The following is a 124,226-nucleotide window of genomic DNA, read 5'->3' on the forward strand; positions in this document are numbered from 1 at the left end:
TAGGATTGTGTCTAAAATACTGTGCAACTCTCCCCCCCCATTTTTTTTATTCATTTTATAACACAAATAAACAACATAAACAGAAAAACAAACAATACAAACAAATTCTTGTCTTATCCTTATTTCTTCTAAACATTGTTAGGTGGGCTTCCCCAAGTCCCCCGTATATGATTTTCATTTTACCTCATCTTTAGCAGTTTACATATAACATAATTTTTAACCATTTTTTTATCACACTTACTTCTACCATAAAAATATTCACAATTTATCCCTTACAAATAATACAGTTTTAAAATACACTATCTTCTACTTCTAACCCTACAGCCTATATCCACTTCCAAAGCTATTCTAAGATTTAAATATTAACATATTTTTTTCAAGTATTCTTTAAACTTCTTCCAATCTTCTTCCATCTCTTCTCGCTGGTCTCAGAGTCTCCCAGTCAGTTCGGCAAGTTCCATATAGTCCATCATCTTCATCTGCTATTCTTAAAAATACTGAGCAACTCTTATTTGGACTAGTCTCAAAATGGTATGTATGTAGTGATGTATGGAAGTGAGAGCTGGACCATAAAGAAGGCTGATGGCCGAAGAATTGATGCTTTTGAATTATGGTGCTGGAGGAGACTCTTGAGAGTCCCATGGACTGCAAGAAGATCAAACCGATCCATTCTGAAGGAAATCAGCCCTGAGTGCTCACTGGAAGGACAGATCCTGAAGCTGAGGCTCCAAGACTTTGGCCACCTCATGAGAAGAGAAGACTCCCTGGAGAAGACCCTGATGTTGGGAAAGATGGAGGGCACAAGGAGAAGGGGATGACAGAGGACGAGATGGGTGGATAGTGTTCTTGAAGCTACCAGCATGAGTTTGACTAAACTGCGGGAGGCAGTGGAAGACAGGAGTGCCTGGCGTGCTCTGGTCCATGGGGTCACAAAGAGTCGGACACGACTAAACGACTAAACAACAACAACAAAATGGTAGGTGGCCTGTGTTTCTGGGATCTACTGCTAGTGTTCTCTACCATACATACTTGGGTGCAGATGATGCCAGCATATGGTATATAGATAAATGAAAAGAACAAATGGATGAATACTTTCCATCATTTTCTCTTTGAGTAACACCAAGCAGGAAGTCGTTGGAGCTGAAACAGAGGCTTTTAATTCCTTTTTGCTGCGACTAAATTGTGCTTCAGTCCTGATGGCTTAGTAGTATGCCATTTCTTAATTCCCCAGGTGCCCTGACTGAGAAACTGAGGAAACACTGGCCAGCAATGACTCACATGCCGTCTAGTAGTTAAAAGCTCAAACCTATGAATGATACATGATGAGCGCTATTTTCCACCACAGTACTGGTACCTAATTAAAGGATGGTTGCAGAGATCTAGTATGATGGCTGCTAGAAATTTAGGGACAGGACAGGAAATATTGTGAGTTTTCCCTTTTTAAAATTGGTTTAGACACACAAAATATAAAGAACAGGAACAATAAACACAGAATCATAGCTGTCAACTTTTCTCTTTTCTTGCGAGGAATTCTATTCGGAATAAGGGAATTCCCCTTTAAAAAAGGGAAAAGTTGACAGCTATGAACAGAATCACAAAGGGCGAGGTAAAAACCAGAAGCCCATTCTGTGATTCTTCATGCATTATGTAGTTGTTACTATATTCCATCTTTTAAAAATGTTCATTACAGGTAGCACAAAGGCAGCAAATACCAAATAATACTGAGGAGGAGATCTTTAACCTAGGACATCTGTTTTTCCTTGGACTTCGGTTGATCCAGATATGTGTTTGCACTCTCGTAAAGAAAGCTCACAAGCCACTATCTGACATTTTGAGCCATTTCTCCTCCTTCTGTAAACACAGAGATAGGCAAGGTGGCTCACTGTTACTCCGGCTTGGTGTGGCAATGTTCCTGCGGTGGCGAGAGTAGCAGCGCATAAGGAAAAGCGTTTGTCTGTAGTTTAAAGGTGCTGGGAATTGTAGTTCCGGGAGGGGTAAACTATAGCTCCCATGATTCAGGGTGGGGGCGTACACAGTCTCTGGCTGTCCATTTCCATTCACTCTCTGGTGCATGGTCAATGGGCAGCCTTCCCCTCAAAGGCCAAATACGTTAATTTGGCACCTGAGGCAGACAATCCTACAAGCACTTCTCCCCTTCCCCAGGTACAACAATAATGAATTAAATAACAACCCTTTTATGAGACCCAAATTCAGCTCTCCAAGGCAGCCGCCTCACCATGCCTTGGGTTTGTGAGGCTAGACCTCTCTCTCACTCTTTGACCTTAAACCATATAATAATAATAATAATGATAATAATAATAATTTTATTTATATCAGCATTATATAGTCAGCATTATATATTCAGACCCGTGGTTCTCAAAGGTTGTGGTGCGCCACACTGATGTGGCAGGAGAGGATAGTGATATGGCAGGAAGATTCAAGGATAATATATTTTGGGAAGGATTCGTGTTCTTATGTAGCTGCATTGTTTTATACTTTCTGGGTGTCCCATGATCATATTATAAAGTAGTTGTGTTCTATGCTACCTATAAATAAATAAATAGATAGATGAGAGAGAGAGAGAGAGAGAGAGAGAGAGAGAGAGAGAGAGAGAGAATAGATATACAGGTGAAACTTGGAAAATTAGAATATCGTGGAAAAGTTCATTTATTTCAGTAATTCAACTTTTTTATTTAATAAATATTTATTAAAGTTTTCACAATATTACAAAATGAAAAAGAAAAAGGAAAAAAATACAAAATAAAAAGCAGTTAAAAACAATTCCAACTTTTTGTCGCTTATCTTTCATTTACTTGTTTCCCATACCTCCTCATACCTCCCTTTTTTGTATTCCAGTTCAGTTTATTAGTTCAGCAATTCCTTTCCCTCATTATTTTATCCTGATCTTTAATCTAGATATATTGTAGCATTAAATTTTTACCTGTTAAAAATCCATTTTCCCCCCATATTCTTTTATACCATTACAGCTAGAAACCACTTAACCTCAATCCGACATCATTCTAACATTCATTAATTTTGCAATATTTCTGTAAATAGTCTTTAAATTTCTTCCAATCTTCTTTCACTATTTCAGTAATTCAACTTAAAAGGTGAAACTAATATATGAGATAGACTCATGAGATGTAAAGCAAGATATATCAAGCCTTTATTTGTAATAATTGTGATGGTCATGGTGTACAGCTGATGAAAACCCCAAATTAACAATCTCAGAAAATTAGAATATTAAACGAAATCAGCAAAACCAGGACTGCAAATAGAGCAATATTGGACCTCTGAGAAGCATGCATATGTACTCAGTACTTGGTTTGGGCCCCTTTTGCATCAATTACTGCCTCAATGCGGCGTGGCATGGATGCTATCAGCCTGTGGCACTGCTGAGGTGTTATGGAAGACCAGGATGCTTCAATAGCAGCCTTCAGCTCTTCTGCATTGCTCGGTCTCATGTCTCTCATCTTTCTCTTGGCAGTGCCCCATAGATTCTCTATGGGGTTCAGGTCAGGCGAGTTTGCTGGCCAATCAAGCACAGTAATCCCATGGGCACTGAACCAGGTTTTGGTACTTTTGGCAGTGTGGGCAGGTACCAAAGTCCTGCTGGAAAAATGAAGTCAGCATCCCCATAAAGCTCATCTGTGGAAGGAAGCATGAAGTGCTCCAAAATCTCCTGGTAGACGGCTGTGTTGACACTGGACTTAATGAAGCACAGTGGACCAACACCAGCTGATGACATGGCTCCCCAAATCTCTGTTCTGATGAGAGCAGCTTTTGTAACTCATTTGGAAACCAAGAACCTGAGTCTGGAGGAAGAATGGGGAGGCACACAATGCCAGTGTGAAGTTCCCACAGTCTGTGTTGATTTGGGGAGCCATGTCATCAGCTGGTGTTGGTCCACTGTAGGGTTTTCATCAGCTGTAAGCCATGATCATCACAATTATAACAAATAAAGGCTTGACATATCTCGCTTTGCATGTCATGAGTCTATCTCATATATTAGTTTCACCTTTTAAGTTGAATTATTGAAATAAATGACCTTTCCCACGATATTCTAATTTTCCGAGTTTCACCTGTAAATAAAGCAAGTAAGCCCACAAGCAATTTCTTTCTTTCAAAGAGTCACTTGTGAACACAAAGCTCCCTTTCCTGCCTCTGGCACACGATTTGCTACACCTGTAGTACCTCTCTGTTATCAGCTGGGGTTGCTCAAGCCATGGCACAAGGACTGTATGGTGTCCGGCTGTCCGTCTGACAAAATGCCTGCCTTCTCAGTGGAGTCGTCCCTAAGAATTAAGAAGGAGCCCAGTTCTGCTTAGTTACGTGTTTCATTGATACGTCAGCGAGTGGTGACTATTTCTGGAAAGCTCATAACCCTGTTCACATAAGCCTCAATCTTTACTGCCAGACAGCATGAGTGTACAGTGAGCATTGCAGCTTTAAGACTTTGTGCAAATCTCTGAAACTCCTGTGGTCTCCCATATGGTGTGTCAAAGCCCACCCCACCCCCCAAATAAGGCAGGGAAAATAAAGGGGGATAATTATAAACCACCTGAGATGGAAGATTTGGAGATTAGTTTTGTCTCAGCCGACAGCTTAGGCTGTTCAGTCCAGTCACACCTAGGCTAGTCCTACAGCTAAGCATTCAGAGGTAGCTTTGCGGTTTTATTAACTAGTGTATTGTTGCTGTTGTTTTTCACTTAATCACTGTATTTCCCCTTAAGAGTTCCCAATATGGTGTATAAACATAAAGCACAAATAAGAAGATAGGACCAGGTGCGCAGCCTGGGAGTCATTTTGGACTCACAGCTGTCCATGGAGGCACAGGTTAAATCCGTGTCCAGGGCAGCTGTGTACCAGCTCCATCTGGTACGTAGGCTGAGACCCTATCTGCCCGTGGACTGTCTCGCCAGAGTGGTGCATGCTCTGGTTATCTCCCGCTTGGACTACTGCAATGCGCTCTACGTGGGGCTACCTTTGAAGGTGACTTGGAAACTACAACTAATCCAGAATGCAGCAGCCAGACTGGTGACTGGGAGCGGCCGCCAAGACCATATAACACCGGTCTTGAAAGACCTACATTGGCTCCCAGTACGTTTCCGAGCACAATTCAAAGTGTTGGTGCTGACCTTTAAAGCCCTAAACGGCCTCGGTCCAGTATACCTGAAGGAGCGTCTCCACCTCCATCGTTCTGCCCGGAAACTGAGGTCCAGCGCAGAGGGCCTTCTGGCGGTTCCCTCACTGCGAGAAGCCAAGTTACAGGGAACAAGGCAGAGGGCCTTCTCGGTAGTGGCGCCCTCCCTGTGGAACGCCCTCCCACCAGATGTCAAAGAGAACAACAACTACCAGACTTTTAGAAGACATCTGAAGGCAGCCCTGTTTAGGGAAGCTTTTAATGTTTGATGTATCACAGTATTTTAATATTCTTTTGGAAGCCGCCCAGAGTGGCTGGGGAAACCCAGCCAGATGGGCGGGGTATAAATAATAAATTATTATTATTATTATTATTAAAAGAACACCAACTATGATAAAATCTCTGAAACACAAAATATCAACAAGCTGAAAACTTATTCTGATAAGATATTCACATGTACCACCATTCAGCCAGTGTACACCAGGACATAAGGAGACTTTCTAGCAATTGAATCACTTGATTTACCCGGGAAGGATGGTAAGGGGTGCCACAATAGAGAAGGCCCTGTTCCTCATTCTCACAGATTATATCTGTTAGACAGAGCATGGAGCACATCTTCTCTGGCAAATCTAAAGTCTAGGGAGGGACATAGGCTGTGTGCACTCTGACTAGCTCTGCACCCAGTGTGCTCCCACTTCTGGTTTGGGAAGTAGTGTGCGCATGACGTTAGCCCCGATCCATAGCTATCCTGCATCCTGTCGTAAAATACTATGCATCTCCCCCGAAACCAGTTTCAATCTGAATTGAGAAAAAGAATGGCCTACCTAGTGATCTCTATCAATGAACATCTATACTTACCCAGGTCCTTTGAAGGAAGCCATGCCAGTTCGTGGTTTAAAACCAGTATCTGTTCTTCACATAAATAGGATCATGGTGTCCTGGTAGGACAAATTGCCCCTAGAGGATTTTTCCCTTTAAAGGTAAAGGGACCCCTGACCATTAGGTCCAGTCGTGGACGACTCTGGGGTTGCGGCGCTCATCTCACTTTATTGGCCGAGGGAGCCGGCGTATAGTTCCGGGTCATGTGGCCAGCATGACTAAGCCACTTCTGGCGAACCAGAGCACGGAAATGCCATTTAACTTCCCACCGGAGCAGTACCTATTTATCTACTTGCACTTTGATGTGCTTTTGAACTGCTGGGTTGGCAGGAGCAGGGACCGAGCAACGGGAGCTCACCCCGTCGCGGGGATTCGAACCGCCGACCTTCTGATCGGCAAGTCCTAGGCTCTGTGGTTTAACCCACAGCGCCACCCGCGTCTGTTAAAACCTACTCAATGAGCTGAGTAAATGCTGCAGTTTTGCAGTTGTCCTGGGCTTCCAAGGGCTCCACCTTCCGCAGAGACATTCTTTGTACCAGAAATGCAACTGCCTCTGGGGCAGTAAGAATCTCTTTCAGGGGGCCTCCCAGTATTTTAATAGTTTGCTCTCCGGAGTTCAACGGGAGGGCTGTAACCTGACATGGAAACAGCTGAAAAGCCATGTGTGCTATGTGCTATTTTCTAATGGCAGTTGTTGAGTTGTTCTGGCCCGTCCATGTAATCCTATTCCAATGATGCTCTGGCAGATCATATTAGATCCAGTTCACCTGTTGCCATTAGGAGCGTGTGTGTATATTATGAAGAATTTCAAGTTGCTTCCATGTGGAATCACAGTGTTGAAATTGCCTGCAGCTGAGCAGTACCACGCCTTGAGAGTGGTTTCTTCCATAGATAAACTTCACAGAACATTTGTTATTAGAATCATAGAATTGGAAGAGACCCTGAAGATCATCTCGCCTACCTCCCTGTAATGCAAGAATATGCAGCTGACCGATTCAGGAGTTGAATCTGCAACCTTGGCGTTCTCCGCATCATGCTCTAACCAGCTGAGCTATCCAAGGTATTACTGATTAACAGAATGAGTTCCGTATAGTTTATGTAAGGATGTAGACTAGCAGTGGGACGCGGGTGGCGCTGTGGTCTAAACCACTGATCCTAGGGCTTGCCAATCAGAAGGTCGGTGGTTCGAATCCCCGCGACGGGGTGTGCTCCCGTTGCTCAGTCCCTGCTCCTGCCAACCTAGCAGTTCGAAAGCACGTCAAAGTGCAAGTAGATGAATAGGTACTGCTCCGGTGGGAAGGTAAACGGTGTTTCCGTGCGCTGCTCTGGTTCGCCAGAAGCGGCTTAGTCATGCTGGCCACATGACCCAGAAGCTGTACGCCGGCTCCCTCGGCCAATAAAGCGAGATGAGCGCCGCAACCCCAGAGTCGTCTGTGACTGGACCTAATGGTCAGGGGTCCCTTTACCTTTAGATTAGCAGTAAGAAATAGTCTCTGGTCCATGGGGTCACAATGAGTTGGACACGACTAAACGACTAAACAAAGAAATAGTCCACATTCAGTGGGTAATTCAGTACTCACTGAAGAGAACATTAATACTGCCTTTTCTCAACAGCTTTATGCAAGTAAGGTGTATATAGGAGAGGGGCAGTACCTCTGGTGGGGAACTCCTCCTCCTCCTTCTGGGCTAGTTTGTCCACTTTTGGTCTCCATCCTGCACTCTCACCTGTGGCTCCTAGAAGCTGTTAGCATGTGATGGCGGCCACACCCTGGGAACGTCTTCAACTGGCCGGCTAAACCAGGTGAGGGCAGCTGATGGGTCTCAAACCTTGGTGAGTTCAGGCAATGACTGGCTCTGGCGAACTGAGCAGATGAGACCAATAGTGGGTCCAATGGTCAAGAAGGTGGTTTCTGCACATGCTGTAGAGGGAAGTGAGGGGCAGGTGGGGCTTGTCAACCTAGGAGCAGGAAGATTCTATTGCCTTGTGGGATATACAGTGGTACCTTGGTTCTCAAACTTAATCCGTTCTGGAAGTCTGTTCCAAAACCAAAGCGTTCCAAAACCAAGGCGCACTTTCCCATAGAAAGCAATGCAAAATGGATTAATCCATTCCAGACTTTTAAAAACAACCCCTAAAACAGCAATTTAACATGACTTTTGCTATCTAACGAGACCACTGATCCATAAAATTAAAGCAATAAACAATGTACTGCAGTCACACAATCAATCAGTTAGTAGCTGAACTGGGTTCCACACAGTCACAAAAACAAAACAAAAAAGAGCCACAAAAACGCAAAATAAATAGGAAAAAACAGACAGACCACAGTGTAACACTTAAAATGGAAGTGTGAGTGCCTGGAGGCGGTTGGAGGTTGGATGGCGGCTAACAGATTGAGGTTGAATCCTGACAAGACAGAAGTATTGTTTTGGGGGGACAGGAGGCGAGCAGGTGTGGAGGATTCCCTGGTCCTGAATGGGGTAACTGTGCCCCTGAAGGACCAGGTGCGCAGCCTGGGAGTCATTTTGGATTCACAGCTGTCCATGGAGGCACAGGTCAAATCTGTATCCAGGGCAGCTGTTTACCAGCTCCATCTGGTACGCAGGCTGAGACCCTATCTGCCTGCGGACTGCCTCGCCAGAGTGGTGCATGCTCTGGTTATCTCCCGCTTGGATTACTGCAATGCGCTCTACGTGGGGCTACCTTTGAAGGTGACCCGGAAACTACAACTAATCCAGAATGCAGCAGCTAGACTGGTGACTGGGAGCGGCCGCAGAGACCACATAACACTGGTCTTCAAAGACCTACATTGGCTCCCAGTACGTTTCCGAGCACAATTCAGAGTGTTGGTGCTGACCTTTAAAGCCCAAAACGGCCTTGGTCCAGTATATCTGAAGGAGCGTCTCCACCCCCATCGTTCTACCCAGACACTGAGGTCCAGTTCTGAGAGTCTTCTGGCAGTTCCCTCACTGCGAGAAGCCAAGTTACAGGGAACCAGGCAGAGGGCCTTCTCGGTAGTGGCACCCACCCTATGGAACGCCCTCCCACCAGATGTCAAAGAGAACAACAACTACCAGGCTTTTAGAAGACATCTGAAGGCAGCCCTGTTTAGGGAAGCTTTTAATGTTTGATGTATCACAGTATTTTAATATTCTTTTGGAAGCCGCCCAGAGTGGCTGGGGTATAAATAATAAATTATTATTATTATTAGTAGTAGTAGTAACACTCAAAACGGTGCATGCCCGGATTCCGAAAAAAGTTTGCAAACCGGAACACTTACTTCCGGGTTTGCAGTAGTTGGGTTCCAAGTTGTTTAAGTACCAAGGCGTCTGAGAACCAAGGTTCCACTGTATACACCATGGGTAGGCAAACTAAGGCCCGGGGGGCCAGATCTGGTCCAGTCGCCTTCTAAATCCGGCCTGCGGACGGTCCGGGAATCAATGTACTGTACTATAAAATAAATAAAAGAGCATTGTAGATGATAAAAATTAAAATGAACATTTTATCTTACCTGCACTGATGATAGTCATTGTTTGGATGGGGAGCTTTTTTCCATTTCCTCAGTCACACAATCAATCAATCAATCAATCAATCAATCTGTAGCTGAACTGGGATCCACACAGTCACAAAAACAAATTAGGTGAAAAAGCCTCAAAACCAAAACCGCAAAATAAATAGCAAAAACAAAGCACCAAATATAAGCTCCAAATATCACCTTAGAACACTGCAACCAGAAACAGAAGGCTTGAATTAAAATGGGGGGGGGGGGAACGACACACAAATTAGCAGCGCAACAGGAAACACAGGGGGATTCAAAATGGAGCATGTTCGGCTTCTGAAAAATACAGTGATGCCTCGCAAGACGAAAAGAATCCGTTCTGTGATTCTCTTCGTCTAGCGGTTTTTTCGTCTTGCGAAGCAAGCCCATTGACGGATAAGCGGATTAGCGCTATTAGCGGCTTTTAGCGGCTTTTAGCGGCTTTTAGCTGCTTTTAGCGGCTTATCTGCTGATCGGATCAGCTGATAAGCAGCTTAGCGGCTTTAGAAAAAGGGGGGGGGAACCAGCAGGAACTCGCAAGACATTGTCGTCTTGCGAAGCAAGCCCATAGGAAATTCGTTTTGCGAAGCACCTCCAAAACGGAAAACTCTTTCGTCTAGCGAGTTTTCGTCTTGCGAGGCATTCGTCTTGCGGGGCACCACTGTACAGTGGTACCTTGGGTTACATACGCTTCAGGTTACATACGCTTCAAGTTACAGACTCCGCTAACCCAGAAATAGTACCTCGGGTTAAGAACTTTGCTTCAGGATGAGAACAGAAATTGCATGGCGGCGACAGCAGGTGGCCCCATTAGCTAAAGTGGTGCTTCAGGTTAAGAGCAGTTTCAGGTTAAGAACGGACTTCTGGAACGAATTAAGTACTTAACCCGAGGTACCACTGTAGTTTGAAAACCGGAACACCTACTTCTGGTTTTGCAGCGTTCAGGTTCCAAGTTGTTCGTGAACTAAGCTGTTCGAAAACTGAGGAACCACTGTATTTGGAAGAAGAATAGGCTCAGGAGTAAAGCTTACACAAATCTGGAGGGGAGTCCCTAGGACAGCTGGATGGTACCTTGTTCGCCTCCTCCTGGCAACTCTTGCAGCCAAGCTGATGCCGAACATATTGCTCTGCTTTCCTTTGGACCCCATCAGTAAGGCTGAGAGGGGGATCTTGTTGTTTGGGGAGCCCAAGACCTACACACCCACTGCCCAAGCTTGCACCCTGGGGAAGTCACTTTGGTGCTGCTAACACAGCAGACTTCACCCCTGAAGGCGCACTCCATTGTCTCTTGAGACAGACGGATGCCAACAACAAATATTCTAGCAATTAAATATGCCTTTCTGCCTCTGTGTAGTCAGCCTTAGCCAATTTATTTACATACCGCATATTCCACAAATAAATCTGTGCTCAAAGAGGGTGGCTTTGATTTTGCTCTGAGGGAGAGGTGCTCTTCAATTCCTCGCCCCACCTTTGGGTGAAGCTGCTTCTGCCTGATACTTAAAGGTAAAGGTAAAGGGACCCCCTGACCTTTAGGTCCAGTCGTGGCTGACTTTGGGGTTGCAGCGCTCATCTCGCTCTATGGGCCGAGGGAGCCAGCGTTTGTCTGCAGACAGCTTCCGGGTCATGTGGCCAGCATGACTAAGCCACTTCTGGCGAACCAGAGCAGCGCACGGAAACGCCGTTTACCTTCCCGCCGGAGCGGTACCTATTTATCTACTTGCACTTTGACGTGCTTTTGAACTGCTAGGTGGGCAGGAGCAGGGACTGAGCAACGGGAGCTCACCCCATCATGGGGATTCGAACCACCGACCTTCTGATCGGCAAGTCCTAGGCTCTGTGGTTTAACCCACAGCGCCACCCGCGTCCCTGATACTTATCAACATATTAAAATGTAAACCACACACAGCTGTCACTTCAAAATCATTTAATTCTTGCCCAGCCCTTTTACAGCAAAGTTGGAGAAACCTTGAATGTTGTTGGACTCCCAGTGCCCCTTAGCCCTCACTGGTTTGGCGGTGTGTCTACTGCTCTATAACAAGTCCACTCATTCCAATGGGATGGGCTGTTTTATTTTTCAGGCTATTCCAAAGCACTGTGGTAGTCTTTACATTGCAAATACGTCTGTCAAAAGATAAACCACTACCAGAATGTTGGTCATATATATCTGGCTCCCAGTACATTTCCAAGCACAATTCAAAGTGTTGGTGCTGACCTTTAAAGCCCTAAGCGGTCTTGGTCCAGTATATTTGAAGGAACGTATCCACCCCCATCGTTCTACCCAGACACTGAGGTCCAGCTCCAAGGGCCTTTTGGCGGTTCCCTCACTGCGAGAAGCCAAGTTACAAGGAACCAGGCAGAGGGCCTTCTCGGTAGTGGTGCCTTCCCTGTGGAACTCCCACCAGATGTCAAAGAGAACAACAACTACCAGACTTTTAGAAGACATCTGAAGGCAGCCCTGTTTAGGAAAACTTTTAATGTTCGATGTATTTCAGTATTTTAATATTTTTTTGGAAGCTGCCCAGAGTGGCTGGGGAAGCCCAGCCAGATGGGCAGGGTATAAATAAATTATTATTATTATTATTGGCAAATATATCACCTAAAGTATGTTAAAGGCAGGCAAAAGCTGCTTTTCGCTGAACAGCAATAATTAAACAAGCTTTTATAAAGTAGGAAAAGCCTGTTTCACCGTTGCTGTTTTCAGAGCTTGTTGTTGGAGTCGCTATCTTGACCCATTATTGTTTTTAGATTGATGGCAGTTGAACTGTAAATTCCTGAAATGCTCTGCACAGTTTGGCAGCTGTACAAACTGAAAATATCCTTACAGTGCAACCTTATGCACGTCTACTCGGAAGTAAATCTTGTCAAGTTCAATGGGCCTTACTCACTGGAAGTGAGTGTAGAATTGCAGCCTAGAATGTGTCTGGATAACTTTAACACCACCCATGCACAAAAGCAAAGTATCCGCTGGCTTAGGGCAGTTCAAAAGATACAATAAAATACATTTTTAGAAGGGGGGGAAAACCCTAAGTGGGCAAAACCCTAAAACAGCCCAATGAGACATAAGTACGCTGCATGACCAGTATATGTGTGTGTGTGTGTGTGTGTGTGTGTGTGTGTGTCTTGGATTGAAGACTGGAGGTGGAGCTGGAATTCTGAACAGAAGGACTCCATATTGCAAGTCTCACTCATAAGGCCAATAACAGCCCGTATGGATTTGATGAAAAAAGCAGGACATAAATTTTAAAAATAAATTTCACTAAAGTATTTTTGTCAGAAGAATGAAAATCATGCTGCTCTGCAAATATGGAGCACCAAGGGAAACTTGCAGCACCTGCCCCATGTTGAATCCAGACCCCTTTTTGCATTGCTGACGTAAGCAACAAATAGACATAGGTCAATTCATAGGATTCCTCTAAGTAACACAGTATAGTCCAGATGCTTCATAAGGTGAAACAGTTTTGCTGGTCCCAGGTGCTTTGTCCTCCTCATCCGGATCTGGGCCTGAAAGACTAAGTAAAAATATGGGTGTATAGAGGGTAGGTTATACGCAGATTGCTTTGGGCAGGTGGAGGTGGTCAACACATCCCTTTTTCTAATAGCAACAGTAATTAAGTGATTAAGCTTCCTTAGCAATGGTACTGCCTGTCCAGTGCTGAAGCCTTAGATTTGTTTCCACAGTTTGTTTTATAACTTGTAAATATTTCATTGAGTTACTTTAAAATAAAATAGAATAAAAGCTTAGAGTTTGGAGATATTCTGGTTTGGGGCCTCGTATATTGGGGCCTCCATTGGTGACCCTGCAAAAAAAACCATTTATCTAGTCCTTTTTGAAGAGCGTCTTGCCCATTTGACTAGCAACTGGCACCTTCTCGACAAATATATTGTGGGTCATGTTTATCAGATGGTCTGTAAACACCTTTTTTGGAGTGGAATGGGAGGGCTGACACTTTTTGCAATCTGGGGAAGTGGCTAGGTAAAGGGACCCCTGACTGTTAGGTCCAGTTGTGGACGACTCTGGGGTTGCGGCGCTCATCTCGCTTTACCAGCCGAGGGAACCGGCGTACAGCTTCCGGGTCATGTGGCCAGCATGACTAAGCCGCTTCTGGCGAACCAGAGCAGCGCACGGAAACGCCGTTTACCTTCCCGCCAGAGTGGTACCTATTTATCTACTTGCACTTTGACATGCTTTCGAACTGCTAGGTTGGCAGGAGCAGGGACCGAGCAATGGGAGCTCACCCCGTCACGGGGATCCGCACCGCCGACCTTCTGATCGGCAAGTCCTAGGCTCTGTGGTTTAGATCCCCAGGATTGCTTGTTTGCTGCGAGACAGAACCTATCCTGTGCATTTGGGAACTTGGTGAGAAGGACTTGCCTGCGTGGCTCAGAAGAAATTGAGGACAAGAGATTAGGTTTTTCCCCCACTACAACTTGTACCCTTGCAGCATGACCCTTGTCTGAGATTGTTCCTGCTTCAAGTCAAATTCCTTTCTCCCTTCACATAGAGTCAATTAGCACATTCCACATCTGGGAATGGGAAGGTAAGGCTCTTCTGGAAGTGGGGGGGGGGGGGAAACCTGGTAGAGAATCATCTTCACAATAAGGAAAGGTACCTGGCCATTTTACCAGACCATCAAGGTAATCCCCATGAGTTCCAGTGGTTTTCTTAACTTTTTGCTGTCCAAAACTACTACTATTACTACTACTACTACTACTACTACTACTACTACTACTACTAATATATTTATACCCTGCTCATCTGGCTGGGTTTCCCCAGCCACCCTGGGGGGCTCCCAACAGAATATTAAAAACACAATAAAACATCAAACATTAAAATTTTCCCTAAACAGGGCTGCCTTCAGATGTCTTCTAAAAGTCAGATAGTTGTTTATTTCCTTGACATCTGATGGGAGGGTGTTCCACAGGGCGGGCGCCACCACCAAGAAGACCCTCTGCCTGGTTCCCTGTAGCTTCACTTCTCGCAGTGAGGGAACTGCCAGGAGACTCTCAGAACTGGACCTCAGTGTCTGGGCAGAACGATGGGGGTAGAGACGCTCCTTCAGGTCTAGTGGGCTGAGGCCGTTTAGGGCTTTAAAGGTCAGCACCAACACTTTGAATTGTGCTGGGAAACATGCCTGTAACAATCAGTCAATGGGTTGAAGGTGATGGAAAGAGAGTCTTCCAGCTCAAGCCCTACTAACCACTGTCAGACAGAAACAGTGGTGTAGCGTGGGTTGTCAGCACCCGGGGTAAGGCAAGTAATTTGCGCCCCTTAACCCGTGGATTTGCGCACCCTAACCCTAACCCCCAGATGTTGCGCCCGGTGCGGCCGGCCCCCCCTGCACCCCTCACGCTACGCCACTGGACAGAAAGGAGAACTGAATATACCACCCCTCTCCTCCGAAACTAGTCATTTAATTCATGAAAGTGTGTTGTGCTGCGATTGTGCAAATCCTGAGTGCGGCAGCTAAAAACTGAACACCAGTCTGCTCCCAAGTGTCACAGGGCTCATTTCTCCTTTGGTTCAGGCTGATTCTAGAGGCACCAAATCTCTTGGCTGTGCTACACACAAGTCACAATACTCTCTCCACTCTCATTTTTAAGAGCAGGGGACCAGCTGGACTTGCCCTTAAAAGGTACTATGCTGGTGTGATATTTTTAGATGCTGAATTAGCTTTCAGATAGGAGCTGCAGAGAGGGAGTGACGTGACCCAGCTAAGATTCTAAATCTATTGCCTCTGTCCCCCTGGTTACAGTTTCTTCCTCTTGACTGGGATCAAGCATAACAAGACACCACAAACATAATCTTGGCGAGAATGTGGACTGCCTTGCTTAGCACAGAAGGAAGATGAGCAACAGAGAGGATAAAGTGGGAAATGATGTAATGTGAGATAAATAATTGCTAGGAAGTGCGCGCGCATGCACGTGTATGTGCATTTTAAGATGGAAGCAAACTATTTGCTATGCAAAAAATAACAATCCAATCCCCAATGGGGTAGTTCACAGCCTATCATAATTAACTGTACAGTGGTACCTCAGGTTACATACGCTTCAGGTTACAGACGCTTCAGGTTACAGACTCCGCTAACCCAGAAATAGTACCTCGGGTTCAGAACTTTGCTTCAGGATGAGAACAGAAATCGTGCTCTGGCGGTGTGGCAGCAGCAGGAGGCCCCATCAGCTAAAGTGGTACCTCAGGTTAAGAACGGTTTCAGGTTAAGAACAGACCTCCGGAACGAATTAAGTACTTAACTCGAGGTACCACTGTAGTGTAATACATATTGGTGTATATAGGAACTTACACCAATAGTGGTTGCAACCACAAAGTCCTGGTCCTCATCAATTTTGGAAGTATCACCTCTTAGAAGGAATATCTTCCCCCAGTTTTCTTGCCCATTTACCCAATTTTGAAAGAATCGTTTTGCTGCTTTTCACAGTCCACTTGGGCTTTCACCATCGTAAATCATTTGATGCCAACATTCAAACTTGGTGTACTTTGCTGCTGATTTCTGATCATTTATGAAAAAGTTGAATGACTAGGAGAGCCTTTTACCAGCTCTGTCCAGTTTGCCAGCTATGGCCGTTCCTGGAGGGGAATAGCCTGACCACCGTAGTGCCTGCATTGGCAATATTGAGGCTGGATTGCTGCACGCTTGATTCGGGGCTGCGCTTGGTTCCGGTTTGGAAGCTCCAGCTGGTGCAGAATGCGGCGGCCGGACTGCTGATGGGGGCATATGGATGAGAACATGTGACACCATTCTAAAGACATATGCACTGGGCGCCCATCTATTACGGAGCAAGGTTTAAGGTCCTTGTATTCATTTCGCTGTGGGTTAAACCACAGAGCCTAGGACTTGCCGATCAGAAGGTCGGCGGTTTGAATCTCCGCTACGGGGTGAGCTCCCGTTGCTCGGTCCCAGCTCCTGCCAACCTAGCAGTTCGAAAGCACGTCAAAGTGCAAGTAGATAAATAGGTATCTGGCGGGAAAGTGTTTCCGTGCGCTGCTCTGGTTCGCCAGAAGCGGCTTAGTCATGCTGGACACATGACCCGGAAGCTGTACGCCGGCTCCCTTGGCCAATAAAGTGAGATGAGCGCCACAACCCCAGAGTCGGTCACAACAGGACCTAATGGTCAGGGGTCCCTTTACCTTTATTCATTTCCTCATAAGAAACTGTCTGGGTTCTGAGATCTTTGCAGGAAATCCTTCTCACGGTTCTACCACCCTTAGAGGCACATTTGGTGGGGACGCAGGAGAGGGCCTTTTTGTGGGATGTAACATCACTGAAGCAGTCAAGTCCAACATTTCCTGTTTGCTCAGAGTGGAGGCACCGGGGAATGTTTGCTCCAGCTAGGAGGACTTCCTGTCACACCTGGTCTGGAGCATCCTTCCCCTGTGTGTGACCAAGTAGATGGGCATGACCCTAGCAGACCCTACAAAAGGGCTGGTCACACAGCCATCTGTCCTTTTTGCCCTTTTTGCGTTTCCCCTTATGCTATCTGCTGGGTCTCGGCCAGCAGCACATGGTCTCATTCCTCACAGAGGATGAACCCACACTTTTCTCTGTACGTTTCCAAGCACAATTCAAAGTGTTGGGGTTGACCTTTAAAGCCCTAAACGGCCTCGGCTCAGTATATCTGAAGGAGCGTCTCCACCTCCATCGTTCTGCCCAGACACTGAGATCCAGCGCCGAGGGCCTTCTGGTGGTTACCTCACTGCGAGAAGCAAGGCTATAGGGAACCAGGCAGAGGGCCTTCTCGGTAGTGGCGCCCTGTAGAACGCCCTTCCATCAGATGTCAAAGAGATAAACAACTACTTGACATTCAAACATCTGAAAGCAGCCCTGTTCAGGGAAGTTTTTAATGTGTGACATTTTAGTGTATTTTTGGTCTTTGCTGGAAGCCGCCCAGAGTGGCTGGAGAAACCCAGCCAGATGGGCGGGATACAAATAAATTATTATTATTATTATTATTATTATTATTATTATTATTATTATTATTATCTGTAACTCTAACTACAAGATAAAACCTGCCTTCAGGACCATACTGTGAACTGAATGTAAGTAAACCTTATCGTTCCTTTTAAAAGAAGACTGTTGTGTCATTATTGTTTTTAAGAGGGAACTAAAAGGGATTTATAAGGAACAATCCAATCTGGACAAATCCATCAACTAGCTTCCTGTAATGTGCAAGGGAATGTGCTCTGCTACTAGCTCACTAGCATGAGTGAGGAAGGTTAATATTTAATCAGCATATCCTCTCCTACTATCCTCAACATTCCCACACTTCTCAGAGAGCCAGTGTGGTATAGTGGGTAAGAGCGGTGGACCCGTAATCTGGTGAACCAGGTTCGATTCCCCGCTCTTCCACATGCAGCTGCTGGGTGACCTTGGGCTAGTCACACTTCTCTGAAGTCTCTCAGCCTCACTCACCTCACAGAGTGTTTGTTGCTGGGGAGGAAGGGAAAGGAGATTGTTAGCCGCTTTGAGACTCCTTAGGGTAGTGATAAAGCGGGATATCAAATCCAAACTTCTTCTTCCTCCTCTCAGTGGTGGCTTCTCCTGGTCTTTGGAACTCCCTCCCTAGAGAAGGTAACCTGTCTCCCTCCTTGTTGTCCTTCTTGTATCAACAGGTGTCAGGGAACTGCCATCGGAGCCAGAGGGAGAGGGAGGGCTCCAGAGGGGTTCCGGAGAGCGTCCCGGGAGGGAGAGAAGCAGCGCATCTTCTGGGGAAGGAAATCAGCGTAGCACCAGTGGAGAAGGGGGGCAGATGGGGGAATCGGCGAGGTGGCTCCATGACTCCTCGCCGGGGACCAGCGGGGAGAGCACGGGTCCTCCGCTGCCCACTCCCTCTCTGCGCAGAAGGCTTCCGTGCAGGGAGACTAGGTGGAGACTAGGCGTCAAAGAGCTTCTTTGCTGGAAGAAGTTCAAGAAATGCCCACTGACGGATTCTGCCAGCGACTGAGACAGCCACGGGCGAGTGGCTGTCCAGACAGAAAGGGTTCACTCTGGCAACCCAGCCAGGTGTGGCGCCGATTTACGCACGAGCAATCCCTAGAACCATCACAACAGGCTTTTGGGAACTGACTGCTTCTAATGAAAGGGCTGGTGCTGTGCTGCTTTTATCATAATTGTTGTATGTTTTAATAGATCTCTCTCCTGGCAATAGCTTTGTCCTTCCAGTTGACACACTTGTTGTTGATGGTATAGTCCAGGGGTAGTCAACCTTTTTATACCTACCACCCACTAATGCATCTTGCTTGATGGTAAAATTTCTTTACCGCCCACCAGTGCTCGATGGAAGGAGGATTCAGCTTGTGCCGGAGAACCCCCTACCGTCCACCTAGAATCCTGAAACACCCACTAGTGGGTGGTAAGGACCAGGTTGACAACCCCTGGTATAGTCAATCAAATATACAGTATGCATATACAGTGGTAAGGACCCCTGACCATTAGGTCCAGTCGTGACTGACTCTGGGGTTGCGGCGCTCATCTCGCTTTATTGGCTGAGGGAGCCGGCATACAGCTTCCAGGTCATGTGGCCAGCAGGACTAAGCCACTTCTGGCGAAACCAGAGCAGCGCGCGGAAATGCTGTTTACCTTCCCGCCGGAGTGGTACCTATTTATCTACTTGCACTTTGGTGTTCTTTTGAACTGCTAGGTTGGCAGGAGCAGGGACCGAGCAACAGGAGCACACCCCGTCGCAGGGATTCGAACCGCCGACCTTCTGATCGGCAAGTCCTAGGCTCTGTGGTTTAACCCACAGAGCCACCCGCATCCCTAATATACAGTGGTACCTCGGGTTAAGTACTCAATTCATTCCGGAGGTCTGTACTTAACCTGAAACTGTTCTTAACCTGAAGAACCACTTTAGCTAATGGGGCCTCCTGCTGCTGCTGTGCCACCAGAGCACGATTTCTGTTCTCATCCTGAAGCAAAGTTCTTAACCTGAAGCACTATTTCTGGGTTAGCGGAGTCTGTAACCTGAAGCGTATGTAACCCGAGGTACCACTGTACAGTGGTGCCTCGCAAGACGAAAAGAATCCGTTCTGTGATTCTCTTCGTCTAGCGGTTTTTTCGTCTTGCGAAGCAAGCCCATTGACGGATTAGCGGATTAGCACTATTAGCGTCTTATCGGATCAGCTGATAAGCGGCTTAGAAAAAAGGGGGGGAACCCGCAGGAACTCGCAAGACATTGTCGTCTTGCGAAGCAAGCCCATAGGAAATTTGTTTTGCGAAGCACCTCCAAAACGGAAAACTCTTTCGTCTAGCGAGTTTTCCGTCTTGCGAGGCATTCATCTTGCGGGGCACCACTGTATAACATATACCCGGTAGTTTGCATATTTTTTGAGATGTGGTTGTGAATGTAGGAAAAGCTGTTTGTGGCTGCCGCAGCAGGAAAGAGGCTGATTGCATCTGGTTTTAAGGTGTATGTTGCCTGGCCTAGTTGCCTTTGGAGATAAGATCATTGGACCTAGATTGTTCTCCACGACTTGGCTCTTGACAGTTTCTGACATGGAGATGCCTACGCAGTTAAGTGCCTGGCTGCCCTACTTCCTGTCAGCCTTCATGAAACAGAGCTGCCACTCAGCATCCATTAACAGACAAGTAACCAATTACTTATGTTACATCTAGACACTAACACTTCACGGCTATAATAAGAGCCTGAGGTGAGTCAATCAGATGTTGTCATCAGTGATGACACCTCAGCATACCTGTTCCCTTAAAAAGGTAAAGGTAAAGAACCCCTGACAGTTAGGTCCAGTTGCAAATGACTCTGGGGTTGCGGCGCTCATCTCGCTTTACTGGCCGAAGGAGCCAACGTTTGTCTGCAGTCAGTTTTTCCGGGTCATGTGGCCAGCATGACTAAGCCACTTCTGGCGAAACCAGAGCAGCACACGGAAAAGCCGTTTACCTTCCCACTGGAGTGGTACCTATTTATCTACTTGCACTTTGACGTGCTTTCCAACTGCTAAGTTGGCAGGAGCTGGGACCAAACAATGAGAGCTCACCCAGTCACGGGGATTCAAACTGCAGATCTTCCGATTGGCAAGCCCTAGGCTCAGTGGTTTACACCACAGTGCCACCTGCGTCCCTTACCTGTCCCCTTATCTGAGGAATGTACGCAGGGCTGCAAAGTGGCAAACTTGGAGGCGGTCTTCCATATAACGTCCTCTGATTTGACATCCTGCCCACAACAGATCCCCATTGGAACAGATGCAAGACTCGCCAGAATTCAGCGGCTTCTGTTACGACTCCAAAAAGTTTAATGGATACAGTAGGCCTGCTTATGTTCTTCAGAATAGGCTTGCCAACTTTGCAATTAAAATGCTGGCACGGGGTCAGGGACTGGGATTCCCGCAGCAACAGGGCTATTAGCAAGGCGTGTACTTCTTCCCCCTACATTTTTGTGGCCCTGAATCTTGAACAGTCGGGGGGGCCCCTTCGCAACGAGGTCTGTGCAACCACACTGTTATCTTCTTGAATGGGATTGTTCCATGACAGATCACCACACCTTTACAACAGCTGAGGCTCAAAAACTTTGGGATAAAAATATATAAATAAAATAATAATAATTTATTATTTATACCCCGCCCATCTGGCTGGGTTTCCCCAGCCAAATCAATCTGAGTTGTGCAACTCAAATTGGGTCTACTGGAATCCCAGTCCCTGACCCCGTGCCAGCATTTTAATGCATGCTATCGATTGTGAATGGCAGAAGCACACTTAATGGCTGGGTTCTCCTCCAGCAAGCATGGAAGAAAAAGACAGTAGAGAATGCTTAGTAAATGCCCAGTGCTAGTTCCCGGGTTTCCCTCTTACCGCTTTTAGCCATGTGCTCTCTAGCTCCCTCCCCCAAACCATTCCCATAGTTCCTGTTGGCAGTATCTCTTTTTTAGGTTTCCCATCCCCTCCTAATTATTTTATTCAGGCCTGCTTTCTTGGATGTGCTCTGCGGATGATGACAGCAGCGTCTGAAATTCCCCAGGTGCATTTTGCACCAGGCTATTGGCCACTTGCGACCAAGTGAAGATGTCTTCATCATCTGGGAAATCACTGGATCCTGGCTGTTTTCACACACTAACAACACATCATTTAGAATTCCATCAGTGATATTTTATCTGCACTATCAGAATGAATTTCAGGAACCAAAAAGTTGTATTGAAAATTAGGACTTTAGAACCATCTGGTCCTCAAATGGCAAACTAGATGTTTTGGCGACTGTAACCCTGGTTTAAGGAGTTATATATCTGAGTTTCTAACGCTGGCATGGCATTACTCTGAAGGTTCTATAAAAAAATTCCTTCCAGTAGCACCTTAAAGACCAACTAAGTTAGTTCTTGGTATGAGCTTTTGTGTGCATGCACACTTCTTCAGATACAGAAGTTGCCAGATCCTTCTATATAGTGAGAAGGTGGGGAGGGGTATTACTCAGAAGGGTGGTGGGAATGGGAGATTGGCAGATAGCTGAGATGAGCCTGTTGACGACTCTTAACGACTGTAATAGGTCTTACAGGAAAAGGCAAGGGGTGAGAAGGTGAAAAATGGCTTAGTCATGTATAATGAGATAAGAATCCAATGTCTTTGTTCAGACCAGGTCTCTCCATGGTTTTAAGTTTGGTAATGAGTTGCAATTCAGCAGCTTCTCTTTCCAGTCTATTTCTGAAATTCCTTTGTAGTAAAACAGCTACTTTGAGATCTTGTATAGAATGTCCTGGGAGATTGAAGTGTTCTCCTACTGGTTTCTCTGTTTTGTGATTCTTGATGTCAGATTTATGTCCGTTTATTCTTTGGCGTAAGGTTTGGCCTGTTTGTCCAATATAGAGAGCTGAAGGACACTGTTGGCATTTGATGGCATACACAATGTGAGTAATACCCCTCCCCACCTTCTCACTATATAGAAGGATCTGGCAACTTCTGTTTCAGTGTATCGGAAGAAGTGTGCATGCACACGAAAGCTCATACCAAGAACTAACTTAGTTGGTCTTTAAGGTGCTACTGGAAAGAATTTTTTTATTTTGACTATGGCAGACCAACACGGCTACCTATCTGTATCTGAAGGTTCTGTTACGGAAGAGAGCTAAAATGGGGGGAAGACCTACTCCTAGCCCCAAAAGGCCTTGCACCTAGACGTGACCAACAGCTTTCCAAAGCAAAAATCGGGAAGCGCTTTTTTAAAGGTTGGCGCTGTGGGTTAAACCTCAGAGCCTAGGACATGCCAATCAGAAGGTTGGTGGTTCGAATCCCCGCAACGGGGTGAGCTCCCGTTGCTCGGTCCCTGCTCCTGCCCACCTAGCAGTTCGAAAGGCATGCCAGTGGAAGTAGATAAATAGGTACCGCTCTGGTTTCCCATGCGCTGCTCTGGTTTGCCAGAAGCGGCTTAGCCATGCTGGCCACATGACCCGGAAGCTGTACGCCGGCTCCCTTGGCCAATAAAGCGAGATGAGCGCCGCAACCCCAAAGTCGGCCATGACTGAACCTAATGGTCAGAGGTCCCTTTTCCTTTAAGAAAGCAAGCTGTGCACACAGTCCAGTTTATTCTGCATTCAATGTGCTCCTAAACTGGTTTGGGAAGCGGCACACGGCATTGGCCACAATCCATCCTTATCCCGTCCTTTCTTTTGAAAGACTGTGTTTTGATGCATTTCCCCCAAAATCCAGCTTTGAGCCAGCCTGAGAAAAGCAATGGCCTAGCTGTGCTTCAAGCTGGCAATGTGTTCGCACCCCCATACTTTGTGCTAACTTCTGTTTAACAGGTTTACTTCTATAGAAAAAAAGCGTGAAAGAGAGATCTTTATTATTGTCAAAGTTTATTTGTAGTGCAAACAAGTAGCTGTTTACCCTCTGGGAGGGAGGAATCAATTTTCCACCCCCTTAAACTGTGCACTAAGGAGTTTAGCACAAGAATCTTCCTCCATCCAGCTTTTAATGCAAAAAAAGTTGCAGAGACAAGAGTGCTACGAAACAGAAAAACGAAAAAACAGAGAAACACAGGTGTTTTGCTGGAGGTTCATACGGTGTCTCTGCCATCCAGCGCAGCAGCAACTTTTTAAATGTGCGAGGATCTTTCCTTCCTTCCTCACTTGCCCTAGCATCTAGCCACACACATGCTGCCCTATCTTTTTGGGGGTTGATATAAAAATAAAAGGAGGGTACCCCCCCCCAACTCTGGATAATATGTTGTTCAAACCTCACTGTGACAGCAGACTTGCTTGCAAAATCAATTCAATGTACCAATGTGACTTTGTGCCCTTAAAAATGGAAGGGAAGGAGATAAAAAAAACAACAGCAACTGCTAGACTTTGCATACTGAGAAGGCAGAAAGCAACCCTGTAGTACTGAAAATGTCTTTTCTGAAACGGAATCCTTCTTTCTATAATGGAAAATACATCAAAGGCTTGCGTCTAGGGTTCAGCTTAACGTTAGTCGCCATCGGCTGGAACTCAATAATGAGGAATGAGGTGTTTTACTTCAATTTGGCTTGAGAAGTTTTGATTTGTAATGCAAATTATCTGCTGGCCTTCACTACCTTTGCATCACGAAGCTGCCTTTTCTGCTGTTTCCTAATCTGTATGTGCACAGAGGGCTCAAAAGGCGAGGACCCCCTTATCTAACACACTTCTGAAAACACGTCTGAACTGACAAACTCGGGGTGTGGAAAAATAGCCCTTGAGAGTTTGCTTTTCCAAATGGTCCCCACAAAACAAACTTTACTGAAGGCAATTCCATGGAGAGCCTCTGTATTTGGGAGGTAACAATAACTTTACCATGAGCTGGTGGGCTCATGACTTAACACTGGGCTTCAATAAATTTCCAAAAACACTTGCCCAAACTGTAATAGATTTTTGTGAAAGGAGGCCCCAATGAACTGGACCCTACAGAAGGCTGGGGAGGGGAGCAGGACACCAGGCTGCCATTTCTGGCTAAAGCCCCTATTACTGTGACATTCTGCCTTTCTTTAGCAAAACATTTAATAAGAACTTCAGTGATATATCAGGTTGCTCCAACCTTCAGCTGAACTCTAATCAGAACATTTTCTTAAGGAGACAAGCCAGAAAAGGCAATTAAAGCAAGAATCAAGATCTGCCGTTTAATTCTGGGAGACCCCTGAGCAACTTCTACCACGATTTTCTGCTATCTGACAACTCTCAAAGGTCACATTCTTCGTTGCAGGTCTCCTGTTACAACCGAGTTGCTGGGAGCCCAAACGGCCACAGCAGAACTGGTGGCGAAACTTTCCACGGACTTCGTTCCTTTTTGCAGGAATCCTAATCACTTTGCAGAACGTTAGGGTTTGGCGGCAACGGCACCCGCAAGCAAGTATTCTCGTAGCTACGGATTCCAACTCTTGCCCGATTTGTTGCTGAACACTCCACTTTGGTTGGCTCGTTTTTCGTTTGGGGCCTGCGCTGCAAAAAGGTATGTTGACAACGCATCAGCAGAAACAGCAGGAGGAGCGACAACGCGGACACTGTATGCAGAAGGATTATCGGACCATGGCGCTTTTAGTGAAATAAGTGCTTCATAAATACATGAGCAGTTTTGGGCTTTGATGGATTCTCCTCCATTTAAGAGTCGTCATAGAGAGGGTTGTTGTAGTTTCCCCAGGATCCATAGTCGTGGTCATCCAAGAGTCTTCCATACGAAGAATGCCTGAGGGCGAAACAGAAACAGCATCATATGCTGGTCAACCTATGCTTATTACAGAAATGTAAGATTCTGGAGTAAAAATTATAACAATAAGAATCCCTCTTTCACCTGCCTCCTCCCTCTGTCCTTTTGGGGATTGTACTTCCATTACTTAAAACATCCAGGCTGATCAGACATTTAAAAGTGCTTGTGAAAGGACTGCTATCTTAGAAGATCAAATTGTGATTACAGTGGTACCTCGGGTTACAGGCGCTTCAGGTTACAGACTCTGCTAACCCAGAAATAGTACCTTGGGTTAAGAACTTTGTTTCAGGATGAGAACAAAAATCGTGCAGCTGTGGTGCAGCAGCAGCAGGAGGCCCCATTAGCTAAAGTGGTGTTTCAGGTTATGAATAGTTTCAGGTTAAGAACGGACCTCCAGAACAAATTAAGTTCTTAATCCGAGGTACCACTGTACAATGGTACCTCGGTTTACGAACTTAATCTGTTTTGGAAGTCTGTTCTTTAAACAAAACCATTATTAAAGAGAGGTGCGCTTTCCCTAATGAGGCCTCCCACCGCCAGTGCCCTTCCACCGTTCAGATTCTGTTCTTAGACTGAGGTAAAGTTCTCAAACCGGGACACTACTTCCGGTTTTGCAGAGTCCGTAAACCAAATAGTTCGTAAACAGGACTGTTCTTAAACTGAGGTACCACTATAATTTAAAAAGTAGATCTAAGGATCTTAGTAGACCTTAACATGAGTCAACGGTGTGATGCAACAGCTGTTCAAGGGTGTATCAACAGGAGTCTAGTGTCCACATCAAGGGAAGTAATAGTCCCACTCTATTCCGCTTTGGTCAGACCCCATTTGGAGCACCGTGTCCAGTTCTGGGCAGCACTACTTAAGAAGAATACAGTGGTACCTCGGGTTACATATGCTTCAGGTTACACACTCCGCTAACCCAGAAACAGTGCTTCAGCTTAAGAACTTTGCTTCAGGATAAGAACAGAAATCAGGCTCCGGCGGCGCGGCAGCAGCAGGAGGCCCCATTAGCTAAAGTGGTGCTTCAGGTTAAGAACAGTTTCAGGTTAAGAACGGACCTCCGGAACAAATTACTGGTAAGTACTTAACCCGAGGTACCACTGTATTGACAAACTGGAGCGTGTGGAGAGGAAGGTGACCAAAATGATCCAGGGTCTGGAAACCAAGCCAAGGAATGGTTGAGGGAGTTAATATGTTCAGCCTGAGGTAGTTAATATGTTCAGCCTGGATAAGAGGAGACCAAGTGAAGGTATGATAAAAAGGTAAAGGACCTCTGACAGTTAAGTCCAGTCACGAACAACTCTGGGGTTGCGCCGCTCTTCTCGCTTTACTGGCCGAGGGAGCCGACATTTGTCCGCAGACAGTTTTCCTGGGTCGTGTGGCCAGCATGACTAAGCCGCTTCTGGCGAAACCAGAGCAGCGCATGGAAACGCCATTTACCTTCCCACCGGAGCGGTACCTATTTATCTACTTGCACTTTGACGTGCTTTCGAACTGCTAGGTTGGCAGGAGCAGGGACCAAGCAACGGGAGCTCACCCTGTCGCGGGGATTCGAACCGCTGACCTCATCGGCAAGCCCAAGGCTCTGTGGTTTAACTCACAGCGCCACCTGCATCCCTTCTTAAGGTATGATAGCCATCTTCAAATATCTAAAGGACTGTAACCCTTTAGCAAGCCTATGGAGCAAGCTTGTTTTCTTCTGCTCCAGAGGGTGGGTCAAGTTATAAGAAAGGAAATATCGACTAAAGATCAGGGAAGGACTTTCTGACAGTAAGAGCTGTTCAACAATGGAGCTGATGGACTCTCCTTGCTTGGAGTTTTTAAAGCAGAGGTTGAGTGGCCATCACTCATGGATGCTGTAGTTGAGATTCATGCGTTGTAGACTGTTGGACTAGATGACCCTGAAGGTCCCTTCTAAGTCTATGATTCCAAGTTTCTCATCTGTGGTAGCCTGTTGTCAGTTTGCGTTTGGTGTATCAGTTGACACTCCAATTATTGTTGGGTTTTGGCACAGCTTCTATATGCCTCCCTGGGAATAATTTGGGATTGGGTACTCCTCACCAGGTGTCTATATGCTATCTGGACCAGAAGTGAATTTTATAGGGGCTCTTCCCACTTTCAGCTGTGGAGGAGTGACTGTAAGAACCATAGTTAAGAAGCCAGCCTTTCCCCAAGGAATAATAATCATAGAATCATAGAGTTGGAAGAGACCACAAGGGCCATCGAGTCCAACCCCCTGCCAAGCAGGAAACACCATCAGAGCACTCCTGACATATGGTTGTCAAGCCTCTGCTTAAAGACCTCCAAATGAGGAGACTCCACCACACTCCTTGGCAGCAAATTCCACTGGCGAACAGCTCTTACTGTCAGGAAGTTCTTCCTAATGTTTAGGTGGAATCTTCTTTCTTGTAGTTTGGATCCATTGCTCCATGTCCGCTTCTCTGGAGCAGCAGAAAACAACCTTTCTCCCTCCTCTATGTGACATCCTTTTATATATTTGAACATGGCTATCATATCACCCCTTAACCTCCTCTTCTCCAGGCTAAACATGCCCAGCTCCCTTAGCCGTTCCTCATAAGGCATCGTTTCCAGGCCTTTGACCATTTTGGTTGCCCTCCTCTGGACACGTTCCAGTTTGTCAGTGTCCTTCTTGAACTGTGGTGCCCAGAACTGGACACAGTACTCCAGGTGAGGTCTGACCAGAGCAGAATACAGTGGCACTATTACGTCCCTTGATCTAGATGCTATACTCCTATTGATGCAGCCCAGAATTGCATTGGCTTTTTTAGCTGCCGCGTCACACTGTTGGCTCATGTCAAGTTTGTGGTCAACCAAGACTCCTAGATCCTTTTCACATGTACTGCTCTCAAGCCAGGTGTCACCCATCTTGTATTTGTGCCTCTCATTTTTTTTGCCCAAGTGCAATACTTTACATTTCTCCCTGTTAAAATTCATCTTGTTTGTTTTTGCCCAATAATAATAATAATAATAATAATAATAATAATAATAATCTATTATTTATACCCCGCCCATCTGGCGGAGTTTCCCCAGCCACTCTGGGTGGCTCCCAATCAAGTGTTAAAAACAATACAGCATTAAATGTTAAAAACTTCCCTAAACTATTGCCTCTCCTCTAAGTAAGGGCACCAATTCTTACCTGATCTTCAGGAATGCGGCTATGCCGAACACCAACACAACCACTGCAATCACTGTGATGGTAATAGCTGCAATGCTACCTGCACAGCAAAGGAGATGAATCAGAGATCAGTTTCACCTTCAACCATCCAGATTATTTTTCATCCTACGATTCAGTCCGCAGGCACACTGCCCTCTAATGTAGAAAACATGGCAAACCAAGTAAGCTTTCAGCATGGAGTGCTCAAAGCATATTAAGCGTCGACTCCAAATCCTGCGATTTGAAAATCTGCACGCACGCAGGCAGACAGTGTGGCGTAATTATAATAGCCACTAGGACGGAAATAGCGCCTTTCTTCTCTGAGGTCAGTCCTATCATCCTCCGATTTAAGCAGCAGAGGTGAGGGGGAGAGAAAATGGTTGCTTGCTTAAGGCCATCAAGTGACGTTATGGCTATGAGATTTAATCTCTGGGGCTTTGAACTTCTGCATTCAAAGCCTGTGCGTTCTTATTAAGTGGCTAACTGCTATTCCAGCTTTTTTAATACTAGCTTGTAAAAGCAAGGAGAGGGACTGGGGGGATGACATTAATCTTTGTAGTGGGGAAAAAAGAACCAATGACTGCCTGAGTACTAGAGGCCCTCTATCTGCTCTTTCTCTCCTTGTCTCATTCACAAAAGACAGCCTAGCAGGTCCCATGTCTTCAAGGTACTGTGGCTCTCCAGTCGCTGGAGCTCCAATTCCCACCAGCCCCAGTCAATGGTCAGAGAGGATGGGAGCTGCAGTCCAACAATATCTGAACTGAGGGTCCTGTCGGGTGGCCAGGTTCTGCGCCCAGATTTGTAGGCACAGATAACCCTCTGGAATAAAATACCGTATTTTTTGCACCATAACACTCACTTTTTTCCTCCTAGAAAGTAAGGGGAAATGTCTGTGCGTGTTATGGAGCGAATGCCTGCGGGTGGCGGGGGGGGGGGGGATCTGCTGCATTCGTGAGCAGAGGATCCATGGTTCCCCTTCCTTCCCTCCTCTGTGGTTACAAAGCATGGATCCACATGGATCCTCAGGATTTTTGCATTGGGCTACTCCAAACTCACTGTCAGATCACATGTCTGCGGCCACAGCATGAACCACAAAAATCATATATCCACTATTTCGTTTAGAATATTTTTTTTCTTGTTTTCCTCCTCTAAAAACTACGTGCGTGTTATGGTCTGGTGTGTGATATAGAACGAAAAATACGGTAGCTTACTAGGGAAATGCTGAAGTTGCCCTTTGGGGTGCCTCAGGGTCAGTTTTTATGGTAGCCCAAATCTCAGTTGTACAGGTGTATGTATATATATCTCAATTAAACTCATGAGCTATTGCTGCAATCTGCTCTGATTGTATATTTTATCTTTATGAACTCTGTTTTTATTGTGTTTTGCGAGCTGGTCTTTGACCGTAATAAATTATCTATTTATCTATGAACTGAGGGTCACAGGTCCCATTCCGGTCCAATAAACAAGGAAGCCCACCATCTTAGCTGTGTGTCCTGGAAGACCTGCTAGATTTTTTCCACCTAGCGTGAGAGGGCAGGGCCCTGACTGAGTGACAAAAACTGAAGCTGCTGAACAGATGCTTGGGCTGGGGTACTGTTCGGGTTTCTTTTTGTTGTTCTTATTGATATTAATTTGGTGGATCTTTATTTTTTGATCTTATGCTTTATGTGGAAACTCTTCAGTTTGGTTGTGTGCTTTTCTATGTGTTTTATTTATTGCTCATGACTATTTCGTTATACTTGTAATTATGTAAATCTTTTCACGTAGTAAGTTGCCTCGAGTGTGCTTTTAATTATGGAAAGGCGGCATACAAATGAAATTATAATGATATTAAGGATTTATTTACAGCTTTCAAGAATGATCTCTGCAACTTCCACTATTATGATTCAAACTCTACAGATGAATTCAGACATCTAAACCATGGTTAAGTTTAATTTTGCTCTGGCCTGTTGTGTGAATTGACATGACATGGTTTGCAATTGGCTGGCAAACCAGAATTGGGAACTACAGGGAGAAGCCGCCTCTCTCTTTAGAATCTGTTAATAATTTATATTTTATTCTTGGCTTCTTCCCCTGCCAGATAAATTCAGAAATATATTTTTGCAGTGACTGAGGGCCAGACAGAAGCATTATAACCCTGGTTTATTCTCATTATGATCTGGCGTGAGGCATGCATGGAGTAATGGGAGAAACACAATAGTTGTGGCCATCGCTCTTCAAGTTGCTGCATCACAGACAGAAAGTAAGGGACAGGAATGCACCTTCAAAGTTGAGGGCTGAGAGGACGGAGAAAGAAAGCAGACAAACAGCTCTAAACCACGGCTTGCCTATTATATATTGTAGTCTGGGTTCTATGCTATGGTGAATAACAAACCGTGGGTTAGTACAAGGCCTGCACTGAGTCCATTTTTCAGAAGATAAGCGAGAACGTTAAAATGTATCAGAGTGGACAGAAATTTTTTAGTAGGTGTGTTCTGTTATGTATTATTATTAATTAAATTTACTGATTGCTTTTGCTTACCAAAGGCAACTCAAAGTGACTTACAAACAAAACAAACAAACAAACAAACAAACAAACAAACAAACAAACAAACATCCACATAGATATATTAACAAACCCAATTAAAACAATACATTAAAAATTCCCCATCTACAGGCCTGGTTAAAGACGAAAATGGATGCATCCTTTTCTATTTTGACATTTATTTATTTTTTAGGGGGGAAATAATCTGTCTTGAGTCCTTCCAATTATTTAATAATAATAATAATAATAATAATAATAATAATAATAATAATAATTTAAAACAATAATTTAGGGAGCCTTATGAACTCCCTAAAACAGACAACAATAAGCTGCAAGGTTGACAAAACCATTGCCGTGCAAAGCGTGGAAACAGACTAACTCACCCGAACTCAAAGCCCGTTGAACTTCTTGTATGGTTACCCCCACCGAGAACGTGGTACTGCCAGCAGGGGAGGTCGCTGGAGTAGCCTTACTTGACACAGCCGCTTGCGAAGAAATAGTAGCCCCTTGCGTGGAGCCCGGGGAGGATGCTGCCACAGATGTCTTTCCAGATGTTGCCTCTCCAGTAGGGAGTTTGCTTGAAGACACAGCTGCTGGAGATGTTCCTGCGCTTGGCACTTGGGTGGTGCTTAGATAGGTGGCGTTAGTAGGAAAAGGGTCGGTGGACGATCCATTTAGAGTAGGCGAAGAGCTGACTGGTGTGGTTTCCGAGTGAGGAGTGGCGCCTGTGACCAGGCCGGCAACTGATGTCGCAGGGGCTGATGTGTCTTCCGTGGTTTGTAATCCAGTGTTTGGCTGCGGTGATGAATGGGTTGCTGCTGAGCTATCCGGGGCTGTTGCTCTTGACAGGGGCGTTACAGCTGAAACGGGGTTTGCAGTCAAAGCTTCCACAGTGGTGTTAGGAGCAGTGGTGCTATCCTGAGTTGAAAATCTCAGTGAAACTGTCATGGAGGCTCCCTTCTGGGTGCTCAAAGGAGTGCCAACACTGGTTGTAGCAGCGGAATCATTAAATTCTGTTGTTTCTGAGGGAACCGTGCTTGAGGGAGTAGGTGGACCAGGTGAAGAGGCACAGGAGACATTTAAGCCTGCACAGGTGAAGCATACGCACAAATATTATTACCTTCTAGATTTATAACCAGTTGGCCATATTATTAGCGTGAGCGGGAAACAGAATCTGGAGGGGATGGGTGGGCGATGCAGGTGGATCGGAAGGGCTGGGAAGGAAGGAGGAGGCTGGATTCTCAATGACCAAAGCAGGGATATTGCAGGTTGAGTTCCCCAACCCAACAGTGCCTCTGAATCACCCCTATACTTTCTCCCATCTAAATGAATGGTTTACCTGAGGCCCTTCACCAGGTGTTGCCAGGTATCAGAAGGCTACATATCTGACTACTAGAGAGAAGATCTTTTCTGTGGTGGCACCTCAGTTGTGAAGTTGCTTCTCCAGGCAAATTCACTTGGCACTATCAATGCATTTTGAATGTCAGGCAAAATTTGCCCAGTTAATAAAAACAGGGTTCTTTTATTGCTGTTTGAAAAGTCTGTATAGTAAAAGCTATGGTTTTCCCAGTAGTGATGTATGGAAGTGAGAGCTGGACCATAAAGAAGGCTGATCACCAAAGAATTGATGCTTTTGAATTACGGTGCTGGAGGAGATTCTTGAGAGTCCCATGGACTGCAAGAAGATCCAACCTCTCCATTCTGAAGGAAATCAGCCCTGAATGCTCACTGGAAGGACAGATCCTGAAGCTGAGGCTCCAATACTTTGGCCACCTCATGAGAAGAGAAGACTCCCTGGAAAAGACCCTGATGTTGGAAAAGATGGAGGGCACAAGGAGAGGGGGACGACAGAGGACGAGATGGTGGGACAGTGTTCTTGAAGCTACGAACATGAGTTTGACCAAGCTGCGGGAGGCAGTGGAAGACAGGAGTGCCTGGCGTGCTCTGGTCCAGGGGGTCACGAAGAGTCGGACACGACTAAACAACAACAACAAAGAGGATCCCACCGCCGTATACCAACTGTGGCAGATCCCACCTACATACACACTCTGTAGTAACTACCACAGGTTATCTTTTGGATTTTGTGTGAGGAAATACTTCCTCAGGCAAAAGTTGAATGAATAAGAAATATTTATTATATAGAACAAAGTGAATAAAACAAAGGATGTTATCAGGAGATAATGTCCTTTCAGGAAACAGTTAACCAAGTACTAAATTATACTAATTATACTAAATCTAACAGACGTTACAGGCTTCTAATCTAGCACAGCTTCTTTTAAACTTCAGTTGCTTAAGTTCCGTTACAGTGGTACCTCGGGTTACGGATGCTTCAGGTTACAGACGCTTCAGGTTACAGACTCCACTAACCCAGAAATAGTACCTCGGGTTAAGAGCTTTGCTTCAGGATGAGAACAGAAATCACGCAGCGGCAGTGGGAGGCCCCATTAGCTAAAGTGGTACCTTAGGTTAAGAACAGTTTCAGGTTAAGAACGGACCTCTGGAACAAATTATGTTCTTAACCCGAGGTACCACTGTATTGCGCTTCAGGTAGACCTTACAGGTTTCTAGACCAGAAGGTAAATGCTGAGCTTATTTCCAGTTATTCCACTTCAGTTCCATAACTCAGTTGTTCCAACACATCTCACTACTTTGGTTCTTAAACAAGGTGGCCCTTTCTGTCAGTGACCCAACCTTTTATCAACCACACTCCTGGGGTGCTTCCAGCAGTGTAACGGACACAGAGGGTCACCACACCCCTCTTAACTGGTTTGGGGCTCTTCTCCATCTCCCCTTGTGACTGGGATGAGACTCAAGTAGGCTGTATCCTCACAACCTCTAGTTCTCCTGGCTCAAACTCAGCCCTCTGTGGATCAAGGATTCAGTTGTCAGGGGCTAGACCAGGGGTCTGCAACCCGCGGCTCCGGAGTCGCATGTGGCTCTTTTACACCTTTGCTGCGGCTCCGGGGCGGATACTAGCGAGGGGAGGAGGCGCATTGTGTGCCCCGACACTCCCCACTGTGGCAGGTGCTGTACTGGCTGTGACGTCGCATGGGGGCCGTGCGTGCGTTACTCACGCACCGTCCTGACGTCACCTTCCCGCCCGCTGTCAGATCGCGGCTCTGGAGATATATTTGTTTTAAATGTCACAATGGTTTTGCGGCTCCCTTTTTTTTTTCTTCGGAAACAGGTCCAAGTGGCTCTTTTTGTCTTAAAGGTTGCAGGCCCCTGGGCTAGACGGAGCCTCCATATTTCCTAGCTTCTCCCCGCGCTCCACCCTGACTCGCATTAGCAGAGTCAACTGTGAAAAAATAAGGGACACAGGCAAATCTAATCAGCCCATCCATGCTGCAAAATCCAACTGGTGGAAAATTTAAGACTCCCGGCTTCCTTTTTGTTTGGCAAAGCACTCACTGAACCCTGCTTGCCCAAACGTCGCATTTGTCCCATCGAGCTGAACCTTAGCTCATTCATTCTGGAGCGAGCGGAGTCTGCGTCGCTAAATCAAGCCCAATTAACTTCCTGTTTTCAAAGGGTGAAGACAGGCGTAACATTGCAACGGGGACCGCAGCGTGTTTTCCGTCCACAGGGCAAGAACAGAGCTCAGTATGACTTTGCAATTTGTCCCCCCCCCCCCCGCAGTTGCATGCCAGCAAGGTGAATGCCGGCTCCTCCCTCGATCTTGGCTTCTCCCCTCAGGCCTCAAGGCAGGCTATCTTTAAATAAAACTAAAGCGAAAGCAGCCCACCCATCCTGGCTTTATTTGCTCGCCCTTCGTTAGAAGAAAAAGTGAAAACTTTCCGAACCGGCCAAACTACTCCAGCGAATGACAGGGAATTTGTGCCAGCCAACTGGTGTCAGCCACAGCTGTGGTTTCCCTCAGTTGAGTGGAGCAGATTCTAAAAAGCCGCAGGACGCTTTTATCGTTCATCTTGAAAAATTTATAACGAATGCAATTCCAGCTCCCCTTTGCCTATTGCTCTGCGAATGGGAAATCTGCTTTCATCCAAGATTTTTATTTTCCCAGCAAGCAGGGGCGGCCCAAGACATTTTGGCACCTGAGGCAAACCGCAAAATGGTACATCTCTCTCCCACCCCCCAGTGTACCCCTAGCCAGGAAAGAAAAAGTGAAGATCTACATCAGGACGCGGGTGGCACTATGGGTTAAACCAGAGAGCCTGGGACTTGCCGATCAGAAGGTCAGCGGTTCGAATCCCTGCGACGGGGTGAGCTCCCATTGCTCGGTCCCTGCTCCTGCCAACCTAGCAGTTCAAAAGCACGTCAAAGTGCAAGTAGATAAATAGGTACCACTCCAGCAGGAAGGTAAATGGAGTTTCCATGCACTGCTCTGGTTCGCCAGAAGTGGCTTAGTCATGCTGGCGGGGATCCAGACCACCGACCTTCTGATCGGTAAGGCCTAGGCTCTGTGGTTTAACGCACAGCGCCATCTGTGTCCCAACAGTATGGTTAGGCAATAATAATAATGATAATTTATTATTTATACCCCACCCATCTGGCTGGGCTTCCCGAGCCACTCTGGGCAGCCTCCAACAAAATATTAAAATACCATAATACATCAAACATTAAAAGCTTCCCTAAACAGGGCTGCCTTCAGATGTCTTCTAAAAATCTGGTAGTTGTTGTTCTCTTTGACATCTGGTGGGAGGGTGTTCCACAAGGCGGGTGCCACTACCAAGAAGGCCCTCTGCCTGATCCCCTGTAACTTGGCTTCTCACAGCGAGGGAACCGCCAGAAGGCCCTCGGTGCTGGACCTCAGTGTCCGGGCAGAACGATGGGGGTGGAGACGCTCCTTCAGATATACTGGACTGAGGCTGTTTAGGGCTTTAAAGGTCAGCACCAACACTTTGAATTGTGCTCAGAAACGTACTGGGAGCCAGTGTAGGTCTTTCAAGACCAGAGTTAGGTTGTCTCGGCGGCCACTCCCAGTCACCAGTCTGGCTGCCGCGTTCTGGATTAGTTGTAGTTTCCGGGTCACCTTCAAAGGGAGCCCCACGTAGAGCGCATTGCAGTAATCCAAGCAGGAGATAACCAGAGCAACCCACTCATAAAATCAAACAACATACGTAATTATTATTTATTTGGACCTGGGTAGTATTCAGTCATGTCACATGTGCCTGTCTTTGGACAGAACTAGATCCTGAAATTATGCCAATTGTTTCTCTGTCCACTTGCTTGACAGGAATTGTACTGTCAAGAACTGTCGCTGAAAAATGCAGAGCTGCCCTGTGGGGTTAATAATATACGCACTCAAGAACAATTTCATTTGTCTCTGTGGAAGCAAATCTATTAAAAGTCATTATCGCTTTTGTGCTAGGAGGACTACGTGTTCATGAATGAAATTCCTGAACCTTCTGTTCTTCTCTCTGGTGGCAATGAAAAATAGCTAGCATCAAAACTTTCCAGTCCTTCTGAGACTGTTAATACGTGTTTGCTCCCTCACACTTACCGGTAACCATTCGGGACCAGAAGATACTGATCTGAGCATTTCAGATAATCCACAAATTTCTCCCACCCTCAAGATTTCTAAGAGTTGTGTTATTTTTAAGCTTCAAGTCAACTGGTCATGGCAGGTGTTTTCCATTTAAGAGTGAATATAGATGCAATATTTAACAAGGGAGCACAGCAGGTTCATCATCCATGGTGTTAATTCTGGCTTTGCAACTTGTAGAAAGTCAAACACAGACTCAGCTGCCAATCATGGCTTCCCCCACCAGTCATGTATTAGATAGCCAGTCCTGCTTCTATTCCAAAGTGCCGTACAGTGGTGATTCTCTTCGTCTAGTGGTATTTTCGTCTTGCAAAGCAAGCCCATTGAAGGATTAGCGGATTAGCGCTATTAGCGGCTTTTAGCGGCTTATCTGCTGATCGGATCAGCTGATAAGCGGCTTAGCAGGTTAGAAAAAGGGGGGGGGGGAGAGGGAAAAAAACCCAGCAGGAACTCGCAAGACATTGTCGTCTTGCGCCCATAGGAAATTCGTTTTGCGAAGCACCTCCAAAACGGTAAACTCTTTCGTCTAGCGAGTTTTCCATCTTGCGAGGCATTCGTCTTGCAGGGCACCACTGTATTTACCAATAACTGTATAAATACATCCACACCCAATCTTACTTTAAAAGGTCCACAGATACGGTTGCAAAATTCCTGTGAGAATTGAGGTGGCTTCCTCTTGAGTCAGCCATAATGCAAGCGTGCAAAAACCACCCCTCAAAAACATGACCCCAAGGCAGAGGAACATACAACTGCACACACAGTGATGAGGGTATTTCGACAAGGGACCCACTGGTCTTAAAATGTCATGTCGGTCTTTTTCCTTAATAGATTATTTTCTAAAAGGAGATGCAATATACGGTGGAGAGCTCAGGACAGGGAATCTCTTTCTGGAACAGATCAGGGATACACACCAAGGATACAGTCAGTCACGAATGATTTATCATTTGGATTTAGTAAGTAAGATTCCCCTTGCTTTTGTTTGAGCGAGGTGTCATTACAGTGGTACCTTGGGTTAAGAACTTAATTTGTTCTGGATGTCCGTTCTTAACCTGAAACCGTTCTTAACCTGAAGCACCACTTTAGCTAATGGGGCCTCCCGCTGCCGCCGCGCCGCCACAGCACGATTTCTGTTCTCATCCTGAAGCAAAGTTCTTAACCCGAGGTACTATTTCTGGGTTAGCGAAGTCTGTAACCTGAAGCGTATGTAACCTGAGGTATCACTGTATTTTGATACCAGTAAAAAGGTAAAGGGACCCCTGACAGTTAAGTCTAGTCACGAATGACTCTGGGGTTGTGGTGCTCATCTCGCTTTACAGGCCGAGGGAGCCGGCGTTTGTCCGCTTCGCAGACAGTTTTTCCGGGTCATGTGGCCAGCATGACTAAGCCGCTTCTGGCGAACCAGAGCAGCGCACGGAAACACCGTTTACCTTCCCGCCGGTGCGGTACCTATTTATCTACTTGTACTTGGACGTGCTTTCGAACTGCTAGGTTGGCAGGAGCAGGGACCGCGCAACGGGAGCTCACCCCGTCGTGGGGATTCGAACCGCCGACCTTTTGATTGGCAAGCCCTGGGCTAAGTGGTTTAGACCACGGCGCCCCCGCGTCCCTTTGATACCAGTACAGTATATTAAAAATGTTTGGGGACGTGGCTGGAGTACAGTGGTAAGACATCTCTGGGTAGCGCTGAGACCAATTGCAGGGCTTGCTTGCCAGTCCAAGTAGGGAAAACTGGGCTAGCAGAGTCCAGCGTCCAACTCTGTAGAAAGTAGCTTCCTATGTTCCTACCCTGGGTGGCGCTGTGGGTTAAACCACAGAGCCTAGGACTTGCCGATCAGAAGGTTGGCGGTTCGAATCCCCACGACGGGGTGAGCTCCTGTTGCTCAGTCTCAGCTCCTGCCAACCTAGCAGTTTGAAAGCATGTCAGTGCAAGTAGATAAATAGATACCACTCCGGCGGGAAGGTAAACGGCGTTTCCGTGCGCTGCTCTGGTTTGCCAGAAGCGGCTTAGTCATGCTGGCCACATGACCCGGAAGCTGTACGCCGGCTCCCTCAGCCAGTAAAGCGAGATGAGCGCCACAACCCCAGAGTCGGTCACGACTGGACCTAATGGTCAGGGGTCCCTTTACAGTTCCTACAGTCTGATTAATCCATTGCCTTGGTTTAATTATTTTCAAATGCAAACATAATAATTAAAAAAAAAGGCCCTGGCTAACTCCAGCCAGTGACCAGCATCCAACAACGAAATAAGTAGCTGATGGAAAATAACCCAGCCTGACTTTTTAAAAAGCATGTGTAATGGTCTATATATAAACAGACAGCATATGCAATTAACCTGCCTTCTAGGTTGCCTCCAGCAGATAAACAGGTTGGCTTAAAAAAATTCTACAACAGGATACATTTGCCCTGAGAACTGGGAAGTCTAAGGTTTTAGCCTTTTGGTTTTAGCATTTACTATAATCTTCAGGTCAAGTTACTGAAACTGCGTTTGGGAGTTGGGCGTGGGATAGCTTTTGACACACTATAGTGGCTTCTCAGCTTCCTTACTCCCAATCCTCAGAAGGCTGAATTGTTGTTTTAATTGAAACACCAGCTGCTTTTTAATGTTTGTTACTGCCGATCAAAATATAACTAGGTTTTAGAATCATAGAATCATAGAATCATAGAGTTGGAAGAGACCACAAGGGCCATCGAGTCCAACCCCCTGCCAAGCAGGAAACACCATCAGAGCACTCCTGACATATGGTTGTCAAGCATCTGCTTAAAGACCTCCAAAGTAGGAGACTCCACCACACTCCTTGGCAGCAAATTCCACTGTCGAATAGCTCTTACTGTCAGGAAGTTCTTCCTAATGTTTAGGTGGAATCTTCTTTCTTGTAGTTTGGATCCATTGCTCCGTGTCCGCTTCTCTGGAGCAGCAGAAAACAACCTTTCTCCCTCCTCTATGTGACATCCTTTTATATATTTGAACATGGCTATCATATCACCCCTTAACCTCCTCTTCTCCAGGCTAAACATGCCCAGCTCCCTTAGCCGTTCCTCATAGGTTTTGGGGCTACTTACTACATTTCTTATCAGTGGTTTAGGTTTTTGGGCTGCCTAGTGGACAGGAATATGGGCAAGAAGTAGAACGGAGTAATTTTCTTTTATTTTCAAAGTGCCCTTCAAGAAATAATAAGCTTCGGATCTCACTGGCTGGTGAAAGGCCTGTTTGCCCCATCTGTCTTTCTGCATTAGCCGGTTGGCGTTTGATAAGGGTTTTGGGTTGCCAAAGATTCTCTGGAAAAGCAGCAACAGCAACAGAGGAGGAGTTATGAGGGCCACTCCAAACTGTGACGGTGAACAGATAAAAGACGTTGACTTCTCGACCCTACCGGTCCTTATCCAGTCCCCTTCAGAGAAATACAGCAGCAGCCCTAGTAGCTTTAGCAATGCAAGAGTCTGGTAGCAAATTGCTTTGTAGAATCATATTCATTATCTGGTCGCCAGATTCTGTGTACAAATCTGTAGACGCAGACCATCGCCCAACTCAAAATAGTCTGGCATGAAAATCCCCAAACTCGGTTCCATGGGTGACTCTGAGTCAACTCCCTGGGATAGTTTATTGTTGTACATTGTTTCTACATTTATTGTTGCACATTGTTTTAATTGTCTGTTTTAATTGTCTGTTTCTAATGTTGTGAGTGTCGTCTATTTCAGAGGCTTCTACTCTGCAGCCTCTTATACTTGTTTTAACTGCGAGTCTTTTAGTTCTTATGCTCTTACAGTTGTTTTAACTGCGCGCTTTTATTTATTTTTAGTTCTTATCTGTTTTAATTATCAGTTTTTAATCCATCCGTTATCCGTGTTTAATCTTGTATTTTTCCCCGATGTTTTATCCTATGCTTGTTTCTTTGTCCTTATTTGCTCTAACAATTATTGGTTAAAAAAATAAATCCTAACTGCTATTTTATTTATATTTTTTGTTTGTTTGTTTGTTTCGTTTGTTTTTTATCCTGGTCTGTGACCGTAATAAACTTCATTCATATTCATTTTATATTGGTCATTCCGTTTGCTATAATTCCACCAGGGTGGAAGCCAGTGTGGTGTAGTGGTTAAGAGCGGTGGACTCGAAATCTGGTGAACTGGGTTCGATTCCCCGCTGATGGTGAGATTATACTATTCCTCATGTCTGCAATGGAATTTTTTCTCCAGTGAAAAATCTCCCCTATCCTCGCCTTTCCCCCCCTTTGCAGAGCTAGTTTAGGGCAGGCCTAGGCAAACTCGGCCCTCCAGATGTTTTGGGACTATAACTCCCATCATCCCTAGCTAACAGGGCCAGTGGTCAGGGATGATGGGAATTGTAGTCTCAACACATCTGGAGGGCCGAGTTTGCCTATGCCTGGTTTAGGTGGGATGAATCACAGAAGGAAGAGTCAAAACCATATCCCAGAGCATCACCTCTCTGATCCGCAGGGCAGAGCGTCCCTACAGGGTTGTGAATGAGCAAAAAAACCCAAACAGCCCAATATCCTTATCAAGCCTATAATGTTTCTGTCTGGCCCTCAGCCCTGAGTGGGATTGAATCCAGAAACAGAACGCTGGTAGAGCCATTATATTCTGAATGATTTCCTGCAGCAATTAAGGTTTGATGTAGGGACAAAATGGGGGGGGGAGAGAGAGAGGGAAGCATATTGTTATGTTTCAAGCCACGGAAATACAGTAGCCGCTGTAATTTTCTGTGAAGCCTGTAACTTGAGATGTTGCCTTGCTGCAGCGACGAGCTGCGATAGCAGACCCACAGGGATGTCTGAACTGGTTTTCAAACCTAGGCATTGCCAAAATACAATCAAGATTTGCTTGATGACAAGCCTGTAACATTCCGTAATTGACAGAACACATGCAAAGGGCAGGAAAACAGAGACAAGGCAGATATGTCTGCTTCGAGGGTGGACAGACCTTGCAAGAAGCTGTCACGAACTGGCCGTTACTAAACTGCTCTGTAGCTTATTGTTATCGGGACACTTAATTTCACATCTTCATTTCTGTACAGTAAAATGTCAAGATGACTTTCCTCTTACTTACTTTCCGTAGCCAACCCCCCCCCCCCCCAATCACTTTCTTTTAACTCTCTGCTTAATAAGGTCTTTGCTGGGAAATTTAACCTGTGCTGACGTCGCAAGGTTGAGTGTTGTGTTTGCTGAAGGCAGGGTGAAACTATATGTGACACAGCTATTTCCCTGATCTAAAATCTGCCCTCCCAAACCTGCTATTTGAGCCTGACGTTGCACCTTTCTATTTACACCCTGTGAAGATAATAAGGGGTTTTCTGTTATGTTTTGCAAGGGGTGGGGGATTAAATCAGGGAAATACCATGGGAGAAAAGGATCAGACCCCCCCTCCCCCCAGTGCCAATTCCTTAATCAAAGCTTACAGTCTCCTATAGCTGCTTTGAAGTTAACACAAATAAACAAGCTGGATGCATGTGGAAAATTCGGATCACGCCTTGTTTGGCCCTTCCATTCCAGAGATATGGCATTTAGTCGCACAATGGCGGAAGTAGATGCTATTATTTAAAAATTCTTCTGTTTTCCCTTTTATTTTATCTGCTCTGTGGATCCCATCCCCTAGCTTCGGGGTATCTCAAATTGAGGGTTTTACGTAAATGTGACCTCTGGTTCAAGCACCAGAGCACATTGAGAAATGACGGAAAATGTTTCAAATGGAATGACACCTTGCTCAAATGGAAGAGGCCACTGGAACAAATTTTAGCATACATGTGTGCTTATATCCAGTTATATAGAATCTTGGTCCTCCGGCTGAAACTTGTAGTACAGTTCTTGGTTCTTGAACAGAATGGGTTCCAGAAGTCCATTTGACTCCCAGTACTGTTAAAAAACCAAGATGCGGTTTCCAATTGGCTGCAGGAGGTAACCCCATTCCCACCCCACACCCTGATGACCTGTGAGCCCCAATGCGTTCTCCTATTTTTAAATCAAACTTAAGCTTTTGCTTTAACCGCTGAGCAAATTCTCTCACGCCAAGTCTTTAAAAATGGACAAAGGTGGTGTGAATTGCTCTTGTGATAATCTCTATCCATATGATGGGCATATACCGTATTTTTTGCTCTATAAGACTCACTTTTCCCCTCCTAAAAAGTAAGGGGAAATATGTGTGCGTCTTATGGATCGAATGCAGGCTGCGCAGCTATCCCAGAAGCCAGAACAGCAAGAGGGATTGCTGCTTTCGCTGCACAGCGATCCCTCTTGCTGTTCTGGCTTCTGAGATTCAGAATATTTTTTTTCTTGTTTTCCTCCTCCAAGTCTTGTGGTCTGGTGCGTCTTATAGAGCGAAAAATACGGTACTAAAATCAGACAGCAGCAGGTTCCAGGTGTTTTTATTATTTTGATGAGAGAACACACTATCACCTTTCTGTAGCTAATAATCGCTTTTGCAATGCATTGTTAAAACCTGGGTTGCTTATTAGTTTTCACTTGTCGTTTCCTTTGCTGGAACTGTCCATCTGCTGATAAGCACTTGTTTCTAGGCCTACTCTCCAGCTCAGAGATGGTCAAACTTGGCCCTCCAGCTGTTTTTTGACTACAACTCCAATCAACTCTAGCTAACAGGACCAGTGGTCAGGGATGATGGGAACTGTAGTCCCAAAACAGCTGGAGGGCCAATTCTATGATTTTAAGCACTTACTACATTCAGGTTTTCCCTTGCTGTGTTTGAGGCAGACATAAATGTCATAAAGCACATTTCATGACATCATTTATATCCAGCCAAAGTTAAGTACTGAGTGGTAGTTGAGGGGAACGACAAAGTGAGTTTGTTTTCTGCTGATTTTATATCGATTGAGATTAATGCGCCTGAACTCTCTGCTGCGTTATGTTGCAGAATTGGCACCAGCATAGATATATTAAGACTTTCCTTTGGAGAAAGGCATTATGGGAGATGGAAGACTTGAGAGGCTATATGCTAAACTGCATATGTGGGGGAACAACAACCAGTCTCTAAATTCACACGTCATGGGTAGGGCCAGGGGTCAGCAAACTTACCACGCCTCAGGCCGGTGTCTCCAGCGCCGATTGCGCAGTGGGCCAGAGGGCGGGGGAGCGCGTGCCCATATGCTATTTCCGGCGCACTTCTGGGTCAGAGGAGCACCGGAAATAGCTTGTGTGCATGTGCACGGGCCTCCTCCGACCCGGATGTGCACCAGAAATAACGCTTGTGCATGTGCAAATAACCCTTGTGCATGCGCAAATAACACATGCGCACAAGCTACTTCCGGTGCTCCTCCGACCTGGAAGTGGGCAGTGGCACAGTGCAGGTAAGAGAGGGGCAGGGGTCGCCACAGGCCAGATAAACGAGTCCCCCGGGCCTTATCCGGTCCGCGGGCCTTAGTTTGCGGACCCCTGGGTTAGGCAGCAAGGCACTCAAAACCACTTGCCACTGTAACAACAGCAACCAGTTCTGATCTTGAATGGATGACAACCACCGGAACATGCTGCCCGAGAGGACAAAATTCTCGCTGAGATGCTAAACCTATGCCTATGTCTGAGGATGTACCACAACAGACCAGAATTTGCATGGCAAAATGCCCTGCCACGCATTTCTGCCCTCTAAATCCCTGGACCTGGAAAACCAGCTGCCAGGGAGAAGAATTCCAGCAGAATATTCTCCTTGATATACCAGTTTTCTATCTGCAGGTGACTTTTAAACATGCCCCCACCAGTAGGAAACAGGTCAGTGTCTCAAACCCCTCTGTGCCTTTTTGGCTGCCACGCAAAGTTTTCTGAAAAATCCCAGGATTTGGCATGAGGATATTTTTTGCAGGGACAGCAATACTGAGCTATAATATTTCCCCCCAGCATACTCTGTTATACTGGGAGTTGAAGAAGGGAAGGTTTCTTCTAAGTTTCCCGTAAGAAAGACTTATCTGTTTACGATTGAGAGCAGCCAGCATTCTGTCCCTGTAATTAGATTGCATATTCTTGGAGTCACGCATCCCTCTCGGTCTTGCGTAAATCACTCTCTATAGCTCTATAGTTCTGGGCAGCTGCTGCATAGGAGATGACATCCCATCACCACATTAATAAGCTTCACTGCCAGGCCTATTTTATTGAGTTTACTGGTCTCTGCTTTCTGTCACCAAAGCACTGTGCAAGCCAGCCGATAACTCCTCTGGCAGGCTTGGCCTCGACTGCGACAGCACATAGCCTGTTTTCGTACGGTGTTTCCACTATGAATATGCATTTAAAAGCGGACCGTGTAGCAAAAGCTATGGGGAAAGGGATGGGAAAATCCACTAGATAAGTCTGGGATAACAACTCCTTGGCGCAAGATTGGGCAAGAGATGTTGGACACAATATAATGTTTGAAGACTGGAAAAGGTTGTGGAGGAAAGGGGTTAAGTTCACTGCATGCACGGTGTTAAAGGAAAATGTTATGAAAATGATGTATAGATGGTACTTAACCCCTGTAAAATTAGCAACGATTTACCATAAGACTGATAACCTATGTTGGAAATGTAAAGAAAAAGAAGGTACTTTTTATCATATGTGGTGGACCTGCCCCAAGGTGAAAGACTTCTGGGAAAAGATATATAATGAATTGAAAAAAATGTTGAAATATACATTTATTAAGAAACCAGAAGCCTTTCTACTTGGAATAATAGATTTGGAATTGCCCCCAAAAGATGTTAGATTGTTTTTGTAAGCCACAACTGCAGCTAGAATTTTGCTGGCCAAAAATTGGAAATTACAAGAAGTACCAACAGTGGAGGAATGGAGGATGAAGATGATGGAATTATCGGAGCTAGCCGACCTGACCGGAAAAGTCCGTGACCAGAGGGAGGAGGAGCGAAATTCAAAGACTATTTAGCTAAATATCTTAAGATAATATAAACAGGATTACTTGCGAGTACCAAATAGGCCTAGGATTTGAAAATGTGATGTGTAAAATATTATGTTAAAGTTAAAAATGAAAAGGAAGTAAGATGTTAATTGACCAAGTATGTGAAAATAGTTTTGGAAAACTGTTACAATGATTTATATGGAAACTCAGCCAGGGGGATTCGAGAAAGTCGCTTAACAATGTTAACAAAAGTGGAATTACTATAATCACGATAAATGTTTGTTGGTTTGTTTTTTTATTTTCTTTTTCCTATCTGTTTGTTATAAATTTGGAAAATTAATTTGAAAATTTGAAAAACACACACACACACAAACAACTCCTTGGCGCAGAATCGTCTAACCTCCCCACAAGCAAATCAGAATGAATGATCAAAATATAGTTGATGCCATCTATCCTCCTTGCAAACTTTGCGCCAACAAATCAGGGTGTATGTTCAATCGAACAGATTGCCTGAAGCACCTGTTGTCCTTGGTGGCTGCCATTTGTATTTTTTGGGACAGTGGTTGGACTGACTGGAAATGAAGTGTAGGCCAACCAACAGCCCACCTTCTTTCTTGTCATTCTCTGCTGGAATCCCTGTTGTGTTGGGGCAGGTCGGTGTGTGGGTGTTTTTTTGGGGAATGGTGTATATTGCTTTCCTTATTATTTATTATTATTTTGGTGCTGAGCACCCCCCCCAATATGGTGGTGGGGTATTGCCTGTTTGTTTTCCCGTGTTTTGGTAGTTCGGGGCATTGTGTGTGTTTTGCCAGTTTGAGCACTGCCTATCCTTCTTCTTGGGAGAAAAGCACTGACAAACCTAGACAGCATCTTAAAAAGCAGAGACATCACCTGGCCAACAAAGGTCCGTATAGTTCAAGCTATGGTTTTCCCAGTGGTGATGTATGGAAGTGAGAGCTGGACCATAAAGAAGGCTGATCGCCAAAGAATGGATGCTTTTGAATTATGGTGCTGGAGGAGACTCTTGAGAGTCCCATGGACTGCAAGAAGATCAAACCGATCCATTCTGGAGGAAATCAGCCCTGAGTGCTCACTGGAAGGACAGATCCTGAAGCTGAGACTCCAATACTTTGGCCACCTCATGAGAAGAGAAGACTCCCTGGAAAAGACCCTGATGTTGGGAAAGATGGAGGGCACAAGGAGAAGGGGACGACAGAGGACGAGATGGTTGGACAGTGTTCTCGAAGCTACGAACATGAGTTTGACCAAACTGCGGGAGGCAGTGGAAGACAGGAGTGCCTGGCGTGCTCTGGTCCATGGGGTCACGAAGAGTCGGACATGACTAAACGACTAAACAACAACAACATTCTTCTTCTGTGAAATGGGTACATTTTTTGGTGACTGTGACGGTTCCTTATATTTCCGGAATGTTCCGCCCTTGAGCCTGAAAAGATCGTGGAGCCCTGTCTCAGTCTGAGGGAAGTACTGGCCTGAGAGACAGTATCGTCCTTCCACACAGTTCCCATTTTGTCCAAAGCGGTTTTAAAAGGATGGCTTCTCAACGGTTGCCAAACAAAGGAGATGGAATTGCGTCTCTACTGACCCCAAGAACTCAAGATATCAGCTCTATAGCGGGGGAACTCCAAAAAGAACTGTAAAAGCAAACATTTTGGGTTCTCAAGTGGGCTCAAAAGCCATGCTGCTAAATGTTGAACTTATTGAATGATTATTCTTTTCAGTTCACCACAGTGCCCTCAGGTTCCAGCAGCCAGGCTTCCGATTTCTGAAACTGTTTAGTTTGCTGTCACCCGCCTGTACATTAAAGCAGCAACAGGGCACTAGTTCAGAATTTAAACCCATAATGAGGCAACTGGCTCGTTTTGTTGCTTTTCATCTCAGCATGAGCTTTGATCTCATTAAGACAACAGTTCATAGCATCAAATCCTTCTAAATTATTCTTCGCCACCCTGCTTTTCAAAATGGAGTGTTTGTTTCTTAAGGCACGCCGGTCCTGCGTTTAACAAGCTTTTTTTGAGTGCATAAGAAAATGCCTTAACAGTTAAATCTCAGTTGCAGCCCACAGGGATTTGAAGAACCATTATTCAGAAAAGGGGCAGGACCCACAACTAGTCATCTAAGGTTTTTAAAAGAATAGCAATGGATTTCTTACAGGGTCAAAGCGAAGTGCCACATTTTTTTCTGGTGGGAACCAGAATAGATCCAGAATTATTAAGTACAGTGGTACCTCGGTTTACGAACTTAATCCGTTCCGGAAGTCCGTTCTTAAACCGGGGTGCACTTTCCCTAATGAGGCCTCTCACCGCCGGTGCCCTTCCGCCATTCGCCTTCCGTTCTTAGACCAAGGTAAAGTTTGCAAACCAGGACGCTACTTCCGGTTTTGCAGAGTTTGTAAACCAAATCGTTCGTAAACAGGACTGTTCTTAAACTGAAGTACCACTGTATTGCTGAGTGCTGAGAGTTCGTTTCTAGACACACGGCGCTGGTATCTCATTTATGTACAGGGCATGTGAACACATGCGCGGTTTCTGCAGGAAACAGCTGTCCCTATGTAAAACTGGGGGGACAGACGGACAGACTGCTTGTCACTATGGTGGCTGAGTGGCTAAGAGTGCGCATATATAACAGGGAATCTATTTTCTCTTCGTATGGAGAAATGCGTCTCTGTGTGCAGCAGGGACAGGTGAGAAGGCCAACACCACAAATATAGTGTTTTGCTTTGGCCCATAGGAGTTAGGTTACCTGTTTAATATTTTTATGCCTTTCCCCTAGCATCAAGACATACTCGCGGAAGTCTACAGAAGCCGTGCCAAAGCCCAGCGACAACAGGAGTGTGTCAACAGATAACCAAACACAATGGTATGTTTCCGAACACAATTCAAAGTGTTGGTGCTGACCTTTAAAGCCGTAAATGGCCTCGGTCCAGTATACCTGAAGGAGCGTCTCCACATCCATCGTTCTGCCCAGACGCTGAGGTCCAGCTCCGAGGACTTTCTGGCGGTTCCCTCATTGTGAGAAGTGAGGTTACAGGGAACCAGGCAGAGGGCTTTCTTGGTGGTGGCCCCCGCCCTGTGGAACGCCCTCCCTTCAGATGTGAAGGAAATAAGCAGCTCTCTTATCTTTAAAAGACATCTGAAGGCAGCCCCGTTTAGGGAAGTTTTTAATATTTAACGCTGTATTGTTTTTCACACCCGATTGGAAGCCGCCCAGAGTTTATACCCAGCCAGATGGGCAGGGTATAAATAATAAATTATTATAATATTATTATTATTATAACAGTAAAACTGACAACAGGCTGCAAGCACCCATTGCAAATTCTACCACAGATGAGAAACTTAGCATCATGGGATCATAGAATTATAGAATTGGGTCGCCTAGTCCCATGGTTCCTAATGTGGGGCACATACCCCACAGTGGGGCAATCTGATTTTTAAGGGGGGCAATTAAAGAATGAGTTATTAACAGTGAATGGCCTTTTGGGCTTCCTCCACGTGAACAGGAGTTCGCTTTTTGAATAATCAGAACTATATGTCACCGGGGGGCAGGGCGGGGGCGGCATCAAGGTTTTAGAGATGCTTAGGTGGGGCATGGGACGCAGGTGGCGCTGTGGGTTAAACCACAGAGCCTAGGATTTGCCAATCAGAAGGTCGGCGGTTCGAATCCCCGCAATGGGGTGAGCTCCTGTTGCTCGGTCCCTGCTGCTGCCAAGCTAGCAGTTCGAAAGCACGTCAAAGTGCAAGTAGATAAATAGGTACCACTCCAGTGGGAAGGTAAACGGCGTTTCCATGCGCTCCTCTGGTTTGCCAGAAGCGGCTTTGTCATGCTGGCCACATGGCCCGGAAGCTGTACGCCGGCTCCCTCGGCCAATAAAGCGAGATGAGCGCCGCAACCCCAGAGTTGGCCACGACGGGACCTAATGGTCAGGGGACCCTTTACCTTTATGTGGGGCATAGCCAAAAAAATCGTTAGGAACCGCTGGCCTAGTGCCATCCCCTGCAATGCAGGAAACTTGTAACGCTGAAACACCTGTAAAATTAAAACATATTCTGCCAAGGGCTGAAAAGATGTCAAGAGGTGATGGCAGGTGTCTCCCCCCCCCAAAAAAAAATTGCTACCCACCTCACCTCTATATAGAGGGATATAATCTTGGGTAGACTTGGGATACCAATCACCACACACACACACACACACATGTATATATAATGTTTATATGTTTGTTTATATGTATGCTTAATGTATATATAATATACATTACAACATAGTGGGGGTGGGGGGTGGAACAGGCTATCATTGATGAAATGTGGGTTGTTGTTTTTTTAAAGTGAACCTGGAGGTCATCGATCAGAAATGGATCAGGAGTCAGAAGGATCACACCTGCGAAGATGGAAAGAAGATTCTGTACCAACCAAGGAGAAGTGGCAGATTAAACTACAGTGGTACCACGGGATAAGGACTTAATTCGTTCCAGGGGTCCGTTCTTAACCTGAAACTGTTCTTAACCTGAAGCACCACTTTAGCTAATGGGGCCTCCTGCTGCCGCCGCGCCATTTCTGTTCTCATCCTGAAGCAAAGTTCTTAACCCGAGGTACTATTTCTGGGTTAGCGGAGTCTGAAACCTGAAGTGGCTGTAACCTGAAGCGTATGTAACCCGAGGTACCACTGTAACGGGAGCAATAAGGAACTAAGAGGAGAGAAACTTCATCAGAGACTGGGGGGAAATTGTAGATTATCTGAAATGCTATTGTACGCACCAAAGTTCATTAGTAGGATTAACTTAAACCAAACAGTTAAAATGAAACTTAAAAGGAAACCAAGGTGTAATTAATAATTGGAGTAACGAAGAAAATGCAGTGTTATAAATTAAAATAAAATAAGAAACCGCAAAAGGGGAGGGGGGAGGGAGTCAAAACATTTTTGTTTATTGTAATATTGGATTTGTATTGTTGTCAAAATGTTTTTTAAGAAAAATAGAGAAATGAAATAAATATAATTTAAAACAACACATGCACACACTCATTCCTTAGGAGCAGTCATGTGCAATGCCAGCTGAGTTATTCTGCACACCACTCCTATCTTCTAAACTCTCTCCCCCCTCGCCCCCCCGGGAGGCTCAGTCGCAGCCAGACACCCTTTCATTCTCTTGGGCTTTTATAAAGGCTTGTGTTGTTTTCTAATTGTGCTTTTATTTATTATGTTTATCCAAAGGTTTGTAAATCTGCCCTGAAAGATGGTACCTTGGGATACATACGCTTCAGGTTACAGACTCCGCTAACCCAGAAATAGTACCTCGGGTTAAGAACTTTGCTTCAGGATGAGAACAGAAATTGCGCGGTGGCGCAGCCGCAGCAGGAGGCCCCATTAGCTAAAGTGGTGCTTCAGTTTAAGAACAGTTTCAGGTTAAGAACGGACCTCTGGAATGAATTAAGTACAGTGGTACCTCGGGTTAAGTACTTAATTCGTTCCGGAGGTCCGTTCTTAACCTGAAACTGTTCTTAACCTGAAGCACCACTTTAGCTAATGGGGCCTCCCGCTGCTGCCACACAATTTCTGTTCTCATCCTGAGGTACTATTTCTGGGTTAGCGGAGTCTGTAACCTGAAGCGTATGTAACCTGAAGTGTATGTAACCCAAGGTACCACTGTACTTAACCTGAGGTACCACTGTATAAGAAGCAGTTTTTGTTTTGTTTTTAAAAAGAAAAAAACGAAATGAAGAGGTACCATTGTTATGTTTCATTTTTCCCAATTCAGGCAAGTCACAACTGACTACATGCGGTCAGAGCCGGGCTTCCTAATTCAAGAAGGAAAGAGGTATCTATTTGCCCTCCACAAAATTAAGGCAAAATAAAAATCTTAAGATCCAAGTGTCACGGTGAAAAGAGAAAATAACGCAAAGCCTTGGGACAGCAGGTTTCCCTGCTGATCTCATAAAAGCTCACTAAAAGGTAGGACTTACAGCCAATAAACTGTTTTCACTGTCCAGGTAAGTAGGGGCAAGGAGGAAAGTTTGCACTCCTTTTCATAGAATCATAGAGTTGGAAGAGACCACAAGGGCCATCGAGTCCAACCCCCTGCCAAGCAGGAAACACCATCAGAGCACTCCTGACATATGGTTGTCAAGCCTCTGCTTAAAGACCTCCAAAGTAGGAGACTCCACCACACTCCTTGGCAGCAAATTCCACTGTCAAACAGCTCTTACTGTCAGGAAGTTCTTCCTAATGTTTAGGTGGAATCTTCTTTCTTGTAGTTTGGATCCATTGCTCCGTGTCCGCTTCTCTGGAGCAGCAGAAACAACCTTTCTCCCTCCTCTATGTGACATCCTTTTATATATTTGAACATGGCTATCATATCACCCCTTAACCTCCTCTTCTCCAGGCTAAACATGCCCAGCTCCCTTAGCCGTTCCTCATAAGGCATCGTTTCCAGGCCTTTGACCATTTTGGTTGCCCTCCTCTGGACACGTTCCAGTTTGTCAGTGTCCTTCTTGAATTGTTTCACGCAAGCAAGGTTCACAAAAGGCTAAGGTGTCCTTAAAGCGGCCTGCAATTTCCTTGGTGAATTTTGGACCTAGAAAGTTACAGGATAACTAAGCAAGAATTGCATGGTGCCAAAAGTCATTCCGCATGCAGAGGATGCCAGAGGTGGTAAGTAATAAACGGCTGCTGCTTCTTACAAGTAACTGAGTTGAAGCTAAACCCCAGAATGGGGTCCAGGCTACCACTGTTAAACTATTCAAAATTCCAGAACACCTGACTGATGAGGATATAATGAAATAAGGACTGACATCACCCGGAACCAGGAAAAAGGACGTTGGATAAACTTAGAATGAGAAATGTTTTTTGTAAATAATCTATATCTATGGAATTAGTGTAATACTAAGGAAATACTAAGAGATGTTGGAAAGGAAGTAATTGGCTTTTGCAGAAAGGTTAAATATGGTTAAAACCTCAGAATCTTTAGAGATTTAAGGATAAGATAAAGTTAATGAAACTAATGGGGGGGGGGAAATGAAGTGGCTGAGTAATAAGGAGAAATTAGAATCTGGAAGAATGGTTTGATCATAAGTGAAAATATGAAGTAATATTATATGAGGACATATAATTAAGGGTAAGATATGAGGGTACGAATTTGCTGAATAAATTTTTGAATAGAATACAAAGAGGGAGGTGAGAGGAAGTCAGGAAAATAAGTAAAAGAATGATAGAAATTGAAGGGAGGGATTTTTTTGTTTGTTTGTTTGTTTCTGCTTTTATGCAGAATTCTTGGTTTTGGGGTTTTTCTGGTGTTTATTTTTTATTGTTTGTTGTTATGTCTTTTGTAATCTTTTCTCTTGTTAAAACTCAATGAAATATTATTATTAAACTATTCAAAATTCAGGGGAGAAAGATTAAAATGCTATTTTGGATTGCAAGGAGATGGCTCTTTGCAAAATAACTTGATTATTTAGGAAACCGAAAACAATCATAGAATTGAAGTAGGGAGGGACTCGGAAGAACATCTAGTCCGGCCCCTACGGGATCGCCTCTCCTGGTATGCCCCGCGGAGGACCTTGAGATTCACAAAATAACAACACTTTGGAGGTCCCGAGCCTCAAGGAGGTTAGATTGGTTTCAACTAGGGCCAGGGCCTTTTCAGCACTGGCCCCGACTTGGGGGAACGCTCTGTCACAAGAGACCAGGGCCCTGCGGGACTTGACATCTTTCCACAGGGCCTGCAAGACAGAGCTGTTCCACCTGGCCTTTGGTTTGGACTCGGTCTGACCCTTATGTTTCCCTCCCCTTATGGTCTTGATTTATCAGCTACTTTAAAATGAGGTTGCATTTTAAATTGCATTTTAACCTGTATTTTAAATTGGTTCCCCCCCTCTCTTTCCCCCCTATTATGTTTTTACTGTGATTTTATTGGTGTTAGCCGCCCTGGCCGGGGAGGGCGTGGTATAAATAAAAAATTATTATTATTATTATTAATCCAGGAATATGCAGGGATCGAACCTGCAACCTTGGCATTATCAGCACCACGCTCTAACCAACTGAGCTATCCAGGCTGACATAGCTGAATTCATCCAGGCCGAATCACACTGAAGGTGCAACCGTTTTACTGCACACTTTGTCAGGTGCATGAAAAGTTATCAAATGGATGGGGGGCTGTGTCGAGATTCTTGCATTGCAGGGGGGTTGGACTAGATGACCGATAATAAATGTTGGAAAATTAAAGAGACTGAAGGTACATTCTTTCACCTTTGGTGGACATGCCCAAGGATTAAGGCTTTCTGGGAGATGATCTATAATGAATTGAAAAAGGTATTTAAATATACCTTTCTGAAGAAACCAGAGGCCTTTCTCCTGGGCATAGTCGGCCAATTGGTGCCAAAGAAGGACAGAACCTTTTTTATGTATGCAACAACAGCAGCAAGAATACTCATCGCAAAGTATTGGAAGACACAAGACCTACCCACTCTGGAAGAATGGCAGATGAAGGTGATGGACTACATGGAAATGGCCGAGATGACTGGCAGAATCCGGGACCAGGGAGAGGAGTTGGTGGAAGAAGATTGGAAAAAGTTTAAAGAATATCTACAGAAATACTGTAAAATTTATGAATGTTAAATGGACGTTGGATGGAAAATAAGCGGTATTGGTAAAAAGATTAATAAGAATATGTAAATATAGATTGATAATGCGGGAAAATGTATTTTTAATATAGGTTAAGATCTTGAGTAAAGTTAAGGATAGAGGGTAAGGATTTGCTGAACTAAATATCTGAACTGGAATACAAAAAGGGAGGTGTGAGGAGGTCAAGAAACTAGTGATGAAGTATAGGATATGAAAACTCTAATCTTTTTTCTCTTCTGTTTGTTGGTGTTTTTTGTTTTTTGTTTTACTCTTATTCTGTTAAATGTCTTTTTTTATTCTGTACCTTTATTAATTGTTCAATAAATATTATTTCAAAAATAAATAAATAAATAATAGATGACCCTCGGGGGGGGGGGGTCCCTTCCAACCCTACAATTCTGTCCTTCACCAGCAGGTGTATATATATATATATACATCATGGTAACAAGAAAAAAATGGAACTGGATCTCTGACAAAGCCTGAATGCAATACAGTGGACGCTCGGGTTGTGAATGTTCACAACCCGCAGCGCTGCGTCTGTGCACGCGCTGGTTGCGACTCAGCGCTCCTGCGCATGCGTAAAGCATGAGTTAGTGCTTCTGTGCATGTGCCGAAACCCGGAAGTAACCTGTTCCGATACTTCCTGGTTCGGTGTGTGGCGCAACTCGAAAACGTGCAACCTGAAGCATCTGTAATCCGAAGTATGACTTTATAAGGACAGAGTGATCCACTCACAGCAGCTGATTATCTGAGAGGAAGATTTGACAAAGTGCCATATGGGCTTGTGCTGTCAGGAACTGTGCTCTGAAGCAAAGCACGAGGTTCAAGCGAGCTTGCAAAATACTTTGTGACGGTGGAAGCTGCTGGATACCTTTCATCAAGCTGGGCTTGTCCCAAGACTCGCTTAAAAGTCCGGGGTCCCCAGGTTGCTTTGTACAACAATAAATACTGCAGGAACAAAGGAAGGGGCAAATTATGGCAAATTATGTCAACAAGCAGAAAAGCCTTTCTGTTTCCAGGCAACCACAAAACCATGCAACAACAAGCATCAGAATGGGGAGACGCCGCCTGCCACCGCTGTCGAAAAGATCCAGAAAGCGGGCACTGGGAAAACGAAAAGCACAGCTTTGATGGTGCTGCCTTGGAGACAGCTTGCAGCCCCAAACAAGTTCAGCGACTTGTTTTGAGCGAGCTGCTTGCGACTAACTGTGTTTAGCTAAATTGTAGAGTGTGATGAAGACTGTACAGTGCAAGTACGGCCCTCTTAGCAGCAGGAACATGGTTAACCTGGGGGAACATAGCAGGAAAACCAATGAAGTGGAATATTGTGGGGATAAAAGGTAAAGGTAAAGGTCCAGTCATGGCCGACTCTGGGGTTGCGGTGATCATCTCACTTTATTGGCCGAGGGAGCCGGCGTACAGCTTCCGGGTCATGTGGCCAGCATGACTAAGCCGCTTCTGGCGAACCAGAGCTGCACACGGAAATGCCGTTTACCTTCCCGCTGGAGCGGTACCTATTTATCTACTTGCACTGGCGTGCTTTCGAACTGCTAGGTTGGCAGGAGCAGGGACCGAGCAACAGGAGCTCACCCAATCGAGGGGATTCGAACCGCCAACCTTCTGATCGGCAAGTCCTAGGCTCTGTGGTTTAACCCACAGCGCCACCCGCGTCCTATTGTGGGGATGGTCCAGTATAAATCCACTTGCTGGCATCTCAGGAGACAGTGGACTGTGCCTCCAAGGGTGAAGCCAAACTGCTGCATTAGCAGCACTGAAATGACCTCCCCAGGGCGCTGGTCTGGTGGGTCCTGGGATGTCCAGATGACAAGACCCACCCCCTCTCGTCCTTTCTGATGTGCTTCAAAGGAAAGCAGAGCAAGACATTTGGCACCAGCTTGGCTGCAGAAGTTGCCAAAATTCCTTCTTTTACACATCTGTTAAAGATCCCAGCCTTGCTTCTCTCTGACGCTGTGGCAGTTCTGCCAACCAGCGACCAAGGCGTCATTCTCTCCCAAGCTCCCTTCAAGAACAAAATCTTGTACTGGGTTACTCTGTAAAGGTAATTCTCCGAATCGTATGTTGAACATTTTGACCTTCTGCTGTAACACTGGCTGCTTTCAATTATTTACTGGATGTTGTAGGTAGGCCAATACATCTATCCCCTGTTTCTTAAGGGGGAAAAACATCTCATGCTTGCGTACTTTGCACTGTGACAGTCACCTTTGGTGAGCAATGGAATTTTACTATTTTTGGACCCTGAAAGCAAATTGCTTTGGTGACGGCAACTGACCTGATAAGCTGCGCGAAACTTCCAATACAAAGTGAACCATTCTTTTAGTACTGCTTGGGAGAAACTCCAATTCTGGGGCTGGCTGGCCCGAACCACTCCAATACAGTGGTACCTTGGTTGTCAAACGGCTTGGCTCCAGAACAAATCAGCTCCTGAAAGCCGCAAACCCGGAAGTGAGTGTTCCAGTTTGCGAACGTTTTTCGGAAACCAACATCCAACAGAGTGCAGGAAGCTTCTGCAGCCAATCAGAAGTCACACCTTGGTTTTCGAATGGTTCCGGGAGTCGAACGGACTCCTGGAACAGATTAGGTTTGATAACAAAGGTACCACTGTAAAGGTAAAGGTACCCCTGCCCGTACGGGCCAGTCTTGACAGACTCTAGGGTTGTGCGCTCATCTCACTCTATAGGCCGGGAGCTAGCGCTGTCCGCAGACACTTCCGGGTCACGTAGCCAGCGTGACGAAGCTGCTCTGGCGAGCCAGCGCAGCACATGGAAACGCCGTTTACCTTCCCGCTAGTAAGCGGTCCCTATTTATCTACTTGCACCCGGGGGTGCTTTCGAACTGCTAGGTTGGCAGGCGCTGGGACCGAGCAACGGGAGCGCACCCCGCCGTGGGGATTTGAACCGCCGACCATGCGATCGGCAAGTCCTAGGCGCTGAGGTTTTACCCACAGCGCCACCCACGTCCTGACTGTACCACTGTACTTCAGACCAAATAAATTTTGCTCTCTCTTGAGTTTTCCTGTGACTTGAAGAACCTAGCCTGTGGCAGCCAGGCTGCTTCCCTCTAAAGCTGAATGCTTCAAAGAAGCACAGAAAAGCCCAATAATATGGTACTGAGAGCTTGAAGTCAGCTTTGTTGACTCAAAAGCTAGCTCCACTGAGTTCAGTGCAATGTATCCTCAGGTAAGTGTGTATAGGACTGCAGTTTTCACCCCACCTTTTAAAGCAAATCTCTAACCCTTATGGAGCAGTCTGCTTGAAAGTATGCAGGCAACACCTGCTGAAATCTCAGAAGTCCAAGGAGTTGCTGAAAAGGTTTTCCTGGTATTCGGGGGAGGCACTCCAGCGTTTGGGGGTTTAGTTTTTCATCCGTCATCAAGCTTTGCATGAGCCAAAAAAATTATGAAAAAGAAGAAGAAATGGCGAGGGGAAGCAGGAACAGATTTAGGCCAATTTATCCAATAGGCATAATCTATAGGTTATGGGGTGCAGGTGGCAGTAGGATGCGGGTGGTGCTGTGGTCTAAACCACTGAGCCTAGGGCTTGCCAATTGGAAGGTCCGAATCCCCGCAACGGGGTGAGCTCCTGTTGCTCAGTCCCAGCTCCTGCCAACCTAGCAGTTCGAAAGCACGTCAAAGTGCAAGTAGATAAATAGGTAAGGTATAGGCGGGAAGGTAAACGGCGTTTCTGTGCGCTGTTCTGGTTTCGCCAGAAGTGGCTTAGACATGCTGGGCGCATGACCCAGAAAAACTGTCTGCGGACAAACACCTGCTCCCTCGGCCTGTAAAGCGAGATGAGTGCCGCAACCCCAGAGTCATCCGCGACTGGACTTAACTGTCAGGGGTCCTTTACCTTTACCTATAGGTTACAATTCAGCTTTCCCAGCATGGAATCTCTACGAAACAAAAAAAGTGGTGGCGGAGACAGGATGCCAAAGGGAATGGTGAACCCATGTGTACACAAAAGGATTACCAAAGAAACTTGAAGAGAAATGGGACAACGTGGGTACAAACTTATTTTTTTAGCTCATGGAATACAGTCTTCACAGCTCTGTTTGTGCTGCTGTACTATGCCTGCCCTATGTGATGGAAGAGTTGAATGTTGTTTGCCTACTATTTCTGGGTGATGTTGTGACTACTACTGTTAACCAATTACGGAAATCATGCAGTGCAATGCTAATATTTTATGTTAGGATTTACTCATGTTTTCTCAGAAGTACACTAAATAGGGAGTTACAGATTCATAGAATGGTAGTCGTCTAGTCCAACCATCTGCAATGATCTCCAAACTCTAAAAAGTCATGATTCTAAAAGGGATTTATTTACTGTTATATAGTTTTGCATAGCTATCTGGTATGTTGCTATGTTTAAGTGTAGCATTTAAAATAGCCTAATGAATATTTTGAAAACTGATCTGGGTTTAAGAAGGATAGGATATTTGTAGCAACACAAGGAAAGAAGCTAACTGTGGCACTGATCCACGTATAAATGGAATCAACAGCAGCTAAGTGAGAGTTTGCCACCCAATTAATACTTGACGTACAGCCAAGCCTGGCTTTTCAACTAACACGCCAAAACAATAGGTGCATTTGCAAATATATGTTGGACGCAGTCACTTTAGATGTAGGCTTTTAGAAAAGTTATGAAATAGCCCTCTGCTATTAATGACTGCGCCCCCCAGCTCAACCTTTCACAGGTATACAACTCTTGACACTTCATAGAAGGGAAAATTAGGGACTTTTTTTAACCCTTTGCTTCTTAGTTGCTATCCCATGACAAGGGGGCAGCCAACTTAGCCATACCTACCTAACAGAGACGAAATAAACCCCGTGTCCATTGCAATTTGCTGAGTAAATCTCTGGGCACGGTACAGTACCCTTTGCTTCATATTCCTGCTCTCACCAGCAAGAGAGCCACCTTTGCAACGCTTAAGTTTCGATTTTCCACACCACCTCTCCTCTTTCTCCGCCAAATATTTGACGATAAGTGCCCCACCCCCGTCCACGAGGACACGCGAGCACCCTCCTTCGAGGAACCTGGAGAGATGATGGGCCTGGCCACATTCACTCCAAACCATCCCTTCAAATGCAAACCATCGGCTTCTAAATATTGCCCTGTTCACTGGCATCCCCTGGCCCTCCTTGCTCGCAAGTAAGCGCCCCTGGTTTCAGCGTCCCATACTTCCAAGCGCAAGTGCTTAGGGACTGCAGCCCGATCGAGCCCAAAACGTTGCGCTTGGAAATCTGGTCCTCGCGCTCTTTGGGGGAAGGAAAGGCGCGCGTAAAGAAATCTACATTTCCCCCAGGGACCTCCAGACGGCTCCTTCCACCCAGTTTATTTCTGGTCTCTGCCGCCCCCCTCGTGCGCTTCCAAGCCGGTACCAACGCCTCCCCAGAGCGCAGCGCTCCCCTTTGCCTACCCAAGCAAGCAAGTCGCGTCGCCTTCTGCGCGCCTCTCTCCCTCCTAAGGAAAAGCGGGGTTAAGGACGGCAAGCCTGGTTTTTTGAAAAAGAGAGGGAAGGCTCGGAGCGCGCTGCTGACTTTCCAGCCCCCGCCGCGCTTACCTGCCGCCGTGACAGCGAGGAGAAAGGCGGCGAGCGCCCGGCCACCCCGGTGCGCCATGACGCGCGCCCTGTTGCGCACGGGGGGACCGCGGCGCCGGGAGGGTGGGGAGCTTTGGCGCCCCGCTTGGAGGCGGCCTTGGCGGGCAGAGGAGCTGCTGCGATCCGGAGCCGGCGGCACTTCCTCCGGCTGCTTCGAGGCGAAGAGCGCGCGTCTTTCTCTCTCGCTCCTTTCCTTCCTCTCTGGTCCGGAGCTGCGGGTGCTGCAGTGCAACGCCTCCTTCTTCTCCTCCTGCTCCTCCTCCTTTCCCCGGGACTCGTCCGCTGACTTCTCGCCTCCCCTTTCGCCGCCGCCGCCACTGCTGCTGCAGCCGGCCCTCGCTCGGCCTCAGGGCGGCCCCTGCTGGGCGTTGCGCGCAGGCTTAAGCCCCATGGGAACCTGGAGAGGGGAAAGGAGACGCCGGGCCGAGAGGATCAGAAGAACCAACTTCCCAAGGGCAAGCGGGCTTCTCTTTACCCCACACTGCTCCGGGACCTGACCACTGGATTGATTGATTGATTGATTGATTGATTGATTCAGTTTCTATGCCGCTTTTCATTCAAATAAATGCCAAAGCGGCTTACAAACAATAGAATCCTAGAAATGTAGAGTTGGAAAGGACCCTGGGGATCATGTAGTCCAACCCCCCAGCAATGCAGGAACTTGCAGCTGTTATTTCTGCTGATAACAAGTTAGTAATTATGTAGAATAATGGTTGAGGGGGATTTCTCTTTAATTATTATTTGCTGGTACAGTGGTGCCCCGCAAGACGAATGCCTCGCAAGACGGAAAACTCGCTAGACGAAAGAGTTTTCCGTTTTGGAGGTGCTTTGCAAAACGAGTCTCCTATGGGCTTGCTTCGCAAGACGAAAATGTCTTGCGAGTTCCTGCAGGTTTTTTCCCCTTTCCCTCCCTTTTTCTAAGCCGCTAAGCCGCTTATCAGCTGATCCGATAAGCCGATAATCCGCTAATCCGTCAATGGGCTTGCTTCGCAAGACGAAAAAACCGCTAGACGAAGAGAATCACAGAACGGATTCTTTTTGTCTTGCGAGGCACCACTGTATTTTGAGAATTTATTTTATTGTGTATTATTATATTCTAATGAACTGTTGAATATTGTTGTTTATTTTAAGTCATATTTTTTATTATTGACTTGTTTGTATTGGGACAGACTGTTGTAAGATGTGTTCTATTTATTTTGTTGGTTCTTCATCTTGTAAACCGCCTTGTGCATAAAGGTAAAGGACACTTAAGTCCAGTTGTGAACGACTCTGGGGTTGCGGCGCTCATCTCGCTTTACAGGCCAAGGGAGCCGGCGTTTGTCCGCTCTGCAGACAGTTTTTCCGGGTCATGACTAAGCCACTTCTGGTGAACCAGAGCAGCGCACGGAAACGCCGTCTACCTTCCTGTTGCAGCAATACCTATTTATCTACTTGCACTTTGACGTGCTTTCAAACTGCTAGGTGGGCAGGAGCTGGGACTCAGCAACGGGAGCTCCCCCCGTTGCAGGGATTCGAACCGCCGACCTTCTGATCGGCAAGTCCTAGGCTCTGTGGTTTAACCCACAGCGCCACCCGCGTCCCTCATACATTAAATACATCTAGTCAAAATAGCAGAAATGCCAACGTTTTAAACAAAGTTGTCCGTTTGCAAGATTCAGAACACACCAGACACTCGCTCACCATAAAGAAATAATGATCAGAACTGTAGTTTGATAAAAGTGCTAGAATTGTAGGTCCATGAATGGTAAATTACAGTTCACAGCAGGGGTCAGCAACCTTTTTCAGCCGTGGGCCGGTCCACCTTCCCTCAGACCATGTGGTGGGCCGGACTACATTTTGGGGGGAAAAATAGGAACGAATTCCTATGCCCCACAAATAACCCAGAGATGCATTTTAAATAAAAGGACACATTCTACTCATGTAAAAACACCAGGCAGGCCCCACAAATAACTCATAGGTGCATTTTAAATAAAAGGACACATTACAGTGGTACCTCGGGTTAAGTACTTAATTCGTTCCAGAGGTCCGTACTTAACCTGAAACTGTTCTCAACCTGAAGCACCACTTTAGCTAATGGGGCCTCCTGCTGCCGTCGCGCCACCGGAGCACGATTTCTGTTCTCATCCTGAAGCAAAGTTCTTAACCTGAAGCACTATTTCTGGGTTACTGGAGACTGTAACCTGAAGTGTATGTAACCTGAAGCGTATATAACCCGAGGTACCACTGTATACTCATGTAAAAATACGCTGATTCCCAGACTGTCTACAGGCTGGATTTAGAAGGTGATTGGGCTGCATCCGGCCCCTGGGCCTTAGGTTGCCTACCCCTGGTTCACAGGATTATTGGGAGGGTTAGTATGTTTTAAATGTATGGTGTGTGTGTGCAGATTCATCTCGTTCACCAAAATACTATGATCTGCTCCTGGTGTTGCTATGAATCGCAGCCTTGCCTGCTCCCAAAACACTGGGCACTTTTAAAATACGCAATTAGCCGAACAAAAGCAACAGTGATCACAAGCGAATGTGGAATGTGGTTTCGTTTTGCAGTTTACAAAATCGTGACCGCAGTCCTGATTTGTGGAAACAAACGCCTCGGGATTCCAGAGGGGTGGCCCTATATTTATCTGTTGAAGGAAAAACAACAAAACCCTCCCGTTCACCTTTAAGACACGCCACTTTATTATGGCATAAACTTTTATGGACCAAAGTTGGGTCGACTGGGAAGCGGGGAGGTTTGTCAGCAAAGAGACCTAAAGGTCATGGAATGAAAGGCGCATATCGCTAAGCAGAGTTGAAATGAAGACAACAAGATCAGAACAGGATATAGAAACCTTACCTTGAGCTTATCGGTTGACCTGCTTGTCTGTTTGTTTGTTTGTTTGTTTGTTTGGTGTATAGACCCACCACACAAACAAGATTATATATTTAGTTTTGCTTTTGAAAGCTGCTGCATCATCTGTTTCGGAAAGCAACGAACCCAAAATATCAGCTGCTCCTGTATCTAAAGTTAAGGCAGATAGGTTAAACAACCTTCTGTCTAAGTCTATCAGTGCAATTCTCAGCCTGCTTTCTCAGAAACAGGTTTTTGCTCACTTCCATGGGGAAGGTTAGCTTAAATAAATGCAGACCCGCCAAGTTTCCCCATTTTCCAGGGTCGGTTCTGGATTTGCAGAAGCCGTCCCGGTTTCTGATTTGATTCCAGAATGACCCGCTTTTCCTCAGGACGCCCCTATTTTCATCGGACAAATGTTTGAAGCTATGGAGTTATCTGACCCCTGAGCCATCTGAAGGGAGCCCTGCAAATACGAAAGTTTTTTAATGTTTAATTATGGTTTTATATATGGTGGAAGCTGCCCCACTGTTTTGTCAGTGTTTGTAGAAAAGCAAAAAAGAAAAAAAGAAAAAAAAAGAAAGGGTTCTGACCTCCCTTTATCTTCTCAGCCTCCTTGTCGGCACAAAAAGAGTCCATGGGAATATCCTTGCAGAGTTTTATTAAAAGTCTTTGTGCAAAACACGACTGAATACACACCAGCACCAACCAACCCAAACACCAGCCAACACGACACCAGCCACACCAACCCAACAGTTCTCACCTATATATATAGCCTGCTGCAAGCCGCTGAGTCATGCTGACCCAGCTTTATTCACATTAAAGAAACAGCGGCCATTTTAGCCGTGACACCCCTTCTGTTTCTTAAATGCGAAAAACCCCAACAGAAACAATACATTACAACAATACAACAATACATTATATACATAAACCCAGTTTTGTCATCAATTCATTATGGCATGTTGCTGGCAAAGGCTTGGTAAACAAATCAGCAATATTATCTTGTGACTGACAATACTCCAGTTTGATTATCCCATTCTGTACACAATCTCTCACATTCGCATGACGGATAGCAATATGTTTTGATGCAGATTTCATTATTTCCGAGCCTGCTAATGCAATGCACGATTGGCTATCTTCATACACTTGGATAGGCAAATCTACTTTACAATCTAGGTCTTTTAGTATCTGTATAAACCATATGATTTCATTGCATGCTAGCGACAGGCTCCCATATTCTGCCTCACAGGATGAGGTTGCAACAAATCCTTGTTTCTTTGACCTCCATCCAATTATGGAATTGGCAAACATCATAACCATTCCACTTGTAGATTTTCTAGTAGATACACAGCTTCCCCAGTCCGCATCAACAAATACTTCTAGTTTTTCATCTTGTGTACTAGATATCTTTAAACATACATTTAATGTCCCCTTTAGATATCTGATAAGCCTTTTCAAAGCACACCAATCGGCAGTACTGGGTTTAGATACACGTTGGCTCAGAACATTTGTAGCACATGCAATGTCTGGCCTTGACCACTGGCTTAAATACAACAGGGATCCTATTTTTGAGTGATACAACTCAGGCTGATCAAATTCATCATCACACACTGTCTTTGGGAAATCTGGTGTCATGGGAGTCTGAACTGGCTTGCAGTTTTCCATGCCAAACTGCTCTATTAAATGAAGAATTTTCTCTTTCTGACTCAATAGGAAGCTTCCATCAGCTTCCTGCCTTACTTCTACTCCCAAGTAATTGCTTACAGGCCCTAAGGCTTTAAGCTTAAACCTCTTTTCTAGTTGACTTGTGAGCTTCTGGATCTCATCTGTGGAACTCCCTGCCACAAGCAAATCATCAACAAAGACTAAGAGCATTAGATATTTGTTGCCTGTCCCCTTGGTGTACAGGCATGGATCAGCCACACTCCTTTTAAAACCAAGTTTTACAAGGGCTTCATTTAAACACTGGTTCCAACACCTTCCACTTTGTTTGAGACCATAAACAGCCTTTCTCAAACGCCAGACTGCACCATTCTCCTCTTCAAACCCAGGGGGTTGTCTCATTAACACTTCATGGTCTAAATTTGCATGCAGATATGCAGCATCAACATCAAAATGGTGCACTGCTAGTTGTCTTACAGCAGCAATGGAAAGCATTAAACGGAAAGTTTCACTCTTTACCGTGGGGGAAAACACTTCATCATAACTCTCCCCTTTAATCTGAGTGAACCCTCTGGCTACTAATCTGGCTCGAAAACGTGGTTCCCCAGATGCAAGGGTTTTCCTTTTGTAAACCCACTTGCATGACACCACTCTGCCACCAGGTGGCGGCATTATGACCTCAAACACTTTGTTACGTTTAAAAGAGTCCATTTCTTCTTTCATAGCTTGTTCCCACAAAGCACGTTCCCCAGGGGGTAAGTCTAAGACTTCATTATAACTTTGTGGTTCCACACAACTCACATTGCATACTCTCACTCCTCCTAGGGTCAAACGCTGAGGAGGTACACCCTTGTTTGAACGCTGGGAGCGCCTAGGCACAACTACTTCTTCTTCCCCCCTTATCTCTGGCTCTTCTTCCTCTTCCTCTAGAGAAGTATTATCTATTGCCACATCTTTTGGGGAAATCTGTGCCTCCTCCTCATTCTGCTCCTGTGTTGCCAATGGCTGAGAAGAAGCCTCTTCTCTTACTTGCAGGGGCAGTAGGCAATCAGGGTTGGCATGGATCGCAGTCCATCTGTCCTGGTCAGCGAAGTCTGCACTTCGTGACAGAACCACGCGTCCTGGGCGTAAATTGAAACGCCACCCTTTGCCATAGGACTGATATCCCACAAACCGCAGTTTCTGCGCTCTAGCGCCCCCTTTCTGACGCTGAGCTTTGGGAATGTTTACATGTGCCCAAGAACCCCAATTATGGAGCATTTTCCACTCTGGTTCTTTACCAAACAACACACGATATGGAATATCTTTTATAGAGCTTGACCAGGTTCTATTAATCAAAAAGTTTGCGGTCAGAAAAGCCTCGCCCCACAGCCTATGGTTGTGGCCCAATCCTGCATCCACTAGCAAGCAGTCCTTTACTGACTGTATCACAGCCCCACGTCTTTCACACAGACCATTTTCAGCAGGGCTATAAGGGTTAGTCAAACGGTGAGTGATCCCCTTACGTCGCAACCATGCCCCAAATTGTTTGTTCAGAAATTCTCCGCCCCTATCTGTTTGCAGCTGCACAACAGGCCGAGCGAAGAGCTTTTCAGCTTGGGCAACCCATTCTCTGAATGTGGGGAAACACTCAGATTTCTGCTTTAACAAAAACAGCCAACTAAAACGTGATTTGTCATCTATTACCAGAAAAGCATATCTGGCGCCCCCTTCAGTCTTCTGTGGAAAAGGGCCTATCACGTCACAATGGACAAGTTCTAAAACCTCTTTAGATACTCTGTCGCTTTTAGAAGCCACAGGCTTCCTCTTAGATTTGGCCATTTTACAAACATTGCAATCTAGGAAACAGTTACAGCTATTTACTTTTAGGTTCTTGCACACCTTTTGCATCTCTGAAAGCACACGGAAATTGGCGTGACCCAGTTTTCTGTGCAGTTGATGTACACACCCCTTATGAACTGGCAAATTATCCTGAACCACCTGGGCTGCTTTAACAGGCTTGTCCTGCATTACATATAACCCATTTTCCAACTTTGCATGGCCACATACCTGAGTTCCATTCTTTATCAGACAGCCATCCTGCGTGAACTTAACACTATACCCTGCATTAATCAAACAGCTTACAGACAGCAAACAATAGTCCAAACTGCTGACAAACAGAGTCTCTGGTAGAGTAGTGTTCAAGCACTGCAGGAAACATGTTCCCTGGCCATCAATCTTGCTTCTACGACCATCAGCAAGATAAATTGAGTCTTTTCCATCAGCCGGCTTCTCCAGGGTCTTAAAGTCCTCCCGACTATTGCAGATAATCCTGCTGCTGCCAGAGTCCAGCAACCATGTTCCTCGAGGTATCTTTCTCTCCTCCCGAGAAAATGCAGACACAAACTGGGTAGAACGCGTGTTCTTCTTCTCTGAAGAGAACCCCTTCTGCTTACGTTTCTGTGTCGATTGCTGTCTCTGCTCCACGTCGTCTCCTGGAAGTCTTGCCCTGCATTGACGTTGGAGATGCCCGGGTTGGTTGCATCTATAGCACCTCCTCACCGCCATGGCCAAGTCCAAACCCTGGCGTTGCTCCATTGGCAGATTCTGCTGCTGGCCCCCTCGACTGTAACTCCTCCGCTCTTGGAGTTCAGCCTGTCTATCTGACCTTCTTTCTGCTTCTTCGGTCAATCTGCCAACCACATACTCAAGGGTCAGATCTCGGGGACGCATACTCTCCATGCTGTTAATCACAGGCAACCAGCTTTCAGGCAAACTTGAAAGGATAATGTAGGTTTGGTCAGTCTCATCATAACGCTTACCTCTCTGCTGTAGTTGAAGAAACAGAGATTTCAGCGTTTGAAGATGAGTTGCCAAACTCTCACCTTCTTTCATAACAGTCCTGAACAGCCTTCTGGTCAGAGAAATTATAGTTCCAGCAGTTTCTCTGACATGCATTGCCCTTAATAAATTCCAGCACTCAAACGCTGTGCTGGCATTTGCTACATGCAATAACTGAGAGTTGCTCAAACACAGCATAAGTTGGGCACGGGCCCTTTCATCCAGCCGTTTTTTCTCAGCAGAGTCCCGTCTCAAAACCTCAGTTTCAACACAGTCCCATAGTCCATCTCTCCTTAACAACTGCTGCATTTTAATTGACCAACTCAGCCAGTTGTTTTCTGAGAGAAGTTCAAAAGGGATGCCTCCCCCAATATTTACAACTTGGGAAGGCTGGAAATCTGCCATATCTGCTGGTGCTTGCCGAGCCCCCCTCTGTAGGGTCTCCAGCAATCTCCCCTGACTCTCTCTTTAGAGTCCAACTAGATGGTCCTGGCTGGCACTCACCGGCTTCTAGCTGCTGCCTCTGTTGACCCTCAGGTCCCGCCTGGTTCTGCAACTGGTGTAGCCGCTCTGTGAGTTGCCTACTGTGGTCCTCTAGCAGTTCAAACTGTTCCAGTAGCCGACGCTGAGTGCTTTCCTGATCCTCAGATCCTAGCCGCTCCAGCGTCGCTGCAGACAGTTACAGCTTGCCACCAATTGCTCCAATGCACAGCCACTGGCTCCAGGCACCACCAGGACTCACCAGCTCCTTGCTGAAATGCTGTTAGTCGTTTTGCACTCTGCACATGCTCAGAAACACTGGGCCCATAACCTGTCAGTGTTTGTAGAAAGCAAAAAAAAGAAGGAAGAAAGGGTTCTGACCTCCCTTTATCTTCTCAGCCTCCTTGTCGGCACAAAAAGAGTCCATGGGAATATCCTTGCAGAGTTTTATTAAAAGTCTTTGTGCAAAACACGACTGAATACACACCAGCACCAACCAACCCAAACACCAGCCAACACGACACCAGCCACACCAACCCAACAGTTCTCACCTATATATATAGCCTGCTGCAAGCCGCTGAGTCATGCTGACCCAGCTTTATTCACATTAAAGAAACAGCGGCCATTTTAGCCGTGACATGTTTCAATAGGAAAAGCAAAGCCTGCAGGCCTTATTTGTCTCTCCCTCAACGGAAGCCTACAAAAAAGATGGCTGCCCCCAGAGTCAGGTCTGCAGTGTCTGTAGCTAATAATAATAATAAATAAGAATAAGAATACTGACAGTGGCAACGGGGTGAGGCAAAAGGGAGGACGAACTGAGCAAAAACTGGAGAATACTTTAAAATGTGAGGAGGGAAGTTAAATTCTGCTCCCCTCCCTGAGATATTTCATCTACATGAGCTTCCTTTCCAAAAAAACCCCCAAGGAAATTGCAAAATAAAGTACCAAGTTCTACACCATGCCGTGAGCATCCTGAGGTGCTTCACATAGATTCAGCACCCAGCCATGTCATTGCTGATAAAAGCTGCAAGCGGAATAGCAATGCTGCCTCCAGATTTCTGGAACCCAAATACAGTGGTGCCTCGCAAGACGAAAAGAATCCGTTCTGTGATTCTCTTCGTCTAGCGGTTTTTTCGTCTTGCGAAGCAAGCCCATTGACGGATTAGCGCTATTAGCGGCTTTTAGCGGCTTATCTGCTGATTGGATCAGCTGATAAGCAGCTTAGCGGCTTAGAAAAAGGGGGGGGGAGGAAAAAAACACCGCAGGAACTCGCAAGGCATTGTTGTCTTGCGAAGCAAGCCCATAGGAAATTTGTTTTGCGAAGCACCTCCAAAACGGAAAACCCTTTCGTCTAGTGGGTTTTCCGTCTTGCGAGGCATTCGTCTTGCGGGGCACCACTGTAACATTCTGTAGCCAGGAGGGAAGTCCTGAGTGTGTGTGTGTGTGTGTGTGTGTTTAGAATGATGGTTTTCATTTGAACCACAGTGTGTGTGAAAGGGTTAAGCACACCTACCTTTTGCTAAGCTCCTGATCATATTTCCCTTCACCACAAACTGTGTTTTAGGCAAGGAAGAAAAGAAATGTATATAGAGGCAATAGTGTTTTGAAAGTGAAGTGTTAAAGTGCTGGGACTGATTCCTAGAGAGGTGAGATGGACCATAAAGAAGGGAAGGTCTGGAGCAGGGGTAGGCAACCTAAGGCCCGGGGGCCGGATGCGGCCCAATTGCCTTCTCAATCCGACCCATGTGTTTTTACATGAGCAGAATGGTGTCCTTTTATTTAAAATGCATCTCTCGGTTATTTGTGGGGCATAGAAATTTCCCTCCCCCTGAAATATAGTTCAGCCCCCCACAAGGTCTGAGGGACAGTGGACTGGCCCCCTGCTGAAAACGTCTGCTGACCCCTGGTCTGGAGCAATTTCTGCAGACAATAACCAGCCCAACAGTGTGCTGAACAAGCTGCATGATGTGTTCTTACACGACTGTTCTGTTGTGTTTTTAAAAAGGATCTTTTTTTCCTGAGCAAAAGCAGAGGTTGAACAAGAAAAGGAAGCATGATGTTTTGCTCCTGATGTCATGCAGATTGCTATTAAATTAAAAGTGAAAAAGCTCGCCTGTTCCACAATAAATGCTCCACTGCAGAAGCAGCCCATAGAGCAGGGGTCAGCAACCTTTTTCAGCCATGGGCCCGTCCACTGTCCCTCAAGGGGACTCTACATCTGGTTGGTAAGAAGATGATTGAAGTTTGGAGCCCAGCCAGGATCCTGGAATTGCCGGGGGTTGGACTAGATGACCCTTGGCATCCCTGACTATATGGAGATGGCGGAAATGACTGGCAGAATCCGAGACCAGGGAGAAGAGTCAGTGGAAGAAGATTGGAGGAAATTTAAAATTTATTTGCAGAAACATTGTAAAATTTTTGAATGTTGAGGACATTGAAATGAATTGCAGGGGTTTTAGCAACAAGGTAAAAAGTATGAGGGGATTAATGATAGATAAACTAATAGATTATGAATTTGCTGAACCAAATTTAAAAGGGATACAAAAATGGGAGACGTGAGGAAGTCAGGAAAATAAGTTACCGGTAAGTAAAGTGGAGAGATTAAGAAAGAGAGAAATTTTGTTTTTCTTTTATATGTGTTTTTTCTTTTTTCTCTTTTTTGTGTTTAATGCTTGTATTTTTGTATTTTGTATTTTTGTGCTCTTGTATTTTGTATCTGTTTTGCATTTGTTTTTTGTTTTTTCTAAACTTTTCTATTGATAAAACCTAATAAAATATTATAAAAAAATAATAATAGATGACCCTTGGCATCCCTTCCAACTCCACCATCAAGCAGCCAAAGGAAGGGGCGGGGGAGGAAGATGCAGAACAAAGGGAGGCACAACCACACACCCCAACAGCACCCTCTGGCCTGACCGACGGTGGCCTCATCCCAGCACACTTTGACCCCCCTGGTTTTATTTCTCTTAATTCATCTGCCTGACAACCCAGCAGCCTGGCCCCTGTCTGCCAGCTGATGTCACAATGTGCTGCTTTGCAAGCAAGCCTTATAGTGCCCTGCAAGAGGGATGCCTGTCAGATGACGGTGAGAGACTTGAGAGAAATGGATTCTGAAGGTAGGAGGCTCAGAGAAGATGAGTGGCATTATTATTATTATTATTATTATTATTATTATTAGCCACTATTGCCTGCATTGCTGACACACATCTAAAGAAGCAGGAAAGTTCCGGCACTTTTAAGTCAGTGGTTTTTATTCACACAGTGTTCCCAGTTGCGCCTCAGCTGTGTCATAGCTACGGGAAACTGCCAAGAATAGACCCACATCCCATGTCATTCTGGCCTCCCTCGGGAGAAAGGGTGCAATATAAATTCAACAAATAAAATAATTATGAGTGAGTGTCCGGCTTGGGAACGTTCTTTGGAAGCTGAACGTCCGACATGGCTTCCTTCTAAGTGCAGGAAGCTCCTGCAGCCAATCAGAAGCCGTCCCTTGGCCCCCCCCTTCTAGAACCCACCACTCTCAACCAACTCTCAACTGCCTCCCCCCCAACATTCAGACTTACCGTATTTTTTGCTCTATAAGACTCACTTTTTCCCTCCTAAAAAGTAAGGGGAAATGTGTGTGCGTCTTATGGAGCGAATGCCGGCTGCGCAGCTATCACAGAAGCCAGAACAGCAAGAGGGATTGCTGCTTTCACTGTGCAGTGATCCCTCTTGCTGTTCTGGCTTCTGAGATTCAGAATATTTTTTTCTTGTTTTCCTCCTCCAAAAACTAGGTGCGTCTTGTGGTCTGGTGCATCTTATAGAGCGAAAAATACGGTGCTTTAATAGCCTGAAAGGACCCTGAATCTTTCTACAGCTAGTATCCACTATGGCTGAGTTTTGCAAAGGTGAGAGCCTGGAAGCTACAATGCCCAGGATCATTTGGGGGACCTCATGTGCTTTAAATGCTCATTAGATGCACTTTAAATCATAGGATTATACAATTGTAGAGAAAAATGAATGCTGGTGGTAGATGGCCCAGAGGAGGTGAGTGGCATATTGTTGTTGTTATTGGCATCACCCATCACTGGTGCATGTGGCTTGGCTCCCTGGCTTGCCTTGTCCACAGATGTTGAAAGCTTGGCAAGTCCTCAGCTGTGGACCCCAGAAGATATTTTCTGTTGTGAATAACTGGTTGGTAACTTCCTCTGTTTTTATTTTCCTTTCTGTCTCACAGGTTCTCAGAAAGGAAGGGCACCCAACAGTTGCTCTGGCGCCGTGGGGAACTAGAAGTCGTGGTATGTTAATTCCATGGGGAATCCATTTCCCACGCATTTATTTATTTATTTATATTTCTATACAGCTTTATATTTGTAATAAAAATCTCAAAGCGGTTTACAGCATAATAAATCAATAAAACAATAGCTGGGCAATGTTCCTCCGGCCTCAGGAGGAGCCTCTTCAGTGGGGCTGGCTGGTGGGGCTGGGCCTCGCCCCCCAGGCCAGGTGGAAAGGGCCTTGCAGGGAGCGGCCTTCACCCTCCCACCTGCCCCCTAGGTCCCTCCGCTGGCTGGCCGCGCCCTGATGTGGCTGGGGGGAGAGAAAAGATGGAGGGCGAACTGCCCCAGAAGAAAATGTGCCCCAGAAGAAAATAATTGGGAAAGCTTGCAAATACCAGATAGCCTTAGTATTTAAATACATAATGTGATGAATTAATATGTTTAATGCTGAATTGTAAAGAAAGAAAGATGTTAAGTGATTAAGTTAATTTTTTAAGAATATAGGTTTTGGAAAACTGTTAAAATGATATACACGGAAATTCAACCAGGGGGATACGAGGAAGTCACTTAACAATGTTACTAAGTTTGGTTTAAATACGGTTGAGATTTATGTTTGTTTAATTTTTTGGGGGGAAATTAATAAAACATTTTTTTGGGGGGGGAGAAAATCTTTGGGGAGGGCCCACGGGACCCCTGTCCCCTAGAGTGGATGCCTTTGGCAGGAGAGTAAAATGTCCTTCTTCCTTTGCAGGGCCGTGGTTTGGAAGCGCCGGTCAGGGCTCCGGCCAAGCAGCAGCCCAGCGGTGCCACGTCCCAAATTTGCAGATGACACCAAACTGGGAGGGGTGGCTAACACCCCAGAGGACAGGATCACACTTCAAAACGACCTTGACAGATTAGAGAACTGGGCCAAAACAAACAAGATGAATTTTAACAGGGAGAAATGTAAAGTATTGCACTTGGGCAAAAAAAATGAGAGGCACAAATACAAGATGGGTGACACCTGGCTTGAGAGCAGTACATGTGAAAAGGATCTAGGAGTCTTGGTTGACCACAAACTTGACATGAGCCAACAGTGTGACGCGGCAGCTAAAAAAGCCAATGCAATTCTGGGCTGCATCAATAGGAGTATAGCATCTAGATCAAGGGACGTAATAGTGCCACTGTATTCTGCTCTGGTCAGACCTCATCTGGAGTACTGTGTCCAGTTCTGGGCACCACAATTCAAGAAGGACACTGACAAACTGGAACGTGTCCAGAGGAGGGCAACCAAAATGGTCAAAGGCCTGGAAACGATGCCTTATGAGGAACGGCTAAGGGAGCTGGGCATGTTTAGCCTGGAGAAGAGGAGGTTAAGGGGTGATATGATAGCCATGTTCAAATATATAAAAGGATGTCACATAGAGGAGGGAGAAAGGTTGTTTTCTGCTGCTCCAGAGAAGCGGACACGGAGCAATGGATTCAAACTACAAGAAAGAAGATTCCACCTAAACATTCGGAAGAACTTCCTGACAGTAAGAGCTGTTTGACAGTGGAATTTGCTGCCAAGGAGTGTGGTGGAGTCTCCTACTTTGGAGGTCTTTAAGCAGAGGCTTGACAACCATATGTCAGGAGTGCTCTGATGGTGTTTCCTGCTTGGCAGGGGGTTGGACTCGATGGCCCTTGTGGTCTCTTCCAACTCTATGATTCTATGATTCTATGATTCTATGAAACCAACATCTGCAGGTATGCTGTGCCCTTCTGTGGCAGGGGTGGGGCAGTCTGAGGATGGCACGGCCAGTGTGCTCACACTGGGCTATTGCCTCATAAGAAAAGGTTTTTAATAGAGGGTGAATTGAATGGGTGGAAGGTTTGGGTGGAGGGTTGGAGGAGAGGCATAAAGAAGAGCTCATTTGACTGTGGCTAGGGGGCATGATAGGGACGCGGGTGGTGCTGTGGGTTAAACCACAGAGCCTAGGACTTGCCGATCAGAAGGTTGGCGGTTCGAATCCCCGCGACAGGGTGAACTCCCTTTCTTCGGTCCCAGCTCCTGCCAACCTAGCAGTCTGAAATTGCACAAGATAAATGCACATAAAACTGTATGTGTATCGTACTGTATTGTTTTTATGCTTTTCAGACGATAAAATTGGGCATTCTTTTTTTATAATGCTACCTACAAAAGAAATCAACAAATTTGCAAATAACATCAGTGTTCTTGCAGATCTCAGAATCATTTTGCACTGTGAAGCTTATTATTATTTAATTAAAATGCATGATGTTTTGCTTAACTGGGGTTGTAGAATAAATGTCCTAATAGGCTTCTATGTGCCCCATTATAAACTGCTGCCGCCATCTATTGGCCACAAATGAAAACAACCACCCAGTTTAGGCAGCTGTGCTTATTCACCAGAAAAAAATTCCAAAAGCCTCAAAGGAGTAATATATATATATATATATATATATATATATATATATATATATGCAGGTTTTGGTGTCTTCGGGTGTCTTCCCGTGTAAGAGTTGGGGTGTCTAGGCGACGTTTCGACGAGGTCTCACTCGTCATCTTCAAAGATGACGAGTGAGACCTCGTCGAAACGTCGCCTAGACACCCCAACTCTTACACGGGAAGACACCCGAAGACACCAAAACCTGCATTCCTGTACCCGTGAAAATCTACGAAAGCATATATATATATATATATATATATAAAATCCAAATATCGCCCCCCACTCTATGACTTCCCCTTCCGGTTCTTCAAATATTTGCTACTTCTGCTTAATTTATTTTTCCTTATTTTTGTTAAATTTTTAGTTAAATGCTCCTATGTTCTTATATATTTTTATACCATATTATCTTTCCAATTATGTCTTACATTTAATTAATTTCCAAATTCTTTTTTCTTAATCTTTACATTTGTTTTCTTACCTGTAAGTGTTTACTCAAACCCTGCTAATGAGTCTTTACAATGTTTCTGTAAATACAGCATAAACGGTTCCCAATCTTTTTTTAAAGTCTCTATTGCCATTGTCTCTAAGTTTCCCCATAAGTTTCGCCATTTCTGCGTACTCCATAGGTTTAGCTTGCCATTCTTCTTTCGTGAGTAATATATTTCTAAAGACCAACAGAAATGTCATGCAAAGCCATAATCATCACAATTATAACAAATAAAGGTTTGACCTATCTCGCTTTGCATGTCATGAGTCTATCTCATATATTAGTTTCACCTTTTAAGTTGAATTACTGAAATAAATGAACTTTTCCACAATATTCTAATTTTCCAAGTTTCACCTGTAGTAATTGCCGTAATAATAAAATACTGTGGTTTATGCACTGGGGAAAACATGATAGCGCCACAAAAGAAAGATGTCTGCATATGTGTTTAACAACGCAATTATTATGTTTAAAGAACATATTGTCTGCTGCAGCCATTTCCATGTGTAAATTCTCAGATTTAGTGGGAAAAGATAGTGGGAGAAACCTTCCATTAGGGTCAGTGTATCTGATCAATTTCAGGGCTCTTCAGCACTGATCTCACAAATCCACATTTCTCTTTTGAATGATTGGTCCATCGTCCCTTAGACCATTGGGGGGGGGGTGAACGAATTCCTATGCCCCAGAAATAACCCGAAGATCTCAGATCAGTTCACAGTGTATTTGATTGAGGAGGAATAATGGGAGATAGAATCAAGGGGAAGATAACAGCGGAATAATGAACTAGATGGGAGGAAAGAGAAAAGGATTCAGGGAAGTGTGGACTTCAAGGAAAGAGAGTTAGATAGGGGGTTATTTTATTTTTATCAGGCAAACCCTTCAATGTGGAGGGAGGGCTTCAAAGGATGGAAGAGGTGCTGAAGATTCCTAGAGTTGGTGTGGATCATAGCAGTACAGTGGTACCTCAGGTTACATACGCTTCAGGTTACACACTCCGCTAACCCAGAAATAGTGCTTCAGGTTAAGAACTTTGCTTCAGGATAAGAACAGAAATCGTGCTCCGGCGGCCCCATTAGCTAAAGTGGTGCTTCAGGTTAAGAACAGTTTCAGGTTAAGAACAGACCTCCGGAACGAATTAAGTACTTAACCTGAGGTACCACTGTATTCTTGATGAGTCATATGGCAAGCAGAAAGGAGAGGATGACTTTTACAATGGACAAAACTGCTCAGCTGTTTGATTCTCTCCCAGAGGCATTCAGCTGCATGAGGGCAGGAGCACTGGACCTAAAGAGAGGCAAGAGGGCTGAGGATTAGAGGCGTGAATACTTCGTTAGTGGAGAAGTACAAATGAGCCAAGAGAGGGGAAACAGGCACAAGTTGGGTGAGTGAGTGAAAATTTTGGGTGGGAAAATGAACGAATTCCTATGCCCCAGAAATAACCCAGAGATGCATTTTAAATAAAAGGACACATTCTACTCATGTAAAAACATGCTGATTCCCAGACTGTCTGCGGGCTGGATTTAGAAGGCGATTGGGCCGCATCCGGCCCACGGGCCTTAGGTTGCCTACCCCTGTTCCAGGCTATGCCTGCTGTTAAGTTGTGGGTGAACGTATCAGATGACACAGTGATTCTTCGAACAGCTCTTGTTTATTCACAGGCCAGAACAGAACTGAACTGAAGGGTTCAGCCAGCTTGCTTATACAGAGCTTCACTAGAACGCAACAGTAACCACTTTCTGTAACTATCCAATCACTGAACGTCACTTTCAACCCCTTATTTGCATATGTGGACCTGAGTGAAAACTATCTGCAGTATCCCCCTGCTGGCCCAGGGTGAGAACTTCAGTACATAACACCCGCAACATATTTAGATGGGAGATATGCCAGAATATCTGTAAATTGTTATTCATGTACAGCATCTGTAGCCAGAGAGAAGTGGGAAACACAGTGTGACATGATTGTGGGCACAGATGAGGTAGGCGCGGAGTTTTGGGAAACCTGATGTAACCCTAAAACTGTGGCATGCCAAACTCATATCGCATGGCACGAGGCAATGTGATCCTTTTAGGAAAACTTTCTGTACTACGGTCAGGTGAAAAACAGGTTTGGGCTCCAGGAGAACCAAGGTGTCAACAGGACAGTGGAAATGCCATGTGGTTCATACCACAAAAACGCAGGAAAACGCAAGTTGCAAGGTGGTTTTGGAGATGGTGCGGATAAGCAGTCATTCACCGCTCTTCACTCATCCTTCCCCGCTGGTGTCAATGCCCCGAATTAACAAGGTTTGTCCATAGAGGGTGCTTTCAGATTGTGACTATTTTCAAGTGGCATTCAATCACATACCAGCAAAATGAGGGTGTGCAATTATAGATGACTATAGTATTGTGTGACAAACCCACTTCCTCCAGAGTCTGGATTTCGTACAGCATGGGAAGCGCAGAGGAAAGTGTGGAGATAACACTTGCTTTGATGCAACAACATCTAACCTCCCTGCAAACAAATGCTCAGTTGATGGCCAACGTAGTCTAATCTCCTTGCCAACAGGAAGACACAAGAACTACCTACTTTGGAAGAATGGCAGATGAAGCTGATTGACTGTATGGGACTTGCAGAAATGACTGGCAGAATCCGGGACCAGGGAGAAGAGTCGGCAGAAGAAGATTGGAAAAAATTTAAGGACTATTTACAAAAATATTGTAAAATTAAGGAATGTTGAATGATGCTGGATTGAAATTAAGTGGTTTCAAGCTGTAACTATGATAAAACGACTTTCTTTTTGTAAGCAAGAATTTAAAGCTACAATAATTTAAGATGTTGAGATAAGGATTTGCTGTATAAACAACTCAAACTGGGTATACAAGAAGGGGAGGTATGAGGAGGTCGGGGAAATAAGTCACAAGAAAATAAGTTGTGAAATTTATGTGTTTTTAATATTTTTATGTTTGTTTTTTCTTTTGTTTGTAAAAAAAATGGAAACTTTAATAAATATCTTAAAAAAAAAAAAAATCTCCTTGCCAACAAAGCAGGATGGAAATGCAATACACAGGTCATCTGGAAGCTCCCAGAAATGCTTGCTAGGAGCTGGAAAAAAACAGGACAGTGCAAAACATCTTACTTCTGAATAAACAAACATAGGATGTGACTTGATAAACTGCACTAACCACTGATGGTTCATTGAGATAATGGTTCATTACGATAATTTTCAGTTCTTTTAAATGTCTGGAATGTAAGTTACACCTACCCGAGTGTGTGAGGGCCACGAGGAGGCAAAAAGAGGCAATTAGAGAAACAGATTGAGTTTTCAAGCTGACAAGAAGCTGGCAGGAAATAGCTTGAGGTTGTTGCAAGGGTTTGTTGTTTTTTGGGGGGAGAACGAGGCTGTCTACTCACTGTTAGAATTCCTGCTCCATGATTGCAGTCATGGGATTGTTGTCTTTCACATGACGGTGTATGTTTTGACTCCACAGAGTGGGAAGAGACGGAGACAGGATGTTTGTGTTACTGTGTTCCGTGAAGTGGGACTATTGTCCTGTGTTCTTTTTCTCTTTGCTTTCTGTTTTTTTTTATATAAATATTTATTCAAATTTAACAAATACAAGAAAAAGAAATACAAACAATAAAAAGATTACAATACAAAAGAAAAAATAAAAAAGAAAAACATTTTTCAAACAAAAATATTTTAAAAAGAAAAAGAAAAAACCCCTATTATCATATCCTTATCTTTCATTTGCTTATTTCCTTGACTTCCTCACACCTCCCTTCTTGTGTTCTAGTTCAATTAGTTGTTTCAGCAAGTCCTTTCCCTCTTTCTCGAAATTAATTCCATAATTCATCTTAACGCAATTTAACTTTTAAATTTTACACCTTTACCTATAGTCAATCTATTCTTACTTAATTCTTAATAACATTTCAACTAAAACCAATTAAGTTCAATCCAACATCATTCTAACATTCATTAACTTTGCAATATTTCTGTAAATAGTCTTTAAATTTCTTCCAATCTTCTTCCACCGATTCTTCTCCTTGCTCTCGGATTCTTTTTCTCTTTGCTTTCTGATGCTAGAGAGAGAGGAAGCCATGTTGCAGTGCTCCGTGTGTGTTTATGTGTAAATAAAGTAGATTAGCCAAAATGCTGAGTTGCCGAGGTCTGTCACGCAAAATGCACAGACTCTGCGGATCCCTCAGTGTGCCAGTGTCGGCTGGCATCAGTCACTGTGATGTTCGGGCTGAAGAAAGCTTTTGAAGCCCCCAAACGATTGACCAGGAGGGAGAGAACATGCCATTCGGGCATGTGTCTCTACCAGGGTCCTACTCGAGTGTAGGCTGAACTCCTGACACTCACCCTATACCTTTAAAAGCACTTTGAAGCATGTTCTTTCCCTCAAAGAACTCTGGGAACTGTAGTTTATTTAGTGTTGCTGGGAAATTGTAACTCTGTGAAGGGTAAACTACAGGGCCCAGAATTCTCTGGGAAATAATAATGCGTTTCAAATGTGCTTTACAGCACATCGCCGAGGCTGCTTTCAAACTAGCACAACCTGTTTGCCACCTGCTTTACCTATATACTTACAAATAAATAGCTGTTGCTGAAAAGAGAACCCGAATGAATCACCACCGGTATATTTCTCCTCACCAAGAAACTGACGCTCTAAACCTGCCCCGGAAATTCAGGGAAATGGGAAACCTAAAACAGGGCAATGGCCTTGGTCTGCTCCCAAGGGGTTATTTGGGAACGTATTTCCAGTTTCCAACTCATCGCCCTTTTGCATAGTGCAGTTAATTATGAAAAAAAACTGGTTCGAAGGATGAATAATACAGTAGGCTGATAAGCACTCAATTCTAAATCCTCAAGGGCATTCTGGGTGCTGTTTTTAAAAATGCCAGTTTGCAGCGCCTAGTTCGTGCCAGCGGTGTGGCCCTGCCTCTCGTAATTATTAGTACAGATTTTGCCTCACATCCACGGGATGTAATAATTCTGACAGCTGTGGCACATTTTTTCGGGTAGCGTGTTTTCACACAGTCAGCTGCATTCACTTTTCGGTGCCACACCTCATGACGTGATTGCAACTGTAGTGGAAAAACGGCAGTAGGCGTGTGGGGTGGGGCTTTCTCACACTTCAGGTTCTTAATGGTGCTGCTTCAAGCACCCAAACGTTACACACACCCCATTCACAACAAAGCTGAAGCTCAGAAAAGCAGGCATCTTCTGGCTATCTGAATTAATGAAAAGTGGTGAGGCGGGGGAACTCCTTTCAATGAAATAGCTGTCATTCTCACACCTGAACCACCCCCCTTGCACTTTTTGGGGAAGAAAATTATTACCGTATTTTTCGCTCTATAAGACGCACCAGACCACAAGACGCACCTAGTTTTTGGAGGAGGAAAACAAGAAAAAAAATATTCTGAATCTCAGAAGCCAGAACAGCAAGAGGGATCACTAAGCGGTGAAAACAGCAATCCCTCTTGCTGTTCTGGCTTCTGGGATAGCTGCGCAGCCTGCATTCGCTCCATAAGACGCGCACACATTTCCCCTTACTTTTTAGGAGGGAAAAAGTGAGTCTTATAGAGCAAAAAATACGGTAATTGGGCAAGGCTTTCCTGTGAAATAGCATTTTTGCTTTTTTAAAAAAGTCTCCCTCTTTCCTTCCGTATCGCTTTTTTGGGACGTGAGTGGTGCTGTGGTCTAAACCATTGAGCCTAAGGCTTGCCAATCGGAAAGTCAGCGGTTCGAATCCCTGCAACAGGGTGAGCTCCCGTTGCTCGGTCCCAGCTCCTGCCAACCTAGCAGTTCGAAAGCACGTCAAAGTGCAAGTAGATAAATAGGTACTGCTGTGGTGGGAAGGTAAACGACGTTTCTGTGCACTGCTCTGGTTTTGCCAGATGCGGCTTAGTCATGCTGGCCATATGACCTGGAAAAACTGTCTGCGGACAAACGCCAGCTCCCTCAGTCTGTAAAGCGAAATGAGCGCTGCAACCCCAGAGTCGTTCACGACTGGACTTAACTGTCAGGGGTCCTTTACCTTTCCCCCCTGTGAAATAGCATTTTTGCTTTTTTAAAAAAATCTCCCTCTTTCCTTCCGTATAGCTTTAGTCAGAACACATGAAGTTATGTTGGAGGGTATGGAGATAAGTAACTACAGTGGTACCTCGGGTTAAGTATTTAATTTGTTCCGGAGGTCTGTTCTTAACCTGAAACTGTTCTTAACCTGAAGCACCACTTTAGCTAATGGGGCCTCCTGCTGTTGCCGCGCCGCCGGAGCACGATTTCTGTTCTCATCCTGAAGCAAAGTTCTTAACCTGAGGTACTATTTCTGGGTTAGCGGAGTCTGTAACCTGAAGTGTATGTAACCTGAAGCGTATGTAACCCGAGGTACTACTGTATACAACCTTTAGAAGACATCTGAAGGCAGCCCTCTATAGTGGAGTTTTATAATGTTTAATGTTTTATTATGTTTTTATACAGTATATGTTCGAAGCTGCCCAGAGTGACTGGGGAAACCTAGACAGATGGGCAGGGTATAAATAAGAAATGTTGGAAGGTATGCTTTTACACCCTTCTTGGATATTAATTGCTATGGATGGAAGCCTCACCGCCAATGAAACGGATTCAGCCTAGCTTGTGTGTTGACACCAAGCAATTTGCAAAAAGTGACTATTGTTTTCCCTGTAAACCTGGATATTTTAAAGTGTGCCCTTGAAACTGTGTAATGTATGAAAAACGCATGAGAACTAATTTGTGTGTTTTTCAATGTATACAGTACAGTGGTACCTCGGGTTACATACACTTCAGGTTACATACACTTCAGGTTACAGACTCCGCTAACCCAGAAATAGTGCTTCAGGTTAAGAACTTTGCTTCAGGATGAGAACAGAAATTGTGCTCTGGCGGCACGACAGCAGCTGGAGGCCCCATTAGCTAAAGTGGTGCTTCAGGTTAAGTACAGTTTCAGGTTAAGTACGGACCTCCGGAACGAATTAAGTACTTAACCCGAGGTACCACTGTATATCACACACGTTCACTATTTAGGGAACCAGGATTAGGCATGGCTCCCAACTGAGTAGTGGCGTAGCGTGGGGGGTGCAGGGGGGCCCGGCCGCACAGGGCGCAACATCTGGGGGTTAGGGTTGGGGGGCGCAAGTCCACGGGTTAGGGGGCGCAAATTACTTGCCTTGCCCTGGGTGCTGACAACCCACGCTACGCCACTGCAACTGAGCAAAGTTTCATAGCAAACACAGGTTTTGCCACAAATTAATATGTGTGGAAAATGTCTTCTGGGGGTGGAGAAGCACATTTTAGGCACTGGAACGTCTTCACTCCAAAGGTTTGCTCAGAGTGCTTAACCTTTACAGGTAAGAGGGATTAAAATATTTTCACTCATCCTACTCGTGCTGTAGTAACTGGATATTTCATTTCACAGTGGGAGGAGAATGGGCCTGATGCTGAAAATCCTGTCCTGCTTCTTCAATATACACAATGGTGTAACTGCATTCTGGTTGCTTCTCTTGTTAGGAAATACTGATGGTAAAGAACAGGTTTTCACAGCCAAAAGAAATGCCAGAGCTTAATCTCTTCTTTCCTTCCAACTCACTTTTAAGGAAGCTAGCAAGTAGTATCTGTGGTGCAGAGGCTTACAATACAATCCAGTTCATGAGCTAAGGTTGCTTGATAAGGTCGGGATTCCTACTATACCTACTTTGGAATAACTCTAAGGTAGATAAATAGGTACCACTCTGTTGGGAAGGTAAACGGCGTTTCCGTGCACTGCTCTGGTTTCGCCAGAAGCGGCTTAGTCATGCTGGCCACATGACCCAGGAAAACTGTCTGCGGACAAACGCCGTCTCCCTCGGCCAGTAAAGTGAGATGAGTGCTGCAACCCGAGTCATTCGTGAGTGGTTTACAAAGAATATAATATGTGCAGGGCCAGATTGAGGATTGATGAGGCCCTAAGCACTGTTTTTTTGTGTTGAATATATGCTATATGGTAATTTATGGACCTAATAGGTACCTAAAGCCATTTGCACATAACAAATAGGAGCCTACACAACACAAAACACTGTTGCTGTATGTAGCTTTTATTTTATTTGTTTTTTTATCTTATATTTTGGAAATGTACATCCAGTTTTTTTCCTTTAATTTTTTGGGGGCCCCCAAGAGAGTGGGCCCTAAGCTATAGCTTGTTTAGCTTATAGGTAAATCTGGCACAGATATGTGCATTAAAACCATAGCTGTCACCTTTTCCCTTTTTAAAAGTGAAATTCCCTTATTCCGAATGGGATTCCTCGCAAGAAAAGGGAAAAGTTGACAGCTACGATTAAAACCGTCCATCTGGACGGCGAGAGTCTTAATAGAGTCCATCTGGACGGCGAGAGTCTTAATAGAGTCTCCATCTGGTACGTAGGCTGAGACCCTATCTGCCCGCGGACTGCCTCGCCAGAGTGGTGCATGCTCTGGTTATCTCCCGCTTGGACTACTGCAATGCGCTCTACGTGGGGCTACCTTTGAAGGTGACCCGGAAACTACAACTAATCCAGAATGCAGCAGCCAGACTGGTGACTGGGAACGGCCGCCGAGACCATATAACACCGGTCTTGAAAGACCTTCATTGGCTCCCAGTACGTTTCTGAGCACGATTCAAAGTGTTGGTGCTGACCTTTAAAGCCCTAAACGGCCTCGGTCCAGTATACCTGAAGGAGCGTCTCCACCTCCATCGTTCTACCCGGACACTGAGGTCCAGCACCGAGGGCCTTCTGGCGGTTCCCTCACTGCGAGAAGCCAAGTTACAGGGAACCAGGCAGAGGGCCTTCTCGGTAGTGGCGCCCTCCCTGTGGAACGCCCTCCCACCAGATGTCAAAGAGAACAACAACTACCAGACTTTTAGAAGACATCTGAAGGCAGCCCTGTTTAGGGAAGCTTTTAATGTTTGATGTATCATAGTATTTTAATATTCTTTTGGAAGCCGCCCAGAGTGGCTGGGGAAACCCAGCCAGATGGGCGGGGTATAAATATTTTATTATTATTATTATTATTATTATTATTATTATTATTATTATTATTATTATTATTATTATTAATAGCACAAGGATGGAAGAGTGAGGAAACTCCGACGAAAGAAGTATGGCAAGAGAAACTGATGGACTATGCGGAATTGGCAAAATTGACACATAAGCTGCGGGACAAGGATAACTGTGACTTTAAAAGATGAATGGGAACCTCTTACAAAGTACTTAAAGACGCAACAAAGTGAATTGGACTCCTTGGCCGGTTTTGAATAAACAAACTTTTTATTGATAACAAACAGCTAGACAAATTAAGGATCTATACAAATCTGTAACATGCAGAGAATAGCATTCATAGAGAAAGCAGAGACTGGAACTGATGGAAGTCAGGGGTGTGGGGTGGGGAGGGGGGGTTGTTTTATGGGAGGGAAGGGGGAGGTGGGAAATGGGGGGGGGAGAAATTAAGGATGTTTTAAAATAATGTTTTGTTTAAACTTTTAATAAAAAATCTATTAAAAAAAGAAAATTGTAATTTTGTTTTTGCATATATATTTGTTGTTGCATATATATATATATATATATATATATATATATATATATATATATATATATATGTTGTAATTTTGCATTGAATATATATATTTGTTGTATATAAATTTGTTGTAATTTTGCATTGAACACACACACACACACACACACACACACACACACACACACACACACACAGTATATGCAACAATCCTGACAACCACCGGCAACTCTCTTTGCATCCAGGCTGTGCCCGGAACCCCCCTGATTCCCCCAGGTGGGGCAGGACCCGCCCTTCCTCTGCTCCACCCACTGCGCCTTCCCACCGCCCGCCCTCCCGCCAGCCGCGAAGGGAAGGACGCGGCTCCTCCCCCGGCCAGGCGGAGGCAGCGCCCCGGGCATCTCCGGCGCCTCCTTCGGCGCTGGGCGCCCGGGCGCGCGGCGAGGTGCGGAGCTGTGCGCGCCCGGGACTGCGCTCTGCCATGGAGCCGGCGCCGCTGCTGCTGCTGCTGGGTGAGGATCGGGGGGCTGTCGGGGTCCGCGGTGGGGCTGGAGGGGGGGGTCTTTCCCAGCGTGGCCCCTCTCCTCTCTTCCCGGCCCTTTAAGAGCTTCGCGGCAGGCAGACGTCCAACAGGTGCAGCCGCAAAGTTTCTGCCTGTGTTGCCAAACTGCTAGCTGCACCTGGGAAGAAAAAGGGACGAGGGCAGCTCCATTCCTTGCCTTCCTTTTCATGGAGGGTCCACAGAATTGTAGATGGGGCCATGAGGGCCATCTAGCCCAACCCTGTAATTTTTGCCCCAGGTGGTTCTCGAACCCAGGACCCTGAGATTAATAATAATAATAATTTTTATTTATACCCCGCCCTCCCCAGCCAAGGCCAAGGTTTCAGGGCAGCTAACAAGCAATAATAAAAACAAGTTGAATGAATACAACTTTAAAAACAAGATTAAAATACAACATTAAAATATTCAAATGCAGCCTCGTCACAGGAGGAGAAAGGAAAAAGAAAAAAGGAAGAGGCTAGTCTATATAATATCAGTCTCCCTGTCTGGGAGTCAGACCCTGGTCTGGTGTGTGACAGGCAGCAATACTTACCATCAGTGCTTTTTTTCTTAAAAAAATGTTTGGGGTACTCTCGTTTTCCTACTCATTTTGAAATACTGCCCCTCAACGAGGCCAAACTTAGATTCACAAAAGGTTTAGGGGTATGTGTCTCCCCCCAGAAAAAAGCACTGCTTGCCACTGTACTAGCAGGGGTACCTTTTAGTCTTACCTCCCCACCTCCTTGCAAGGGGTTCCTGAGCCTCTATGGTACCTGGCAGGCAGAAATTCAGCAGGTGCAGTTTCCCTTGATCCATTTCTGCTTGTGGTGTCAGCAGCAGCACTGAGGGGTTTGTGGGAAGGACCAGGAAAAAAAAGCAGCGGTTGTGAAGTCTCTGGATGAAAGAGGTTAGTTGCATCAATCTGAGAACTTGTAGACGGGCTGGCAGAGCTGTGCGGAATGGGAAAGTGTGGTTGGCCGGAGTTTACATCTTCTTTCTTAATATATATGACCATTGCTTCACTTCTTCTTCTTAAAAATATACATATTCCAGGGCTCATTTTGTATGCTAAAAAGTCTGGCTGCTTGATCTTTGAGGCGGGCTGTGCACTCTGTGTATGATCAGATGCAGTTTTTAATTTAGTTCATTCTGGGACTCATCCCTAACACTAAAAGCGCATTCTAGTTCTGAACTTATTTAAAGCACAAATCAACCCCAAACGGCTTGTTTAAGGAGAGGGGGAATAAGCAGCCCTAGCAGGAGAGATTTTATTTTATTTTATTATTTTTTGGTGTATCAAGCTATGCCCGGCCAGCAGGGTTTGCTGCCCGTGCTGTGGCCGTGTCCATCAGGGTACCTACTGAACAGGGCCAGTCCTCTATATTTAGCTCTGTGTGTTTATTTTAGGATGCTTTAGAATCAACGGTAGTTCAGGGAATTTAAAAACAGACTGAGCCCCGGAGTGCTGGTGTTGTATATCACATGCAGTTTTAAGTGGTTTTACAACCTTTCTCGCTTGAGAATGTTGCTGGATCTATTATGTTTCTTTGCTGTAATGTGCAGGTGTACATTCCTAGCTCTGTAATGTTAAACAAACTTATATCAGAACCCACCAGCATTAAATAACGCAGCAAATGATTCCAAAGTTAATTGTGTTCTTTGCAGACTTATGGAACAGTTGCTTCCTAGAAACTAGTGCGGTTTACAATCCACAGAGGCTTAGCTCTCTATTTCCCTAGCTTACCTGTTGGAGAAGACTTGCAACATAGGCAGAATAACATGGGTAGGCAAACTAAGGCCCGGGGGCCGGATCCAGCCCAATCACCTTCTAAATCCGGCCCGCAGACGGTCCGGGAATCAGCGTGCTTTTACATAAAATGTGTCCTTTTATTTAAAATGCATCTCTGGGATATTTGTGGGGCCTGCCCGGTGTTTTTACAGGAGTAGAATGTGGGCTTTTATTTAAAATCTCTGGGTTATTTGTGGGGCATAGGAATTCGTTCATTTCCCTCCCAAAAAATATATATTCCGGCCCCCCACAAGGGACAGTGGACCGGCCCCCTGCTGAAAAAGTTTGCTGACCCCTGCAGAATAATCTTCAAGAACAACCATTCAGAGAGAAGAATATTATTCACTTCTGGATTTTGACAGTGAAGAGGGGTGGAAGGTGTGGGAAAAAACCATAACCCAAGTCCCAGAGAAGAAAGGGTGACATAAACTGGAAACATAAATAGGATGGGGGCTAGTGTTCAGTTACACCGGTCATTCTCACACACGCCCCAAGGACAATAGCACAGGGAATTTTGCTGAACTGGTGTCAACGTGAGCTGTGCCTCACACTCCATAAGGTAGAGCCTTCACGATGTCGCTGGTGTCAAAAGAACTACTGAGCTTCTGAGAACATAGTTTTTCCCCGCCAAAGGCTGGCTCATCATGTGGCTTGGATTGTGAGGAGCTCTGGGAGATGCGCTCAGGGCAAACTATATCCCATGAAGCAGCCGTGCTTCCAAGAAAGAGTCATTGGATAAGTCTGCCTTTTCATTTCATTTTCATTTCACTTTTGATTTGTAGACAGTGGTACCTCTGGTTATGCACGCTTTGGGTTATGAGCTCCCCTAACCGGGAAGTAGCTGCTCCTGGTTGCAAACTTTGCCCCAGGATGCGAACGGAAATCGCGCACCAGAGGCAGACCTGTGCACCTCAGGATTAGAACGGTTTCAGCTTAAGAACGGACCTCCGGAACGAATTAAGTTGATAACCAGAGGTACCACTGTACCGTCTTTCTATTTTACAGGTGAAACTTGAAAAATTAGAATATTGTGGAAAAGTTCATTTATTTCAGTAATTCAACTTAAAAGGTGAAACTAATACATGAGATAGACTCATGACATGCAAAGTGAGATATGTCAAACCTTTATTTGTTATAATTGTGATGATTATGGCTTTGCATGTCATGAGTCTATCTCATATATTAGTTTCACCTTTTAAGTTGAATTACTGAAATAAATGAACTTTTCCACAATATTCTAATATTTCAAGTTTCACCTGTACAATACCCAAGGCGGTTTGCAAGCTGAAGAATCAAAGAATGTACACCTTTTAATAATCTAATCCAATACAAAAATGTGATAATAAAGCATAACTTTAAAATAGCAACTTATATTAAATAAGTAATATTCAACAATCCATTAGAACAGTAAAGGTAAAGGAGCCCCTGACCATTAGGTCCAGTTGCGGACGACTCTGGGGTTGTGGCGCTCATCTCGCTTTATTGGCCGAAGGAGCCGGCGTACAGCTTCTGGGTCATGTGGCCAGCATGACTAAGCCGCTTCTGGCGAACCAGAGCAGCGCACGGAAACGCCATTTTACCTTCCCGCCAGAGCGGTACCTATTTATCTACTTGCACTTTGACGTGCTTTTGAACTGCTAGGTGGGCAGGAGCAGGGACTGAGCAACGGGAGATCACCTCATCGTGGGGATTTGAACCGGCAACCTTCTGATCGGCAAGTCCTAGGCTCTATGGTTTAACCCACAGCGCCACCCGTGTCCCTTAAAGAAGATAAATAGGTCATAAAATTTAGACTTGAAATGTGGTTTGCACACCTGAGAGTAGCAAAGCTTCAAATACAGTAGGCATGTCCAAAGTCCGTTTCAGGGGCCTAATCCGGCCAGGGGTGATTTAATCCAGTCCCCATGGCAGTATATGTCCTGGGGTAAAATCCTAAAAAAAGCTTAGCAACTTCAGTCCAAAAAAAAGCTCAGAAACTTTGGCGGGCTCTCAGGCATGTTCAATTCATCAAATCTGGCCCTCTTTGAAGAAAAGTTTGGGCACCCCTGAACAGGTATCAGCATCGCTGCTAATATTTTAATTAATTAAATAACTGCCCACATCATTAAAAAAAAAAAAAGCTTCAAAAGAGATGCATTTTTTCAGATTTCGAAGGAAGCGTAAGACTACTACTGGCAATAAATTAATGCTAAAAAAGGGGGTTGTTCTTCTTTCAGAGGAACTTAAGAGTACAGTGGTGCCCCGCAAGACGAATGCCTCGCAAGACGGAAAACTCGCTAGACGAAAGAGTTTTCCGTTTTGGAGGTGCTTCGCAAAACGAATTTCCTATGGGCGTGCTTCGCAAGACGACAATGTCTTGCGAGTTCCTGCTGGGGTTTTTTCCTCCCCCCCCCTTTTCTAAGCCGCTAAGCCACTTATCAGCTTATCCGATCAGCAGATAAGCCGCTAAAAGCCGCTAATAGCGCTAATCCGCTAATCCGTCAATTGGCTTGCTTTGCAAGATGAAAAAACTGCTAGACGAAGAGAATCACAGAACGGATTCTTTTCGTCTTGCCACCACTGTACCAAAACAGCTCCATCGCTGGGCCATACTAAACAAGCAGCTAAAGCGCTTCCGGATTAATCTATCAATGAAGAACCATGCTGAAACAAGACAGTAGCCCATCCAGATCCCATCAGATGCCTATGGGAAATCTGTGGGCAGGAGCAGAAAGCAGCGGCATGTATCCCACCTGATCACTACAGTGGCACTCTCCCTACTTGTGAATTTTTCGGCAACTGGTATTCAGAGACACCTTGCCTCCAACAGGGAAGGGAGAAGAACACTGCCATAGCCTGTTGGAAGTTTGCATTCCTACCATTTTCTACCTCGGAGCACTTGCAATCTAGAGGCTATTCATCAGAAGCAGGGAAGAACCTGTAGAAAGGAAAGCACACTTTATTAAGGCAGGCGGACACTGGCGGCATCCCGCAGGGAAAGTGAGCAGAGCAGAGCAGAAAGGTATGTTTCGGTGCTAAGCTTAGAGTGCTGGTATCAGAACATTCTGGGAATTCTTCCGCCTCCAAAAAAATGTGATGCATCTTCATCGTTCAAAGTACAGTAAATGGCACAGAACTGGAAGATGTTCCAACTTTTAAATATGCCACCAATGTAATAATTTTGTAGGCAGTTAAAATGGTTTGCAGGATCTCTCAGTTGGTCATTCTTGATCAGTTAAACAAGAGCTCCAGCAAAGAAAATAAATAGCAGAGTGTGCTATGGTGCTTGCAATTTATTTTTCTAAATCGCCCTTAGATATATAACCCTTTTTTCTCTCAGGCGTGCGTTATGGCTTTTTCGGTATTAATCCCTTTCCCTCCAGCTGTCAAAACCCAGAACTGAACGCTCTTCTTCTTCCTCTCTGATTCGGAGTAATTTTTTTATAAAAAAAACTTCTTTTATTTCAAATTCCCTCCAACATGGAAAACTGGCCCATGTCAACTACAAATCAAAATGCTGTCTAACGCATGTCATAAATGGGGAAAAAACTAAGCAAAAATTGCATTGCATTTTAAAAAGTGAAATTGCAAACTCAATTAACACTTGAGTTGGCTTACAGAACTATTAGGTCTCTAAATTTTCCTAATGGCGCAATCGCATTTCCATTTTGAACGCTGATGTTCTCCTGAGCGACTACTGTATATCTGTAGGTACACCAGCCTCATCGCAGGAAAACCTGACAATAGGTCTTTTAAAGCCTTTCTGTCCTGCAAATATTGTCAGTTTGCATGATGTTGCTCTCCAAGTATCAAATAAGGTAAATTTCTGCTCAGTGCTCATTCCTATCTCTCAGTTCCTAAGAATCAGATGTAGGTTCAGGGACTAAGGGTACACTGTCTCAAACAGGAGGTCCTTTGGGTTCCTTTTTCCAGATAAAGAAGATGGGATAGCCTTTGCAAACTGTTTTACCAGATCAATAGGATTGACTCCCATATATTGATGGGTGGATATTGCAAAATTCTTTCTCAGGATCACTATGATCTTTGCATCAAACAAGCAAATTTACTGAATATAAAGAGATGAGCAGGAAGGTGAACGGCGTTTCTGTGCGCTGCTCTGGTTCGCCAGAAGCGGCTTAGTCATGCTGGCCACATGACCCGGAAGCTGCCTGTGGACAAACGCCGGCTCCCTCGGCCAGTAAAGCGAGATGAGCTCCGCAACCCCAGAGTCGGTCACGACTGGACCTAATGGTCAGGGGTCCCTTTACCTGTACTGTATTTGAAGCTTTGCTACTCTCAGGTGTGCAAACCACATTTCAAGTCTACATTTGGTTTTATGACCTGTTTATCTTCTTTAAAAAGCTGTCAGGTAATTTTTTTTGCAGGGAGGAATGTGTGTGTGTGTTTGTATGCATGCCTGTTGGGTACTTTTTAAATCAAATAAACCATCTGTATTTCATTCTTGATATAATCTAATTTCACAGACTTCTGGGTCTCTGAGCAAATGGGTTGAATCATGGCTGCAATCTTGCACCCAGGAATAAATCCCATTGAAGTCCATTGAAACAGGCCCCGGGGAAGGCCTCCCAGTCTGAGCTGGGAGGGTGAAGTGTTTCCTTGAAGGCTTGAAAGTGCAAAGAGCCTTCCCCGCTTTTGTGTTCACCAACAATTGCTTTATTATTTTGGCTGCTGTTTAGCCGTCAAATCCATCCATTCTCATGTTGCTGCACAGCCAAGTTTTCTATCGGTAGATTCCATCTCAGGTTGAGCTTACCTGGTGTGTCAGAGAGCCCGGGATTAGATCATATCAGAAAGCTAAACGGAAGTGGTGATAGCTCAGTCAGTAGAGCATGAGACTCATAATCTCGGGGGTCATGGGTTCAAGCCTAAGGTTGGGCAAAAAGATTCCTTCATTGCAGCGGGTTGGACTAAATGACCCGTGTAGCCCCTTCCAACTCTACCGTTCTGTGATTCTGAGATAAGTTGTCATCAGTTTTCTCCTCTGTTGGGGGAGTGCATTTGGGCTGCTCTCCTGTTCTTCCATAGCCCTGGAGCTTTGGTTGATTTAAAAACCTTGGCCTCAGTTTGTTCTCGTTGGTTGCTGGTGGAAAAATAATGAATTAAAGGGGGGAAAGTTGATGAAAGATGGGAAACGGGTATTATGATGGGATTAGAGTAAAGACAGTCCATTGGAATTGGTGGCTGGAGGCTGTCTTACTGTCACATAGCTTTTCCTGGGCCCAATGGATTCGACGGTCAAACCTCGGTTGTCGAACGTACAGTGGTACCTTGGTTTACAGGCGCTTCAGGTTACAGACTCTGCTCACCCAGAAATAGTTGTTGTTGTTTAGTCGTTTAGTTGTGTCCGCCTCTTCGTGACCCCATGGACCAGAGCACGCCAGGCACTCCTGTCTTCCACTGCCTCCCGCAGTTTGGTCAAACTCATGCTGGTAGCTTCGAGAACACTATCCAACCATCTCGTCCTCTGTCGTCCCCTTCTCCTAGTGCCCTAAATCTTTCCCAACATCAGGGTCTTTTCCAGGGAGTCTTCTCTTCTCATGAGGTGGCCAGAGTACTGGAGCTTCAGCTTAAGGATCTGTCCTTCCAGTGAGCACTCAGGGCTGATTTCCTTCAGAATGGAGAGGTTTGATCTTCTTGCAGTCCATGGGACTCTCAAGAGTCTCCTCCAGCACCATAATTCAAAAGCATCAATTCTTCAGCGATCAGCCTTCTTTATGGTCCAGCTCTCACTTCCATACATCACTACTGGGAAAACCATAGCTTGAACTATATGGACCTTTGTTGGCAAGGTGATGTCTCTGCTTTTTAAGATGCTGTATAGTACCTTGGGTTAAAAACTTTGCTTCAGGATAAGAACAGAAATCGTATGGTGACCGGGCGGCGGCAGCAGAGGCCCCATTAGTTAATGTGGTGCTTCAGGTTAAGAACAATTTCAGGTTAAGAACGGAGCTCCAGAACGAATTAAGTTCTTTTCCCGAGGTACCACTGTAATCTGTTCTGGAAGACCGTTGACTTCCGAATTGTTTGACAACCGAAAACTGAAAGCGGAAGCCTCAAAGCGTTTCAACTTTGAGGAGCACAAACTTAAGATTTCTCCCCAAGATTTCTCCCCAAATTCTGCAATGCATCTCTTCCCAGCTACACATGGAGAAATTGTTTGGGGGAAGTTAATGGATTTTCAATTACACTTACAGTGGTACCTCGGGTTACATACGCTTCAGATTACAGACGCTTCAGGTTACAGACCCCGCTAATCCAGAAATAGTACCTCGGGTTAAGAACCTTGCTTCTGGATTAGAACAGAAATTGTGTGGCGGTGGCAGCGGCGTGGCGGCAGCGGGAGGCCCCATTAGCTAAAGTGGTGCTTCAGGTTAAGAACAGTTTCAGGTTAAGAACGGACCTCCGGAACGAATTAAGTTCTTAACCCAAGGTACCACTGTACATCCTGGGTTGCAAATTCTTAATTTCTGAGCAAGGTGATGGAGTGGATTGTGGTGGAACAACTCCAGATGTTTGCAGACGGGACTGATAACCTGGATCTATGCTCACTTGGGATTGGGGATTGACTCAGCCTTGGTCGCCCAGATGGATTTTCTTAATAAAGAGAAGGACAGCAGGAGTATGGCCCTGATCTTTCTGGTCTATCTCTTGGTTTCCTTCTGGACAGACTCTGCAGGATGAATATTGATGGCTTGGTTCCTACATGCAGGGTTGTGACTGGAGAGTAGCACTAGAGAGTTCTCTTCAGTCTCCTGTGTTTACACTATGGGATGTCTAACACGGGTGGCTCTGTGGTCTAAACCACTGACCCTCTTGGGCTTGCCGATCAGAAGGTTGGCGGTTTGAATCCCCGCCACGGGGTGAGCTCCCGTTGCTCTATCCCAGCTCCTGCCAACTTAGCAGTTTGAAAGCACACCAATGCAAGTAGATAAATAGGTACCACTGCGGTGGGAAGGTAAATGCTGTTTCCGTGCCCTCTGGTTTCCACCACTGTGTCCCGTTGCACCAGAAGCGGTTTAGTCATGCTGGCCACATGTCCTGGAAAACTGTCTGCGGACAAACACTGGCTCCCTTGGCCTGAAAGCGAGATGAGCGCCGCAACCCCATAGTCACCTTTGACTGGACTTAACCATCCAGGGGTCCTTTACTTTTACTATTGACTCCAATGCATGGTGGTGCCTGGCAAAACAAACATGGGTGTAAAGAGGTCCTTAAAATATATGTGTGTAATGTTTTTGCTTTCTCTCTCCCACCCCCTCTGAAGGCTTTGCCATTTTCGACTGTGTGACTGGCGATGGCAATGGAACCGCTGAACAGGAAACAAAGAGGCTGTCGTGCGGCTACCCAAATGGAAATTGCACAGGTAACAATACGGATTATATGTGATGGTGCTATTCTAAACCCAGATCTACAGTACATTGCATGGTTAGCCACTCCCAGTCAATTGTCTCCTCCCACTCTCCCCAGCTAAGGGAAATCTCTGCTGGCATAAGTTATTTTATTTACTTGTTGTTGTTGTTGTTTAGTCGTGTCCGACTCTTCGTGACCCCATGGACCAGAGCACACCAGGCACTCCTGTCTTCCATTGCCTCCCACAGTTTAGTTAAACTCATGCTGGTAGCTTCGAGAACACTGTCCAACTATCTCGTCCTCTGTCGTCCCCTTCTCCTTGTGCCCTCCATCTTTCCCAACATCAGGGTCTTTTCCAGGGAGTCTTCTCTTCTCATGAGGTGGCCAAAGTATTGGAGCCTCAGCTTCAGGATCTGTCCTTCCAGTGAGCACTCAGGGCTGATTTCCTTCAGAATGGATAGGTTTGATCTTCTTGCAGTTCATGGGACTCTCAAGAGTCTCCTCCAGCACCATAATTCAAAAGCATCAATTCTTCAGCCATCAGCCTTCTTTATGGTCCAGCTCTCACTTCCATACATCACTACTGGGAAAACCATAGCTTGAACTATATGGACCTTTGTTGGCAAGGTGATGTCTCTGCTTTTTAAGATGCTGTCTAGGTTTGTCACTGCTTTTCTCCCAAGAAGAAGGATAGGCAGGGCTCAAACTGGCAAAACACACACAATGCCCCGAACTACCAAAACACAGGGGAAAACAAACAGGCAATACCCCCCCACCATAATTCCAGCACCATAATTCAAAAGCATCAATTCTTCGACGATCCGCCTTCTTTAGTGTGGTGTAGTGGTTAAGAGCGGTGGACTCGTAATCTGGTGAACCGGGTTCGCTTCCCCGCTCCTCCACATGCAGCTGCTGGGTGACCTTGGGCCAGTCACACTTCTCTGAAGTCTCTCAGCCCCACTCACCTCACAGAGTGTTTGTTGTGGGGGAAGAAGGGAAAGGAGAATGTTAGCCGCTTTGAGACTCCTGAAGGGGAGTGAAAGGCGGGATATCAAATCCAAACTCTTCTTCTTCTTCTTCTTCTTTATGGTCCAGCTCTCACTTCTGTACATCACTACTGGGAAAACCATTTTATTTGCTTATTACATGTAAATACCACTATTATCTTCAAAGCAGTTCAAGGTTGCTTGCATGGTTCTCCTCCTCTCCATTTCATCCTCACACAACCCTTTGAGGTAGTTTAGGCTAACAGATGGCAACTGGCCCAAGCTCACCCAGTGATCTTCATGGCTGAGTGGGGATTCGAACCATCGTTGCCAAGGCCATAGTCTGACACTCTTGCCACCATGCCACCCTGGCTATATCTGTGTAAAGGGTTTAAAAAGGAGAGGGGTGTGTGGAGAGCAAGGAATGAGTATACAGTGGTATACAGTGGTACTCCGCTAACCCAGAAATAGTGCTTCAGGTTAAGAACTTTGCTTCAGGATGAGAACAGAAATCGTGCTCTGGCGGCGCGGCGGCAACAGGAGGCCCCATTAGCTAAAGCGGTGCTTCAGGTTAAAAACAGTTTCAGGTTAAGTACGGACCTCCAGAACGAATTAAGTAATTAACCCGAGGTACCACTGTATTAAGGGCAGGGAGTTAAAAGTATAAATCATGGGTAGGCAAACTAAGGCCCGGGGGCCAGATCCGGGCCAATCGCCTTCTAAATCCGGCCTGCGGACGGTCCGGGAATCAGCGTGTTTTTACATGAGTAGAATGTGTCCTTTTATTTAAAATGCATCTCTCAGTTATTTGTGGGGCCTGCCTGGTGTTTTTACATGAGCAGAATATGTCCTTTTATTTAAAATGCATCTCTGGGTTATTTGTGGGGCATACGAATTCATCCATTTTTCCCCTTCAAAATATAGTCCAGCCCCCCCCCCCCCAAGGTCTGAGGGACAGTGGAACGGCCCCCTGCTGAAAACGTTTGCTGACCTCTGGTATAAATAATAACTATATGCAGGCTGCTTTCCTTATATCTTCTTGCTACTCTGTTACCTCCCACCTGAGTTATGCAAGTCTCGTTTTAGTTTGGGATACCACTGCAAACTGACAGATTATTACTCATTCAAATGTCAACTGGAGATTAAAATGTTTAGAATTGTTTGGGGCCAAGATTGAGTTTGCTCTACTTTCTGCCCATGTCCAAATATAGCATTTTTTTGTAGAATATATTCAAGGCCAGCAGGTATTTTTTCAGTTCAGGCTGAAATCACTCTAGTCTTCCTAGCAGCAAGAGTTATGGGCATCTGAAGTGAAGAATATGAACCTTCCACAAGACCAAAGAGAGCCGATCTTGCTCGTTTTGAAGCCATTTAGGTCAGCGGTAGAAACTGCGCTAGATCTCAGACTCCCAAATTGATTAAAATGTTGGTTCGCCTTTCCCACTAACGGTGAGCTCTTTAATCAGTGGTTTTAATTTAGTTAAGGCACATAGCCCTCCACCAACTCTTTGTCGTGAATGTCTGGATGGGAGTCCCCTTTTCCCATTCTTCGGAAGTACAATCACAGTGTGGGGGCTGCCCTTGAGACTGACCCAGAAACTCCAGCGGGTGCAGAATGCCGCGGCGAGACTCCTTACGGGGTCCTCGCTGCGGGATCACATTCACTCAGTGCTATACCAGCTGCACTGGCTCCCGGTGGAGTACAGGATCAGGTTTAAGGTGGTTTTAACCTTTAAAGCCCTATATGGCCTAGGACCCTCGTACCTACCGGACCGCCTCTCCTGGTATGTCCCACGGAGGACCTTACGGTCTTCAAACAAAAACATCTTGGAGGTCCCAGGCCACAGGGAGGTTAGGCTGGCCTCGACCAGGGCCTTTTCGGCTGTGGCCCCGGCCTGGTGGAACGCTCTGTCACAAGAGACTAGGGCCCTACGGGACTTGACATCTTTCCGCAGCGCCTGCAAGACAGAGCTGTTCCACCAGGCCTTTGGCCAAGGCACAGTCTGACCCCCTCCTTTGGTAATCCTCACAGAACTCTAGCCCAATGGTTGCCGTTAATTCGATTTGAACTGATTTAATAATGAACTGATTTTAGAATGTTGTATCATTTTACTGTTGTTAGCCGCTCTGAGCCCGGCTTTGGCTGGGGAGGGCGGGATGTAAATAAAATCATTTTATTATTAAACCACAGAGCCTAGGACTTGCTGATCAGATGGTCGGCGGTTCAAATCCCCGCGACGGGGTGAGCTCCCGTTGCTCGGTCCCTGCTCCTGCCAACCTAGCAGTTCGAAAGCACGTCAAAGTGCAAGTAGATAAATAGGTACCACTCCGGCGGGAAGGTAAACGGCGTTTCCGTGCGCTGCTCTGGTTCGCCAGAAGCGGCTTAGTCCTGCTGGCCACATGACCCAGAAGCTGTACGCCGGCTCCTTCGGCCAATAAAGTGAGATGAGCGCCGCAACCCCAGAGTCGGTCACGACTGGACCTAATGGTCAGGGGTCCCTTTACCTTTACCTTTTACTCTTAAGGATCCCCCAGACTTCTAACCCAGACGTTATCTCTTCTCTTCCCTAACGTGTGTATTGCTATGATTCCTCCAGATGTCTAGAATAGGAGTCAATGCACAACATAAGAAGAGTCTGCAGGATCAGGCCAATGGGCCACCTAGTTCAGCACCTCGTTCTCACAGTAGCCTGTGGGAAACCAGCAAGCAGAATTCGAACACAAGAGCCCTTTTCCTCCTGTTGTTTCCAGCAACCAATATTCAGAAAGACTATTGCCTCCAAGCGTGGAAGCAGGGGACGGCCATCATGGCTCCCAGTACATTTCCGAGCACAATTCAAAGTGTTGGTGCTGACCTTTAAAGCCCTAAACGGCCCAGTATATCTGAAGGAGCGTCTCCACCCCCATCATTCAGCCTGGACACTGAGGTCCAGCACAGAGGACCTTCTGGCAGTTCCCTCACTGCAAGTAGTGAGGTTACAGGGAACCAGGCACAGGGCCTTCTCGGTGGTGGCACCTGCTCTGTGGAACGCCCTCCCATCAGATGTCAAGGAAATAAACAACTATCTGACTTTTAGTAGACATCCGAAGGCAGCCCTTTTTGGGGAAGTTTTTAACATTTGATGTTTTATCGTGTTTCTAATATTCTGTTGGGAGCCACCCAGAGTTTCCTGTTGAGATGTGAACCTCTGGTGACCTGTTTCCCTTGCCTTTGCACCGTCTCTTTGAAAATGCCCACTGTGAGAGATCTCCTCTGTCGAGAGTGGAGACTGTGTAATCTGCCACGGTACGGACTGCATTCTTCGCCGAGCGTCATTTAGTATTCAGCCTGGTAACACAATCCGCACAGCTAATCATTCTTTTGTAGCAGCATTAACTTTTAACCCCTGTGATGATAGTTCCCGGAGTGGAACGGAGCCGAGTTTTCTGTTCTCTTGTGCTGTTGGGTTTCCAAAGAGTCTGGCGCAGAGCGTTCAAGGCTTCGTAGTTCAATTTTCAGGTGCCGCAGCCTTCATGAATAGTAGATGGAGCTGATACTTTACATGTGGCAAGCACAAAGGGGTATCCTCAAGCAGTTGTAGATAGTGGCAGCGGGGCCTGCTCCACTGGGATGAATGGGGCTCTGCCCCACCTACCCCTTGCATGCCTCCTTGTCAGGTGTGCGTGTAGCAGCCAGGCCCTGTAACCAATAGGACTTTGCAGGACTGGGGCCTTCCTAAGTTTGTTCTGGAGAGGCAAGGCACGGCCACACAGGTGAGGCCGATTGGTAACTCACAGCACCTGCTGGCAAGAGCCGGGAAGGGATATAAGGTCAGCATTTCCCTTCGGCTCTTTGCCACAGCAACACGTTCCCTGCCTTGCTGTGTTTGACTCCTTGCTTCCTGACCCTCGGACCCTTGACTTCTTGACTCCCGGCCCTCTAACCCTCAGACTCTTGGCTTCCTGACTCCTGGTTTCTGTTTTGTTTTTTTTATAAATATTTTATTAAGTTTCACAATAAAGAAAAAGCGTACAAAGACAAAGAAAATACGAAGTCACAGAAAACAATACAATACAAAAAATGCAAACATTAAACACATCAGAAAAGAAAAAAAAGAAATAAAAACACATATATTAACAAAAAACAAAAATTTCCCTCTTTCTTAATTTTTCATCTTCAATTAACTTATTTTCCAGACTTCCTCACATCTCCCATTCTTGTATCCCTTTTTAGAAATCAATTCAGCAAATTCATATCCTATTAATTTATCTGTTGTTAATCCAATCTTACATTTTACTTTGTTGCTAGAGCCCCTGCAGTTCATTTCAATGTCCTTAACATTCATAAATTTTGCAATATTTCTGCAAATAAATTTTAAATTTCTTCCAATCTTCCTCCACCATCCCCTCTCCCTGGTCTCGGATTCTGCCAGTCATCTCCGCCATCTCCATATAGTCCATTAGTTGCATCTGCCAATCTTCCAGAGTGGGTAAATCTTGTGTCTTCCAATGTTTTGCGATCTGACTCCTGGTTTCTGGACTCTCGTTCCTTCTCCCACCCTGCCATCTTGCCCCCAGGCCCGACGTCCCCAGCCGGGACTTCGATCACCCATGAACCAGACCGTGACACTCCTGTTCTTAGTAAGAACAGCTAGTCTAGGGTGCTGGCATGGGTGGACAGCTTCTTCCTCCTTACTCTCAATGTTGCCCTTGGGAAACCAGCAGGGGAGAGGGTGGGGATGGACCTAGATAGCTCACTCGGTAAAGCATGAGATTCTCACCTCCAGGGTCGTGGGTTTCAGCACCACATTGCCGAATAAGAAGAATAAGAATATCTTTATTGTCATTGCCCCCTTCGGGGACAACGAAATTACTTGACTGCTCCATAAAAACACTAATTAAACAATACAGTATAATACAGCAAGGGAGATTAGATGACTTTCAAAGTCCGGGCTTCCCATTCAGGGCCGAGATCGCTCTGGAGAAGAAGCTGTTCTTAAGACGGCTCGTTCTTGTCTTCATCGCCCTGTATCTCCGTCCCGACGGCAGGAGCTCGAAGAGACAGTGACCAGGATGCGATGGATCTTTTACTATGTCCAGTGCCTTCCTATGGCACCTTGTGGCATAAATCTGCTCTGAGGTGGAGAGTGGGCAGCCAACAATGCTCTCTGCTGCCTTAACAACCCTGCACAACCCCATCCTGTCCTGGGTAGTACAGCTTCCGTACCACACACATAAGCCATAAGTGAGCACGCTCTCAATGGCACAGTGATAGAAGGCAAGCAGCAGCTTCTGCGGAAGATGGTTTTTCCTTAGTATTTTCAAAAAGTACAGTCTCTGCTGCGCCTTCTTCACAAGCCCCCTTGTGTTGACACTCCAGGACAGATCCTCTTGTAATTCAATGCCCAGAAATCTGAACATTGTTACCCTCTCCACACAGACCCCATCAATAAAAGTGGCTGGACGTTGCTCTTCTCTGATCTAAAAGATCCCTGCATTGTGGGGGGTTGGGCTAGATGACCCTGGGGTCCCTTCCAACTCTACAATTCTATGATTCCTAGAGTGACAAGCTCTGCCTTTCCTTGGCTCTGGCGCCACCTACTGTTGGCCACCATGCGGGTTAGCTGCCCGGGTGCACGGAGCGGCGCACGTGCCCTGTAGCCAGGAGCAGAACAAGCTGCCCACAGGGGCAGAGAGAGCAGACGATAGCGGACATTCGGTGTGCAACCTGCTCACGACTCCTAAGCCTCCCTCAGCTGTCAAAACGAAGGGGGAAGGGGAGAATGCCGCTGGCAAAGTGCTGCAGTTCCCCCCTTGCCCGACGGCTCAGCGTAGGCTTTTGAATCATGGGTAAGCGGCGCACAAATGTCACCCCCCTCAGCGAAGACACCCGGGGTGGACCGCCCCCACCGCCCCTTCCTCCGCCCCGGTATGTTGTTGTTGTTTAGTCGGTTAGTCGTGTCCGACTCTTCGTGACCCCATGGACCAGAGCACGCCAGGCACTCCTGTCTTCCACTGCCTCCCACAGTTTGGTCAAACTCATGCTGGTAACTTCGAGAACACTGTCCAGCCATCTCGTCCTCTGTCGTCCCCTTCTCTTTGTGCCCTCCATCTTTCCCAACATCAGGGTCTTTTCCAGGGAGTCTTCTCTTCTCATGAGGTGGCCAAAGTCTTGGAGCCTCAGCTTCAGGATCTGTCCTTCCAGTGAGCACCCAGGGCTGATTTCCTTCAGAATGGATCAGTTTGATCTTCTTGCAGTCCATGGGACTCTCAAGAGTCTCCTCCAGCACCAGAATTCAAAAGCATCCATTCTTCGGCGATCAGCCTTCTTGATGGTCCAGCTCTCACTTCCATACATCACTACTGGGAAAACCATAGCTTTAACTATACGGACCTTTGTTGGCAAGGTGATGTCTCTGCTTTTTAAGAGACCGCCCTTATAAAGCATATAGTTTTTTGCCTCCTTTCCAAAGCCCAGCATCTCACTTAACCTGGCTTTGAGTCCTGCACAAAAAGACCCTGAAGGTCCCGTATTGGACTTCCCTGCCCTAATTTATCTCCCTTTTTTTATTTCCAGGCGGCACCACAGGACTGAGGTGGAGAGGGCATTTTTCGAAATGTCCTGAGGAGTACAAGCACTACTGCATCAAGGGAAGATGCCGTTACGTTGCAGCAGAACAGATTCCGGCATGCGTGTACGTCGACTTTCCGAAGTAGAGAGAAAGGCGTCACTTGTCCGCCATTGAATTCTGACGTGACAGGCTCTCTGGAAATGGAGAGCCTGTTCTTCATCAGCTTGCCTTTCAGTTCTGGGCTTATTCCAGAGCATGGGTAGGCAACCTAAGGCCCGGGGGCCGGATCCGGCCCAATTGCCTTCTCAATCCAGCCCAAGGATGGTCCAGTAATCAGCGTGTTTTTACATGAGTAGAATGTGCCCTTTTATTTAAAATGCATCTCTGGGTTATTTGTGGGGCATAGGAATTCATTCATTTTTTCCCTTCAAAATATAGTCCGGCCCCCCCATAAGGGCTGAGGGGCGGTGGACCGGCCCATGGCTGAAAAAGGTTGCTGACCCCTGTTCCAGAGCATCAGAATATTTTGAAAAGCATATTGCCACCACTGCTGCTGAAATGCAGAGGTGAAGATGTCAAGTCTCCCCCCAGTTTAATATCAGTCAGTGACCAGAATTTTTGTAGTCAGATGAGGATCCCTGTTTCTGCCAGGGTAGATTTGATTTGAATCAAATTGATTTAAATCACTCGTCAGTAAGACTTGATTTAAATAATATTTTTTACAAAAAGACTCATTCTTGCTGGTATAATCTTAATATTTACAACCAGATGAAGTGTCATTTTTTGAATAATGAATTTTCAGAGTGGCTTATACAGTTATATAAAAATTACTGATTTGATTATACAGTTATATAAAAATTACTGATATACTATTGGAAATACAATAATTATGAAATTATTGTGAGGTTTAATAAGTTAACTGTTTATATTTTGACCTAATAGGTATCGAAATTTGCACTTAACAAAATATGTATTTTTGTCAAAGTAATTGTTGAACTGAAACACAGTTAAGAAGTCCATGCAGAATGTAGGCACCCTATATATAGAACTGAGCAAACCAGTGATATTTTAGGGAGCAGGCTAGCAATTGGGGCCCATTACTTACATCATAGGGACGCGGGTGGTGCTGTGGGTTAAACCACAGAGCCTAGGACTTGCCGATCAGAAGGTTGACGGTTCGAATCCCCGCGACGGGGTGAGCTTCCGTTGCTCGGTCCCTGCTCCTGCCAACCTAGCAGTTCGAAAGCACGTCAAAGTGCAAGTAGATAATAGGTAGCGCTCCGGCGGGAAGGTAAATGGTGTTTCCGTGTGCTGCTCTGGTTCGCCAGAAGCGGCTTAGACATGCTGGCCACATGACCCGGAAGCTGTACGCCGGCTCCCTCGGCCAATAAAGCGAGATGAGCCCGCAACCCCAGAGTCGGTCACGACTGGACCTAATGGTCAGGGGTCCCTTTACTCTTTACTTACTTACATCATAGGAGCCTACACAACACAAAACACTGTTGCTGTGTGTAGGTTTTATTTTATTTGTTTTTTATCTTATATTTTGGAAATGAACATTGTGGTTTTTCCCTTTACATTTTTTTGGGGCCCCCAGGAGAGTGGGGCCATAAGCTATAGCTTTTTTTAGCTTATATGTAAATCCGGCACTGAAGGGGCCCATTGGTGTGCATTGACACAATCCCCTTTGCGTCTCACAACCCTCACTTCTCCTGTCCCTCCTTTACAGCTGCGAGAAAGGCTACACCGGCGCAAGGTGTGAGAGATTGGATCTGTTTTACTTGCGAGGAGATGAAGGTCAGATTGTGGTGATGTCTTTGATAGGTGTGATGGTGACGCTCATCGTCCTGACTGCATGTATATGCACCTGCGCTCAGTAAGTATGCCGACCCGAAAGTACAGAGAGTCGATTCTGGTGTTTTGGGTCTTTTACACGAATAGCAGTACAGTGGACACTCGGGGTGCGAACGTGATCCGTGTGGGATGCTGTGGCGTTTGCCTCCTAGGATGGGTCATAAGGAAAGGGTTAAAATGGGTGCGATGTGATTGGCCAGTGAGAATGCAAGGGGGGAATGAAAGTTAGAGTGGGAGGTTTTGAAAGTCAGTTGAGGTTTGGGAGTTGAGAGTTGAGGTTTGGGAGTTGAATAAGGAAGAGGGAGGTTTAGGTGTGGGTTGGTCGAGTTGTATTGTGAGAGAGTGAGAGGAATTGTTAGGTGGAGTCAGATAGATAGTTGGTATAATCAGTTTGGAGTTGTTAGGAACTAAGAATAAGAAACTGACAAGAGAAAAATTAACTGAAACCATACGCTTGTTCCTACATTTAAAAATAAACTTGATTCTTTGTTTATGTTAACAACTGACTGGACTCCGTGTGTCCCCGTGAGATATGGGGTGGTAGCAGCCGCCGAAAAAGCAATTGCAGTGGTGGCACAGGGTCAATAGACCGTCAAACGTCCGGGGGCCCTGTGTGTGATCGCCACAGATGCATATTTGCAACCTGCAGTGTTCGCAACCCACGTCTGGACACGCGCGGGTTGCGATTCAGCGCTTCTGCACATGCGCAAAGTGCAATTTAGCACCTCTGCACATCCGCGACCGCCGAAACCTGGAAGTAACCCATTCCGGTACTTCTGGGTTTCGGCGGTCTACAACCTGAAAAGTCAATCGGAATCCGTTCCCGGAAGTCTGTTCGACTTCGCAAATGTTTGGAAACCAAGGTGCGGCTTCCGATTGGCTGCAGGAACTTCCTGCAGCCAATCGGAACCCGCGTCGGAGATTCGGGTCCCAAAGAACGTTCGCAAACTGGAACACTCACTTCCAGGTTTGCTGAGTTTCGGGGGCCAAAACGTTCGACTCGCAAGGCGTTCGACTTCTGAGGTACGACTGTAAACGACTGCTCCAAAAGTAGCTATATAATATTATTTCTAAAAGGGGAAATGTTGGTTGTCTCTTTTCAAGTCAGCTGTCTAGGCCTTGGTTTCCAAACCCAGGACCAACCAGTGACCCCAATCAGAAACATGAAACCCACTTTTAATTTTTTGCTTCTCTCTCTCCACCCCCCCAACCTACGTTAAATCTGAGGGGGTAGTTGAGGCCTTCCTCAGGCAGATCCCTCTCCAGGAAGCCACATTTCAAACATCCTGAATAAAACAAAGATTGCAACTTGCTCTTAGGGCTCATCCAGACTTCCTTTGTTTCTAGCCACAGGTCTGGGCTTTCCAGATTTGTGTCTGAGTTTGTTTGCTGGTTTTTGTCTCTGTGCTTTTCCCGGGAAAACCCATGATTGCTGTTTGCTCCAGTTCGGTGGTAAAGTGTAGGTTTTCCTGGGGAAAGTGCTGGAACAAAACAAAAAAAACACCTCAGACATGGAGCTTTACACAGGCTGAGACCCTATCTGCCCGCGGACTGTCTCGCCAGAGTGGTGCATGCTCTAGTTATCTTCTGCTTGGACTACTGCAATGCGCTCTATGTGGGGCTACCTTTGAAGATAATCTTTACAGCTAATCCAAAATGTGGCAGCTAGACTGGTGACTGGGAGCAGCCACCGAGACCACATAACACTGGTCCTGAAAGAGCTACATTGGCTCCCAGTACGTTTCCGAGCACAATTCAAAGTGTTGGTGCTGACCTTTAAAGCCCTAAATGGCCTCGGTCCAGTATACCTGAAGGAGCGTCTCCATCCCCATCATTCTGCCCGGACACTGAAGTCTAGCTCCGAGGGTCTTCTGGCGGTTCCCTCCCTATGAGAAGTGAGGTTACAGGGAACCAGGCAGAGGGTCTTCTTGGTAGTGGCGCCCGCCCTGTGGAACACCCTCCCACCAGATGTCAAGGAGATAAACAACTATCTGACTTTTAGAAGACATCTGAAAGCAGCCCTGTTTAGGGAAGCTTTTAATGTTTGATGTTTTTTCGTGTTTTTAATATTCTCTTGGGAGCCGCCCAAAGTGGCTGGGGAAACCCAGCCAATTGGGTGGGATACTAATAATAATAATAATAATAATAATAATAATAATATATTAAGTATGGACCTTTGCCTGAAAAGTGCAGCTCAAAAGGATGAGCCTGGGTGAGCCCTTAGGCAGCATTCTGATCCCTGACTGAACTCTTTTGTGTCTCTTGCCAGTACGCAAACAAAGCCCTCCTGAGGTTGAATTGGATAAGCTAACAGTCAGTGGTGTGAGGTCAGTAGACTGGGGAACTAGGCTAGTCTCTTAAATCTTCACCTGGCACCTCATCCCCAAAGCCCGAGAAGATTCTGCCCAGCTTAGGGAAAGAGGTGTGATGCAACTCTGACCCTAACTGTCCTCCTAGGGAAAATGTCACCGCAAGCCTCTGTTAACAGCGCCCTCTTGGGCTTGCTGGTCGGAAGGTCGGCGGTTCGAATCTCCATGATGGGGTGAGCTCCCATTGCTCTGTCCCACCTAGCAGTTCAAAAGCATGCCAGTGCAAGTAGATAAATAGGTACTACTGCGGCGGGAAGTTAAATGGCGTTTCCATGCGCTCTGACACTCGCCCCAGTCCTCCGTGCACCAGTAGCGGTTTAGTCATGCTGGCCACATGACCCGGAAAACTGTCTGTGGACAAACGCCGGCTCCCTTGGCCTGAAAGCGAAATGAGTGCTGCAACCCCATAGTTGCCTTTGACTGGACTTAACCATCCAGGGGTCCTTTCCCTTTCCCTTTTATTCCTCTGAGTGGCTAATAACGATGGTTCCTTCCTCAAAGGTAAAGGGACCCCTGACCATTAGGTCCAGTCGTGGCCGACTCTGGGGTTGCGGCGCTCATCTCGCTTTATTGGCCGAGGGAGCCGGCGTATAGCTTCCGGGTCATGTGGCCAGCATGACTAAGCCGCTTCTGGCGAACCAGAGCAGCGCACGAAAACGCTGTTTACCTTCCTGCCGGAGCGGTACCTATTTATCTACTTGCACTTTGACGTGCTTTCGAACTGCTAGGTTGGCAGGAGCAGGGACTGAGCAACGGAAGCTCACCCCGTTGCGGGGATTCAAACCGCCGACCTTCTGATCGGCAAGTCGTAGGCTCTGTGGTTTAACCCATAGCGCCACCCGCGTCACATTCCTTCCTCAAAGTCTTCCACAGTTATGTGGCAAAATGAAGCATATAAGACTACTTTGGCCTAACTTGTGAGTCACCACATGATGGCTCATTGTATTCCTTTGAATTCTGTGGGGTTTGAATACTATGGCAACGGTCTGCTTAGTTGCCAAAGCACAACAGGTTTTGTCACTGATTTCATTTGGAGAAAGCACTTGCTTTCTTACTTGGGAATGTACCGTATTTTTCACCCTATAGGACGCACTTTTTCCCTTCCAAAAATAAAGGGGAAATCTGGGTGCGTCCTATGGGGCGAATGTAGGCTTTTGCTGAAGCTTGGAGAGCGAGAGGGGTCGGTGCGCACCGACCCCTCTCTCTCTCCAGGCTTCAGGAAGACATCCGCAGCGCGGGGAGCCCTGCAGGAATTCCCCGCAGGGCTCCCCACGCTGCGGAAAGCAGCCAGCCTACCGGCGGGCGGGGCGCCCTGAAGCAGAGCGCCCCTCGCGCCGGGCAGACATGGGCCAGCCTCACAAGCTCGGGGGACAGCAGGGAGGCGCAGCGCCGCCATCCCGCTGTTCCTCGACCTGGTTCGGTTTCCCCGACCTGCTTTTGGGGGGGAAATAAAGGAAAAAAAAATTTCCTTTATTTCCCCCCAAAAAAACTAGGTGCGTCCTATGGGACGCAGCGTCCTTTGGGACGAAAAACACGGTACTTGAAAAGATGATCTAGATTTATTAGAAATAAAATACGTTTAAGGTGCATGTGTTGCAGTGGTGCGCGTTTCTCTGTTCTAATTTTACGGACTAGATGTGCGCTTAATGACACATATTTGCAAATTGCTTTTCAAGTTACTGTAAAAAAAGGCGCAGGAAGAGGAGAGAGGAAGAAATGATGACATTTGAGAAGAGGCTGCCTATTAAAACAGATGATATTCTAGAGACAGACATTGCATGAAGGTATTTACTTCTTCGCTTGCTTTGCTTATTTGAGGCGACAGATAAAATGTTTGGGCTAGCTTGTTTGTCTTCAAACCAAGTGAGCTCAGGCTAGTCAACGTTTTCCTAAAATACGAGCGGGGGCTCATTATGTTCTAGCTAACTCCAGATTTCTAACTATGGGAAGGCACAGTTAAGCATGTATTTTAGGAGATTCAGATTGTGTACACATTATGCTTTACTCTGACTCCAGTGCACAACCTTTGCTGGTGTTTGAAACTAGAGTACACAAGATGTTAGCCTCAATCCATCTGCATCCTGCTGTTTCTTGAGAAATACAGCGGTACCTCGGGTTACATGCGCTTCAGGTTACATGCGCTTCAGGTTACAGACTCCGCTAACCCAGAAATACTGCTTCAGGTTAAGAACTTTGCTTCAGGATGAGAACAGAAATTGCGCTCCAGCGGCGCGGCAGCAGCAGGAGGCCCCATTAGCTAAAGTGGGGCCTCAGGTTAAGAACAGTTTCGGGTTAAGAACGGACCTCTGGAACGAATTAAGTACTTAACCCGAGGTACCACTGTACTGCTGATTGATTCACATTCGCCCAAACCAGCTTCCACCCAATTCAAAAACTTAAGCTGAGGTGTGTACAGTTTAGACATCCATTGCACATGTGCAGATGACAGCGTCATTGAATAGGAGTTGTGGGGGGTTGTGGAATTGCATGACTTGTGGGATAATGACCATTGGCATGATTCTGTAAAATGATGGGAGGAGGAAGGATGGGACCCAGATTTATTAAGAACACAGTCCTCCAAAACCTGGAAATGACTGCAGTGAACACAGTGGAGCTTGTTTCTGCTTAGTGTTGTTCTGCACGGTAAGAAATCCTGACTGAATTACTTTCTCTTTTTACCCCGCAGGTTGTCAAAAGGTGCTTGCAGGCAGGTTCCATACTTTCCAGTGCCCTTTTCATCTTGACGGAACTCATGAGGGCTAGTGACTTGAAAACCAATGTGGCTAAATGGATGCAGGTGTAATAATTGCTGTGCGTTTGTGACTTGATTCTGTGAAAAAAATCTGGAGGAATTGTCTACCATGGGAAAAACAGGAATTTCCAGAAGCACCTAATGGATTTTCACAGGGCTGCTTTTCATATCCCCTTCAGTGCTTCAATAACCCACTTTGAATTTGCCAGCATGGAAGAGAAGCAGGAATTTTTATATATATAAATATTATAGGAATTGATGTAATAATCTGTAGTATTTTTATGTACAGCAGAATTCGTGAACCAAAGTGTGCCTTTAGGAGCAAATGTAAATGCCGATGAGGTCTGGATGTTGTATTTATACAAATAGCTGCAGCTTTGATTGATGATATAATGTTTTTTGGATTTTACGAGGCAAAAATGTTTTCTGTTGGCTGTTTCGAGCGCAGCTGACCCCTTGCTTTGCTTTAAAAAAGAGAGCTGCATTGTAACTGTAGTAATGAGAATTTGGAAAGTGTAAATTTCCCTGTTCTGTGTGTCTTGTCTCTTAGATATTTGAAAAACACAAAAGGTAGATGATTTTTTTGTCGGCATCTTATGCTTCCATTATATCAGAGCAATACTAAACAGCAAAGGGTCTCCTGCACTTTAAAATATTTTTTTGAAGGACTCTTTGTTAAGATATAAAAGCAGGATATTTTATTATGAAACAGGACAACGTTGTATTTAGGAACGCGGGTGGTGCTGTGGGTTAAAACACAGAGCCTAGGGCTTGCTGATTAGAAGGTCGGCGGTTTGAATCCCCGCGGTGCGGTGAGCTCCCGTTGCTCGGTCCCTGCTCCTGCCAACCTAGCAGTTCGAAAGCACGTCAAAGTGCAAGTAGATAAATAGGTACCACTCCGGTGGGAAGGTAAACGGAGTTTCTGTGCACTGCTCTGGTTCGCCGGAGGCGGCTTAGCCATGCTGGCCACATAACCCGGAAGCTGTACGCCGGCTCCCTCAGCCAATAAAGCGAGATGAGCGCTGCAACCCCAGAGTCGGTCACGACTGGACCTAATGGTCAGGGGTCCCTTTACCTTTACCTATATGATCAGACAAAATCTGCTTTATACATTTGGGAGCTTCCCAAACTGTTGCAACTTCTCCACTGCATGGTTTGGCAGTGCAAAAAGCACGTTTTATTATAGACCAATAAATAAATAAATAAAAAATCAGCCCTCGGTGCCTTAACCCATGCGGTCACAATTTTTTTGAAAAACTTCCTAACCTGCGGGGCAGGGTCACAATTTCACCAAAAATCTGACATTCTCCAATTCACTCAAAAATGGTGCCAAACTTGCAAATTTCCCCCTTAAAGGTTTGGCAGCGCAAAAAGAACATTTTATCATAGACCGAAAAAAATTAGCCCTCAGCGCCTTACCCTGCGGAAAAACATTTTTTTGAAAAAATCCCTAACCCGCGTCACAATTTCACCAAAAATCTGACTTTATCCAATTCACTCAAGAATGGTGCCGAACTGTTGCAAGTTCTCCCCTGGAAGGTTTGGCAGTGGGAACAGAAGGGTTTTTATTATAGTCCAAAAATTCAGCCCTCGACGCCTTAACCCGTGCAGTCACAATTTTTTCCCAAAAAATCCCTAACCTGCGGAGTCACAATTTCACCAAAAATCTGACGTTATCCAATACAGTGGTGCCTCGCAAGACGAAAAGAATCCGTTCTGTGATTCTCTTCGTCTAGCGTTTTTTCGTCTTGCGAAGCAAGCCCATTGACGGATTAGCGGATTAGCGCTATTAGCGCTATTAGCGGCTTTTAGCGGCTTATCTGCTGATCGGATCAGCTGATTAGCGGCTTAGCGGCTTAGAAAAAGGGGGGGGGGGAGGAAAAAAAACCAGCAGGAACTCGCAAGACATTGTTGTCTTGCGAAGCAAGCCCATAGGAAATTCGTTTTGCGAAGCACCTCCAAAACGGAAAACTCTTTTGTCTAGCGAGTTTTCCGTCTTGCGAGGCATTCGTCTTGCGGGGCACCACTGTACACTCAAAAATCGTGCTATTCACTCCTTTAGTTCCTATGAATGGTGCTAACATGGTTCAAACATAACTGGCTGAGGTATAACCAGGCTGATAGTTCCACCTAAGAAAAGAAGAAGAAACCTGTCTAGAAGTTGGCTGCAGTGCAGGAGAAGCAGAAAGCAAGACCACCACAGAAAGTTTGTGTTGTTGTTTCAAAATGGCGCGGTACGCCTTGGAGAAGGGTGGATAACCTAGCTGTTGTTAATAATATTTAAAGGTAAACTCTCTTGTGCTGGCGATGTATGGTGGGAGATGCATAACCCTAAAATAATTTAATACTTGTTTTCAGGTGTGGGGTGGAAGGGTCTGTGTTGCTCATTATCAAAAGTGGCCTGTGATAATCCGTACAGTAAGCGTTGTGCCCCACTACTTTCCCCCAGGTATTAGTTATTGTAATTTAATTTCTGGGGGGAAAGTGATCTCCTCAATGGAACTGTAACCTTGTGAGGAGACACTTTGACAGTATTTATTCCTTGTGTAAAGCTGCGAGGAGAGGCTTTGTTGAGTTCATTTTTGTAAGTGCCTTTTGTTGCTGTTTTTTGAATAAAGTGGTCTGGGCAGCTCAGGAAGGACACATGTAATTATAGTTCAAACGGCCCATGTCAAAACTCCAAGAATTTTAAAAATATTCCTGCCTGCCCCACCCCTTCCAATTTTCACCATTCTTTGTAGGGATATTGTGTCGTGTATTTCAACTTTGAGGAACACAAACTTAAGATTTCTCCCCAAATTCTGCAATGCATCTCTTCCCAGCTACACCTGGAGAAATTATTTGGGGGAAGTTAATGGATTTTCAATTAAACTTACATTGTGGGATTTCAAAACCACTTCCCAAAGCAAATGGGACTTCGCCCTCAAATTCCATGATTGGTAGGAAATCCATTTTTTATGTACTGATAACCAAACTGTACATTAGTTTGTTGGAGCCAGACTTAGTAACCACACTCTGAATTACCACTCACAATCACAGTGTCTGACCAGGCCGCCTTTTCTGTCGTCATATGTCCGTGTTTTGGTGATATGAGATGCAACTGTCTCAGTGCTGAAACCCCAGTGGGAAAATCAGATGTGTTCCGTTCCAGTTGGTATTTTGCAGCCTAACGCAGCTAATCGTGCCAGTTTTGATGGGGAAAAGGTTTTGTCTTCTCACTGGTGAATCTGTTGGACAGGCTGTTTCCCGTTCTATATGTCTGTATGTGTGAAGTAAAGATTCTGACCTTCAGGAATGACTGGCTCCCCAAAACCAAATGCGTTTTAATCTTCCTCGATGAATAGCCACTACAGAGGAGGATTATCATCGCCTTTGTAGTCTATAATGCACCCACACTGTCCCTCTTATTGGCAGTTTTCTCACTCTTGGATTGTTCCAGTGAAGCGGGAAGTACCATATTTTTCTCTCCATAAGACGCAACCGACCATAAGATGCACCTAGTTTTTAGAGGAGGGAAAGAAAAAAAAATATTCTGAATGAAACAGTGGATGTATGATTTTTGTGGTTCATGCTGTGGCCACAGACATGATATGTGATTTGACGGTGAGTTTGGGGTAGCCCACTGCAAAAATCCTGAGAATCCATGTGGATCCGTGCTTTGCAACCACATTTTTGCGCCATTGCGGCCCCACGAAACAATGAATGCATGGTTTTTTGGTGCAGGCTATAGCCATGGACATGCTATGTGATCTGATGGTGAATTTGGGGTGACCCAATGCAAAAATCCTGAGGATCCCTGTGCTTTTACCTCCCCCCTCCCAGGCAGCCTTCTTTATCTCTAGAGTCCCTTATCTCCCTCCCGATCCCTTGCCGATCAGCTGCTCAGTGGCTTTGTTTCAACACCCCCTTCCCTCTTGTTTGCCTTAGTGTCTTTTCCTTAGCTGGAGCAGTTTTTTGCTCCTCCTTTTCTTCTAATTTCTCTCCTCATTGCTTTAATCTTCCTGTCTCCTCTCCTTGCAAGGTTGCTATCTTTACCTCCCCCCTCCCAGGCAGCCTCCTTTATCGCTAGAGTCCCTTATCTCCCTTCCTGATCGATTGTTCAGCAGCTTTGTTTCAACACTCCCTTCCCTCTTTCTAAAAAAAAAAAGCACAACCTGCCTTTTGCCCCTGGGCTCCATAAGACACATTTCCTCTTACTTTTTAGGAGGAAAAAAGTGTGTCTCATGGAGCGAAAAATACGGTATAATGGCTCAACCATCCCCAGAAGGACCCACCTTATTTTGTTTAGCCTTTGGTTATGATGAGCCAAGTTGGACCCAGGAAGAAGTCACATCCCTACAATGTTTGCCAGACAAGAGGACAGAAAAGTCAACAGAGATACTGACTGCACAAGTTGTCAGTAAATATACCCAATCTGATTTAAGCCTGTAATTCTATAATATTGGGACTTCTGAGTAGATGTGTACAGGGCTGTGTTGTAAACAACTGGAACTGCAGTTTGCTTCCGTCCGTCATGTACAAATAAATAGCATCATGGCAAATTATTTGCTGTTATGTTTGATATGGGGTCTTGCATTATAATGGTGAGCTGAAGGCAGTCAATATTTTTGCTCTACTAGTAGTTTGGAGGAAAAGATGGCTACAAACACATGGACCCGAGAAAGGGAAAATAGCACCACACGTCGACATTTTTTAGCAAAGGTGTTTCACAGCTGTGTGCCTTTTTTCCTGTTGTTTACTCATTAAGTCGTGTCCGACTCTTGGTGACCCCATGGACCAGAGCACGCCAGGCACTCCTGTCTTCCGCTGCCTCCCGCAGTTTGGTCAAACTCATGCTGGTAGCTTCGAGAACACTGTCCAACCATCTCGTCCTCTGTCGTCCCCTTCTCCTTGCGCCCTCCATCTTTCCTAACATCAGGGTCTTTTCCAGGGAGTCTTCTCTTCTCATGAGGTGGCCAAAGTCTTGGAGCCTCAGCTTCAGGATCTGTCCTTCCCATGAGCACTCAGGGCTGATTTCCTTCAGAATGGAGAGGTTTGATCTTCTTGCAGTCCTAGGCTGCAAAAAAAAACTAGATTGAGGGAATGGGTGTATGAAGAGGCTAAAGAATATTATCATTATTAAAATTTCTATACCACACTTCATCTGATAATCACAGGGGGGTTTGCAATATAGAAACACAAAAAGACATAACATAATTATAACCATAAAACAATGCCCCCTGAAGTGAATTCACAATTTTCCATAACTTCTAAATTTAAAAACTGAGAAAGGGCGGACGCCTTGGTAATTTGCAACAATTGACAGGAATAAAACAGATTTATTTTCAGAAAACCTTTGAAGCACACTAGTTAAATGCCCCCCCCCCCAAGTCTTTATCACAACAGGTCTGTTTTATAGGCTGCAGCTGCTTTTGTACAAGACTATGTATTGTGGGGACTATTTGGGGACACGGGTGGCGCTGTTGGTTAAACCACAGAGCCTAGGACTTGCTGATCAGAAGGTCAGGGGTTTGAATCCCTGCCACAAGGTGAGCTCCTGTTGCTCGGTCCCTGCTCCTGTCCACCTAGCAGTTCGAAAGCACATCGAAGTGTAAGTAGATAAATAGGTACCACTCTGGCGGGAAGGTAAACAGCGTTTCCGTGCGCTGCTCTGGTTCGCCAGAAGCGGCTTAGTCCTGCCGGCCACATGACCTGGAAGCTGTACGCCGGCTCCCTCGGCCAGTAAAGCGAGATGAGCGCCGCAACCCCAGAGTTGGTCATGACTGGACCTGATGGTCAGGGGTCCCTTTACCTTTACCTTTATGTATTGTTTGGACAAAAGGAAAAAAAATTGTTCCCACAAGGTCAGGTCCACAAGTGGAAGGACAAATGCACTCTCCAAAGAAAATGCCTATTCATTTACATTAGTGAGACCAATATGCATCTCAGCACTCTAAGCTTATCTGATTTTTTTTGCAGCAGAAATCCCAGAAGTGTGCACCAGTATTTTAGACCCTAATGAGCAGGGGTCCAGTTAAAAAACCATATCTGGAAATATAGAACCAGGAAACCCAAGGCAAAATCCTAAAGGTGCAGAAAAATGGGTTTTATAGATTAATCCTTCAATAAGAATATCACTTTCCTGTCAGGGAATTTTAAAAGATATTCTGCACCAACATATATTTTCTCCCCCTGCTCTTGCTAAAACCAATTGCTAACTATATTACCTTAGTTCTATGGGGCTACTTAAGGTCATCACATTTAACTCCCTTCTTCACAATTTTAGCTGAACTGGGGCCAATATTTTTATTTTTCAAATGCAAATTATTTGTACTGCAGAAGAGACCAAGCCAAATTAACCTTCCATGCCAATTAATGAAGCTCTAGGTGACAGTTTCCTGAATTGAGGCTTCCCAGTTTTTCACCACATGATGGGGCTATATTATCAACTTATGTCTAAGCTAAGAGAAGCCAGTCTTTTGAATGTTTGCAGCATTCTGGAACTAAAAAATCCCATCCAATGTGGTAGTCTCTGGCTTGTCTTGTGAAAGGAAGAATATCTGCTGGCATTGCTTGAACTGCTGGCTGCATATCAGCAAATTTCAATAAGGTATTTTATTGTTTCAACTTAGCTTTCTAATTGCAGTTCTGGGTATTGCAGAATTGCAGTTCTGCAGTTCTCCCTTCCTCTGTTTGATTAATATACATTTACTGTTTGGACTAAGGGACGTTGGTGGCACTGTGGGTTAAACCACAGAGCCTAGGACTTGCCGATCAGAAGGTTGGCGGTTCGAATCCCCATGACGGGGTGAGCTCCCATCGCTCGGTACCAGCTCCTGCCAACCTAGCAGTTCGAAAGCACGTCAAAGTGCAAGTAGATAAATAGGTACCGCTCCAGCAGGAAGGTAAACGGCGTTTCCGTGCGCTGCTCTGGTTCGCCAGAAGCGGCTTAGTCATGCTGGCCACATGACCCAGAAGCTGTATGCCGGCTCCCTCAGCCAATAAAGCGAGATGAGCGCCGCAACCCCAGAGTCGTCTGTGACTGGACCTAATGGTCAGGGGTCCCTTACCTTTTCACTGTTTGGACTACCTGTGTCCTGGTCTGTGTGTATTCTAAGGGTGGTATATCTTGCTCCACAAGTTGCTTGTAGATTCATTTGAATAAGATTATAGTGTTGCCGAGAAAGGTCCATATAGTTAAAGCTATGGTTTTCCCAGTAGTGATGTATGGAAGTGAGAGCTGGACCATAAAGAAGGCTTGATCGCCGAAGAATGGATGCTTTTGAATTATGGTGCTGGAGGAGACTCTTGAGAGTCCCATGGACTGCAAGGAGATCAAACCTATCCATTCTGTAGGAAATCAGTCCTGAGCGCTCACTGGAAGGACAGATCCTGAAGCTGAGGCTCCAAGACTTTGGCCACCTCATGAGAAGAGAAGACTCCCTGGAAAAGACCCTGATGTTGGGAAAGATGGAGGGTACAAGGAGAAGGGGACGACAGAGGACGAGATGGTGGGACAGTGTTCTCAAAGCTACCAGCACGAGTTTGAGCAAACTGCAGGAGGCAGTGGAAGACAGGAGTGCCTGGTGTGCTCTGGTCCAGGGGGTCACAAAGAGTCGGACACGGCTAAACGACTAAACAACAACATAGTGGTAGGGTCTTGCTGGTCTCTGTAGGTGTGGAAGCAGTCATTGTGTGTGAACCATTAAGAGAATTTTGCATTCAGCAGAGCAACTGGCAGGGATGTCTTACCCATAGACGTTAGTGGCACAGGGCGCCAGGGCGCCAGATTTTGGAGGGTGCCACAGGCTGAGTGTCTGGGAAGGAGAGTCAGGGCGCACTCCCTTCCTCACTCTGGGGCTGCCCGCTCCTCTCCTCTCAGCCACCCATTGGAGCGCGCTGTGTCTGGCTCAGGGAGCCCCCTTTGCGTCCCCTCCTGCTGGGGCTGCCTGGGCACCTGGCGGGTACAATTGGGGGTGGGGGAAGGCCGGGGAGGCCGTGTCTCTCTCTCTCTTTTAAATGATCTTTATTGAGAATTTTAAAATTACAAAAAAAGAGAAAAAGAAGGAAAAAACAAGGAAAAAACAAATAGCAATTAAACAACACAAATCGATAAAAGTCAAAGTCAAAAAACAAAAACAAAACACGTAACACATCAAAAGCAAAAAGCAAAAATAAACCAAAAAAGTTTAAAAACAGATCCAGTATTCCCAAATCCTTAACTGTCATTACCTTATTTCATCGACCTCCTCACACCTCCCTTTTTTGTATTCTAGTTGTTAATTATCACAGCAAATCCTTTCCATATTTCATAATATTCTGTCATTAAATTACCTTAATCTTAAAACCCTAAAACTTAAAACTTAAATCTTATTTATACCAATTTCTCATAACCATAACATATTCTTACATAATTCTTTTTAACATTTCTGCTAAAGCCAAATATTTTCGTTCCAACATTTTTCTAATACTCAATAATTTTACAAAGCTTTCCTAAATAATTTTTTAAAAAAACTTTCTTCCAATCTTCATCCAACGTCTCTTCCTCCTGGTCTTGGGTTTTGTCAGTCCTTTCTATCCCATCCATCTAGTTCATTAACCTGGTAACCCCTCTTCTGCCCCTCTTTGGCTGCTTCGCTGCCTGCGTGCCTCCCTGCGGAGTCTGCGAACGGAGCAGGGATGCACCCTGCGCAATCGCAGCATCGAGCAAGGATTGGACAGTCAGTGAGCCACCTGATCTGTTTGCTGGCCCTCTTGTCACGCGGACTTCCCCGGACGGGGGTAGCTAAGGGGCGCCAGGCGCTTACAGGGAGGCTTTGCAGGAGGGTGTGGGAGGGTGTCTGGGCTGCGATCTGGGTGCCTCTTACATACAGTGCCGAGCGCGTGTTGGACCACGTGATGTAAACGAGATGGACTGATGTCAGCTTCGCCTATGAGCCAGTGCCACCGACTGGGCTCAACCACTTCAGCCCGAACTGGGCGATGCGAGCTGGGGTAGCACTTCCAGAGACCTTCTTCTGCAGGAACAGGTCCAACTGCTGTGGACTCACAACTCAGAGCTGTGAGCACCGAACTCACTTCCAGAAGACAGCAGTGCACGGCAGAGTATAAGGTAAAGGTAAAGGTACCCCTGCCCGTACGGGCCAGTCTTGCCAGACTCTTTTTTTTAAATAAAATATTTATTGCAATTTTAAACAACAAAAATACAAACAAAACAGAGAAATTCAAAGTAAGATTATAAGAAAAAAGTAAGAATAAAAAGAATAAGAGTACAAGATAAGAGAGAGAAAAAAGATTACAAATGCTCATAAATCATACTTTCATAATCTTTAGACTTCCTCGCATCACCCTCCCCTGCGTTCTCAGTCATATAGTTAAGTACAGCAATTTGTTACCTTACTTCCATTCTTATTCTATAATTCTCAAATATTCAATTCCAACTTTAAATATTTTGGTCATAAATTAATCTGGTAAATTTGAACATAATATTTCTTCAAATTTCACAATTTCCCTAAACATCACCTATTCTCATATGTATTACACTAGGTTTACTGCTGCCGTGTTACTCTCATTTGTGCATACTCCTAACATTCGTACAATTTATAATGTTTCTGTAAATAGTCTTTAAATTTTTTCCAGTCCTCTTCCACCGTCTCTTCTCCCAGGTCTTGAATTCTGCCAGTCATTTCAGCCAATTCCATGTGGTCTATCAGTTGCGTCTGCCATTCTTCCAGAGTGGGCAAATCTTGTGTCTTCCAGTGCTTTGCAATGAGTATTCTTGCTGCCGTTGTTGCGTACATAAAGAAAGTTCTATCCTTCTTTGACACCCCTTGGCCGACAATGCCCAGAAGAAAGGCCTCTGGTTTCTAGTCTTGCCAGACTCTAAGGTTGTGCGCTCATCTCACTCTATAGGCCGGGAGCCGGCGCCGTCCGCAGACACTTCCGGGTCACGTGGCCAGCGTGACAAGCTGCATCTGGCGAGCCAGCGCAGCACACGGAACGCTGTTTACCTTCCCGCTGGTAAGCGGTCCCTATTTATCTACTTGCACCCGAGGGTGCTTTCGAACTGCTAGATTGGCACCGAGCTGGGACCAAGCAACGGGAGCTCACCCCGCCACGGGGATTCGAACCGCCGACCATGCGATCAGCAAGTCCTAGGCGCTGAGGTTTTACCCACAGCGCCACCCGCGTCCCTACAGCAGAGTATAGCAGAGCATAAATCACTCAGACGACAGCGCTGAAGAATATCTTCTTTTATTCACTACAGCTACTGTACTATACAAACTATATACAAATGGAGACGCTGGACTGCACTGAGTGTTACAGCTGCTTTCTGCAGCGACCTTATCTACACAGAGATAACACTCAGTCTCCCCTTTGAGGTGAGGCTGGAGCGGAATAAGTAGCAAGCACAATCCGCCCCCTCTCTGGAAAGTCAGCAGATTCTTGCAATGGGAGGGGTGAAATCTCCTCATCCCCCCCCCGCCCTTAAAAAGGTCGACAACTTTGGGAAATGGGAGGCGCCGGAGAGATATTTGCACCACGGTGCTGGATATACTTAAAATGGCCCTGGCAACTGGCCTAGTGACCTCCAGGAGTAAAAGCAATGAAAGGAACCCTGAGCAATGGCCCCAGGATAAAAATACAATAAAAATACAGTGGTACCTCGGGTTACATACGCTTCAGGTTACAGACTTCGCTAACCCAGAAATAGTGCTTCAGGTTAAGAACTTTGCTTCAGGATGAGAACAGAAATTGTGCTCCAGCAGTGCGGCGGCAGCAGGAGGCCCCATTAGCTAAAGTGGTGCTTCAGGTTAAGAACAGTTTCAGGTTAAGAACGGACCTCTGGAACGAATTAAGTACTTAACCCGAGGTACCACTGTACAGTTGTACCTTGGTTTTCGAATAGCTTAGTTTTCAAACGTTTTGGCTCCCGAATGACGCAAACTCGGAAGCGTGTGTTCTGGTTTGCAAACTTTCTTTGGAACCCAAATGTCTGACGCGGCTTCCAATAAGCCGTGCCTTGGTTTTTGAACATTTTTGGAAGTCGAACTGACTTCCGGAATGGATTCCATTTGAGAACCAAGGTACGGCTGTAATATGAACAAATCCTACCTACATTTTTAACATCATGAAAGCTGTTTGGAAAGAAATGCTTTTTTTCCAGAAACGAGCCAGCCCCCACCTAAACCTAATCTGAAACACCCTCCTAAACTAACCCAATCTATCTGCTCTTTCCTCACTAACACCTCTAACTTTCCTTCCTCTCTCTCTTAATGCCTCTCTTCTGATTCCATCACTGGACACTTCTGGCAGCAAGAGATGTCACGAAGGACAGTGGCGTAGCGTGGGGGGGTGCAGGGGGGCCCCGGCCGCACCGGGCACAACATCTGGGGGTTAGGGGGTGCAAATCCACGGGTTAGGGGGCGCAAATCCACGGTTAGGGGGCGCAAATCCACGGTTAGGGGGCACAAATCCACGTGTTAGGGGGCGCAAATTACTTGCCTTGCCCCGGGTGCTGACAACCCACGCTACGCCACTGACGAAGGAGGGCAGGCCACTGTTCCCTGGACAACCCACCATCGGAACTTGATGCTCCTTCAGAACTTTCAGACAGAAAGTTGGTCTGATGGTCTGCCAGGTTGCTTCAAAGTTCAACATTTCACTCCATTCCCCTATCTCTGTTTCGGGTTCCAAAGGCACTGGAACAGGCCCTATAGATGATTTCCCTTATGGCAGTGTAACACAAGGAAACTTAGTGAAATGGGCATAAAAGGCATATTTTCAGAGCCCAGCACAGTGGGCCGGGGGTGGGGGCACTTGGAGGAAGGGTTTAGAAGCAACCAAAATGTCACTACACTGACTTGGGATAAAAAATGACCACAACTTTATTGATTCCAGATGTAAGCTGGTTTTGGCATAGGCATTAGGTATGTATCCTGAATCAGCAACTCGATTGCTGAGTCATAACTCGGTCAGGGTTGATCCTGGGGTTAAGGATCCCTCCATGTCTCAGATCAAATAGGGCAATTCCACCAGGATGCCATCAATCTCCATCTGAGCTTTTGGACAGAACCCTACCCTTGGAGCCTTTTACCAGGATGCCCCAAATTTTGATCCCCTAGGTTTTTGACTAGATAGATAGATAGATAATCCAAAGACCAGCTCACGTAACATAACACAATAAAAACAGCGTTCATAAAGATAAAATATACAATCGGAGCAGATTGCAGCAATAGCTCATAAAACTGAGATATACACATACACCTATACAACTGAGATTTGGGCTACCATAAAAAAATTGACCTTGAGGTGCCTCAAAGAGCGACTTCAGCATTTACCTAGTGAGATATTTTATTCTAGAGGGTGATATGTGTTAAGTTGTGGGTGAACATATCAGACAATACAGCGATTCTTCAAACAGCTCTTGTTTATTCAAAGGCCAGAACAGAACTGAACTGAGGGGTTCAGCCAGCTTGCTTATATAGAGCACCACTAGAACGCAACAGTAACCATTTTCTGTAACTATCCAATCACTGAATGTCACTTTCAATCCCTTATTTGCATATGTGGACCTGAGTGAAAACTATCTACAGTATCCCCCTGCTGGCCCAGGGTGAGAACTTCAGTACATAACAATCAGTGCCTCCAGATATGGGCGCAGAATCTGGCTACTAGCCAGGTCGTCTTGTGATCTTTGCCTAAGAGGAGAGAATTAAGTTTAGACTTGTCTGAAAGATCGGCGAGCCTCTTCAGCAAAGGATCAATGGTGTCTCTACAGATCTCAACATAAAAAGGACATCTAAAAAATATATGTTCAGGGCTTCCTATTTCCCCTAATGGGCAGGCGCAAAGTCTCTGTGCGTACAGGACTCTTCTATAGGAGCCTACCAGAACCGGTGAGGGCAAGGCTAAGCTTCTAGCAAGAGTAAAAGCACTTCTTGTGTTTCTGGATGTGAGGAAATACAGATATGTTGCTGGAGCGGCTACGTATCTCCCATTTTCTATGATTTTATAATCGGGGACCCTTGTACAGTCCTGTTGTCTCTCTGTGTCCATGATTCTTTGCCTAACCACAGATCTAGCTTGGCCTAGGCCCATAGTTATGAGGGTTTGGGGAACAAGGCTCAGTTTCTGAAGAGTGTTTAGAACTGCTGTCTGCCTGTCAGACTGAAACTGGTCGCTCAGAATCAATGGGGCTATTCCTTGGGGAAGCAGTTTCAGAGTTGTTGTTTAGTTGTTTAGTCGTGTCCGACTCTTCGTGACCCCATGGACCAGAGCATGCCAGGCACTTCTGTCTTCCATTGCCTCCTGCAGTTTGGTCAAACTCATGTTCGTAGCTTTGAGAACACTGTCCAACCATCTCATCCTCTGTCATCCCCTTCTCCTTGTGCCCTCCATCTTTTCCAGCATCAGGGTCTTTTCCAGGGAGTCTTCTCTTCTCATGAGGTGGCCAAAGTATTGGAGCCTCAGCTTCAGGATCTGTCCTTCCAGTGAGCACTCAGGGCTGATTTCCTTCAGAATGGAGAGGTTTGATCTTCTTGCAGTCCATGGGACTCTCAAGAGTCTCCTCCAGCACCACAATTCAAAAGCATCAATTCAGTTTCAGAGTTAGCCACTTATATATTGATGTTAGACTAATATGAGCTTCGACTTTCATCATGCCTGTTTCTAGTCTGACCCATGCATCTGAAACTCATCGAGGAACTTGTAGAAGGGCTCTGAGGAGTTTGGGTTGCACTCTTTCAAGGGGAATGAATGATGAGGGTAGGTTTTTGACTAAAGGATCCGAACCCAATGTCTTTCTGCCGAAGTAGGGGCAGTTGCTATGAGGATAGCACACCCCCCAGACCGGTCCAATTTGTCTGCAGGCAAATTCCTCCCTGGCCCCAAATACAGCAACTGAGTATTTCCATAGCAAAGCCATACACATGCAATGCCTGCGTAACCCCTGGGCAGAGCCGCAGGATGACCAATTTCGGACGGCACTGCCTGATCACAGTGCAGCCAGTTTTTAGGCCCCGGCAGCGGACCTGACAGAAGACTGGCTCTGCCAGGTCCACTGCCAAAGGACCACCCCTGAGACCACTAGGGTCATGATTGGCCCAAAGGAGTTTAAATTTGGCAGGCAATCCCACCAGCCCCCATGGCTGAACAAGGCCAACTGGGATGCTAGCTGGCTGCATAGACTAGAAAGTTGGCCTTGTTTGGCCATGGTAAAATACATCTTAGTGTATTTTTGATCTTTGTGGAAGCCATCCAGAGTGGCTGGGGAAACCCAGCCAGATGGGCGGGGTACAAATAATAAATTATTATTATTATTATTATTATTATTATTATTATTATTATTATTCTCCAGTGGCTGTGTGGGGTCTCAACGGCCGCTGACGTCTGGATACAGAAAGTGGTCTTTCTATTTTTGTGCCGTCCTCCAGAGACATACCAGACCTGCATACCAGACTGGTACATTGATACCACCCCCTTTCCTATCTCGAGCCAATATTTTTATCTCTCCTGTTATAAAAAGAAAACACCTTAAGTCTCTTCCGTCTTAATCAATCCACCTTTGTAGATTAGTTGAGTCAGTCATGTTCACAGCGAGTGCTATTTTTAACTTTGATGCTTTCTAGCCCCAGATATGAGTCACATTCTTGTACAATTGTACAATTTAGATTTGATTGTATGTCTTTGTAACTTTTATCCAGTTGCTCTTTTTAAAAATACAAAAAGCCATTTGTATTTGTTGTACAGTGGTACCTCGGGTTACAGACACCTCAGGTTATAAACACTTCGGGTTACAGACCCCGCTAACCTGGAAGTAGTACCTCAGGTTAAGAACTTTACCTCAGGATGAGAACAGAAATCACGCGGCGGCCTTATAATTGCACACATGTGCTTAAAGGTGTGTGGACAATGTCTGATGAAATCTCCAAAGACAGGAATTTCAGAAATAAGACTTCTACTATTCAGGGGTGGGGTTAATCTTCAGGATTCTGCTTAAGCTATTTGTTTTTCTCTGTGACTGAGCAGAAGTAGAATGAATTAAAAGCTACAATCTATGTTATGAACAGTTACAGTCACCATGCAAATGTGCTTAATTTGCACGTGGAACACATCTATTATATATCATAATCTGGTCTAACGCAGTGTGGGGTTTTTTGAAGGTATGTACCGTATTTTTTGCACCATAACACTCACTTTTTTCCTCCTAAAAAGTAAGGGGAAATGTCTGTGCGTGTTATGGAGGGAATGCCTACAGGTGGCATGCCTACGGATTTCCCTCCTCTAAAAACTACGTGCGTGTTATGGTCAGGTGCGTGTTATAGAGCGAAAAATACGGTATATCTTGCCTAGGGATGTGGGTGGCGCTGTGGTCTAAACCACTGAACCTAGAGCTTGCCGATCAGAAGGTCAGTGGTTTGAATCCCCACGACAGGGTGACCTCCCGCTGCTCAGTCCCAGCTCCTACCAACCTAGCAGTTCGAAAGCACCTCAAAGTGCAAGTAGATAAATAGGTACTGCTCCGGAGGGATGGTAAACGGCGTTTCCGTGCACTCTGGTTTCCATCACGATGTCCTGTTGTGCCAGAAGTGGTTTAGTCATGCTGGCCACATGACCCAGAAAGCTGTCTGTGAACAAATGCTGGCTCCCTTGGCCTGAAAGTGCGATGAGCGCCGCAACCCCATAGTCACCTTTGACTGGATTTAACCATCCAGGGGTCCTTTACCTTTACTATTTGACTCCAATGTGGTTTGAATCCTCGCAACAGGGTGAGCACCCGTTGTCCGGTCCCAGCTCCTGCCAACCTAGCAGTTCGAAAGCACGCCAGTGCAAGTAGATAAATAGGTACCGCTCCGGCGGGAAGGTAAACAGCGTTTCTGTGCACTGCTGTGGTTTCGCCAGAAGTGGCTTAGTCATGCTGGCCACATGACCTGGAAAAAATGTCTGCGGACGAACGTCAGCTCCATCGGCCAGTAAAGCGAGATGAGCGCTGCAACCCCAGAGTCGTTCGCGACTGGACTTAACTGTCAAGGGTCCTTTACCTTTACCTTTATAT

The 124,226-nt window shown here is 45.6% G+C and overlaps 2 protein-coding genes across 3 annotated transcripts; one reads left to right on the top strand and one right to left on the bottom strand.

Moving 5' to 3' along the window:
* Positions 1–23,345: 23,345 nt before the first annotated feature.
* PARM1 (prostate androgen-regulated mucin-like protein 1) lies at positions 23,346–68,850 on the bottom strand. Of its 2 annotated transcripts, XM_083470201.1 has the most exons (6): positions 67,939–67,968; positions 62,345–62,866; positions 59,471–59,906; positions 31,309–32,010; positions 28,384–28,462; positions 23,346–25,205 (listed from the first exon to the last, which is right to left on the bottom strand). In XM_083470201.1, the coding sequence occupies exons 3-6, from the start codon at positions 59,526–59,528 to the stop codon at positions 25,121–25,123; spliced, it is 924 nt and encodes a 307-aa protein (XP_083326327.1). In that variant the 5' UTR covers positions 59,529–59,906; positions 62,345–62,866; positions 67,939–67,968; the 3' UTR covers positions 23,346–25,120. The 2 variants fall into 2 exon arrangements, with proteins under 2 accessions (XP_083326327.1, XP_083326328.1); XM_083470202.1 differs by lacking the exons at positions 59,471–59,906; positions 62,345–62,866; positions 67,939–67,968 and adding an exon at positions 68,814–68,850.
* Positions 68,851–83,554: 14,704 nt separating this feature from the next.
* On the top strand, positions 83,555–108,725 carry BTC (betacellulin; the record flags this gene model as incomplete). The annotated part of the gene is made up of 7 exons (XM_083473508.1): positions 83,555–83,562; positions 84,275–84,510; positions 93,593–93,691; positions 101,221–101,338; positions 102,945–103,091; positions 107,115–107,222; positions 108,125–108,725. 6 exons carry the CDS (start codon positions 83,555–83,557, stop codon positions 107,218–107,220), a joined length of 714 nt encoding a protein of 237 aa, XP_083329634.1. The 3' UTR covers positions 107,221–107,222; positions 108,125–108,725.
* Positions 108,726–124,226: the final 15,501 nt, after the last annotated feature.

The sequence above is a fragment of the Podarcis liolepis genome (genome assembly GCF_965112155.1).
Source record: "Podarcis liolepis genome assembly, chromosome: 13".
Classification (NCBI taxonomy): domain Eukaryota; kingdom Metazoa; phylum Chordata; class Lepidosauria; order Squamata; family Lacertidae; genus Podarcis; species Podarcis liolepis.

What these genes read in the sequence shown, in the direction of transcription:
- PARM1 (XM_083470201.1), bottom strand. Translation starts at nt 59,528, where the DNA reads ATGGCGCACCGGGGTGGCCGGGCGCTCGCCGCCTTTCTCCTCGCTGTC. An exon ending in TCAACGGGCTTTGAGTTCGG is followed by an intron (nt 28,463 to 31,308) that starts GTGAGTTAGTCT and finishes TTTGCTGTGCAG; the next exon opens with GTAGCATTGCAGCTATTACC. An exon ending in GCCGCATTCCTGAAGATCAG is followed by an intron (nt 25,206 to 28,383) that starts GTAAGAATTGGT and finishes TTTCGCCCTCAG; the next exon opens with GCATTCTTCGTATGGAAGAC.